The following is a 121896-nucleotide window of genomic DNA, read 5'->3' as shown; positions in this document are numbered from 1 at the left end:
GCCCAGTACTGAGCACTGACAATTAGAGATTTGATTCTCTCCTTTTCTTATAGTTTTCATTTTTTGAGAGGCTATAACAATAAAGGGGAAAGTGGAAGACATGCATAAACTTACAACCTCAATGCAATTACCTCCATTTCTTCCTTCCAGACTTTGTCCAGATACAGGTTTTTACATAATTTCACCAGAGTATACACTTTTTATCCTTTTTTAGCAACATTTCTTCATGTTGTTTCATATCTTCTTAATTATTATGGCTTCATGTTCCTATTAGTTGGTATGTATGGGATAATTTACTTGGTCATTATCTATTAGACAGGTAGGTTATGTCCACTTTTTTCTCCTACAAGTATTGTGGTAACTTCTCTGTTTTTATACCTTTTTGGCATTATTTCCATGTGATAAATTCCTAAGGAGATTCTGGGGTGTGGCAGATTATGTATTTTAAAGACGGCCGCACCAGTACCTCCCAATCCCATGCTCCTCTGCAACGCGACCTTGACACTACCCCTTGAACCTGATGGGCTCTGTCACTGTTTTGATGAATAGAATATGGCAGTAGTGACGCTGTACCTGTTTCAGACATTGCCCTTTACTGGCCTGGTAACATCTATTTCCTGCATCTAGAAAGTGCAGCCATCCGGAGAGCACCAGGACGTGAGAAGCCTCAGCCCCATGAGGAAACCCTGGGGTCTGAGACCCTGGGGGGATGCAAGGGAAGCCCAGGAGCACCGAGACGTCAGACATGTGAGCAAAGATCACAACATTAGAAGCGGACCATCGAGCCCCCAAAACCCCACATGAAGCCAGGCAACCTGCCCAACCTTCCCTCCTTCCTTACCCACAAAACTGCAGGCGCAATAAATTGCTGCAGTAAGCTGCCAACTTTTGCAATAATTACCTAATAATCAGTATTTGAAACATGGGTCAAAATATTTAAAAAAATTTTCCCAAATGCTCACAAAAGCATTTCTATCAGGACTGAACCGGTTTATACAATTTGCAGTGCCTTTAAGAGTCTATACTTTTCAAGGTACAAGCCTTAGAAGGATGCTGTTCTGTTTCTGGGTGGATTTCTTCATTCAGGGTAGAGCAATTGTGTCTCTCTGGAGGGGCTTTTACTTTTGCCCCTCCCCCGAGAAGGCAGCCTCTCATTTCGGAAGTCCTGCCCCGACTGTCTTATCCTCACCATCTCTCGTTTGCGCCCTTCTCCCTTCTTGTCCCTCCACCCCCACTTAAAGCTCTGCCCATCTTCAGACAAAAATAACTACCATTCACCTACTTTGAATTTAAACGCATGAAGAGCTTTGAGCTCACTTGAAGAAAGTAACCCAGGAGGGCTGCGGTGCATGGATACCTGCTTGGCACAGTAAAGATAAACACACGCTCGGTTCGTGAATTCATTCCAAGACCTTTCTGACCACCTACTATGTGTTAACACTGCTGATGCTCTCAGGTAGGACTCTGAGTATCATCTAGGGATAGAAGGTAACTCAAATTGGGTTAAGGCGGATGGGAGGCCTGACTCAGGGCTCAGACAATGTGAAGGGTCGGGTTTCTCTCATTTCTTGGCTGATTCTGCTTTCATCCGAGCTGGGTCTTCTCTCAGGCTCTGAGAAGTTGGTTGAAGAGCAGCTGTAGCCTCACAGCCTCTTGGGCTCAAGTTCAGTGGAAGTGAGAGATTCTTCCAGGGAGCTGCAGTGCTCCTGGGAGAACAGGCAGGGCACCCCATGAAACCATCTTGGGTCTTCAGGGCACTTGAGAGCTGTCACAGTGGCCTGGGGTTGAGGCCACTGATTGGCTGAGGCTGGGCCACATGTTCCCTCCCTGGCGTGGAGTCAGCGTCACCTGAGTCAGTGTCACTGAGAACCCAGGGCCGGAGAGTAGGGAAGGGGAAGCAGGAATATTCTGTCCAAGGTGTGGCTGCAGAACAACACATCCCGGCTTCTTCTCCTACTCCTAGGCAGGAATTCTCGGCAGACATATGGTGTCAATGAGAATAGTAGTCACAATACTCTTTGACTAAATGATCTGCCCACTTCCACCCCCTGTGTAAGGGGTGCCTCCCCCCAGGAGTGATCTCCCTACATCAGGTTCACACAGCCTCACTTTCTTTTCATGCACTAGATGCAAAGATGTTTCTAAATGTGTTGTCACTCTTCCTCTGAGCTGCCACAAAATGCCTTCTCTGTTAGGAGAAGCAGCCTCCAGGGGAAGGAGGAAGGCCAACAGATGAAAAGTCACTTCCTCCATTCCTCAGAAAATGAATAATTGGAACCTCCCAAGATGTAAAGAGAAAGGGCTGGAGCTAGATTTCCCAGTGGGACTGACAAGTATTTTACAGCAGGACAGAGCTGGGTGAGACAGCTCACTGAAGTTCCTTCTAGCTACAGGATTCTGTGACTCACACCCTTTCTTTAGAACAGGCAGGTTTGGGTTTGTTTTTAAGAAAGGGAAGAGGGCATTGGCTCCCCAAGCGGCAGGCAGGAGGGGAGAGGAGTTTCTGCAGGAGGGAGGGAGGGTGAGTGCGGACAGAAAGACACCCTCACCTGTCTCCCATGGCAGCTGTCACACTGCTGCTGTTCCAGGCTCCCCTGTTAGATTGTGACATACCCAGAAATCCTCAGAATTAGTTCACATCATCAGCTTGTACTTGACAGCTTTATTCCCTTGGCTCTTGCGAGGGGAAGTAAATCAAAGCTTGACTGCTCAGGACCTGGCAGGAACACTTAATAAGGATGTTTGTTGAAGGGTGAGCCAGGTTGGAGGACCTGCAGCCAGTTCTCCAGCTACTCCAGATCCAGGCTGGCTTCCAGGAAATGCAGCAAGTTGTAAGAATTACAAGATTGCCCAGCGCGATTTCAGAAGGCAGAGTAGCAGCTCTCAAGCCCTGTCACCTCAGAACAAAAGGCTGTGAAAAGGAGAGTACAGAACGAAAGGAAGATGTTAGAGATGCAAACTGACCTAGAGAACCCTGACAAACAAGGGAAATGTTTGAATTCTTACAGGGGAAGTGAAATAAGCAACACAGGAGAGCATTCCACCACCCAGGGGACACAGAGGGACTCTCCCGGTGAAGTCATCCAGCATGCAGCATTTCAGGGCTGAGCTAAAGGTGGTCTTCAAATCACTGCCCAGACACAGAGCTGGGCCCTCAGCGTGGGCTGAACCACAGTATGGTTTCAGCAGTTGTGCTGATATTGCCTCATTTTAAGCCTTATTTCTCACCGATCCACTTGTAGGTCCAAAGAAATGCAAGAGACACGAGCTGTGCCAGGGATATTTCAGATAAACAAGCCTCTCTCCAGTCCCTGCCTCTACAGGCCTGCCCCGCTGTGTAAAGATCCAGAATATCTCTGGTCATGTTAAAGCCCAAATTTCATCCTGAAATACAACAACTTGAGCAACAGAAAACATGGAACTTACAACCTGTCAATGTTGAATTTTACCCGAGCTGAGATTTACCTGCGATCTGGAAGAGAGTGATGGGGATCAAGAAATTCCCCAACTCTCTTGTTCTGGAAAAGGGCTCACTGCCAAAAACCCCCCCTTCCCAGTATGATTTAGATAGGCTCCCGGAGGTCCCCTCGTTTATCTGCGACTAAGCCAGACACAGGCCCTCAAAATTCCCTTTCCTTGCCTCGTGATTAGCAGAATGATTGACTGAACTCCTCGCCACCGATCAATGGCAATGAAGTGCTGTTGACCAGCTTCAGTTAAGCTTCTCTGCCTCCAGGCCCTTGAACTGTGGCTTACCTTGGCCTGAGCCAGTTTACAGCCCCTTCTGAGAACAGACTGGCCTCAGGGTCAAACATTCTCTGATTTACATCCCGCCTGTTCCTTCATCCCACTTCCTCCGCCTCTTCTCCCAAGCCTTGTTTACTGCTCTAACAGGAAAACTCTTCGTCCTTCTCCGGAGATGCTTGCAGACCTACGGTCAAGGCATTCTCCTGCTGCAATACGGCTGACCCTTGAACAGCACAGCTTTGAACTCTGCAGGTCCACTTATGTGCAGATTTATTTCAGTAAATATATTTGAAATTTTGGGGGGGAAGTTTCAACAATTTTAAAAACCATTTTCTTTTCCGCAGCTTACTTGTAAGAATTCAGTATATAATACATATCCAAAACATGTGTTAATTGTTTATTTTATCTGTATCAACAGCAGGCTATTAGTAGCTTAGCTTTTTAAGGGGTTAAAAGTTACATGAGAATTCTCAACCATGGGGAAGGGTGAGTGCCCCTAACCCCCATCTTTCAAGGGTCAGCTGTAGTTCTCCCCCATCGCACGCCCCTCCCCCCTTCCCCCCTTGCAATAATAATCCCTTAGTCTCTTACTAAGTCAGTACTTTTTTTTTTTAATTCAACAAACCAGAAATGGAAGACAACCCATCGGCTCCCTTTCTGAGCTTCTCCTATCCGTAGGATTCTTAAGGAAACTGAATAGTGTTTTTGATTCTTCAGCCCGCTGGGAAGGCTTTCCAGAGCACATTGTGACTTGCCAGCAGAAGGTGTCCTCTGACCAATGAGGAAAAGGATAAATACTCTAAGTTACACGTTTATCACGCGCCGGGCACTGTTTCAGGTGCTGTGTGCGTTCTCTCATTTTATTTCCTCAATTTCCCTAAGAGGTAGGTAGTATTTTCTGCTCTGTTTCAGAAATGCAGAAACCGAGAAACAGTGAAGTTAAATAACTTCCTCAAGGTCACAGAACCAGCGAGCGGCAGAATGGGATGTAAAATCCGGCGGAGCAAGGCCGCGGCTTGGGAACTGAGCCACCCTGCGGTGGGCTCTCCTAAGGGATGGCCTCTTGGCAATGCTTCTGCCAGGCCCTCCTTCCCGTCTGGGCAGCAAGCATGTGGAAAAGAAAAAAGGCGTCCTCACACCTGTCAGCTGGGAGCTGGCCTGGCACCAACGTCTGAGAACTGGTTTAACCGCCACCAAACATAAACCATTTCTAGAACAGCACGTCTAGAGGTCCCTCGGTAACGGCCTCCCAGGGAGACAAAGAGACCCCTGCGCATCAAGCCTTCAGCACCGACAGAAACGAGCAACTGCGAGGACCACCGAGACGACTCAACATCCCCCTCTCCTGGCTGACATACGCAACTGCTACCTCTTTATCAATCCCTGTCACCTTCCTTGATAAAAGTCACTAAGTTGGGCAGTCACTTTAAATAACTGCTGAACAACTGCATTGTATATTGGAAACCAATATAAGATTGTATATCAACGATACTTCAATACAAAAAGAACCAAGGTTACTAAAAAAAAAAGTGCAATTCCTAAAGTCTCCCGCCTTTCTGACAGCACCCAGTCCAGATCAATTCTTACTCTCCTGAACCCTTCCCCAGACCACCTAACAGAGACCCAAACCTGATTACAAGCCCCCCCTGAGTCCCTCTTCTCTAGATGCTGCACAGTTCCTGGGGCATATAGTCACCTATGTCGCAGTAATGACCCCCACTCTATGTGACTACGGGTGTGAACCAGGCGGGCTGGTGGCCTTTCACCCACTCCTGTAGTCCGCTGAGGGCGTGAACCCGATTCTTCCCCATGCTTTACCTGGGTGTCATGCCATCTAATAGCAGCGCTTCCGCCCAGGAGGGTTCTGGAAAGGCCAGTCCTGGAGCTGCCGGCTCCTTCTGCTTAGCTGCCCTCCTCTTGACCGCTCCCCAGCGCCCCTCCTGTCCCCCAGCAACCTCTGGAACAGGCTCTGTTCCTCTGGGAGAGTGTCGATGGTTCACGATTCAAAAGCGGTCTCCTAACTTAGTTACCCTTAACGCAACTCTGCCAGCTGGGGAAGATCATCCCAGCTTCTAGCAGCCCTGTGCTCTCTCAACACACCTGAAAATGTAGGAGACGCATCAGCAGAGACCTCTGTTGGGACATTTAGATCCTATCTGTGGCAACAGGACCTCCGGAAGCCTCTACCACAGCTCCTGTTCCCGAAGCTTGCTTCGTATGGTGATGTTTGGGCCCTTGAGATAAAGGATAAAACCGTTCAGTTAAATTATTGTTACTAATATTCCCAAACACCAACCACAGGAGTCACAGAAAATTCTTGATTAGTGGGCAAAACAGTGGCTCTAAACTGAAAACTTCATTTTCGCTGAAACTTTCTTTTATTACCTGTGGACACATATCCTACACAACAACTCATGCGGTGGCCCAGATGAAATAACAGCAGCACAAATCTGGAACAGTTTTTGTCCCATGAATGTACTGCCAACTGTCTACCTGCTCTTTATTCCTGAGTATGGATAGCTGAAACAAATGTAGTAATACAAAATAATTACAAGATATTAAGCTTACTTAGTATTTACAAGGAACCGTAGCCTGCCATGAATATCAAATACTGAAGAAACATGAGTGAACATTAGTAGGTAGTATTTGAATAATGCAACATTCAGCTCTCCCAGGAAGGTTAAGAGCACTACCTGAAACACGGGAAGAAACAAATTCCTGTCTTCATGACAAGTCCCTGTCCTCATGAGACTTCAATGGATGAAATAAATGGACGTTGATGGCTGATGTTAAGCTTAATTGTCCCTAGATGGCGCTGTAGCGTTAGCCGGGGCACAATTCCCCGTTGCAGGGAGAGCCTAATCCCCCGTAACAGCAAACATGGTCCTTGAAGGGCCGCCTGTCAGGATTTTCAGGTGGGATTTAGTGACCTGTGTTTAGAACTTGGCCTGATGATTGACTGAAGGACCTGCAACTGCAAAGGGCAGATAAGGAACTGAAAAGAGGAAACCTACAAATTCCCTTAGACAAGGCGTTACAGACAGTTTGCAAGGGCGGCTGGGTGGAGAGACAGGCTAGAAGGAAGCTGAAGCTCTAGGAACCCCCAAACTTTTCGCCGCATTCCAACACCTGGGGAGAAGCCCATTCTGGGATTGCAGAGGCGAATCACATTTGCCTGGGTACAATTTACCCATTGTTTGCATCTCAAAGGCTGATTTTAAAACAAAACAGAAGTGTCAATATTTTATTAGAAATATGTTTACAAAATATATTTAGAATTTCCATTTACAAACACTTACAAATATATACTGTATTTACAAACCATATTCTCCCCAAATGGCAAGATACGTTATTTTTTTCTTGCCATTTCAGATGATTCCATTAGCTCTTTGAATTGTTCTCCCAGCACAGAGGAAAAAATAGATACAAGGCCCTTATTTTTAATGTACCTGAAACCATATAAGATTAGAAAATCAGTGCAACAATCTGGATTTAAAAATGAGATAATTTGAGTAGAAGACGAATGAGTGGCAAATAAATACATGAAAAGATGCTCAGTCATTGCTAGTCATTGGGGAATTGCAATTAAAACCTCGCTGAGGTGCCACTTCACACCTCCTAGATGGCTATTCTTCACGTTGACTGAAAGACAAAAAATGTACATACTGTATGATTATTAAAAAATCTAGAAAATACAAACAAATCTACAGTGACAGAAAGCAGATCAGTGGTTGCCTGGGGTTGGAGGGGTATATGGGGGAAGGAATATGGGGGTAGGGGAAGGATTCCGGGCTGAATATGTTTATTTTGATTTCAGTGATGGTTTCGTGAGTGTATATATATATATATATATCAAAACATTAAATTGTACACTGTATGTGAGCTAATTGTCAGTTATTCCTCATTAAAGCTGTAAAAATAAAATCAGAAAATGAGACACTGATAGGTAGTATTTGTTTGTTAGGGGGGGGTTGTTATTTTCCGTGGTTCTTGTCTCCGCCACAACAAAGAATTGAAGAGCAGAGACTGGGTAGTGACGCAGAGTAAGAGTTTTATTTAAAGTCACCCATTTAAAGAGAGAAAACGTGTGTGTGTGTCCTCAGGGAGGAGAGGCCTGAAAGGTTGGGGGTTCCCTCTTTTAGGGATTTTCCAGGAATGTGACAAAGGGCTAGGCGTGTGGACTTGTCAGGTGGCCTTGTATGCTTATCTCTGGTGAGAGACACCAGGTCTCCTCTCCTCTGTCTTCCACATAACTCTGCAAAATTAACTTAACACAAGAAGTGTACTGATCTGGTTCCTCAGGGTAGCAGCTTTCCTCTGGGAATATATCAATCAAGACCGCCTGCCCTGCCCCCAAGGTGGGCCGAGTTATTGTCTGTTTGCTAAAGAATATGTTAGGAATCTCACTTCTTAACTCTGGCTTTTTAAATGGAATCTTAGCCTTAAGAGGGTATCTTTCTTGTTCTTACTTAAACTGTTTACATCTGGGCCTTTTTGGAAAATTAATTATGATGCTTGTCTCCTGGCTTGGTTACAAAATTACTTGATTAGGGGCTGGAAGAAAAAGAAAAAAAAACATAGGTTAAGTTAAAGAATAAGCTGCGCCTTTCAGCAGGCTAAAGCACATCTTACAATGACATGACCTAATTGACACAACGAAGATGTGGGCTGCGCTCGGAGACTTCTTTGTGCGGGGAATATCCAGACATTCTAAGTTACTCCTAGCCTTTAGAGCTTCCACTGCTTAACTCATTAATTCTGAAACTTTTCTGGTTCTCCAGTTTTATCTGGTTAACTCTTTGAGTCCCTTGTGGTGGGCTTTACTGGCCTTATTCTCTCTCCAACCTGCCCGTATCTATTTTCCTACCTAACAAATGGACTCATTTATTTGCTTTTTCTTTCATTTAACAGAAGTCGTCGAGTGTCTTAACTGTGCTAGAAGATAAAAGAGGAATGAGATGGTCGGCCTCTTAGGAGAGGAGTCCGGCGATGGCAATCCTGATTATGTTCCTGTTGGATAAACCCACAGGATGCTAGGAACAGAGAACAGTCGAGATGAGCGCGTGTTGGGGAAGGATTTTCAGGGGGCCGTGAACCAAGCTGCATTCTGAAGGACGGGGAGGTGGTTAGGGGCAGTGTGGCGGTGTGTGTGTGTGTGTGTGTGTGTGTGTGTGCGCGTGGCGTGGGCTCTGTCTCAGCAAAACCGAAGGTGAGAGGACAAGGTCCTATGGGGGGAAAGCGAACTGCAGGCGAGAGGAGGAAGGTTTTGAAATAAGGCGGGGTAGATAAGTAGGGGCTGGTCACCAAGAGCCCGGGAAGTCGTGACTAGAAGTTGGCTCTGATATTTAAGTCCTGGGGAACCAGGGAGATTCTAAGCAAGAGGAAATGTGATCAGATAGCAAGGTGCTTAAGAGCACAGGAGGGTCAAGTCGAGAAGGAAAAACCAAGTGCCCTTGGGCTGTCTGCCACTGTGGTCAGACCAGCACACATAATCAGTCTCCCAAGTCCCGCGAACAGCTTTCCCTGAATCACCTTCAGATGGGTCCGGTTCTTTCCATCACTCTGCACTTGTCTCAGCTCTGCTCTGCTTGTATCACAATATCCTCCAACTGGTGGTCTCCTTGTCTTCAGTCCTGCCCCTCTACCTGCTACCTGAAGCTGAAAACGTTTTACTAAAACTCAGCTCTTAGCTGAAAACCTGATCTTCTGCCTCCACTCTTGTACCTTACCAACACTACCTCCCTATTTTCAAATAATGATAATTGCAGTTTTGGTGCACTTATCAAGCGTTCCCTGTATGCCAGTGTCTTGCTAACGGATTTCAGCCCGGGCAAGTTCGCTATGGATTCAGTGTGACCAAAGAAATTGACCGGAAAACGCTCTTTGGGGTGAAAAAAAAAGGTCTTACAAAACTGCCGCCGGCCCGAGAACTCCCTCTGCTGCTCAAGCAGCAACCACACCGGCCCTCCCCCTCGCCTCTCAGGTACAGGTAAGCCCTCCGTTGCCCAGGTAATTACCCACTGATGTGGAGATGAAGATGCAAACGCGCTAAAGCCTACTTCTTTACACCTCTGAACGCCTGTTGATATGCAGATATACCAAAGCCAGGCGAGATATTCTGGAAATACTACAATTTTACCCACAGCCAGGAACTGTGCTGAACATTTTACTTTAATCTCATCAAATCTGTTAATCACTATTGTTGGGAAGGAAGAAACTTCCTCTAGCCCTTGAAGTTCTCCTGGCTGGCCTAAGAATCCAATGACAGCAGACAGATTAACAGGAGAAAAAATAAACAGATTTTAATTACGTAAGTACGAGTTTCAGAGACAGTCTTGGGAGAATGAGGTATGTGGGTCGTCCTGAACCTGGCACCTTAAGGGGATAGAGGTCTGAGACTTCAAAGGAAAAGGAAAGTCACTCACGGGAATATGAAAAGAGTAAATGTTTGATAAACAAATACTTGATGGGCCACACAGAAACAATGGGGGGGGGGGGACACCGAGAGTAATTTTAACAGACTTAGCTACATCCCTCCCTGTCCACTGCCCCCAGTTTACGCTATGATATAGCTCTCTGTGGGGACAGCTCTCTTCCCGGAGGTCCTCTTTCTAAATTCTTTTACCCAGCTGGGGGTGGGAGGTTAAAGTTTCTTTCTGAGTCTTTTGGGCCTTGATCTCAACTCTCAAATAATCTGCTTGTCACGATGGCACATCCTGGGGCAGCCTGCCCTTGGTCCCTACACCACCTTAGAAAACAAACAAACTGATTCTTAGTATAAGGGAGGAAAGACTTTCCTCTACCTTCTCATATTAGTGTCGAGAACTGCAAATTGAACTGACAAAAGAAAGATTAATCAGGAGGCAAAAAAATAGTTTACAGGTGCAATTCATACAAGTAGGAGAAGCAAGGAGCAGCTCAAAGGGGTGTTAGAATTTGGTGCTTACATACCTAACTTAGGTGATGGGGCAGGAGACAAAGGGCACTTAGAGGAATGACTTTTTGGAAAGACAAATGGTCCTTTAGGAAAAGAGATAGCAGATAATGATAGTTTTGAACAACCGTCTAGTTTGGGTGTGGTATCCACTTCTCAAGTATTCTCAGGTAGGGGTTGTATGACAATTGAGTTCTTTTGGGCTCTGCATTAAGCAGATAAGGGATGTGAGGAACTCAAATGCCTTCAGTTCAAAATCACTTCTATGCTAGAGTGGCACATAATGGGTGCCATAGTGATCCCCTTCATTAGGAAGATTTTATAATGGACCGAAAGTCATACAGCTAATAAATAAAATCGAATAATTTCCCCCCCCCCCAAAAGAACCCTTACACACAAATTTGAGTATGGAATAAAATTTTCCACTTGCAAGAGTTTCCCATTATTAGAGAACTGGCTCTATGAACAAAAATGTAGGAGGATACATAAATGCAAAAATCACAAGGTCAGATGATAGCTCAATTGTTATCAGACAGGTGATGAATCGGTTGCCTCTGGGTCAGTTCTGATAAAAGCCAGACAGTTCTTTCTTTCAATTAGAATATAACAACAGATCGACAATCAAACAGTAGAAAAGAAAGTCTTTTCTGTTTTTCATGGTTTATCCAGCTTCTCTTATCTTACAGGAATGTAAGGCATTTTTCTTGGACCATAGAATGTAAGTTTCAGCAAAAACAAACAAACAAAACAGTTTTAAACTGCACCGTAGAGAATGAGATAGAGGAAGCCAGGACTGGGGAGAGACCAGTTACAGGAATTTGGGCAAATGATCATAAAGCTGAACTAAGGCCACAGCAGGAGGGATGGAAAGAAATGGATCAATTTAAAAACTATTAAAGCGAGGAAAGGACATGGAGCAGTCCCTTCAGCCTAGTTCCAAGTCTTCGATAAGGTATCTTCATATTAGTAAAGTCATCTTCAGCGACAAACCCAGATTTTTACCGGAAGCCCTCTTTTGTAGAATGTCGAACTCGCTTCCTCCCCCCCGTTTCTAGTGCCAGGATTGGAATGCCTTGCTATTCACTGGACAGAACACAGACGCTGGTTACAAACAATTCCTAGGCAAATTGATCTTGAACACGCATTAAAGTTTATTGTTAGCAAGAGAATGAGAGAGTGTATGAAAACAAGAAATTATAGTAGAGAAAACAAAGGTTTACATCAGCAGCTAATATTTAAAAAAGCAACTAGGGAGTTAATGGATATGGTTTTACTCGCAGTCATAAAAACACCTGTATTAGTTCTTACAGTATTACCGAGTCTAAACTAAGCTCATGCCACTCATCGCAGGACACACCAGTAAGTTGGGAGACAAGGTATTGGGGCAAGAAAAGCGGCTTTATTCAGGAAGCCAGCAGACTGAGAAGGTGGCAGATTCCTGTCCTCAAGCCCCATTTTAAACGGTTGTTTGCAAGCTTCTTTTATGTTAGGGAAAGAGGGGGAGCAGGAGGACGAGCAGGTTGGGGAGAGACTTGAAGGCTGCAGACATCAGGGCGCCAGTGAGGGTCCAAAGAGAGCTGAGAACTCCGTGTCCTTGCTTTGCTCACTGATGTCCCTAAAACTCTTCGACAAGGCAGTCATTATTTTCATACATGTTTCCCTATCTCCTGGAGGAGGCAAGCTTCGGGTCAGGTGCTCTTTGCAGAAATCTCAAACTGTAAGCAAAATTCCTTTTGATGATCAACAAGGCTACGAGCAGGGCTGCAGGGCTGCAGGGCTGAGCAGAAGCCCTTCTCCCCACCCTTTTTTTCCCTCCCCTCCTGTTGGCCCAAACGTTAAGGCAGCAAAGGAGACAGCTGCAGTATGGAGGCAGAGATGCCAAGCTTTTCCTGTTATAATAGAGGAATTCTAGAGCAGAATACTCTGCAGTGCCAGGTGTGTAGCCTATCAGTCTGAAATAAATACAGCCATCTATCTCAGAGGCAAATGGTAAGGATGCACTTTTAGCTGTTCCGTTGCTGTTAATTGGAATAAACGTTTTAGTCCCCTGCAGCAGCTCCTAGAGATTCCAGCAAAAATGGGCAACCAAACAGAATCAGAGAACCCAAGAGATAAACTCTAATTTTAAATAGCCAGTTCATTTCTCAACCTGCAAATTAGGGTGCAGAAACATGGTTTGCCGATTTCATAGTCTGGGTCCATTTTTTTCCCCCGTTGACATCCCATTAGCAGGTTTTAAGTGTTGTTCGGTGAGATGGCGAGTTAATGTTGGAATGTGTTGAGGGGTTGGAAGATGGATCTATGGGTCCAGAACTGGAGTATACAGGTTGCAAGTGGATTAAGATGGCACATTTATGAAAATTATTATAAAAGGGAGACATACCTACATTATGATTTAATCTCAGTTGACCGTAAACTGTGTCTGTTTTGCTCACCACTCTATACCCAGTGCCTAGAGGTGTGACTGGCACAAAGCAGATGCTTCACAATTTCAGAACGGGTTTTCAGAAATCTGAATTGGACGTTCCCTGATTTCCTGAGCGGGCTGCGCGCGCCGTCGGGTTTCGCACGGCCTGCTCCTTTAAGGCGGCGCAGGACCCGGGAGCGAAAGCGCTGCTGGGAACGGGGCGGGGCAGGAGCGCGGAGGGAGGGGCGTGGCCATCCCTCTGCGCAGCCGCGTCCCCGCGCGAATAGGCGCGGCGGCAGGTGCACAGCTTCCTGGGAGTGTTAGCCAAGCCAGGTAAGGCGCGGCGAGGACTGTGTCTGCCTCAGGAGCGGCCCCTGTCCTCCTTGCAGGGAAGTCACAGGGTCACACACACTTGCGGAATTTACCCTCTTTAACCTTTACCTCCTTACCAGTTAATACGTGCCCCAGGCGTCTCCCTCAAAAGTCACCTATTCATACCGATGCTTCATGGGCGCTGGGGCGGGAGGGGAGCGCCGGGTTTTGGGACCCGGCGTCCCAGAGCAAAGTCACCTCGTATTTGCTCCGCTTTTGTTTTTAAACCTTCGGCTTGCGCGGCTCAAGGGCTGACCCATCACTTGCTAACAGGATTAGTGCAGTGAGTCAGGCAGGACTCTGGTTCTAAGGGCATAAATGTGGGATCACTGACATTGAGTAATCTACCCCGAGTTCACACACTGGTGGCCTGACAGCATTTTGGCCTGCCTTGTGTTTTAATATTGTAGTTAAAATGGCCAGCTTTTAAAGGTGGGAGTTTAATGTGTAAGTATCTGGATTTTCCTGAGAAATTGGAAGATCTGGCCACGTGTTCCTCCTGCCTGACCGCAGTTTGCTGACCCCGTAGGATTGTTTAAAAGCCTCCAGTTTGCCACAGCCTCTCTGTTATTCCATAACTTGATCACTCATTTACCATTTATCATTCATTCATCACCATTCTGGCCCCTGGTAGGCCGCTGAATTTGGATCCTCTACTCCAAATACTTAGGTGGTGGATATAAGACAATTTACAACATTTATGCAGAACAGATCAGAGATCCCAAACCACTGGGTGTATAATTTGTGGTTAAACTGCTGTTGCTCATTCCTACTTATTCTTATCAAGGTGTTTTTTAAATTGGAACAAGGCTTTTCAACTCACGCTTGGTAAAGAATCATCAGATTTACAAAAAGATTTGGGAGTTGATACTCTTATTGCAATTACATTCATGAAGTTTTTTTAAAATCTGAATCTTAAGTACACTGAGCTATGCTACGACAATCTATTGAAATAGAGTGTACTCAGTATAATTTGATACATCTGCCTGTGAACAATTACAGTTTGTCAACTTCCACAACTCTTAGCTACACTTCATAAAGGCAAGAACTATTTGCCCTGTTAATTGCTCTATCCCAGTACTAGAATCTAAGCTTCCTGAACATGGACACTTTTTTGTTCATAGTTGACAAGCACAGTGCCTGCTTGAAGATAAGTGAGTTGTTAAATGTATGAAAGAACATTAAAAGTATACCTTATTTTATGTAATAGGCATCTTCCTGAGGATTTATCTCAAAATCAAAAGCTTGTATATTTGTTGTTCTAAGTTATTGAAAGGATTCCATTGTGAAGAGGCTTCCTTTTAAAAGACTGGCTCTTCCTAAATTGATGCATGAACGCTCATCTAAAATGAACTTGCTCTTGAAAGCATCTGCCTCTAATATTTTCTTACTATGTGATAGGATTTGGAAGTGTCAGTGAGTCTTGGGATTTTTAGTATTACTTCTGGTTTTAGAGATCCAGAGATTCCAGTTGAGATCACGTTGGCAGCAGACCCTTATTTTTTCCACACGAGGAGCAGTTCTCATCCACAGCAGCGTTGACAGACCTGTGGCCTGGAAGAGGACTGATGGCTTGGAGCCCAGGCTGGAGAGCATTTGCACTGTTGGCCACGAACCGCTGGGGTGTCTTTCCGAAAGCTGCAGGACGCTGCAGTCCTCCCTTGTTTTCCTGGGGCCACTGCCCCTGGAGAGGAACTGAAAGCTTTCTGGACCCCGAGATGAAAGCTTTTCTGGAAGCAAACACCGAAGTCACCAGAAGTGGCAGCCTCACCCCTGAAATCCAGTTGCGGCTTTTGACCCCTAGATGCAAGTTCTGGTGGGAAAGAGCTGACCGGTGGCCCCACGGTGATCCTTACTGGGCAATCTACTGGCCTGGAGGCCAAGCCCTGTCCAGGTACAGCCGTAATTGAAGTGGGAACCTTTAAGACTGCTACAGATCTTTCTTTTTTCAGTCCCTTCCAACTCCACATTTTCCCTGCTCCTCATGACAAACCAGAGCAAGACTCAAAATGCCTTTTTTCTTAATTTAGACCAGGTTCTGGTTGTTTTGCTGCATCGTTTTACCTTCTACTCCAAGCTTACCAGGGTATTTCCCCCAGTAAAGTTCTCTCCAAGAGAAATCTGAGGGTTACCCGCCAAGGCCTGGTAATGAGAATTCTAGATCATTTATCCAGAAATGATAAATGACCCGAAGTCTCACACTTTTCTGGATTCGTGGTTCATAACGTATGGCCAGCGCCAAGTTCCTAGGTGGACCTAATGCCCTAGCCCTTCAGCTCTCCTGGTTTAGTCCTGGAGATGCTGCTCCTCGCGCCGCACACTCCTTCCGTCCTCACCTCCGTCTCCTGGAGAACAAGGGCTGGGGGTGCGAGCACCTCCCGAGGATTCCCTCCTCCCTAGTGGCTTCCTGACCACTCAGGCGAGCTCTGGGCTGGCATCTGCCTCTCTGTGGTCCCCCTTCCAGCTCCCACACTGCAGTGGCCTTCGTGACGATATTTCTCACCCGTTCATGCTGTGCCTTGTGTTAAAGCACAGCTGCTGAGATAAGGCCAAGAGCTTCCAGCACATCCACCCGGTCCTTGCTCTTGGCTTAGTAAGCCGTTTGTCTGTGCCTTGAGGTTATGGAGCTGTGCAACAAAAAGGAGAAGGACTAATCATTGTTTCACAGGAACGGTATGGCCTAACCGATTTAATGCATGTAGTTTTAAGTGCAAAATAAATAAATGTGAACATAGAGCATTTTGGAGATTCCCAACAATTCCAATTTTCTGGTGGTTGTGCTGCCAAACATTCAAGCTTTATTAACTGGTGTCATAACTTAAAAAATACTGAATTTTAAATTATGTCTATTAACGCGATTGTTTATCAACTTCAAATATAAATACAGTCAGATTTCTTAAGAGATTTGAATCAGAGGTCATTAACCAGTGACCCATAAATGTGTTTAGTTTGGTCTATACTTGTAGATTTTTAAAATCACCTGCCAACATTTAAAACTTAAGATGTTTCAAGTAAAAACCTGTGTTGATTTGAAAAACAGGAATATCTGATGATGCAGGACTTCTGTGTGGCAACAATTAGCTGCACAAAATTGCAATTAGCTGGGTAACAGCTCTCCCTTTAGATAGGCCACGTACACCCCTACTTTGCCATAGGCCCCTGTTCTTCTTTATTGTTCCAGTACTGAGGTCAAGTGTCGGTTGATCTTTATTACTTTTTTAATAATTACATTTTTTAAATTATGGTAAAATGTCCATACCATAAAATATACCGTGTTAAGCATTAAAAAAAATTTTTTTATTAAGGTATGATTGATATACACTCTTATGAAGGTTTCACATGAAAAAACAATGTGGTTACTACATTTACCCATATTATCAAGTCCCCATCCACACCCCAGTACAGTCATTGTACATCAGGGCAGTAAGATGCCACAGATTCACTATGTGCCTTCTCTGTGCTACACTGTTCTCCCCGTGATCCCCTACACCATGTGCACTAAACATAGTACCACTCAATCCCCTTCTCCCTCCCTCCTCACCCACCTCCCCCACCCCCTCCCCTTTGGTAACCACTAGTTTATTCTTGGAGTCTCTGAGTCTGCTGCCATTTTGTTCCTTCAGTTTTGCTTCAGTTATACTCCACAAATGAGGGAAATCATTTGGCATTTGTCTTTCTCCACCTGGCTTATTTCACTGAGCATAATGTCCTCCAGCTCCATCCATGTTGTTGCAAATGGTAGGATTTGTTTCTTTCTTATGGCTGAATAATATTCCATTGTGTATCTGTACCACATCTTCTTTATCCATTCATCTACTGATGGACACTTAGGTTGCTTCACTATCTTGGCTATTGTAAAAAGCGCTGCAATAAACATAGGGATGCATATGTCTTTTTGAATCTGAGAAGTTGTATTCTTTGGGTAAATTCCTAGGACTGGGATTCCTGGGTCAATGGTATTTCTATTTTTAGGTTTTTGAGGAACCTCCATGTTGCTTCCCACAGTTGTTGAACTGGCTTACATTCCCAGACATTTATTATTTCAGTATTTCCCCATCCATCATCATTTACTTGATAACTGCTTAGCCTGGGTCCACATTCTTTGGTTGAAGTTTACTTTGTACCTTACCAGAGGTCATTATCAGACAATTCAAGCAGTAAGTAAAACCACGTTGTGATGAACAATCAAAAGGAAACAGCGAATTTGGGTCTGGCTCACCACTCCTGATTATTAACAGCACGTTGTCAGTCTGGTAGTTCGGTAGTTCCTGGGTCTTAGCAAGGGCTCAATACTTTTAAAAAGTTCACTTGGAGAGTGCGATGAGTCACTTACGTGAAACTGCTTTTCACACCTGCTGAAGAGAAAGATGAAATGACTAGATCCTCTCTCTGCCACTTCCATCCAATTCTCGAGAGACATATTGTTCATTCTCATCAGGCCAGCCTTGCCAAGGTTGGACTAAGTTCTGCTAATTCCACTCTTTCTTTGTCTAGTCAACTCCAAGATATCTTTTTTTTTGGGATAACCTCTTACTGACCTTCTCCCATCTCAGTGTTTTTCCCTTTCTTTCTATGTTAGGTACTTTTTGGATAATCCTGATATTGTCAGAGGAAAATCTGTGTTAGATCTTGGGAGCGGATGCGGAGCGACAGCTATCGCGGCTAAGATGAGTGGGGCATCAGAGATCTTGGCCAATGATATCGACCCCAGTAAGTATTTCATATTTTAAAATACCTAAAGGTTATCATTTTTTTTCTTCCAGAATAAATATCTATGGCTGCTTCAGTGTGATAGCTTATTTCCATGTGTATCTTGTAATGGGATATTATGAACTTAAGTTCAGTGTGACGGGTGGGAATCTGTAAGGCTTGAATTGATGGTGTACTTTTCCCAAGACGATTTGTATTTGTGTCTGTCAGATACCCTGACGGGATACCATCCTGGGAGCACTTACTGTTAATTTCTGGGCCAGGGATTTCCTGAAGTATATAGGTCGTGTTTATTTGATCTAGAACCCAAGGGAGGATAGGTCTGTGCTTTTAAGAAATATTTTATGCTAATTAGAACCCAAGACAGGTAAGCATTTATTTTATCTGATTTCTTATGTTCTTCCCTTTCACTGAGCATCTAGCCCTTGAAGATCCTTATTGTACACAGGGGTCTCAGTTCTGACTTGACACCTTGCCCAAGCTGTTTCCCTGTCTCCTGTACGACTGTACCAAACCAAATCTTTCGGTTATTAAGATCAAATATTCCTTAAAACTGCAACATTTCTTGGTATTTTGTCCTAGTTGTTTTGTTTTCAGGATATCCATCTATATATTTGAAAACTGCAGTAGAGAGCTTACATTGACCTTCGGTTTCTTTACAAAAAAAAAAACAACTTTCAACAGAAAGGAAAAAATATATATAGTTAGGAGATTTTCTAAATTACTTAAATTAATCAAAAGTGATTAAAACACCCTAGTATAATCTTACTACACTGATGGATAGTGACTGCAATGGAGTATGGGGGGACTTGATAATATGGGTGAATGTAGTAACCACAATGTTTTTCATGTGAAACCTTCATAAGAATATATATCAATGATACCTTAATAAAAAAAAAACACTAGCATAGGAAAACATCAATAAAACAAAAAGATGACCTGCTGAATGGGAGAAAATATTTGCAAGTGATATATCTGCTGAAGAACTAATATCCAAAAATATATGAAAAACTTGTACAACTCAACACCAAAAAAAAGAGAAATCCTATTTAAAAATGGGCAGAGAACATGAATAGGCAGACATTCCTCCAAAGAAGGCATACAGATGGCCAACACATGAAAAAATGCTCAACCTCACTAATCATCAGGGAAATGCAAATCAGAATCACAATGAGATTCACCTTACACCTGTCAGAATACCTAATAACAGCAAGATAGTAAGTGTTGGTGAGGAGGTAGAATAAAGGGAACCCTTGTACACAGTTGGTAGGAATGTAAATTGGTGTAGCCACTATGGAAAGCAGTATGGAGGTTTCTCAAAAACTAAAAATAGAAATGCCATATGACCCAGTAATACCAATTATGGGAATTTACCCAAAGAATACAAAACCACTAATTTGAAAAGAAATATACACTCCTGTATTTATTGCAGCATTATTTACAACATCCAAGATATGGCAGCAACCTGTGTCCATTAACAGATGAATGGATAAAGAAGAGGTGCTACATATGTTATTACTCAGCTATAAAAAAAGAATGAAATGTTGTCATTTGGGACAACATGGATGGACTTAAAGCGTATTATGCTAAGTGAAATAAGTCAAATAGAAAGACAAATGCCATATGATTTCTCTTAAATGTGGAATCTAAAATACAAAACAAATGAATAAACAAAACGCAAGCAGAGAACAAACCTGGGCTATCATAAGGGAGGGGAATGGAAGGGATGGGTGAAGTACAAACTTCCATTTACAAAATAAATTAGTCACAGGGATGAAATTACAGCATAGGGAATATAGTCAATAATATATCCTTGTATGGTGACAAATGGTAACTACACTTATTGTGGTAAGCATTTAATGTATACATGAAACCAATAAAATATTATATATTAACTATATCTCAAAGTGAATAAAAATATGACAGCCTAGCATATACCAGTTCATTATGTGCTTTTTAAAGTTGCAGGAATGGCTATCACACTAAATTGTGAATTGAACCAACTGAATCCTTTTCCCATTTTAACCAAAAACATTCTGGATTTGGAACAAGATAGGTGGGACCTTGTTGTGCTTGGAGATATGTTTTATGATGAACGCCTTGCAGATAGTCTTCATCAATGGCTGAAGAATTGCTTTCGGGCTCACAGAACTCGAGTACTGATTGGTGACCCTGGGCGACCCCAGTTCAGTGGACACAGCATTCGGCATCAACTGCACAAAGTAGTGGAATATTCACTTCCAGAAACGACGAGGCAGGAAAACAATGGACTGACAACAAGCACCGTGTGGGATTTTCAGCCTTGAATTGTGCTTCCGAGTATGGATACAGCTTTGTTTGGATATAAAGTGAAAAGACTCTCCACTTTTATAAAGAATGCAATTTCTGTTAAATGTGTATCTCATTTCCAAAATACGAAGGTTTAAAGTCTTTTCAGCCTTTGTCATGTAACTAGTTGTATTGAGCCAAACATACATACCTCTACTGGCAATTTTTTCCCCTAGTTTTACTGCTATGAGAATATAATTTTAGAAGACAATACTGAATGGCAGCACCATGTAATTTAAGTTGTGGAAGGGAATTAGATTTTGTAGCAGAATCTGTTTCTGTAGTTATGAATGATTATCTGATGTACCTTTGGATTATACAAAATATAGAAGAATAGTGTATTAAAAAATATATTTTTTTGTAAAGATCAAAGATGCAGTTAGTATTGTACAGAGAATGTGGGTTTTGGAGTCCGGCAACTCTGTCACTTTCTAGTTGGGATTTTGGGCTAGTAAAGTTCTCTGAGCTTTAATTTCCTCATCCATAAAATAGTAACAAAACTTAATAAACCTCACCTCAAAGGGCTATTGTATTATAAGTACCTAATGTAGTATTTAGTACATCACAGGGGCTCAACTGACAACCACGGATAAAAATAAAGATTTAGAGTTCCCGACATACTCTTGACTGTGGCAGCTTACAGAGCTCCTTCATGGCCTCCTAGGGTTGGCTAGGAACTGATTGGATCCACTACATGCTCCAGGTTGCCAGGATCTTCTGTATGATGTAAATGGAAAACAATGTGAAGAAGAATGTGTATGCTATACCACTATTTATGTAAAAAAATGGATGTGTATACCTGCATATGTACTGTGAAAAGTCAACAAGATAGTCATTTTAAAATATAGTCAGAGTGGCCACTGGAGAGAAACTGTCTTACCTGCCTTTGAACTGGGCCAAAACCTTTGGACTGAGCAAAACCGGAATTGTTTTAAGCAACTGTTTGAGAAGTCAGCAGAAGGGACATACTGATCACAAAACTGATAATTAAGGGCTCTCTGAAGAGAAGATCAGCGTTTAAAGTATAACTCAGAGTAGAAAGCTTGTTAATACCCACAGAAAAACTGTTTTTTCTTCTCTGCAGCTCACATATTGCCCCCTTCCTTTTCCTTATAAAAACCCCTGCTTTCATCCTACAACTGGGACCGCTGTTGGGGTTGCTAACTGAATCTGTGCTCCCAAATTGCAGTTCTTTAATCCAAGTAAATGTTTGTTTTACCTCTCGTTGTGGCTCTTTATTTTCAGATTGGCAGTATGTATGTGTATAAAATACATATTTGCTTTCAGTACAGGTGTAATATCCCTGGAAAGATAAGAAACTGGTAACAGTGGTTGCCTTCTGAGAGGGTACCAGATAGTGGTGGAGTGGGGCAGGAGGGAGATCTAGTTTTATTTTTGGGTCTTGTAATTTTGTATTAATTATATGCATTCTATTTCCTATTCTCTAACTTAAAACAAAATACCACCGCTGTATGTTACAAGTATAGAATACAGCCTCTCTAATGTATTCTTACGTTTTTATTCACCACTCAGGAATTACTTACGACATAAGCGTTAAAAGCTTTCTAATAATACACACATGCCAAGGGGATCAGGCTACCAGCGACGCATGATCCGAGTTACAGTCATACAGCAGACACGTGGACACAGCTGTTCAGGGCAAGTTGTTGCTTAGATAGGAATAGGATAATTCGATGGGAGTTTTGGAGCTGGGGTTGCGGAGAATCTTGTGATTTCTTGAACTTTGGAAGTCAGTTTATTGCAGCCCAGTGAATCAGCTGTTGTTGCATCCAATTTCCATTGGTCTGCCAGGGCTGGAGAATTATGCACTCAAAATTTTAACTCAGCTTTGGTTAAAATTAATAGAAATTATAGGCTATCATGGCATTGGAGGATAATTTGAGAAGAGTTTTGTTGACATATTCTTGGAAAATTGAGGGTATTCTGCTGGTTATTGCCCTTCTCAGCAAGATAAGGAAAAGGAAATTGGAGAAAATTATACTCGGGGCACCACCAGAAATCAACCTGATGAAGCAAAGAATAGATTTACATTTAAATACCTACAAACCCTGTTTCTGTTATCCTCTCTTAATGATTTGTAAGGAGGGCACAAGTGGTCTTTGAGGTGTCCAAATGTTACTTAAAATATCTTTTTATCTCCTGTGTGTATAATGGTGAGCCTTGAAATGACTTCATAGCTTCACAACCAGGTTTTGTATTAAAACCATTCACATTTAGTGGTTATCTACATAGTCAGATTAATTTCCACTGTTTTTATAACTGTTCCCTATTTGTTGCCTTTTTGCTCTTAGTTTCTTTTTTTGTATGTGTCCTACCTTTTTTCTGCCTTCTCTGGTTTTAATTGAGCATTTTATATGACCCCATTTTCTCTCCTCCTTTAATGTACAAATTAATTACACATATTCAAAATTTTTTTGAGTGGCTGCCCTAGGTTTGCAGCACGCACTCACAACCAATCCAAATCCACTTGAGTAATACTGCGCCGCGTTAGAATTTTCGGTTTGTTCAGCTTTTATCTTGTGAGGACGGGAGAGCTGCCTTCCAATCACTTTACATGTCAGACCAGAAACTGGCAGTATGAGTATTATTTTTATTTATTTATTTTCCCTTCATTTCTTTCCTTGTCCGTTCATTCAGTGAACATTGGTTGCTTGTTATGCTCCAGACACTGTTCTAGGCACTGGAGAAACAGCATGAAAAAAATTTTTTTTTGTCTTCATGAGGCTTATATTTTCGAGTGGGGAGACAGATAATAAACAAGCAAAAAACCCCACAGATGTCAGATGGTGATGGATGGTAAGGAGAAGAGGTAAGGGTGACAGAGATAGGTAGGGGTGGGTACTAAAATTATTCAACACAAATAGCCAATACAACCAGCAATAAAAAAAAGCAAGACCAAATTGCAAATTGCTTTAGGAAGTTCTTTATAGACCCCGAAAAACTGACACCTTAAGGTCTTGAAACTAGTTTCCCCAGAAGGGAAAAAAGCTATCGACTTTGTTAGATGTTCAACATTAAATTTTATTTTGTTTTCACAAAAATTCTATAGAACAAGCCTTACCCATTTTACTTACATATATACATATGTACCATCTTTTTGTTTTGTTTTTCCAAGCAAAGAGCCATTTAATAGAGCAAAAGCACACACTCTAGGAGGGAGTGTGATGTGCTCCGGAGGGGAGCAGCCACATGGGCACCGCCTTCGCAGCGGCGTATATACATGCATGCTCTGAACATACCACGTTCATAAAGCAGTAAGGACAAGGAAGAGCTGAAAATGTAAACTCCCTCTAAACATTACTAGAAATTTGTCACATCATACTTTCCTTGTTTTTCACTGCTTAAGAATTAAAGTAAGAAATCCTTAAGAATCTCAAGAAGTAGGCTCATGGCACAGGGAATATGATGAATTTGGGGGCAGTTTAGGCATAGTAGACTTTAAAGCTTCAGGAAACAACCTTTGTAGTGATATTTTGTATTTACTCATTCTTACTGTTCCTGATTGTAGTTTTTAAGGGAGAAAATTCATAAATGAATAGCACATATTTGGGAAAAGTGGCCATGAAAATCAGTGAAATCAGTGACTGGCCAAGGGCCTCAGTCACATTCACATATGAAATGGCTAAGGTGTATGAAATCATGGATCATGACATTTAACTTTGTTTCCCTGAAATACTAAAATTTGTGAAGAATTTACAGGCCTGATGTTCAGCCTTGTTTTTGGCCAGTGGGCATTTAAATACTTCAGGAATGCAGGAGCCAGAAAATACCTAGGAAGGCAATTATGCTTTTAGAAATACCTTTATTTAGAGTTCTAATGGTTATCCATACTGTAATTTTCTCTTCTAACAGCTCAAATATCTAGGTAGGAGAAGGAGATATCCAGGAAGAACAAATTATTTTAAAACTTTGTTACTTAAATCAATACCACTTCCCTCTTCCCCGCCATACATCAGAGGGCATGCTAGGATTCCCATTTCAAAAACAATGACTCACGAACAAACATAGAATAATAGCACTATTAAAATGTTTAAGAGTCTGGTTAACTTCAAAGCACAAACCACATTACTGGAAAGCCAGCCTTCAAGACAACTGTCTTCTGGGAAAGTAGTATGAAGATCATAGCTTTGATAAGCTTCAACAGGTATCAATAAACAGTCCAAGTGACCTGCTTTAGTTTGTTCGGGCCTACTAATTGCTCCAAGACTTCTCGTGAATGATCTACAGAAGGAACAAAGATAATATATTAATTCATGGTCATCAAACATATTTAATGTGACCTCGTGTATAAACTGGGCATGATGATAACATATCTCATAGGGTTATTTAGAGGATTAAATGAGGTAATATATAAAAAATAGTATACAACAGGGAAGGCATGTAGTTAAGGATAACTTATTAGTTGTAGTGCACATATAGTAAAATTTTTTAAAAACAGGTATATATTATTTTTTCAGTAATTTCATCTTAATTCCACCAGCCAGAGAGTAACAAGGTAATTTCACCAGTAAGCTGTGTATAAACGTTCTCAGTGTCCTAGCAGGAAACAGATGGAGCACAGAAGTGGAGGGTTTGAACAGCATTGAATGAAGTTACAAAGGAGAGAACATTAAAGACAGCCAAAGGGTGTGGTGAGGCACCTGGGGAAGTTGCAACAGGCCCCAGAAAGCTGGGGAGGGAGCCGTTACCAGAACAGGACAAGCCGACAGCTGAACATTTTTCCTTGTCATACAGTATTATTATTATGAAGCATGATTTTTAATAGATAATATATCAATTCATTATAACTTAACTAATTTGCTGTATTGACATTTAGATGGTTCTCAATTACAATGTATAGTACTGATTTTAATATGGTTTATATCTCTTGCAGTTTTATGTCTTAAAAATATTAAACAGCAAAAATACTGATAAAATTTTATTACTCTAAAAAATTATAAGTTTAACAGACTTTTTCCATAGACACAACATATGTTGTATATACAACATGCCTCTAACTTAGTCTTATAAATTTTCTTAAATTAGTGGTTCTTAGAGATTAAAAAAAAAAGGAGGTTCAACATATAGCTACTAAATTTTATTTTAACCAAAACAAAAATAAACCAAAATACCCAGATTTAGTGCATGGAAGAGAACTAAAGCTTTTATGGAAATGAGATGTTATAGTTTGGAAAACAAAGGTTTACATCAGCAGCTAATTTTAAAAAGGCAGCTTTATTCTTTGTCATTAAAGTTTCATTACTTATTACAGAGGAAATCTGTTATACAGGAAATCTAGATTAAAGACAGGTTTCAATTAGTTTGAAAGGGAAAGGATGGACAAAGAGATACACAACCCTGTCAGTCACTGAACAGAACTGGAGCGGCCACACTAATAGAAGAGGCAGGGGGAGGGGGAGCCAGTATCAGCCTGACAGCAAAGCCAGATAAAGACATCACATACACAAAAAGCAGACCAATGATCTTTTATGAGTGTGTACTCAGAAGTCCTCAACACAACACTAGCAAGCCAAATCGAGCAACATACTCAAAGGGTTATACACCATGATCAACTGCAGTTGATCACAGGAATGCAAGTTGATTTAACATCTGAAAATCAATTAACGTGATATACTGTATTATTTTCCTATTGCTGCTGTAATAAATTACCAAACCTAATGGCTTAAAGTGACACAAGTTCATTACTGTCCAGTTTGCATGCCAGAATTCCGGAGTGGGGCTCCCTGGGCTAAAATCAGCGCGAGCAGGGCAGCCGTCCTCTCCGGAGGCCCTGGGCGAGACGCCACCCCTCGCCTTCCCCGGCCTCCAGAGCCACCGCACTCATGTGCCTCCACACTCGGAATGAACAGCACTGGACGGAGCCCTTCTCATGTGCCACCTCTGGTTCTCCTCCTCCTGCCTCCCTTTCCAATTTTAAGAACCTTTATGATTATATCAGGTCCACCTGGCTAATCTAGGACAACCTGCTTATTTTAAAGTCAACTAATTAGCAACTAATTCCATCTGCAACTTTACATAACACACTCAAAGGTTCTCGGCATTAGAACATGGACATCTTTGGGTGGGGGCATTTTTCTTCCTATGACATATGCCATATGAACAGGATAAAGGACAAAAACCACATGATCATCTCAATATATTGACACAGAAAAACATTTGACAAAATCCTACACTTCTGATAAAGACATTGAACAAACTAGGAAAAGAAGATAACTTCCTCAACCTGATATAGGGCATCTATGAAAAGCCCATAGTTAACATATTTAATGATGAAAGACTAAATGTTTTCCCTCCGAGATGAAGAACAAGACAAGATTTCTGCTCTTCCCACTTCTATTCAGCATTATGGAAGTTCCAGCCAAAGAAATTAGGGAAGAAAAAGAAATAAAAGGCATTCATGTTGGAAGGGAAGATAGTTGGAAAAACTGTCGATTATATAATATTGTGTGAACAGTATCCTAAGGCATCCACTAAAAAATTAGAACTAGTAAACAAGTTCAGCAAAGTTGCAGGGAACAAGATCAATATATAAAAATCAAATGTTTATCTATACACAATCCCAAAATGAAATTAATGTTTATATTACCATTCCATCTACATGCCATAAATGGAATTTACGTTCCCATCAAAAAGAATAAGATACTTAGGAATAAATTTAACCAAAGAAGTGAAAACTTGTAGTCTGAAAACTACAAAGCATTGTTGGAAGAAATTATAGATCTCAATAAGTGGAAAGACATCAATGTTCATTGATCAAAAGACTTAGTATTAACATGGCAGTACTTCCTAAATTGACTACAATGCAATCTACCAAAATCCCAGTTGACTTTTTTTTTTTTAGAAATCGACAGATGATCTTAATACTTACATGGAAACTGAAGGGATCCAGCATTGTCAATACAAAGAAGAATAAAATTGTAAACATAGTCCCTGATTTCATTTCAGCTGGTGTTTCTTAGGATTATTTTGGCATTTTTACTTGTTATGAATATTGTCAACATTACATATAAATACTTGTGTTCTGACTATATTTGTGTCATTCTTCTGCAGGAATTTATTATTTCACATAAAGAAGACACTTTACCCTCTGATAGTAAGCATACAATTTATTTTTATGTAATTAAAATTTTTTGATGCCAGATGGCAGTGTTACATCACTCAGTCTCCTCAGGCAGAAAATATAGAGTGTTTAGGACTGTGAGTTTAAAAAGTAGGAATATTTAATGCTTGTGTGTTTATTGTGATATAGGGAGAAACTGTGGGCTCTCTAACTATTTCATCGTCCCTTACCAGAACACTGTAGAAGCTGTAGGGAAGGAAAAATAACTTTCCCTTTACCCTTCTGAGTTCTTGGCTGAGACCCCCTGTATGAAAAAATCAGTATGAGAAAAACAAGTTTATCAACATGTATATTTCACATGTACATGGGAGATACCCAGGGAAATTGAGTAAACTTCCTGAGATGGTGTGGTCCCAGCCAACACCTCATGTACCATCTTCAGCTACAGACGAAGATGCTGGGTGGGTGAGGAGGCCAGGGATGGGAGGTGACCAGGAGGAAGCACTGTAAACAAGGGTAAGGTCTGCCATACAGATTTAGGTCAGTGTCTTCTCCATCAGGAAGATTCTCTTGTGATTTAGAGTCGCCCTCTTCCTAGTACAGAGGGAGAAACTGACGGAAGGGAGACACAAATGGAGATTTCATCTATAAATAACATTTCTCTTACAAAAGGGTAATTTCTGCTATTTTCAGTGTATTCTAGTGTCTGCAGGTTTCACAGAAATAATTAGCTCAAAATGATCCTTATGCCAAGGAGGCATATTATGGGGTGGCATATTCTGCTATTCTTCAAAACACAGACTGTCAGGGCTGAAAAAAGACCCCAAAGGTCATATATATCAATCCCACTACTAATGTTTGAAGTCACTCCCTTATTTCTTTACCTTTTCTAGTAATAGTTAAGCTACTTGACACCAAAGCCTCAGGAAATTGCTCTGCTGGGGAAAGAATTAGAGACTGTGGATCAGGTGACTCAGGTTTTTAATTCCAGTTCTGGCAACTGTTTCTAAGATGTGAGGCAAGCCACTTAAATTCACTGTGTCTCTGTTTTCTGATCTTCAAGACACAGGCATTATATAGATGACTTCTAAGGAACATTTCACCGTTTCCCTAAAAATCTATGACTAATATATGTCCACTATGGAAAGATCACTTTCATCATAAAGGAGGCCAGCAACAAAGACAGAACTTCAAAGGGGAACCTGCTATCGCACATACAGTATGCAATGCTTTAAAAGAAGGTATGTGTGGCGATCTTCAATGAGCCAGAACAAATAGTTCTAAAATTCACATGGAACCACAAAAGACCCCAAATAGCCAAAGCAATCCTGAGAAGGAAGAACAAAGCTGGGGGATTATGCTTCCTGACTTCAAGCTCTACTACAAAGCCACAGTAATCTAAACAATTTGGTACTGGCACAAGAACAGACCCATAGATCAATGGAACAGAATAGAGAGCTCAGATACAAACCCATGCACGTATAGCCAATTAATATATGAAAAAGGAGCCATGAATGTACAATGGGGAAAAAACAGCCTCTTCAACAACTGGTGTTAACAAAACTGAATGACCACATATAAGAGAATGAAACTGGATTACTGTCTAACTCCACACACAAAAGTAAACTCAAAATGGATTAACAATCTAAATGTAAGACATGAAATCATAAAACTTAGAAAACATAGGCAAAGAGCTCCTGAACATAAGCATGAGCCGTTTTTTCCTGTACACATCTCCTCAGGCAAGGGAAACAAAAAACAAACAACTGGGACTACATCAAACTAAAAGGCTGCTGTACAGCAAAGGACACCGGCAGCAGAACAAAAAGTCATCCTACAGTATGGGAGGATATATTTGTAAATGACTTGATAAGGGGCTAACATCCAAAATATACAAAGAGCTCACATGCCTCAACATCCAAAAAAACAAAGAACCTGATTAAAAAATGGGCACAGGATCTGAACAGACACTTACCAAGGAAGAAATTCAGATGGCCAACATGCACATGAAAAGATGCTCCACATTGCTAATTATCAAGGAAATGCAAATTAAGACCACAATGAGATTATCACCTCACACTAGTTAGGAAGGCCAACATCAAACAGACAAGTAACAACAAATGCTGGTGAGGATGAGGAGAAAGGGGAACCCTCCTACACTGTTGGATGAGAATGTAAATTATTTCAACCGTTGTGGAAATCTGTGAAAGTTCCTCAAAAAGCATCACTATGGAGTTCCTCAAAAAGCTAAAAATAGAAGTAACATTTAACCCAGGAATTCCAGAAAACAAGATCACAGATTCAAAAAGACATATTCACCCCTATGTTTACCACAGCACTATTTACAGTAGCCAAGACATGGAAGGAACCTAAGTGTCCATAAATAGATGAATGGATAAGGAGGATGTGGTACGTATACACAATGGAATATTATTCAGCCATAAAAAGAAAACAAATCCTACCATTTGCAACAACATGGATGGAACTAGAGGGTACTATGCTCAGTGAAATCAGCTGGGCGGAGAAAAGACAAGTACCAAATGATTTCCCTCGTTTGTGGAGCATAACAACAAGCAAAGCTGAAGGAACAAAACAGCAGCAGACTCACCGACTCCAAGAAGGGACTAGCGGTTACCAAGGGGAAGGGGCTGGGGAGGGTGGGGAGGGAGGGAGTGTGCAGGGTATTAAGGGGCACTGTAATTAGCACTCACAATATAGGTAGGTCACGGGGAAGGCGGGGAAGGCAGTACAGCACGGAGAAGACAAGTAATGACTAATTGCATCTTACTACACTTAATACAGTGATTGCCATGGGGGTTGAGGACTTTATAATATGGGTGAATGTTGAAACCACAATTTTGCTCATGTGAAACGTTTATAAGATTGTGTATCAATGATACCTTAATTTTAAAAAATGATTGTATATCAATGATATTTTTAATTAAAAAAAGAAAAGGTATGTGTGAGGGGGGTTGATACACATCTTGGCATGAAAGGAAATTAAGGAGCCTCCGGCCTTGAAGCTGTTCCGTCCTCAGGATGGCATACATATCTCACTTCACCTGTCTTTGGATTGCTCATGTATGTGGGGATCCTTGTATGTATGAAATTAAATTTGAGTCTCCCCTGTTAATCTGTCTCATGTCAATTTGATTCTTAGACCATTGAGAACATTGAAGTGTAGAAGAAAAAATTTCTTCCCTAACAAATACTATAGTGAAAAAAAATAATGCTGGCAGATGTTTTTAGTGATCAGGGTTCTAAAGCCTCATTACAGTGACTGACAGAAAGAAGTTCTGTCATGCTGGATTAGTAAAGAATGAATAATGATGAGGAAACAAAATAATATAGGGCTCAGAAAAAAGTAAAATATGAAGTAAAAAGAGCTGTCCTTTAAGCAAGGAATCAACTTTAAAGGAAAACTCTGATGCAAACCACTTGGGTCTCAAAATATTTTTGTGGTAAATTTTGACTTATTTATGATAGAGGAATCTAAGTAAAGTTCTTGCTTGTAAAGTAATCAGGCTGAATAAAATTCTCACATATGATTAAAATTTGGGTCAATTCAATCAAAACTCCGATTTCCTGTTAGGTTTTCCTGCCTTTCAGTGTAAAACATCAATTACCCTTGTGTTGTCTCATTGCCTTATTGCTCTTGTAAAATCTAAACTTCCTTGCCCACGAGTACTATGAAACATGTTTGGATAGAGTCCACGAAAAGAGAACTAATGTCACCTTGAAATAAAGACAGTCTAATTTGAGCGAAACTGAGGTCTTAGCGTGGGAGACACAACTTCTGTGGGTAGAAGTGTGTTCCTAGGGGCTACAGTCAAGAATGTTTTATATCCTGGGGAGGCAGGCAAGAACCTCAAAAGATTACATTTTATTACAGATATACAGTGCTAAAAATAGGGTTGGGGTAGATATACATACTGGTGCCAAAGGGAATTAAGGGGAAGGGCAGACATTCTTGCCTATCCTGCTGACCAGAAAATCCTTGACTGAGGACATTTATGGGGGAGATGGAAACTGCAGTTAGGTTCGGTATTAAGTCCCAGTTTGGTGACAGAGTGACCCCATGTTGGGCCTGTGGTTTTCCTTTTTAATAATAATTAGGAGAAACTGAAATGCGTGTCTGTTGTAGATTAACAAAGGTTGTGTGAGTTGAACTCACTGATAATCAGTGCAGACTGAAATTAAGAATTTAGTTTTAAAATTATTTTCCTGTGTCTTTAACATCTATGAAACCACATTATGACTTACAATATTTTATTTATTTTTAGGAGAGCCAGGGAGAGGCTTTTATTTAGAGATTAAGTGAGAGGACAGAGCTCCCCGCTCACGCCAGGAGGGGACAAGAGAGCCCATGGTGGTGCGTTGCGTAGGGATTTTACAGGCGGCTGAGAGACAAAGGGCTAGGGATGCAGACCTGCTAAGCGGTCCCCAAATGTTTATCTTTGAAGAGACACTAAGTTTCTTATCTTGACTTAGAATATTTTAAATGGCAGCCTAGTTTTGTTGTCCCCAGGAAAAAAAACAGGGAGCTTCTCATAGTCTCTAGACATAATTTATAATATGAGGTTCTGTCTATAGTTTGACTGTAAGGTTGAGAAATTTATAAATATTTAGAAATATAGAAGATAAACCAATCAACAGGAAATCTGACGGGAAACTACGGTGGATGCTGCCAATTTAAGGGTCAGGTTGCTTTGAGAATAACAATATTATAATTGCACACATATATTCTTTTTAAAGAATATAAATTATATGGTCTTATATAGTCATATATGAGCAATCACATGAATACATAAGCAAGAAGGGCCATGTTGTATAATGTGTTATGAGAGAAGAAAGAAATTTCATTTACCTGGCAAAACAAAAACATTTATTTTCTTTGGAGAAAAAAGAAACTAAAAATTAAATATAAAGTGAATATATTAGCCCACTTTATTTTCTTTCAATGATAGTAGCAAAAATACACACTGATAGTAATGCTGATAGGAAAGAGGGAAAATAGAGATGATCTAGTTGTTGAAAAACTTCAGTTTCTTCAAGAACCTTTTTTAATAAAAGCTATTGTGTATGAACTCTTTTGGATTATTATGAGATCTCCTAATTTCATGACTAATAATTAATTACACACAAGGGAAAGATGAGGTCCAAAGTGTTCTGTGTTAAACAATTTTGGGAAATGCTTTGTTAAAGAGAAAGTTAAACAAGTTTCTTAGCTATGGATTTCTCAAATACCTTTGATGAATCATTATTAATTATAGTGGTATTTCAAGTTTCTCAAACTTTTTGGATATACAAACATTTTTTGATTAATGCTATTGTGGAGGGGAAAGATGTTTCCTCTATCCTTCAAGGTTCTTCTGGGTGGTCTAAGAATTAAATTGACATGAGATAGATTGATAGGAGAGAATCCAGTTAATTTGTACATATGGAAGACTCATAGATATGGTACCCAAGAAGTGACCCAGGCAGGCAGTTTTATACGTTTTAGACACAGAAACAGTAAATTTGGGAGCAACTGACAGGACAATGAAAACTTATGTTCAATTAGTAGGTAATTCTAAACAGAAATTGGGCTGGGATAGTAAATTAGTAAAAGTAAAAAGTTTTGTTTATATAGGCTTCTTCAGTGCTGAATTCTGTTTCTGGAGATAAGGTTGTCTCAGCTGGTGCAGGGAGATTGCCTTGCACAGGAGAGATTTATTTCCTGCTTTCTGGAGGCAAGGGAGGGCCAGACTGTTCTTGCCTTGGCTGTTTCTTAATTAACTTTAAATAATAACAAATGACTAATATGTCACCGTAGTACATCTTGGGGTGGCCTGCCAGGCGCTCTGACACTACACCTACAGTATTACAGGATCTTCTAGAACATGATCATACATGCAATGATGGTGAGTTCAAGGGATTTGGGGGCAGAACCAGGAAAAAGATATGGCCACAAGGTGGCAGTAGGGCACAAGCTTTACCTGGGCAGTGCTTGGACCCATTTGGGTGTAGCAGTCAGTCCTGCTCAACAGGAGACCTTCCAAAGCAACAGTGTGTGTGGAGGGGCCCTACTCTCAAGAGGGGAGGCGGAGGGAACTCCCAGAGGACTGGATGGGGGTTAGGTATCATGATGCTGGTTGGCATCAAGATAGGGAGTCTCTGGGTCAGAGAGCCCCAAAGGGCAAGTGGGACTTGGGGTCTTTCATAGCCTGGGTTTTATCTTCTCTGTGGTAGTGGATGTTGAGACTCTAGATGGTTACTTAGGCTGTATTTAAAACCATGGGGTGAATAAAAATTTGAGTTTGGTGCTGGTGGGCTTTCAAACTAAAGTCCCAGTCCACTGAGAAGTGAACTGCACAGGGCCAATGTGTAGAGGCCATCTGTGCCTCATTTATGTGACAGAAACACAGCCAGTAAATGCTGGATCAAGTGATTGTCCAGGTCAAAAATACTGTTATGTATCCCAAATATTCTGAACTTCTGTCATTTCAATGTCTACTTCTACCACCGTATTTTACAAACATGAAAACAGAAGTGATTTTGAAAGATATTGTGTTTTTGCTCCAAATGTTGAAGTTGGCTAATAATTCTCCTTTACTGTAAAGCAATGATTCTCAAAGTGTGGTTTGTAGATCTGACAGTCTGAGACCTTTTCAGGGTTGTGAGCTGAACTAGGCACTTTATTCATGAAACACCCCTTTTACTTAAAGTCATGACTATCAAACTAAGGTTAATCAACTTGGCTACCTGGCAGACTATTTATTGAAAAAGAACAAAAGGAGCCTGTCACTTCAAAGAAAACAAATGACAGATTTTGCTGCCAATGAGAAAATTTTAGCTTTCAAGTGAATTCTGGAAAATGTGTAGTTGCCACTGTGATCTTGAAAACTATCCAGTACCTTTCTGATGAGATCAGTGGTGATATTAATAAATGTGATTTGTGTGTGTGTGTGTGTGTGTGTGTGTGTGTGTGTGTGTGTGTGTGACATTTGGAAGATCTACACACATCGCAGAGACCCAGCATGTTCCAGACTGCCAGTGCATGATATTACAAAATCATGTATGGGTAAAAGATCCATTCAAAATGCAAGTAGACCAATAGATGTTAAGTGCATGTTTAGTTGCTAAATATTAACCAGAGCTAATTAAGTTAAAGTGGGCAAAGGGGGCTTTTATAACATGTTGTGTAGCCAAGTTATCCTGAGACAAATATAGCAGAACATAAAACAGAATGATTTCAGCTAAGGTTCCAGGGCTGGAGATAACACCTATCTTATTCCAAAATCAGATTCCAGATCGCCTATACCTGACATCAAATGTTTGGCTGAAAAGTGATTTTGGAATCTCTGGTGCTTCATCCACTCAAAGATACCTGTGATAAAGTGGGGAGGGACAGAGAGTTGGGATTTGAAGAAATGATTTATTTGAGGACAGCTGTGATTTGAGTTCTAGAAAGAGGGCTGGGCTGTTAGCTCTTCCCTCGAGCCCAGTGAGAGGGGACTCTACAGAGGTCAGTCGAAGAGTGTGATATGTCCCTTGGAGCTTGGGGGACACAGCACACATCTTCACTATCGGAGAATAATAAAAAAAAGTCAATGGCGTCTGAGATTTCATCTGGCAGTATGGAAAAATTAGTCCCCTGAGAGCAGATTTGTAGTTAAAACAGAGTGAGTCTCATTTGCTTGTTCAAAATATTGGCTAGATGCACACATAGCTCAGTGGGTGGGTTTACACACTTGTAGTTGGTATTCTGAAAAGATCCATTATCAAAGGTGTTGTTACTACATTTTGTATATCTCTTCTACCTTAAAATAATAGCCTACTTGTTCGAATATAATTTTCTGCCTTGTTTGATGACCAGAGAGCTTCTGCCTGCCTTCTTAAAACCACCAGAATAAGGTATATGTGCACCAATCTCCTGCACTCAGCTCCATGCGTTTTACTGGTTCTAAATGATTTTCTTGGAATTATTATTAAGTTTTAGCAGTTAAAAACCATCCACATGACACAAAATTCAAAAGGCACAAAGTGTGTGTGGTGAAAGCTTTTTCCTACTCCTGTCTCTCCACGATTCTCCCCATTAACAGTGTCTAATGTCCTTTTTGGCTCCAGGGTTTTGAGAAATGTCTTTGCCGAAAATAAGTTAGTCTTTGTTACAGATGCCGCTGCTACCCAAATGCAATCTGTGGTAGGTTTGGTTTAGCTCGGCCTTCTGAACCTCAGAAAAAACAGCAGTTGTCAAAAGGACTTCCAAGGTAGTAACTCAACCTAAAGAATAGCTGTTTGGACTGTGATCAGAGAAATGAGCTGGAAGGACTAAGCATAAGTGCTGACTTCAAGTGAGATCCGGGTTGTACTGTGGTATGTGACCCGTGACAGGGGTCATGGGAGGGGGTGAGGCTCTGGTTTCGGGCCATGCTGATAGTATTACTGCTCTCACACAGGCCAGGTGGGGTCTGACTGTTTTGTTCTCCCTCAGTGAAGTTTCACATTAGCCTACGAGTCCAAATTGTTCTAAATCTCAATGGTGACAGCTTGATGTGCTTACAGTTAACTGGTGCCTTAGCCTGTTTGATTCCATGACCTTGAATCTCTGTATATAAATCATCATGATTAGTTTCAGGACACTACCACCATCATCATCCTCGTCAGAGTTCACATGTACTGAGCACCTACCATCAACGCAACCACCAGGATCATCATGACTGAATTCGCTGAGCCCTTAGTGTGTGCGGGGCACCGTATAAAGTGTTGTTCAATAATTATCATGACCAAGCTTGTGAGGCAGGTGTATTATTATTATCATACCCATTTCACAGATGACGAAACTTCATAAGGGAATGGGCTAAGTAATTTACTCAAGGCCACACAGTTATTAAAAGAGGAAGTCCGGATTTGAACCCCAGCCGTCTATATGCTAACCTGTTATCAGGGGGCATCCATGGAAAAGTAATATATGTATCTGGGGACAGCAAGTCAGGACAGCTTCTACAGCCTCGTCCGTCAGATTCACACAATGTCCCATATGAATCTCCTATTTAAAAATAAAAGATAATCAAGAGAAAAAAACAGATCTATAAGAACAGTATGAAAAAGCTTGGGAAATACTCTGATACATAAAAGAACCAGATATCTACTTGCAAGAAAGCATTCTATAGAAAGGACCAATGTAAGTTCGCAATAACTTGTAAAATACAGAAGCTTTAAAAGTTTAATGCCTGACCATTTTATCAAGTATTTGGCAATATCCGTCACAACTGAAGAGGAGTATGTGCCAGAGCCCAGCAGTTCCAGCTGCGGACGCCCACTGCACATAAGCTCTTGTATATGTGCCCAAGGAGACAAGTTATAAACACACCCGCTCCAATATTATTTGTAACAGTAAAGACATAGAAAATGGGTAAAATAAATAGTGGTTTATTCATATAACGGAATAAAATAAACCAGTTAAAATGAAAAAGATTTAATTGTATTAATAGACAAATCTCAAACATAATGTTCGTTCAGATACCTTGGAAAAGAGTCTGGCAGTATCTTATAAAGCTGAACGTGCACTTACTGTGTGACCCAGCAGCTCCATTCCTAGTTGTTTACCCAAGAAAAATAAAAACATATATCTACAGAAAGACTTATATGCAAATTTCCATAGCAGTACTCATAATAGTCCAAAATTGGAATAACCCAAAAGTCCATCAAATGGTGAATGTATGAACAAACTGTCTTATCCACACTATGGAATACTACTCAGCAAAAAAAAAAACCCCAAAATAAAAAAGAATGAAACATTGACACATGTAACAACATGGACGATTCTCAAAAACATTATGCTAAGTGAAAGAATTTAAAAAAAGTAATAAAGTCTATATATTGCATGATGCCATTTATAGATAATTATAGATAAGACAGAACTATAATGACAGATCAGTGGTTGCCTGGAGGGGGTGTGTAGAGGCACAGCAGGGGATTGATTGCAAAAAGATGGGAGAAAACTTTTTAGGATGATGGAATGTTCTACACTCAATTATGGTGGTGGTTATAAGGCTGTGTAATAATTACCAAAATTTATCAAACTATACACTTAAAATGGGTGAATTTTATTGTATGTATACCTTAATAAAGCTTGAAAAATTAAAAATAAATCTTGAATAAAAAGCAAGTTATAAAAGAACAAATACATTATGGAACTATCATTTAAAATCTAAAACACAAAGCAATGCATCTTGTGTATGGATTTATATCAATATCCATCTATAGATAAAGTATATAAATATGCAAGAAAAGATATACAGGCATCTTTAGAATAGTGGTTAGTTCTGAAGGAAGAAAGGGGATAGCTTTAGATGTAACACATTTTTTTTAAAAAGAACTGAAGTAAATATAGAAAATGTTAAAATTCAAGTGGTTGATCCACAGGTCTCTGTTGTATTACTTTCTATACTTTTCCATGTTTGAAAAATTATACATCGTTTGTTTAATGTTTTAATTGGGAACCCTTCTGCATTGCTGGTGGGAATGTAAAATGGTACAGGTGCTGTGAAAAAAGGATGGGAGTTCCTCGAAAAATTAAACATAGAATTACCATATGATCTAGCTATTTCCTTTCTAGATATATACCCAAAAGAATTGAAAGCAGAGACTCAAACAGATATTTGTGCACCTATATTCATAGTTGCAATATTCATAATAGCCAAAAGGTGTAAACAAGTATCAATGGATGAATGGATAAACAAAATTGTGTATATATATATATATATGTACATATGTGTGTGTGTATACACACACATACATAATGGAGTATTGTTCAGTCTTCAAGGGAATGAAATTCTGATACATGCTATAATAGAGATGAACCTTAAAAACATTAAGTGAAATAAGTCAGACACAACAGGACAAATATGTGTGATATTATCTAGATATTATCAATTATATCTAGAATAGGGAAGTTCACAAAGACAAAGTAGAATAGAGGTTGTAGAGGATGGAGGGGAAGGGGTCATGGGGAGTTACTGTTTAATGGGTAAGGAGTTTCAATTTGGGATGATGAAAAAGTTCTAGAGATGGATAGTGGTGATGGCCATACAACAGTGTGAATGTATTTAATTCCACTGAATTGTACACTTAAAATGGTTGAAATGGTTAATTTTATGTGTATTTGGCCACAATAACATTTTTTAAAGAATTCTGGAAGTAAGATTTATCTAACAGCAGATATGTATGTATATTTATGGTAGTAGTACTTCTTTTCTCCTGAGAAGTTGATATTAAGTTGTTGTACATATTATAACCAATCACATCTTATAAAAAAAGGAAACCTGAGTATACTGTTAACTCACAAAAAATTGATGCAAAAAGCATCCTATGTTATAAACTGGCCAAAGCAGCCTATGATGCACATTAGTAAAGGCTAAAAACAAATACAGTTTGAGAACAGATAGAAGGGAACAGTGTTCAACTCAGGCACTATTTAAGATATATTAAATAAAGGCACTAAGAAAAAGGTTCAATGCTGGCAAACTAGTGTCCCAGCAAAACTGAATTCACCTTTATGGGAAACAATTTTACAATATGAATTTAGGACCATTAAGGTAGTATTTATACCTGTTGGTTACTTGTTCCATTTTTGGGAGTTCATTTTAATGATGGAAGAAAAAAGTCATCTGCCCCAGCCACGATTATTTCTAATAGCTAAAAACTGGGAATAATCTGAATTACCAACAATAGAAAAATGATTAAAGGGAAGAATGATACACCATTATGGGCTCATTTTGTCGTCTGATATACCAGTGTCTAGAATATAGCAGGTACTTAAATAAATGTTGAATAAGTAAAATTTTACAGAAAATTAAATGTTTAATCATGAAGATTACAGGAACTTATAAAATGACTGTAATACAAAGTTAAGAACATGTTAACATTTATTAAAGCACTACCATATATCTGGAACTGCGGTAAAACCTGGGTTTTTCTGACTTCTCCAGTGATAGTGACCTCCCAGTACTAGGAAGCCTTCCGTGAAGAGGGTTCGATGGTGGTTGAAGTCCTTCTGATGTTCTAGCTTTTAGGCAGAAGGTGGGGACGGAGGAGCATGTTTCAGACAAAGCCTTTTTTTTTTTGCATTTATTGGTCCTCAAACATGTTTAAGCTCAAAATAATTTTTATGCCACAGTGATATATTCTGGATCCCTTTATGAATATCAAGAAAAATACAATGGCTAGAGAATAAGTGGTCCTGTAGAAATTAAGTCAGACATGGAAATTCTAAAGAATATCATTTTATAATGATAAACTTTCATAATCTCCACCCATAATAAGGCTATCCTTAAATGTGTTAGAAGCTAAAATTTCTGGAAAACAAATACTTTCATTGGGAGGAACATAGGTTTTTATTTTAAAGTATGCCTTATTGCTTAATTTTACCAGTTTTTCTTTACTCTCGGAATAAAGAGGTAGAAGCCAAGAAAGGAAAAACAAAAAAATATTCCACGGAAATACCTAACTGATAGTGAGGCATTGGTTGTCTGCTACATTTAAAAAATAATTTCTGAGGAGAATATAAAAATATAGTTAGTATCATTTTATAGATATTTTTTAATTACCTCTAGTTTCTTGGCACAGGGTCCACTCACAAGTGCAGCCACACCGTTATCGGACACCTAGGCAGAGGGGAGAAGCGGGAGAGCGCATAGACGGAGATGATGAAAGTAGAATTTTCTAAAAATTAACATTTAGACATATTGTTAATTATTGCCTCCCATTCAGCAGATACATATTTTAGCCACACACATATCTTCCACCCTTACTTAAAAATAATTGAGGGGAATGTGCCAGATTACATCACAATTATTGAATCACCAAGGCATGAAGTGGTCAACGATTTCAACAACAGAAATAATCACGTTCTCCTGATAAGTCAGGGCCATACGTTGGGAAAACACAAGAAGGTCTCTATATTTGAGGTCTATGTTTCATTTACCTGAGTAGCTGAAAAATCAACACACTGCAAAAATGGGCAGTTTTCCCCTAATGCATGTAAGGACACATCGGTAATGCCTAAGCAGCCCCCTAAATCAATGATCTTTAGCAGCTGGCAGTTGAGTGCAAGAGCCAGGACGCCTTCATCCGTGAGACGGCAGCACCGTTTCAGAGAGGCTTCGCGCAGGTGTGAGCAAGACGAAGCCACAGCTTTTACTCCTGAGGGAAGACACAGGTATGCAGCAATGAGCTACGCGTGTATCTATATGAGAAGGGTGACTTTCATTTTAGCATCACCAGTACTGATACATTCAATTGGTTGTTAGCCTTTTCAAAGCCCATCTGTGAGCATATACTTATATTCCAGTGATGCTGTCATTACTTAAAACCTTTTTTTAATGTTTCAGGAACTCTCTACACAGCATGTAGCATATTACTCAGAATATCTGCGAGTACTGGTGAGCTTTCATTGTTTACAAGTAGATTTGTTTTAGGAAATAGCCAAAAGTCATTCAGAACCAAATTAGGTAATTTACAGTAGATGATTCCCCTTTTTGTTAAAAAAAGTTTTTTTTGAGGTGTCAAGTTAATTTCCTTGTGGACTCTGAAGGGAAATCAAAGTTAAATTGCCCCAGTGTCTCATGTAATGTTCTCATGCTTATCCTTAGGAATCACACCTGTGTCTATGCATTCTTTTCCCTCTCACCCCCCTTTTGACTGCCCTTTTCTGCTACCATGCTTCTTCTCTGTTAGCTTGGACCAATCTTACATTTTACTGAGGGTCAATAGAAAGTCCTTAAATCCAATTAAACTGATGTAAGTGCATACTGGAGACTGATACAGGATAAGTGCCACATTAATAAAGGAGTACTTCAGGAATCTTGGGCCCTGCAGTCATGGACAAACATCACAGTACTGCTAAAAGATATCCCTGGGGACTACATCAAGCTAAAAAGCTTCTATACAGCAAAGGACACCATCAACAGAACAAAAAGGCATCCTATAGTATGGCAGAATATATTTGTAACTGACATATCTGACAAGGAGTTAACATCCAAAATATATAAAGAGCTCATATGCCTCAACACCCAAAAAGCAAATAACCTGATTAAAAAATGGGTGGAGGATATGACCAGACAATTCTCCAAAGAAGAAATTCAGATGGCCAACAGGCACATGAAAAGATGCTCCATATTGCTAATGATCAGGGGAATGCAAATAAAAACCACAATGAGATATCACCTCACACCAGTAAGGATGGCCAGCATTAAAAAGACAAACAACAACAAATGCTGGTGAGGTTGTGGAGAAAGGGGAACCCTCCTACACTGCTGGTGGGAATGTAAATTAGTTCAACCATTGTGGAAAGCAGTACGGAGGTTCCTCAAAAAACTCAAAACAGAAAACCATTTGACCCAGGAATCCCACTCCTAGGAATTTACCCAAAGAATACAAGTTATCAGATTCAAAAAGACATATAGACCCCTATATTTATCGCAGCCTTTTTACAATAGCTAAGATATGGAAGCAATCTAAGTGTCCATCAGTAGATGAATGGATAAAGAAGATGTGGTACATATACACAATGGAATATTATTCAGTCATAAGAAAACAAATCCTACCATTTGCAACAACATGGATGGAGCTGGAGGACATTATGCTCAGTGAAATAAGCCAGATGGAGAAGGACAAGTACCAAATGATTTCCCCTCATTTGTGGAGTATAACAACAAAGCAAAACTGAAGGAATAAAACAGTAGCAGACTCACAGACTCCAAGAAGGGACTAGCAGTTACCAAAGGGGAGGGGTGGGGAAGGGTGGGTGGGGAGGGAGGGAGAAGGGGATTGAGGGGTATTATGATTGGCACACATGGGGGGATCATGGGGAAGACAGTGTAGCACAGAGAAGACAAGTAGTGACTCTGTGGCATCTTACTACACTGATAGACAGTGACTGCAGTCGGTATGGGGGGACTCAATAATATGGGTAAACGTAGTAACCACATTGTTTTTCATGTGAAACCTTCATAGGAGTATATATCATTGATACCTTAATAAAAAAATTAATTAAAAAAAAAAAAGCTTATATAAATGTTAAAAAAAAAAAAGATACCCCCTGGGCAAACTCTACAAAAGGGAAGGTGGTAGGTTCATGTGCAGGTCATTTTTATTGTTTTTCATATCTTAAGGAAGAGCTTTCATTTATCAATATCCAGCATGAGTTCTTTTTAGTAAGTCATTATTTGTGTAAATATTTAAAAACATATGCTTCTTTGCATTATGAATAGCCTAACTTGCTAACCAAGATGGTTACAAAATATAGCCATTACCCACAAAATTTTCTGGAAACCTAGTCAGCCAAATAAGTCCCTCTTTCTTACATTGAGAAAAAGATAAAAACCCTATATTGAAAAAAAATGGTAAAAGTTCACTAATTCATATAATAGTGATACTGAAAAATGCAGTCTTCTGGCTGAAAGTCTTCTGCATAAAAAATGTATTTTACAGACTGATAGGAAAGTGCCTGGTAGGTTTAATCTGATAGTTATTTAACTTTCTCTTGTAATATTACACCAGGAAAGCCTTAACAAAGTATGAACTGGTCATTTCTTGTTCCATACCAGGTAAAATATCAAAATATAGAGGTATCCACCCATGTTTATTTCAAATATGTTTAAAACACAGTGTAGTGACTTTGTGTATTTCTTCACTTTCAGCACTGGTTATAAACATGAATTCTAATCTGGATTCTTTATCTTACTTTACATATTTTTGTTGGTAAATATTATTTTAATTTGAATTCTTTATCTTACTTTAAATATTTCTGTTGATAGAGTTTCTATTTATTTCACATCTTCATGTTCTCTTTGACATATCTTCCCCTTCTTTGCTCCAAAATGACCAGATGGTGAATAGTAATCTACCAATTTGCTCAATGTTAATACATACCTTTTGAAGTTATGGACATTCTATTTTCTTTTGAGGAACTTAAATTTAATTTCTTCAGTCTTCTGCAGTTACACAGGTGCAGGAGAGCAGTGTCTGAAATATCACAGCTGCGTAGATCTAGAGTTTGGACTTCAGGGTGTAAAATCTGTAATAAATGCATGATTTTGAAAAAGTAATTTTTCCTATAAATATAAATGTTTATTCCACATTCCGTGTTTTGGTAGTCATAACAGACAAATGGTAAAGAATACAGAAACATATCTGTGTGGAGAGAGATACATAAGTGAGCCTACTTCCAGTTGGAGGTGCAGCTTCTAGGGCTCCAGAAGACCTACTGGGACGCACAGCATTGCTGAATGGCTGGTAGGAAGTGAGGACCCATTAGACCTGAGAAGCAGAACCAGTGTGGCAGGTGATGCTTGCCCTCTGCCAGTAGGCTCCTGACTATTATAGCACAGACAAAACCAGTATTATTTAATAGTTACCTGAGGACAACAAGTATCAGATTAGTTTCAAAGCATTGTGAGATCTCTGCCTTGGGTATTTTTCTTTTCTTTTACTTAATTTTTTTCCAAAATAGAAATGGCTTTATTTTTCTGAATATAAAAATAAAGTATTATTATTGTAACATATTCAGGCAATATAAAAATTATAAAAGTGGTAATAACTATGTTTATTGGGCACTTACCAGGAACAGTACGGAATGTGTTATATACATTATGTCATTTAAATATTCACACACACACACACACACCACCACCACCACCACCACCACCCCCACCTGAAAGACTGGTTGCCATTTTACAAGTGAGGGAATTGAGGCACCCAGAGCTTAAGTAACAACACAAAGAACACAGCCAAAAAAGGAACAGTTAGAATTGGAAACCAGGTCTTACTCTGAGGGCCATGCTTTTAAACACTGTAACTAAAATTAGCCAATACCAATACCCAGAAAAAACATAACACTAATTTTGATGTTTTTTGAGTTTTTAAAAAAGATTTTGAAGAAAAAAGGGATCAGAATATATATTTGTAAGATGAGTAAAATAATTTATTGTGGTTGCATGCTATTCCATTTTATGCATATACCATATTTTATGAAATGAATCCTATACTGGCAAATACTTAAATTGCACATTTAGGCTGATTTAGGAGGCGGTATAGTATAGTGATAGGAACAGGTACTCTAGAGGCAGACTGCTGTTTGAGTTTGAACTCTATGAGAGTGCTCAAGGGGTGTGTGTGTGTGTGTGTGTGTGTGTGTGTGTGTCACTATCTTCATTAAAACCATTTTGTGAGAAATAAAGATGCCTATATATAGCTGTCAGCTGTTTTTATTATTATAAGTGGTATTATGATGAGCATACTTGTGTGCTTTCCTGATTATTACCTCCTCAAGATTAAGACCAGAGTAAGTGGTAATTATGTGAGGTGATGGAGATGTTAACTAGCCCTATTGTGGTAACCATTTTCCAATCTGTAAGTGCATCAAATCATCATGTGTTGTACACTTTAAACTTACACGATGTCATATTGTCAATTATATGTCAATAACACTGGGGAAAAAAATACCAGAAATTAAAATTGTTGAGTCAGTGGTAAGCAAATCTGTAGGACTTTGGATAGTCAATGCCAAACTGTCCTCCTAAAAAGTTTTTTTTTTTTTATCAACTTACACTCTCACCAACATGATAAAAGCGACAGTTTCCCACATTATTACCAACACTGGGTATCATTATTTTTTAAGTCTCTGCTAAGCTGAAAGACAAACTGTGATTTTTATTACTAATGAGGTTAAATATCCTTTTGTATGTTACTGGTGATTTATATGTTTTTCCTTTGAGTATTCTTGATTACTCTGTTCTAGTATTTGTTTTGATTTTTTTATTGGTTTGTAGGGATTCTTTAAATTTGCAAGATAACAAACCCAGATAATCTCATACATATTGCAAAGACTTTTTTCTAGTTTGTTACTTGACTTTGTTTCTTTTTTTAATTCTTGCCATAACAATGTTCATATTGTTATGTAATCAAATCCATCAATCTTTTTCTTTTTGGTCTCTGACTGTGGTGTCATGTTTAAAAGGCCTTCTCCATTCAGAGATTGTAACAAGATTTAGGAATTACTTCAAAAACAGCTAAACAGAGATATGTGCAACTTCACAACAGATGTTAGATCTGGCTTTTGGAATAATTTTATAAGCAGGACTGTTGTAAGGATGAGGACTGGAGGGAGAGTTTAAGGAAAATCATACTTTTGTCTCTTCTGTATCATTCATCTGCTTGGACCTTTTCTATTCAGGTAGAATCAGGTTTAAAAAAATATTAAGGACTTCCACACAAAAAAATTTAAGTCACTGTAATATAGGCTAAAAGGATAGAACAGAGTGAGGTGGTGAGGAAGCAGAGGAAAATCGCCAGTTTTCCATAGTGTCGTGTTGCATCTGTGGTGTAGGGACGGCCTCCGTCATCCCCCACGTCTGAACGCAGAGTAAGGAAGCGCCAGCTTGAGAACAACCGGTGCCGTCCTTGGAAGTTATCTGCCCACAAAAACATATCTTGTCCTCGAAAACAAGCCAAGAGGCCTCACACTGAAAACAGGGAGACCTTGGGGACATGTGAAAACACCGCCCCTGCTTACTGGGCAGATCCTAAGAAATCAGCAAGATGTTCTGGCCTGTTCCCCCTGAGTAGAGAAAGATACGAATAGCATTTGGCTGAGGTCCGAGAAAGGCAGTATAAAAATAAAGGAGCTGTGCCCCGTCGGGGCCGCTGCAGCCATTGTCTGTCTGTCTTTGTGGTGTTGTCTGTGTCTTCTGGTCACTCCCATCTCACCCGGGCTAGCGACACGCATGTGGACCACACACACATCACACACATCCACAGAACCAAAGATAAGGATCTGGAGCTATTATTCTGCGTCCACATAGCCAAGCAGACTGTATGACTAACATGCCTAGGTTCAAATGCAAGCTACCACGAAGAAAATAAAGCATTAAAGGTACAGCAGGTTAGTGGAGAAGATGCTCTACGGAGACAGTGGAGCACAATGACAGTGTGAAGCCCCTGGGATAGTCACAGCGGCAGCGCTGGCAACGGAGTCCACTCCCTTTAGATCACAGGCTTCGGGCAGAATGGGCGGTACCGCCAGCAAGCAGGAGTTAGAACTGGAGTCTCTGTAAAAGATCGGAGTCTCTGCAGACAGTGACAGTGGCTGCAAACCCATTCTACAGTCATGAGAAATGAAGCGCGTGTCAGTGGCAAAGCTAGGGTTGTAATTCAGGTTGGAGGCCCTGATTCCGCCTTACGGAATAGGCACGCAGCTTTGTTGCAGGGAAGGGGTGTGAAATTACGTTAGCAGGGGCGACATGGCCAGAAGAACGAGGGCAGTTCAGAGAGTGATTTTTTAACTGCTGATTTATATCCACGGATGGCTAAAATCTTAGTGGGCCGTGACCAACATTTTAAAAATGAAGTAAGGCATAAAAAAATAGAGAACATCCAAGTGTATTGTACATAGTATTATTACACATAAGTGTGGTTTGTGTATAGAGTCACAGTGTAACATATTTCTTACTGTGGGCCTTTTTTTGCCATTTGTTTATTCACTCTACATTTTTATTTTTTCTAGCTTTACTGGTTTATAATTGATCACAAAGTTGAAAATTTTTTGAAAACATGGAGCTCAAGGGTGTGGTATGTGAAGACAGGGGAAGTGACTAAAAGGCTAGTGGCAGAAATCTTTTTAGGGAACTATTAACACATGAACATGTTGGCTTCCTGGAGGAAAAAGAACCCCAATGCTTCATTTTATTTTAAAATTATTACAAAGCCTAATACATATCATTGCTCCAAAATCTGAAACCATATCTAAACAGTAAAATATAATATGCTTGTTTTACAGTTGTACATACTCTTACCTCACTTATATTTGCATCTGTTATCTGGCCTTGCACGCTCATTATTTTAATTAGTCTGTCTTTTATGTTGGGAGGTAAAGGTTTAATGTCAGCGATGTATCTGGAAATATTCTTCATGAAGCACCAAAGGCATCTGAAATACAAACACAAACACAATATAAATGACACTGTGCCAATACCGATTCCTAAGGTTTCATGCTGTTCGTTAGTAGTCCTTTCAGCAACAGGGTACATTTTATATTAATATTTACGACTTAAGCTTGGGAGGATTCAAAAGCCTGGTCTTTGCTCAGTTATGGACGAGATATTCTTCCTCTGCATTTTCTTCTAGGTCAGTCTTTCTAATCCCTAAGACACAGTTAGCACTGAGATTTCAATTCTTTCATTTCTACTAGTTTTTGCTACTTTATAGGCATTGCTGTTTTATGATGAATATTTTTAAAAATACAGAAAAATAGGATGATCTAAAACCCAGGTGCACAAAAACTAGAATTTTGGAACTTACTGTTTTATCATATCGTGTCAGGTACCTTTCTTAAGACATAAAATATTTCAGATAAAATTAAAGCCTCCTTCGTACACCTACTCAGGTTTATTGTCTTTATATCCCTTTGCAGAGGCAAATACTACCATGAAGTTTTAAAATAGTTTCTGTCCATGATTTTATATTTTAATGCTAAAAAGTATATATCCATAAATAACATATATAGTATTGCTTTTGTATTTATAAAATGTAATGTTCTGTTTCCTACCATGACTGAATTTGTCAGTTGTCCTTGTAATTTTGACAGTCTTTCTATGGTGTTGCAAATTCATGACCATTACATCCTCTTGTGGAATATTTTTTTATCATTAAGTAATGCCTTTCTCTATCCATATTAATGTTTTTCACTTCAGAATTTAGTCTGGTTTTAATATTGCTTTGGCTTCTTTTGTTAATGTTTTTGAGATTCATCTGCATTGTTTCAGATAGCTATAGTTGAACTCATTTTCATTTTCAGTTCATTTATACCCATTTTCACTGCTGCACAATATTCTATTGTTCAAGTAATTTAGTTAACAACTGCTGATGTATAGTTGGGTGGCTTATAATTTTTTGCTATTACAAATAATATTAATATGAATACTCCCAGACATGTCTTTTGGTGCCCCTGTGCTTGTGTTTCAGTTGTGTGTACATCTAGGAGGGGAACTGATGGCTCATGGGGAATGCTAATGTTTAGCTTAATGCCAAATAGTTTTCCAGAGCAGTTGTAGTGACTGACAATCCTACCATCAGTCACTGAGCATTAATGGAATCCATATCCTTGCTAATACTTGACACTGTCAGTCTTTTTAATTTTAGCCAATTTATTGAGTATATAATAGAAATCAATGTGACTTTATTACAACCCCTGATTATTGATTAACTGAGCATATTGTCATTTCTTTATTGTCCATGTGGATAGTCTCTTGCGGAGTACCTACTCAAGTATCTTGCCCAGTTTTCTTTTGGGTTGACTGTTTTACTTAGTGATTTGTAGGGGTTCCTCTTATATTCTAGACGTGAGCCTTCTAGTGGTTATATATGTTGCAAATATATCCTCCCATTCTGTGGACTGCCTTTTCATTCTCTTAATCACGTTTTGTGCTGAAGAGAGGTAAATTCCAATGCAGTCCAATATATCTGTGTTTTTTTTATGGCAGGAATTTTTTTGGGTATCCCCTTTCTGAACTCTTTTACTGTCCTAAGCTCATGAAGATATTCTCCTATACTTTCACTTTTTGACTTAAAAACCACCTGGAAATGATTTTTTCCAATTGCCAAAACCCGTGCCACGTCTGAGAGTTTAGCCTACATACAAGCTTAGAAGTTAGCCTTTTGCCATTTCATGGGAGCGGGCAGAAGACGTGAGATTCATGGGTCAAAGCAAAAGGACTCTGTCACTCACGACTAGAGGAGCAGGCGGAGCTTCGTCCCCCATGCCCTCTAAGTCCTGTGGTGTAATCAGATGGGTGATTGTCTACACAGCGGGTTGTATAACAGGACAGGAACACTGAGCTTCAGGGATTCACAACTTTTATAGCAAACTGAAGGAAACCTCTTTTCTTGGAAGAAGACAGTACTTGCTGCAAATGCAACCTTGAGAAATGGTCTAGGTAAAGAGTAATTTAGGCCTTATATTCATGGTTCATGGCAGATCGCCTCTCCCAACATCCACTCCAATATGTTCCTGGCTAAACTCTAATATAAGCCGGCTGCTCTGTCAGTTACTTTAATTAATTTGAACAACAGAAGCTGAAACCGAATCTATCCATCTCTTAAAGCATTTAATTAAGGTTACTATGAATAGTAACCCAATTGGCAGGATAATGCCAACCTGCATAGTGACCTCAACAGTGCCCCCAGGGTCCAGACTCAGCTAACTGTAAGTATCAGGGATGGGGACCAACAGGTCTTATTTTAGACAGGAGGTAGTCCAGTGTGTTATCCATTATGAAACAAGCAAGGGGATTTAATTATTATTTAAATGACTACACTTTTATTTCCTAGGGCTTCTAATTTTTAAAAAATCCATTATTTTATTTGTATTTGTCCCTTAAGGATAACTTGTTAGTCTTTTAACATTTCCAATACATTTGTTTTAAAAGACCTTCAAATTGTTCTATTATCTGTAGTTCCTAAAAGTGGAAATTCTCCTATTCTCTGTTGAGTCTCTTTCATGCTGTTTTTGTCCTTAACCTGCTTTGTAAGTTTTGACCCTGTTAGCTCCTCTCTTGTACAAGTAGTACAACAGGCCTCTGTTCCTGAAGGTATCCTTGTAGTGAAGGTTGAGTTTTCCTCTGCTTAAGGACTCTGTGTTTATCCGGATGGTCTACAGTTACAAAATACCACAGATTGGGTACTTATAAGCATCAGAAATTTCTCACAGCTCTGGATGATGGGAGTCTGGTATCAGGGTGCCAGCAGCTGGGTAAGGGCCCTCTTCCAGGTTCGCGGCTGGTCCTTCTCTGTTTGTCCTCACATGGTGGAAGGGGCTAGGCATTTCTCTGGACCCTCTTTTATAAAGGCATTAATCCTATTCATGAGGGCTTCACTCTCATGATCTGAACACCCCCAAAGGCCCTACCTACTAATACCATCACTTTTAGGGTTTAGGATTTCAAAATATGAATTTGGGGGGTACAAGAACATTCAGACCACAGCACATACCATAATGACAAATTCCAAAACATAATGTCATTTATTCATCTCTTAGACTCTGCAACATATTCACAGTTAAATTCAAACCATACAACTGCATAATAAAGGCATGACATACCAGTTTTTCAACAGGAATTCTGCTTTTGGCTGGGACTTCATAATTCTTGCCACTGGATATAGGCTGCTCAGGGAAGGGTGTGACCTCAAGCTAGGTGACTTGCAGCAGAGACAGATTCTGAAAAAGCTGAGTAATGGAAGCTATCTGCCAACCCCTCTCCCCACAGGTGGGCAGCCAGTACTTCCCTGAAGGGTGATCTGGGTGGTACATCTCCATGGCTAACACTCCCATTTTCTACAACTGTGTATCATTTAGGTGTTCATACATTTTAAGTAACTCATACTGACATTGACTATAAGGGATGAGAGGGGTAACAAGTATGGATTCTCCTTGTTCTCATTCTCTTCTACTCTGTTATGGTATTGAAATCAGATACTCCATCAACAGAAATTCCTATCACTTATTCTAAAAGTGAAAAGCTTCACTAAACCCAATTATTTTTGGTAACTGCTTTATTAAGACATAATCGATATAACATTAGTGGTTTTTAGTGTATCCAGAGTTGTGCATCCAACACTAATTTCAGAACATTCTCATTATTCTAAAAAGAAATCTTAACACCCATTTGCAGTCCCCTGCCAATCCTTCCTATCTCCCACAGCTTAGGGAACCACCTATCTACTCTCCCTAGATTAGCCTATGCTGTACATTCATATAAATGGAATCACATAATATGTGGTCTTTTGTTACTGGCTTCTTTCACTTAGCATAATGTATTCAAGTTCATCCATATGGTAACATGTATGGGTACTTAATTACTTTTATTCCATTGTACGGATGTACCATATTTTGTTTACTCATACATCAGTTTATGGACATTTGAGTTGTTTCCACCTTTTAGCTATTAAGGGTAATGCTGCTATAAACATTTGTGTATAATTCTTGGGACATATGTTTTCATTTCTGTTGGGGACCCAATTGCTGGGTCACATAACTGTTGGGTCATATGGCAAATCTACGTATAACCCTAGAGGAACTGCCACATTGTATTCCAAAGTGGTTGCATTTTATATACCCACTAGCAGTATATGAAGGTTCCAATTTCTCAACACCTTGTCAGCAAGTGACATAATCTGTCTTGGATTATACTTGTCCTTGAGACTGTCAAGTAGTATCTCATTATGGTTTTGATTTCACTAATGGCTAGTAATGTTGAGCACCTTGCATGTGCTTGGTGGCCATTTGTGTATCTTTATACAACTATCTTTTCAGAACCTTTTCCTATTTTTAACTTGGGTTTTGCTAGGATTCTTGAGTTTTTCTTTCAGTGCTTTGACATGTCCTCCTACTGTCTCTGTTTCTGGTGAGAAGTCCATTGTTAATTTTATTGGGGTTCCTTTATACAAGAGTAATTTTTCTCTTGCTGCTTTAAAGATTTTCTTTTAGTCTTTTACTTAAGTATTTTTACTGTTTCTGTATGTTTGGTTATGTTTATAATTCTCTAAATTCATTGAGTTAATTTTAATTCATTGAGTTTTAATCCACTGATGTATAGATTAATGTTCCTCATTAAATCTGGCTTTTAGCTGATTTTTTCTTTAAAATAACTTGCTCTGCTCCATTTTCCTTTCATTCTGGTACTCCCATTACCAGAATGTATGCATAGTTGAGGTCAGCAGTGCAGGTTGGCCTCGTCCTGCTGCTTAGAGCACTAGTAATAACCTTGTTTAAATGCTGTATGACAGAAATTAAATACATTTTTTCTTAGCCTCTTGGAATAAATTAATCATTGAGGCTGAAGGAGTGTCATACTCATGTGGTAATTTGTCAGAAGCCAAAGTGGTAGAACCAAGGGTGGAATGTTGGTGAAGGCAGTCCTCTAGAGTTTTTCATGGTCCTGCTGGTCTTGCTGGGAATGACAAGAATACACAACCCTGATAATTCTTTATTGAGCCATTCTCAGGGTTGTGTTTACAATGAAGAACACTGGGATAAAGTAATGTCTCCAAGACAAAGGCATTACTTACTGCTTGCTATAAAATGGCAGAGTCCCCAAATTCAGTGTTTCTCCCTTATAACAACTCACTGCTTATGTGGGCATCCATCTGGGCCCTTTGGTGTTCCTGCTGTGTGTCCTGCAGGTTAGGGGGAAGTGAATGTAAAGGAACTAATGTTCATGCTGCTTGTTATATAATAAATAATAAAGTCCTTTGTGTCTCTGACCTAAGAGCCTGTGGTCTTCTACCAGTGTCTGAAACGAGACTAGGCTAAAAAATGTAGTAGCTTGTAAGAAGGTAAAATCAAATTCCTCACTGACAGCCACTCATTTTTCTTTATGCAGATTTCAGCTATATTTTAAATGTTTTTTCATAATACCACTTTTCTTCTCCCCACACCATCTTCCTCCCAGTCTTTCTCATCTTGGCCCTTAAGTATCCTCTTCTCTGAGCTCAGCTGTAGAGGTTCTGCTGTGTATTCCCTACACTGAATGGTTTCCTCTTTCTGCTCTAGTTCCCTCCAGCAGCAACATCAGGCAGCTGGGACAGAAACAAATTAAATTTTTGTAAAATGCTGCAACGAGAACTATTAAAAATGGCTCACAAAAACTATTGTCCAAAAGCCCGTTGATCAAACAAAGCAAATTTATTAAATTTACCACAGCAAGGGATTAACAGTTTTGGTAGTGGTTCAATAGGGGAAAACTAGGGCAGAGTAGACTCGGGATTTGGGGATGTAATCCAAGTAATTTATGAGGGTTCTCTTCCTCCAAGATGGGGAACGGGTTAGGGTTAGGCAAAATCTGTGACATAACCGTTTAAGACTGATGGACACGGGGTCTCACAACAAGCTGTGATGAACAGTTGATCCTGATAAAAATAATGTCTGCTCTCACAACCAGAAATGTTTGTTCTAGTAATCAAATGTTCATTTTAATAAATTGCAAAAATTCCCAGGAGCAAAAAGTTACAGTGACATAAGTGATTTTAGTTCTCAATCCCAAGAGTTGACACAGGTGGTCTGTTTTCACAAAAAATGAAAAATGTTCATCTAAAGTTTAATAAAATCTTCAAAAGCTATAAAAAAAATGAAGGTATGTTTGGGGGCAATTCATATTCATCCAGTATGAATGGCTCTAAACTTTATAGTTGAAAGAAACAACTTACTAATTTGTAGTCAATCAGTTATATAGTGAATCAGTCTAATTAAGAATTAAGAAATGACTTTTGGCAAAATGGCCTGCTCCTAATTTAACGTTGGATAAAATTTGGTCCTTGGCCTTGTTTTCTTCTCTATCCTTTCTCTTAAACTTAACCATGGCTTCATTTATCATCTATAAGTAGTTTACTCCTAATCTTAGTCCCAATTCTTGATCTCTCTTTCATGTTAAAATGTGCATTTCTAACTGCCTTGTTTGCTACTTCTACTGGACATTCTGATTGATTTTCCTCATAAGACACTCCTCCGTAATTATCAAATGAAATCACCATTCTCCCAGCCAATGAAGTTGAAAACTTTAGAGTAATTTTTTATTTTTCTCTTTCCTCGGTCCCTCTATTCAAAACTCTTCACCATATCCTCCATCCAAAGGATTCTCAAGGCAACGCTGGTCCAAGTGCTGGTTAGTGAGGAGATAAGGCACTTGCATAAGGATGTAGACCTAGCAGTTTCCTTCATGGAGAAGTCCCCTCCTCTGGACTAAACAGTATATTAAGTAAAACAGTCGACTGCTATTCTGCATCAAACTCCTTACATTGTTACAACCCAGTAGTTTGTTGGCCAACTGCCAGTCTGACCATACCTTGTCCCAGAAGTGTTAGAAAATATGATTCTCAAGGGAAATATGGACCCTTACATGAGGAACAACACCCTAGTATGACAATGAGGATCATATGGTCACCTTTTTGCTTTACTTCCAAATTCTGGATAACTTTTCTTAATGTATTATTCTGTTTCCTCTTTTTTTAACCAAGCAATATTGGTTTTTTTGTATTTTGTTTGTTTGTTTTTTAAGGAGCCAATGCAATAGCTAGTTTTTATTGGAAAGAAGAAACTTTATAGTACATTTTGAGTAAGCTGGTGCAAAGGCTCAGTGGGCCAGGCGGTGGGGCACCAGCTTGTAATGGGTTCCACAGCTGGGGCACTGCTGGGTCTCACCTTTGTGCAGCCAGAACTGGTGCCTGAAGCTGCCTTTGGGGCTAGCGTATTGTATGGGTCCAGTCCCTTCTGTGCAGCCATCATGGCTTCCCTCTCCAGCCCAGTCACCTGCTCTTTGTCAGTTTGGAACTGCCTGGACACCATGGAGCGCACTGCAGTGACTCCACTGGGAGTGCAGGTCTTCAGGGCCTGTGCGGCCAGCGCTTCAACTCCAGCAAGTAACCTTGAAGTCATCACACCCACACAAAACAAAAAACCCTAAGCAGTTTTTAAATTCCATCCATGTGAATATATATACATCCACTCTTTACTTTTCTAATAGCTGCATAATACTCCATGGCACCTCTCCCAGATGATGGGCATTCCAATTATTTGTCACCAGAATGAATTCTGCAATGAACATCTTCACAGATGTCTATTTGGGGCTCTCCTTACTTCTTCTCAAGATTTCGCAAGTTTCCTTTTTCCCAACTTCTTCCTAATTCAGATCTCCCTCTGTTCCCAGCCCAGTTCCAAAATCTTTTATACCTTCCCACTGTTACAGAATTAAATATATTTATTTCATTGTGGTCACCAAGGGTCAGCCTATTTGTCTGGCTTTATGTCTTACTATCCCACTATTCATATGGTATTCACCAGCCAAACTGAAACACTGCTTTTCTGGTCTTCTCACATATCTGTAACTTCCGGCCAAGCCTTTGCTCTTATTATTCTACTTCTTGGATGCACTGTCTCCACTTGCAACTATAAAATGTTACTCTTCTTCAAATACAACCTACTTTACAAAGCCTTCCCTTAGTCTTTTATGTTTCTTTTCCTCATCAGAAAATTTCAAAACACCTTGTTAATCCCTCTTTTGTGCTGCTATTATACCATGTCATAGCTACTTACATACCTGTCTTGTGCTAGTCCCATAGGACTATTATGCTAGTTACTAGTCCTCCTTTATGCTAGTTATTACCCACAGTCACTAACATAGTGCTTCAGGTGCCATGTGTGCTCTTTAAATACATGGACAACACCTACAAATAAGGAACTGTGGATACAAAGAGACAAAAGACTTGATTCTGGCCATAGAAGTTCAGAGGATCATTTGTGTGGAACACTTAGGGAGCCACCAGGATGGAGATAGGAAAAAAAAAAAGATAAGAATTAAGCTAGGCCTTAGCAAAAACGCCAGGCCTTAGGTAACACATCCTTTGTTACACTGCTTCCATGGGAGGTATGATAGAATATTAATAACTAACATAAATGAACACCGAACACCTACTATTTGCCAAGCACTATTCTATGGGCTTTACATGTATTGATGTTTAATCTTTACAACAATTCAGTAAGACAGGTAATATTACTATCATCCTGCATTTACAGATGAGAAAACCAAAACCCAGACAGGTTGCATCATTTGCTCAAGATTGTGTAATTAGTAAATGTTAGGGGTGTTAATTGAACTGAGGTGGTCTGTCTTCTCAACTTGCACACTTGACCATCACTCTAACTCTCTTTACTGACCAAAGAAAATCTCATTTGTGTCAGGGGCAAAATTTATGCAAAGAACTAAATTAAAATACTTTTCTCAGGACTCTACACAAGTCTGAGTGTACAGAAAGGAGAATCAACAGATTTCCCTTTTACAAAAATGTGACTGTGGACTAAGGACCATAAGTTTATGAGGTTTAATGTAAATGTCATATCCCAATGTTTTAAGAAAGCATGTAATAGATTAAGGTGATTTTTCTCCTCAGCCTTAATTTTTTACATGGCAATATTTTTAATGCATTATTAATAGGAAGCTCCTAGAGAGAAGGGATTGCTATCGTTAACTGCAATATCCAGCAGTTTCTGGTGTGAAATTAATTATGGCATATTAATTAATGATATTAATAATAACAACTCTTAGTGGTATTTATTATTTTCTAGTGTTAAAATAAAGTAAAATAGATATCAGGCTTGAAAATCCCTCAAGCAGACAAAAACCAATTAGGCCATGTAAGTGAAACTTAATCTAGCTTATTTCATGAATATAAGAAAAACTAAGGTTACTTCTTATAAATGCCTCTGATAATTATAAACAATACTTAAATTGTCTTCCTAAATGGTATGATCGAATCACTTTTAAGTAATCCTCTGCTATCCCAAAACTCCACTGTAAAAACCAGTAATTCTAAAGGTTAAAAAATTTCTCATTCCCACTTTATAAACCATCCTGCAATGACATGCCTCTGAGTGTCTAACCACTTTTGATTTGAAGTCCCTTTGTTCACTAACAGTTTATTTTTTTGCTAAATGATATATTCATATCAAATAAACCTCTCTGGATTTTCTTTTGACAGCTTCCGGTGTTAGAAAAAGGATCCAAAGGTGACGCCTGATGAGCCCCGTGGCAGGTAAGGAAACAGGTGCCCGTACCCAGGCAGCCCACTGCTCTCACTGCTTTCTTATGGACCACGGATTCCATGGTAAGTATCTCAGATCCAAGCTCCAGTCCCTTTACGCTGAGCTCTCCGATTTCAATGAGGGACCTTTGTTGAATCATTTCAGTAAGTCACCCTATTCTGTTCAAAAGGGGGGAAATGCGATTCTTTGTGTTTGGGGACACCTGCTGAAAACCAGCACTCTAATAGTTAAGCTGTCTTAGGGAGTCTAAGACAAAGATGGGTGTCACTTGGTCGAAAATTCAGAGCAGGACCTTATGACTTTTTTGGAAAAATGGCTAAACTTTACAAAAAGGATAACTGAATTGCAGTGACCACTTGGGGGAATCTTTAACTTAGATAAGAAATCCCATCTCAAGGGCACCGTTAAAAAGAGAGGATCCCAAACTTCTTGGAGACAATACCTGCATTCTTTGACTGGTACACAAACTCTTCTAAAAGACAAAAATGACTCCACAAATGGCTTCTCTAAAAGAACTCTTACAATTCTTACTCTTATAGCACAAATAAATTTTTGATGAAAAGCTTAAGCCCTCTGAGCAGATAACCTTAACTTATTCCATCTGCCAAAAACATAATTTGGATACAGCTATTATTTTGAGTTTCCTATTACTGTACCTGGCACATGACTTGGTATTTTCAAATGAAAGCCTTAAGATCTCTGTTGTGACTGTTTGTATATATATGCATATATGTACATAAGCTACGAATATGTGATATTTCAAAAAGAGGCCTATTTAACTGGCTTAAAAAATAAGTAATTATATAAATTAAATATTCTTAACACTCAAAATACAGAAACTAACACAAATGCTTTTCAAGTTCATATGATCTGGAATAATCAATAAATAAAAGCTACAGAAGTCATTTAAATGTGTTGGCTTAATAAAAGCAGGCATGTCTTCATAGTTGTCGAAATTAAATATAATGCAAACACATTTTCTACCTGGGTTTATTGGTCCAATCAACTCATACTATCTTTACGTTACAAACCTGGTCAGCAAGAAAAATAACTTAAGATGGTTAGCTATTTAATGTTTAATCCAAACATAATTATTAAAAATAAGTAAATTAAGTATATATAAGATGAAAGTTTATACTAAGTTAAATTATATGATGGATATTCATTAAATATGGAGATCATTTCCAAATAAGATAATACACTGAAATATTCATTGCTAAACCTTAGTTTATCTACTTTTGGCTTAATTTTTACAAAAAGACAAAATATAATTGGATGTATCAGCAAACATGTTTTTTGCCATATTAAAAAAAGTACTATGAAAAAGCACATCTCTAAGAAATGTAAGTTTTTATAATTATGTATACATGCCAGGAAGTTCACAATTGCCTGCTTCATAATTTTCACTGGAAAATAAAGATTACTAATGGTTAAAATCTTTAATAAAAATGTTAAATCTCCTGGAAACAAGAGTGAAAGAAAACAACCGTATATAAAGTATGAGAAGATAATGGGATTTTTTTTAATGTGAAAAGTATGCAAGAAATATAGGATGTGTTTTTGATAAGAAAAAAGAATAATTTTGTCCTGAAGTAAAGTGACTGGTTATTATTTCAGAATAACAAAAACGAGTATGACAAAAATTAAAAATCTATAGAAAGTTACAGGCTTGTGAAGAAATTCCATGTTGTAGGGTCAAAGTTTAGCTAAAATTAAATGGATTTAGAAGCATTTTAAAAAATGAGCTTAATGATACATTAATATAAAATTATAGTTTAATTTTCTCTGTTGAGGGGTTTCTTGGATTATTGATCTGCTCTTAATAAAAGGTTATAAAGGTTTTTCTTTACCTTTTGTGTAATCTGTCTAGAAAACAAAGGATTCTGTGTCTAATCAAGATAATACCCTGTTTCACATTGTCTTTATTAGATTTTTTATTACTTAGGAAAACTGAGTCTTTTCAATATTAAAAGAGCTAAGTTATTTTTTACAACTGTTTAACTTTCTATATTTGCTTTTGAAATCCTCTGTCACTTTAGTTGAATAAATAACTTAAGTATAATGTCACAATGACCTGTGATCCTATTTGGGCAAGTGTTTTAACCCTTTTGACAAACTTCCCCAAATTCTAAATGAAGTTTTTTTGACCTTGAACTAACTTTGGTATTTTCCAGAGGGTCCTGAAGATCCCAAAAGACTTTCTTTCCTCTCCTTATAAAAAGGGAGATAATAAAGTGAATAGATTTTTTAAAATGTGTTAAATTGCATGGGAGATATCATCTAGTAAAGATGATGCTTAACCTTCTTAAGATATATGAATTTATATATATTTATTTATATGGTTAGGTTATTAATATGTATTCCAGAAATTGCATGAAATTCCTAGAACTCTGATATGTTCTGAGACAGTATCAGTCCTAAATTTTGTATACCACAGAAGTAACCAAGTTTACCTATCAATTACATCTTTTTTATAGTGAACTCTTATCAGATCCTTAACTATGGATATTTTTATAAGTCTTTTGTCATTCACAGCCAGTATTTTACTCTAAATTCCTCTCTGACTTACAATCAACTATAGGCCAAAATGCTCTGTCTTCATGGAGGTTCATTAAAAAGACACTGACAAGCACTCTAGAATACAGGTTTTTGATAACTTTAAGATCTGATCTTTTAACTGGGTAAGAATTTCTAGAACACTAATGGAGAAACTGATTAACTCATAAAACTGTTAACCCAAGAGCAAGGAAACAAGAATTGATTACATAGGACTACACTGATTCATAAATGAACAAATGGAAACAATTTTCATTTTTATGATTTTGTTTGAAATATTCTTGGTTCTTTAATGTTTGCTTTCCAAATTTAAACTTTATAAGCAAAAATTAAACATTTTTTTCCTCCCTGTCTGATCCCTTCAGAATTAAAAAATTCTTATTGAGTATTCTTATTTTCATGGCAGCATAGGTATTTGCATAAATTCACTAAAAATCTGTTCTTGTTATAATAGGACATGCCCTTAGAAAAGCCCTTGGCTGGGCTTCTTAGCCTCAAGAGGCTTTTAAGGATTGAATCACGTTTCTTATTACTAGACAGTTTTGAAGAACTAAGGTTGGCTTTTGGAGCAAATAAAGTCCCTTGGATTACCAAGACTTTCACTGGAATATCACATTTGAAAATATGCATACAATCACTATTCTTGTTACACCTATATAAATAATAAGCTGAGTTTAATGAGACTAGGCATATTTTACAAACAAGTTAGTCTTATTGTGGTCATCTTTGGTAAAAATGGGGTGATTATAGAGAGAAAAATTGTTTCAATAGAAAACTATAGTGTACCAGTTATCAGATTCCAGTCCGGTTCATTGGCTTTGAGGTTTTGTTACCTGTGGGGAATGGAAATGTTGATGATGGGGCTATTTACAATGCGTGGCTTGCTAAGACACAGATAGAGATTTCCAGAGGGCATCATGGGACTACTGGAGGCGGGTGGATCCCTGGAATGCCAGGTCTGCGTAAAGATTTTATCATTGGAATGCCTGAGAGTCGCCTGCTCCAGTGCTTCCCATGAGCCTGAGGGTGTTTTTCACAAATGTTGCTTTTGTATAGTATAGTTCTAGTTTAACCAAGCACTGTAGCATACGCAGAGCTCTGCTTTGTGTCCTTGATAATAATCAACACATGAAGTCTTTGAATGTATGAAAGATTTAAGACTGATTGTATCCTGTGGCTTTCTGCACTCTTGTGATCTGCACCTGTGGTATTTTAATCAAGATGTAAAGGTTAGTATGCACAAAATAAATCTGAGAGCAAGCTGAGGAAAAGGGTCTTCGCTCTGAGGGTTGACCCCCTCGCCTTCTCCTCTCTTGCAGTAAAGTGTGGAGTAATCTTTCATCCAACGTCTCAGGGATTGCTGGACGTTCCTGGCAGTTATCTCTCTGTAAATCGGACTGAATACTGTGAATTCTTCTAATTTCCTCCAATATCTGGTTCTGACCCTCCAAACTAACATTTCCAGTTTTCTCCCACCCTTGTGATTAGAGAGTAAGAAATAAAACTGCCCTTTTTCCCAAGCTCTACAAGCCGAAGCTGAACAATTTGATATGAACTTCAGAGAAATTAACGCTACAGATCATCACAACTTTCATGCTTTCTTCTGTACCGGCTACCCAGAGTTCACCAAACGAATGATGACATCATCAGTGACATTCAAACTGCAAATCTGGAAGATACATCACGTTAAAACTGCAATTCTCACTCCATTACCTAAAGATGCTTTGAGCTCAAATCTTGAAATTTCCTTAACTCTCTCCAGACTCAGAAACTGAGTTTATACTTTGCTCCAACTACAAATCTTTGTTTTTCTTTTGTTTTCATAAAAATACCTGTTGTGAAAGGCCTGATTGCTCATACCACTTAGAGGCCTAACTTAGACTGGAAGCTCACCTGTAGCACTGCCTCTTGAAATGAGACAGCCTCATGTTTATCTTAAATAATCATGACATGATTCAGTACCATAAGGCACTAATGCAATACTGAAAGGCGTATTTTCTGTCAGATCCAAAAAGCTTTCGGTGACTCACTTCCAAAAGAAGACAATGTGCTCCATATATTAGAAAAGATGCCAACAATAGACTGCATTGAAACTGCCTTAGGAGAAACCTGCAGAATTTCAACCATTACAGTAAAAATCTATAAACTAGCCAGTGTTACATTAGCCTAAGACACCCTAACTGCCTGACAAGAAAATGCACATGCTGAAACTGGCAAAAAAAAAAAAAAAAAAAGTTGTTTCAACGTTAATAAATCAGGAATTGTTACCCGAAATTTAAAAGATCTTAAAAAACAGATGCCAATCTTTCATCAAATAGGCAATGCTCCTTCTATTGACTGAGTGAGTTGGTTAAATCTTAGCCTCTGGGAATCTCTGCTCTCAAGAATTTTTCAACCCTTATTATTTTCCTCATAGTCGTCATATCTTTTCAAGAGTTTTAAATGCCTTTGGGCAGCCACTCACTCATAAAATGATGTCCATGAGGACTAGACAGCTCAACGAACTCAACGGTCCTACTGCCCAACGTCTACAATGACTACGCAACTGTTGTCATGGAAGAGCAACTACATGACCATCTAGCCCAAGGCCTACTTGTGAAAATTAGCAAAGGGAAACCCCCCTGAAGTGGAGTTGGAAAGCCACAAGCGGCAGCTCTACGGGACTGTCAAGGACTGTCAATTATAGATCCCAACAGAGGAATCCTAAACAGGAAGGAATCCTCAATTACAGATCCCAACAGGGAAGAATGTACTTTGCACCTCCTACAGGAAATGGACCACCCCTGCAGTTCAGCCAGTGGGAAACCACATCAGCCTGAACTCTCAACACCTTTCTCCAAAACTCGTTTCATTCAAAGCAACCCCTTCCAACTAACCTTTCTTCTTCATAAAATAACATTGCTGTCCTGTTTGTTGGACTTGCCCTAAGGTTTTGCTGTAGCTTGCAAGTCCTGAATTGCAATTCTCTGCAATTCCAGAATAAAGCCATTTTTGCTGGGAAAATAACTTTTATTTTTAAAGTTAATAATATCAACAATGATTAGTGAGAATAACAGTATATTGTTTCACACTTTGAGCCTCCTGAGAGAATGAACAAAAGGGGGATATTTTAAAAATAAAATAAAATGGAGACCAGGCTTGAAAATCCCCCAAGCAGACCAAGCCAGTTAGGCCACATAAGCAAAACTTAAGTCTGGTTTATTTCACGTACATAGTGAAACCTAACAGGTTATATCATGCAAATGCTTCTCATAATAAGATATAAAATCTTTCTAAAATAATGTAAGACAGTCACTTCCAACCAATCCCCTGGCTTCAATAACGTTGAATTATTTACATCAAGTAAAGCTCCCTGAAATTTCTTTCGAAGCCAGGCATCCTAAGGACTTTACATGTTAATTTTATTCCTCACTGCACCTCCACGAGACAGATGCGGTCACACTGACTTTATAGATCAAGAACGCGGCAGAGAGGTGCAGTAACTCTCCCGTGGTCGCTCAGCTGGCGGATGGCAGAGCTGGGGCTGAACCCAGGAACCGCCATCAGGGATCCGGCTGCCTCGGAGAATCGGATCGACCCCGGTGACGGAGCCCGGGTGGGACTCGGCCGCGGGCTTCGCACGGCCCCACCTTGGGTTTTGTTTTCTGCTACCAAGGTCTCAGCGCCGCCAGAAACAGGCCAACGCCAGAACCGGCGCGGCGCCGAGCCGCCAGGCTGAGGGCTGGGACCCCCGGAGGACGGAGGGGCGAGGCTGCCCAGCCGCCCGTCGGGCACAACCGTCCCCGACGCGGAGGCGGAAATCGGGAGGCCGGGAACAGAATCGACAGCGGGCCTCCGCCGGGGCCCGGAGGCGGCGAGGGGCGGGCGCTGGCGGGGGCGGGGCGAGGGGAGGCGGGGACCGGGTGCACTCACAGATCCAGGAGCTGGCTGACCCGCGGCGAGCCGGGCATCGCGGCCGCCTTCGGGAGCCTCTGCCGCGGCCCTGGGGCCGCCGGGTACCCGCCAGAGGCCGACCGTCAACTCCCACCCCGCGCGCGACGCCTACGGCCTCGTGACGTCACGGGGGCCTCGCGGTGACCGGGGCGTGGCTACGCTCAGGATAATAGACGGAAGGACGCACGCCCTCTTGAGGTGGAGCCTCACGGCTGCGCGGAAGGGGCGGGGACGGCAAATGGCAGCGGAGCCCTGAGCTCGGCCGCCGCGGCTGGGAGTTGTAGTTCTTCCCGCTCCCCGGCTCCGGCCCAGAGCGTCTCCCGGAGGCCCTGCCCCGCGCGCGGCCCAGCCTGCTGCCCTCAGGGCACTCTTGATGCCGGGCCAGGCGTTTACCATGCACACCGGAGACGCCCTCGGATGCGGACTGAACGTCTCACGGAGCGTTTGAGAGTCCCGGGAGGGACCGCCGTCTCCCGGGCCCTTTCTGCGGAGCGTGCACTGACCTGTGTGCTCGCAGTAATCAACCGTATTCATTTAAGCCTGTGAAGTCAGAATTACTTGGCCTTATTTTACAGATGAGGACACTGCGTGCCGACAAAAAAGCGCAGTGAGAATTTCATCGTGGGAGGAGGGGGCTGTGTTGAAGTCGGAAAGGCGTCTAAGGGGCACTTTTCCCCGGGTGGAACCCTCGCACCTGCGCTGCGGGATACCGCCCCTGGCGGACACCAGAGCGGGGTGCTCTGGACTTTTCCTCACGTGTCAAAGGAATTTAACACCCAGACTTACGGAGTGTGCAAGCAAGCAGGGCACGTCATTAGAGAAGCGAGGAAACACCACCTTGGTAGACCACGGTGGGCTGCTCAGGAGAGGGTCGCCCCGAGGAGAATCGGGGTAGCTCCCATTACGGGGAGTGAAAATGTTTATTCATTAGTTGTTAGGTCACCTAGCATGAGTAGGGAGGGTTTCAATTAGCACGTGTGCAGTTGAATTACATACATACATGTATGTTGCACCCTCAACTCATGTATCATTAACAAAATCTCGACCCAGGGGTGGGAAATTTAGTATTGTAATGAGGAAAAAGCAACTTTCGGATGCCAAGTTTTTCTTATGCGCGTGTCACAACTTGTTTGTGTCTTGGTCCGTTGATTATCTGACCCAGAGGTCTCTAAACCTAGGAGGTGGGGGCTATAAAACTTGTTAAAACAATGGGTTGTCGTGAAAAACAAGACATTGGAGCCTTACAGAGCCGGTGGGTTGGGTCACAAGGCATTTTGTCAGGACTTAACGAATGTGGGGTTGGACTGGTCTCCATTTTTTTTCTACATATCTCAATACTTGCTACTTTTTATGCCTTTTCACTCTTCATAGATCCATTTGTTGTGTGTATGTCTATCTTGCTTTTGTAAGCTCTTGAAAGTTGGAACCCGGTCTTGTTCATGTCAGAGTTCTCCTTCAATCAATACACATTTATCAAACCCTGAAGAAGGGCTTGGATCATGTTGGTTGCTGAGGATTCACTGGTGAACACGTCCACCCGACAAGTAAAGGGACAATGAGAATAGCTCTTCTATGCTAAAATGGAGTTAGTTCTATGGGAGCACCCCTGGGGGGCAGCGAGCAGGCAGAGAAGTGGAGTCTGTTAGAGAAGCAAATAGTTTAGGGTGGCTACAGATGAGTGTAGAGCAAACCTTTTCTATAAAGGGCCAGATAGTAAGTATTTTAGGTTTGGAGGCTATACCATCCTGGTCACAGATACTCAACTTGTATCTCAAAAGCAGCTATAGACAGACAATATAAATAGGTGGGGCTGTGTTTCAATAAAAAAATGTTATGGTCACTAAAGTTTGAATTGCATACAGTTTTCAGTCATGAACTTGATTTTTTTTTTTTTTTAAGCATTTAAGAGACTACACAAATCTTACACTGCGGACTACAGAAACAGGCAGTGGACTGCATTTGACTGGTTGGTGGTTTGCCCTGTCCTGACCTAGAAAGCTAAAATGGGGCTTGATGACCTGTGCTATGTTAAACAATTTAGGCTTTGGAGAACTTTGGGCAGTGTCAGAGGTGTGTTTTAAGGAAGGACAGGACATGCAGGGGAAAGGCTTAAATTTTTGACGTGGATTTTGAAGTGTCTATGGAAAATATAGGTTTAGGACTACAGATTTGGAAATTATGCTGGTTTGCTTTTAAAGACTAGATTGAATAGCAGTGATAATATGTGCATTTACATACGAATACAGTAATTTTTTGGAAGAACCCTCTGCTCTGGTAGCCAATTAGACCTTGGAAGATCATGAAAAACTTGACAGAGCAGATATGGGTAGGAGTTACTGGTCCCCTTTATTTGTTGAGTTTTGTCCATCTAGGGCTTTCCATTGCTTACCTGATTTTTCAAGACTAGGAAAATTCAGGTCACTGCTCCAGTATTATGAGGTGCTCAGCTTTAACTGTCTTCATTCTTCTAGATAGTCAAAAGAAGTTGTCACAGCTGTTTTTCTTTAAAGAAAAGAACGGATTACATAACAAAGTAAAAATAACAAAGTCCTAGTTATTTCTACCCAATTGTTTGAAAGGTCAAAGGTGTGTAAGCCCTCATGTCATAGTTCTTAGAACTCTTTTTACAATGACTTCCTGCAGATTTTAGGGCCTGCAGAATCTACAAACAAGCCTCTCAGATAACTTGGTCTAACTGTATCAAGAATGAAAAGCAAGAACTCTAGCTGTTAAGGGGTAAATGTAAAGGGCACAGGTGGAGGCTTGAGTGCCTTTTTTGAATGTGTTTCCACTGAATTGTCGGGAGCCATAGGCCATAGAAACAATGGTCTCGCCCTTTTCGCCTAGGTCTCTAGTTTCTCAAGCCTGCCCCGTTTAGGAAAGATCAATTGACCCAGTTTGCGATTAGACTGCTGGGATAGAGATTAAGCAGCTGCCGTGATAACATCTCCTCCTTAGTAAAACATTCTGTCTTTTCTCAGTAATCCCCCACCCATGATCTTTTCCAGAGAACATTCTTCAGTTAGGTATCCTAGCAACCTAGATAACCCTTGCCACTTCAGCTGGAGCTGTTTCCCCCTCCTAGCTCCTATATAATCTACCTTGTAAGAATAAACCTTGAGACCTTGATCAGACTTTCGACTTGGTCTCCTTCTTTGTGTCTGGTTTGTCTCTCATCCAGGTTAACTTCCCCTGGAGCCCTTGTGGAACTCCCCGCCGGCCGGGGCACTGAATAAGATAGATCTGACGCATGTTGTGATTGCCTTGACATACTTATTTCATTCCTCCTTTATTTTGTGTTAGCCATGTAGTATAGGGAGTTACCTTATCTTAGGAGGTGGTTCTAGATCAAGACTACTCAGTGGTTACTAATCATAGATTGAGTGATTAGCCTGCCTAAGCCAATCAATTCGTAATATCCCCTCAGCCACAGGATGGGGTTCAAGAATGGGCATGTGGGGGTGTGACCAGTTTGGGATAAATAGAAAGCAAGAAAAGGTTTGCTGGAGATTTCTGGGAAAGAAGCTTCCTCAATCCATGGCACTCTCTCTTCTCAGCATCATCGTGTGGAATGAAGTCAAACAGAGGAGGGCAGAGTAAGAGACTCACAGGAGAATAGCCAGGGGACTGTTTGAACCATGCCTGAACATCACCCCTCCTCTCTACCATCAAAAGACAAAAATAAAACAATTTTGCAATGAGTCTGATACCCTGTCCTCAAGGGAAAACAGCCCATGGGCCGGGGGAGCGCACAGCAGCGGGGCAGAGCAGTCTTCCGGAGGGATGACCGGGCAGAGAGAGAGCACGTTTTACAGAGCTGCGGATTTCCTCATAAGGCGGGCAGCTCAATCAGGAGTAAGGAAACACCGTTTGGCTTAAGTTGATTGGCTGAGGTTCTGTTATCAGAGAACAAGGAGATCATTACAGATTCGTGGCAGTTGGGGATTGGCTGGCCAGACATACTATGCTTCTGGTCAAGCCAGCATTTATAAGAACCTGAAAGTTATCTAAGTTTTGGTTTGCTGACGTGGCACCAAGGCAGGAGTGGCTTCATCTTGGGCCTCGAAATGTGTTTCAACACTACTTTCTGTTACATAATTCACTTAATTCCCTTTCTTGTTGATAAAACCAGTGGAGTTGAATTCTCTTTTTTGTTGCCCAAAACACCCCAACGGTTATCTATTCATAGCAGGAGTTGCCAGCATGTAGACGAAAAGTAAAGGCAGGGGACTAGATGAACTCACCCACCGGGTTGTGCAGAGGGACAGCAGCAGCAAGTCCTTGGAGAGAGAGCCTAGAACAGCAGTGGGCAGCGATGGACGCTGGACGGAGTCACCGACGACAGAGAAACGCGGTGCTACCGAAGATGAACATGATCAAATCTGTCAAATGCTGCAGAGAGGTCAAGGAAGAACACCTGAAGGGGATTTAGCGACCAGGCGGCCTCTTAGGGTCACAAGGGTGGTGGTGGAGGAGGCAGCTTGATTGTAATGGGAGGACTGAATGGGAACTGCGCACAGGAACACATAAGAAGCCCAACTCTCAATAAATACTTGCTCAAATGGATTGCTGCTTCTATTTAGACTCATGCCAAGAAGAGAAGTAGCTTGTGTAAGGATACAGCCCTACTTCAAAGAAGGAAAAATGGGACAATTCAGAGCTGTTAACTTAAGAACCTCTAGGCATCAAACATGGATATAACACAATCTCATGGAATCATCAAACCAGTCTGAGGTATGCTATTTTATAGATGAAGGTGACCGTTTTCTCAAAAAAGTCTGTCAGACTCTAAAGAATATGCTCTTTCTACTCTATTTGGGTATCAGGAGAGAGGTTTATGGTGCATCCAGGACCAGCAATATTATTTGCAGAGCCCCTTTTTAAAAAGTTAGGAATTTCAAGATGGTGATAGGGGAACATTCAACCAGGGGCAGCAGCCACACAGATGATCCGCCTGTGAAGCTGGCCTGTGAGGCCTCCAACCTCAGGACCTCCCAAGAAAATCAGTTCCAACTATTGACTATTCAGAAACTCTATCTAGGTGAAATTCAGAGACAAATGTGAGCACAGGGCAACATTCTTACTAGCAGTTCAAGGGAACCAGACTGAGAAGTAGTGGTTCATCAAATAGAACGGGAGGGATTTATAGTTTGGAGGCTGCTGCAGATATTTATAGCTCAGATATGGCAGTTGACAATTCAGATTGGATAAGAACAAGATGTTCCTGCCTTTTGGTAAGGTAAACAGGATGTTCTTGTTTCTGTGGCTAATCTTGGGAGGCAAAGCTCTTAGGATTTCCTGTTTTAGGAGGTTCCTGTTATTCATGGTTTATCTTGGAATGTGGGGTATTAGGAATGGAAGTCTTCATGGTAAGTGATTTGTGGACAGGACTAGTTAAGGGCAAGATGTCTTTCCCTTTCTCATCTCTGCTTTTTGTGCCCACTTCACTGTTTCCTCTAGCTCAGAACCTCCTCCATTTTCTACCCTAGATGCTATATAAGGAAAACTTTATTATAGTTTGTTCTCTGGGTAGGCTATATAAGAATAATAAGTAATATTACTTTCCTTATATCATGTTACTATTCTGTGTGTATGTGTATTTAAAATATAAAATAAATGTATGTATGAAAAATGGTTAAGTATATCGTGTGTTTGCAGATATAGAGTGAATCATGGATCAGTAATAAGGACATGTGCACACAAGAAGATGGTAATAAATTGTTCAAATCATCTTTATATGTCATATCTCAAAATACAAGATCAGGCTATGAGTTAGGTTCTTTACTCTTATGCCATAATGGTTATATTTGGATTCAAAAAAGCAATTGCCTTTCTAATATTAATTTTCAGTTCAGTGTAACACCTACATCATCTGTTCATCGTCATCATCTATTACTAACAGCAAGTCATTTCAGTTGGGTACGTTAGTGTTTGCACCAGGCCCACGATGGAACTGAAATTTATCTGTGAACTGAAATTTAACTAAGCTCCTGTGCTCAGCTCTCTCAGCAGCAGAAGGCCTAGGCCAGCTACTGAGTGCTTGCCCGACTCAACACAAAATTTCTGCCCTGGCTCCGAGACTGGTCCGTAGAAGAGAAGTCACCCTGCTTGGACCCCTTAGCAAATGCCCAGGATAAATTCCCTGTCCCTTCTCACTTTGGTACATAAACTTCTCTTATACTCTTCAGACCACCTTTCTTTGGAGCTCCTACACCTTTAAAACAAAAACTCTTGATAGTTGTTCATAATTATAAAATACAGTTATCAGAGATTTAGAGCTAATGTGTATTTTAGCAATAATGTATTTCAGCATTGTGATTTACATAGTTTGGGAAACTATGCTTCAGAAAAGTTAATTTCTCAGCAGACAAATGGCAAAGATAGGACTGGAACTTAGGTTTCCAGTGCCTTGTCCAATACATTTTTTAAACCTGATCTTTAGGTGTAACTGAAGGGAGCTAAAGACAAACAGGAAAAAGATAAGCCAAATGAGCATCTACTTTATTGTCTTACCATGTGCAGGTTATTTCCAAGGAAGAGTGTCTTTAATGTGTGCCAATGTGAAAATAACGGGTGCTGTTTTTAATTTCTTTTCATATATCATATTATGTCTTATTCCAAATTGGAAACAGTAGTGCCATGCTCATGAATTCTTGTGCATTGTGAAAATTTCCCATTAGCTGGACCCTTGATTTAATTTGTTTCTAGGCTATAGACCCGTGTCTTTCAAATTCTCAGGAGTTTGAGGCATACAATATATGACTCAGGATCCAAGCAGGAAATAGCTGGGCAAGTTCAAAAAAGATAAGCAAGGGGAAATTGATAAAGAGGCTGTTTATAAAGGTGAGGGCAGAGTTACAGGAAAGTAGGGGTAAGGGTGGTTCAATACCCGAAGACAAGCAATGGCAGGAAGCCCTTATCTCTCCTAGTCCTGAAAGGGCAGCAAGAGCGCAGCCATCCATAGCAAGGAGCTATGGTCTTTGGGTCGGTAAAGGGACATAGCCAGCCTGGGGCAACCCAGCTGGGAGGGATCTGGAAGAGTAAATGCTCTAACCTCATATTCCATCACCCTTTTCATTTCTTGCTGGTGCCTCTGATGATTTCAGCCCAACCAGAAGATAGAGGTAAGGGATCCCAGTTTCCGCAGTTTGTAATGGTCAGCCTGTTAGAGTCCAGAGCCAATTCATAGACCATTGATATGTATTTTTTTATCAAATGTACATCACAGTAGTTCAGCAGTCCCCCTCTTCCACACTCCTGTCCACTCCCCTCCCCCTTGGTAACTACTAGTCACTTTTCAGTGTCTATAAATCTAATATTGTTTTGTTCCTTCTGTTTTGCTTGGTTTTTATATTCCACAAATAAGTGGTATTTGTCTTTCCCCACCTGGCTTATTTCTCTGAGCATCATACCCTTTAGATCCATCCATGTTGTTGCAAATGGCAGGATTTATTTTCTTTTTATGGATGAATAATAGCCCATTGTGTATATGTACCACATCTTCTTTATCCATTCACCTACTGATGGACACTTAGGTTGCTTCCATATCTTGGTTATTGCAAATAGTGAGATGATAAACATAGGAGTGCATATATCTTTTCAAATCGGATTTTGTTTTCTTTGGGTAAATTCCTAGGAGTGGAATTACTGGATCAAATGGTATTTCTATTTTTAGTTTTTTGAGGGACCTCCATACTGCTTTCCACAGCGGTTGCACCAATTTGCAGTCCCACCCACAGTGTAGGAGGGTTTCTATTTGTACGCACCCTCGCCAGCATTTGTTATTTTTTTTTGGATAGTGGCCATCCTTAGTGGTGTGAGCTCGTATCTCATTGTGCTTTTGATTTAAATTTCCCTGATGATTAGCCATGTGGAACATCTTTTCATGTGCCTGTTGGCCATTTGTATTTCTTCTTTGGAGAAGTGTCTGTTCAGGTCCTCAGCCCATTTTTTAATTGGGTTATTTGTTTTGTGGGTGTATGAATTCTTTATATATTTTGGATGTTAACCCCTTATCAAATGAGTCATTTATGAATATACTCTCTCATACTGTTGGAGGCAACCATTGATTTTTAGATAAAGCAATTAAATATCACAGACATTTTGAAGATAAGTCATAATAACAGCTTATTCTGAGCCATAATAGTAATTATTACAGTTGTATAACAATGAGAGAGAGGACAGCTGTGGTCTTTCATCAGGAAGCTGAGACCCAATGCAATGACAGCTGAAGCCTTGTCTTCATTTGCTTTTTTATTTTTACAAAGATATGATTGCTAATGTTCACTGGTCATTTGCAAGGGAATCAAATGCCTATTTCTGTCAGATAGTCAGACTTTAAAAATCCATTACTTAACATTTGTTAAAATATTGAATACCTACTATGGGCCAGGCAGGAGGAGCAAACAAACATGTCCTGTTGGAGTTCACATTTTCGTGGGAGAGCTGGGAAACCAGCACACAGAACAATATGTGGAGATAAGGACTGTAAAGAACAGATAGGGGCAAGAGGGGGAAACGAGGGTTACTTTTGTGGGTGGTCAGGAAAGGTGTCTCTGAGGCTGTACCATTGTTGCTGAGACCTGTTAAAAGATAAACTGAGGCATATTAAAATTTTAAGAGTTTCTTTGAGCAGAAATCTATTGGAATCAAGCAGTGCCAAACCAAAAGTAGTTAGGAGTTGTCTGCTGGTAGGATTCAGGAGAAGGACTTACATAAAGTGTGGAAGCAAAGCAAAGAAATTATTTAATTGGCTACAGCTTGTCCAGCTGGCTCTTTGTGATTGGTTATCCTTAGCGTTTGCTACCCTAACCTTAAGGCATCTCCAGACTTAGATTTTGGTTTGCTTACATGGGCTACCATGGTATTAGAGCCACCTCAGTCTAATGGCCTTCTTCTTTAATTAATTTAACAGACCGGAAAGATAAAAAAGATGCTAACCGTGCAGAGAACTGGGACAGTGGGAGAGAAAGACTGTAGCAGAAAATGTGGTTGGCAAAGTTTGAAGGCCTGAGGGAGGTGAGTGTGGGATGAAGGGGAGAAGAGTAGGAGACGTGACTGGAAAAGCCAGCGGCCAAAGCAGGGAAACTTTGATGACCAAAGGACCGAATTTGAATATTTTTCACAATGAAATGAGAAGTTGGGTGAATGGCAAGGCCAGATAAGAATTACAGGATGGAGGCATGTTTCAAATAACTACAGAGCCAATATTCAATTCACAGATCACTCTGTTTATTGCACAACTTATCACACAAGTCAGTTACACAAGAAGGTTACAAAGGGAATTAGTGAAGTACTACGAGAAGGATCCAGGAAGCGTCTCTCTGTGACAGTGGAACACCTGGCCAGTCATTGGTACCACACGTGTTGGCCTGGATTTTGGGGATGCCTTCTGTGCCCGCAGAGCTGCAGTAGCATCCGTCTACTTCTTCTCCCAAAACTTACCCTATGCATCTCTTCTTTCTGGCTGTTCCTGGGTTACATTGTTTTATAATAAACCGGAAGCCTAGTTAGCCAGATATTTTCGTGAGTTCTGTAAACTGCTCGAGCAAATTAATTGAATTGGAGGAGGGGTTCGTGGGAAGTTCCAGTTTATAGCCAGTAGGTCAGGAGCACAGTGACAACCCGGGCTTGTGACTGGTGTCTGCAGTGGGTGGGAGGTGGGGATACTTGCGCAATTGAGCCCTTAACCTGCAGGATCTGAGGCTGTCTCCAGGCAGATAGTGTCGGAACTGAGTTACATTGTAGGACACACAGCCGGTGTTGCAGAACTGCTCGATGTGAGGAAAAAAACCACACAGATGGTGCCTGACTGATGATAATCCGAGTTAGGATTTTTTGACTTGACAGTGGTATGAAAGCGATATGCACTTGGTAGAAACAGATACTTTGAATTTGAATTTTAGATCTTTTCCCAGACTAGTGAGATGTGGTACGACACTCCCGCATGACGCTGGGCAGCAGGGAACCGCAGCTCCCAGTCAGCCGCGTGATCACGAGGTGAGAACCCAGCACACTCACAGCCACTCTGTTTTTCACTCTCAGTGCGGCATTCAGTAGAATACACAAAATGACCAGCACTTGATCATCAAATCAGCTTTGCGTTGGGTGGTTTTGTCCAACTGCAAGCCAATGGAAGTGTTCTGAGCACATGTGAAGTAGGCTAGGTGAAGCTGAGATGTTTGGTGGGTTGACTGTATTAAGTGCATTTTCAGCTAACAGTGGGTTTATTGGGACGTAACCCCATTTTAAGTTGAAGATCTGTAGTAGTGGGGTACTGAGAGTAGAGGAGAAGCAGGGAAGTGAGTTATCCTTAACTATCTTAGCTATCACTCAGTTCCTTGGTAATTCAATTTCATCACTTACAAAATGAGGATGGTGATGGTGGTACCTTATCCCAAACCCATGAAGATAGTTTTAGGTCAGAATGTAAAAATTTCAAGATTTAGGAAGGTATCATAGCAGATATTGCAAGACACCGCATGGGGCTCTAGGGCATAATCCAATATTAATATTTCTGCATTGAAAGGTATATGGTAGACAGAGTCTTAAGGTGGCCCCATAACCCCCCACCCCCACTTCCTGGTGTTCACTCACTTATGTGAACCTACTTCTTCCAGTGCAGGCAGGACCCATGATTTGCTTCTGCCTCAAAGGATGCAGAAGGCAGCAGGATGTATGTGGTCACAGGTACATGATTGTGCGAGGATGTTCTAGAAGATTGGAGTGTCCACCTTGTTGGAGTCTTGCTCGCAGTCTTTCTCCCCCACACCTTGCTGGCTCTGAGATAGGGGACCCCCACCCAGCCTGCCCCCACAGTAAGGAATGTGTGCAGCCTGTAACAGCAGTGAGCAGCCTTTGGTTCATAGGCAGCAGGAAAAAAAAATCAACCCCAGAAAATAAACCAGTGCCCGCAGACCTACCACCTTAAGGAACTGAATTCTGCCAATAACGAGTGAGCCTGGAAGGGGATCCTTCTCCATATGCACCCAGAAGACACTGCAACCTTAGCTGACCTGCACTGAAGCCTTGTGAGACCCTAAGCAGCGGACCCACCTTGCATTCCTGATCAACAGAAGCTTAGACATAATAAATGTTTGTTGCTTTCAGTCACCAAGTTGGTAGTAATATCGTTACACAGCAGTATAAAACTAATAAAGGTATGGGTATTCATGCCTTCCCTCCCCCACAATTTTTAAAATTTATTTAAAAAATTATAAAAGGTTATAAATAACTAGATAGCCTTACATCTGTTCAGGACAGATTCTGCCACGAAAAGAGTTTGGGCAGCAAATAAAGGAAAAGTCGGTTGGTTCTCAGGATTTCTTGGGCTTCCAAATTTCAAGTAAGGGATTATGGGCTTGCAGCATATGACCTTATGGACTTGCTGGGGGCTGGAAAAGATACCGTGTGTAAAGGACTTGGAACAGGATCTAGCACATAGGAAGTACACCATAAATACTGGCTATTATTAGAAATCAGAGCTCCTGGGGCAGGTCAGCCTGTCTGCTCTGCTAGGACTTGCAGCTTATTTCTGTTTCCGTATCTGTAACAGGAGGCCTCTCAGAGGAGAGCAGAAAGGACGCAAGGTGAACAACTGCTTACTGAGCCCGTGTCGTGGGGAGGCCTGGGCTGGGTGCTCAACAGGCGGTGAGGTGAACCGCTCCCGAGGGCAAAGCAGAGGGTCTGCATTACTGCTGAGGAGGGTGGGGCCCTGGGAAACGGCCTCCCCTCACCGAGTCCCAGAGCCTTGATTTTTCAGATGGGGCTGGCTGGTCCCTCCCATCTACGTACGACAGGAGAGATATGACAAAAACGGAATCAGCGGAAGTAGGAAAGGGAGTGAGGAGTGAACCAGGTGGACAGGAGGGTGAGACCGTCCTTCCAGCCTGGATGCTCACTGATGATAACCCTGAGATGGTCAAAATGGGATGTATTTTGGAGGTTGAACCAATAGACTTGCTGAAGGTTTGAAAGTGAAGGAAAAAGAGAAGTCAAGGCCCTGTTCGCTTATTTTCTACTACTAATAATTGGCTGTTGACTAGATACTGATATTATCTCAGATGCTTCAGGTACAGTGGCAAACAAAAGAAGGTCCCTGTTCTCTTGTGACCTAATAGACGGAAACAAGTAGTAAACAAACAAGGTATTACAGAGAATGGGAAGTACTAAGAGGAAAATAAAAGAGGGCAAAGTAATAGATTATTAGGATTGATTCAGCTGAAAACCCAATTCAAAATGGCTTTAATATTAAAATATTATATTAAACACACACACACACACATATATATATATATACTATAGGTTTATATCTCACATGAAGAATCAGTGGGATCATTCCAGGGTTGTTTACTTAGTGGCTCAATGACATTGTGACTCCAACTTAGCATCTCTGTGATTCTCTGTTAGGTGACTATACAGGTCTAAGCAATACATTTCCCCTGTGGCAGGGGAAATGTACCCGTTTCTTTCTCACATCTCCCTCTTTTACTATTTTTTACTTGTAAAAGTCTAGATGGACACTTAGGTTGCTTCCATATCTTGGCTTTTTACTTTTTTTGAATGCCAAATGGTTTTTTTAAATTGAAGTATAGGTGGTATACAATCTTATATTAGTTTCAAGTATATAGCCCAGTGGTTCAACAGTCACCCACATTATTAACTCCTCACCCCAGCTAGGGCAGTTACTGTCAACATAGGAAGATGTTACTGAACCATTGGATATATTCTCCATGCTGTACCACCATCCCCTGACCAACTTACATTATGATTGTGAATTTTTGTGCCCCTTTATACTTACATTATGATTGTGAATTTTTGTGCCTCCCCATGCACCCATCCCAACCCCTCCCTCATGGTAAACCCAAGTCACTTCTCAGTGTCTGTAAGGCTACTGCTATTTTATTCATTTTGTTTTTCTTTGATTTATATTACACAAATAAGTGAAATCATATGGTATTTGTCTTTCTCTGCCTGGCTTATTTCACTTAGTATCATGCCCTCTAGGTCCATCTGTGTTGTCGCAAATGGCGGATTTCTTTCTTTTTTATGGCTGAATAATATTCCATCATGTATATGTACCACCTCTTCTTTATCCATTCATCTATAGATGGACACTTAGGTTGCTTCCATATCTTGGCTATTGTAAATAAGGTGGTGATAAACATAGAGGTGCATATGTCTTTTCAAATCAGGGATTTTGTTCTCTTCAGGTAAATTTCTAGAAGTGTAATTGCTGAGTCGTATGGTATTTCTATTTTTAGTTTTTTGCTTTCTACAGTGGCTGCATCAATTTACATTCCCACCAACAGTGTAAGAGGATTCCCATTTCTCCATATCCTTGCCAATACTTGTTATTTCTTGTCTTTTGGATAGTGGTCATTCTAACTGGTGTGGAGTGATATCTCACTGTGGTTTTGATTTGGGGTTCCCTGGTGATTAGCAGTGTGGAGGATCTTTTCATGTGCTTATTGGCCATCTGAATTTCTTCTTTGGAGAAATGTCTGTTCAGGTCCTCTGCCCATTTTTCAACTGGAATATCTGTGGGGTTTTTTTTGGTGTTGAGGCATGTGAGTTCTGTATATATTTTGGATGTTAAACCTTATCTGATAAGTCATTTATGAATATATTCTCCCATATTGTAGGCTGCTTTTTTTGTTCTGTTAGTGGTGTACTTTGCTGTGCAGAATCTTTTTAGTTTGATGTAGTCCTACTTGTTCATTTTTTATTTTGTTTCCCTTGACTGAGGAGATGTTTCCAGAAAAATTTCTCATGCTTATGTTCAAGAGATTTTTGCCTATGTTTTCATCTAAGAGTTTTATAGTTTCACAACTATAGATCTTTGTTCCATTTTGAGTTTACTTTTGTGTTTGGAGTTAGACAATAATCCAGTTTCATTCTCTTACACATACCTGTCCAGTTTTGCCAACATTATCTGTCTCTCAACAGCATCATCTCAACATAAACAACCTCTGAAGAGGCTGTCATTTGCCCACTGTATATCCATGGCTCCTTTATTGTATATTAATCGGCCATATATATGTGGGTTTATATCTGGGCTCTCTATTCTGTTCTATTGATCTATGGATCTGTTCTTGTGCCAGTACTAAATTGTCTTGATTACTATGGCTTTGTAGTAGAGCTTGAAGTTACAGAGCATAATCCCCCCAACTTTGTTCTTCCTTCTCAGGATTGCTTTGACTATTTGGAGTCTTTTGTGGTTCCATATGAACTTTAGAACTATTTGTTCTAGTTCATTGAAGAATGCTGTTGTTGTTTTGATAGGGATTGCTTTGAATCTGTAGATTGTTTTAGGCAGGAGGGCCATTTTGACAATATTAATTCTTCCTATCCATGAGCACAAGACGTATTTCCATTTATTGGTGTCTTCTTTAATTTCTCTTATGAGTGTCATAGTTTTCAGAGTATAGGTCTTTCACCTCCTTGGTTAGGTTTATTCCTAGGTATTTTATTCTTTTTGATGCAATTGTAAATGGACTTGTTTTCCTGATTTTGCCCTCTGCTAGTTCATCACTAGTATATAGGAATGTAACAGATTTCTCTGTATTAATTTTGTATCCTGCAACTTTGCTGAATTCAGTTATTAATTCGAATAGTTTTTTGGTGGATTCTTTAGGGTTTTTTATATACAATATCATGTCATCTGCAGACAGTGACAGTTTTAACTTCTTCCTTACCAATCTGGATGCCCTTTATTTCTTTGTGTTTGATTGCTGTGGCTAGGACCTCCAGTACCATGTTGAAAAAAGTGGTGAAAGTGGGCATCCTTGTCTTGTTCCTGATCTTAGAGGAAAAGCTTTTAGCTTTTCACTGTTAAGTATGATGTTGACTGTGGGTTTGTTGTATATGGCCTTTATATTATATTGAGGTACGTATTCTCTAGGCCCATTTTCCAACCCCTTTTCTTTTGGCAACAGCATTCCATTTCTCCTTTGGTGAATTACTTCAACAATGTGTTCCAGTCTTGGAGGCAGTTCTGCTAACTGATCATATGACCACTGCTAGGGCAAAACAGTTTCTCTCTCTCTCTGGAATTTGACTCTGGAGTGGAGAGATCTGAAGGCACTTAATTATTTACATAGGCAGCTATGCCCTAAAGAATCAATCTATCTGTTTACTAGTGAAACTTATGATAATGCTTTTGTTTTGTCCTTTAAATATTGTTTCATTAGCCTTCCCTTTGTTCTGTCAGCTTGCATATATCCTTTCAATGACATTCCTTTTATCTTATATTAGGCAGAGTATTTTCTGTTGTTTGCAACCACAAAACCCTAACTAAGTAGCAGTGGAAGCTTATATCAGTGACTTAAATTCTGTCCAGAAAATTATATTCACATTATGAATGTCACAAGCATTAAATATGAAAACAAATGTCATGAGTCTGGTATGCAATAGCCACAATAAATCCATGATGTCTAAATTCAGGCGAACCTCCAACAAAGCTTGGCAATCTTATTTGTTCTGGGGCCATCTGCTTGTCCAAAATGCCCTCAGCAGCTCTACACTTACAGTCTTCTTTAGGCTGCCCATTCAACTTCCTCCTTAATCTCAACAGTCTGTCTCAAACATCACAGGAGAGTGTAAAGGAGATAGTCAATGTTTGCATATTTTCATTGGATGGAGTATGAGTTCCTTCTTATGATCCTTGGTTAGGTTTAAATCTTAGAACAGCAGTGGTGTGGCTGACTGGTTTCTGACAGTCGCTTTGACTAGACGGGCTTGAAGTATGGGGACAGTTTCATCCATCTTAGACTGATGCTCTGGAGCATTAGTGTGGAGAAGTTTTGAGGGCTTATTCCCAATGCCAGCAATTTCACCTGCAACAATAAGGTTTATGGCTTGAATAAGAGGAAATACCTGTCCACCTGACATCTGGTTTTGCTCCTGAGGAACATGGAAATGTTAGAAGCTTCTGATCTTGTGTGTATATGAACAGCAGGCGGCTGCCTGGTACCCTAGGACTGGGCATCACGATGTTATTGAATGTGATTGACTCTTGCTCACAGCACATTTTATGTTAGAAATGTGGGGACAGCAGGAGTAGCTACAGTAGTAAGAGTGGCGGAATGTGGACCTAGCATCTATGCTAGCACACTCTGGGACACAGCTCTTAGAATCTGGTCTCATACCAGTGGTTTAGGAGAGGTTCAGGTCTGAAACCCTGAACATTCCAGGGAGAAGCTAGTCTTATTTGAACAATTTTGTCCAGGAGGACGGAAGGTAGCAAGTTTCTGAGGGTCTTGGGACAGCCACCATGAAGTATATGAAAGAGGCCCTGGCAGGTAGAGATTGATTATGAGACTGGGTGCAGCTCTTCTACCATTCTCTGCATAAATTGATAATTAGGGTGAGCCTTCTCTTCTCTATCTTGAACAAAAACTATACACAATGACTTGGTGGACATAATGGTGGCTTCTTCTAGGAAGGGAAGGGAGACCCCTTTGCTGGGTTCACATTCCATCATGCCTTTGAACTACGCTTTGCACCAAATGCTGTTTTGGGGGATAAGCTTTCCTTTAGAATACTTTTTTTTTGAAGTTTCTCATCCCAATCAGAAGTTCTCAGAAGTAATCGATCCCCTCAAAGTGAGCCAACACATTTATCAACTGAGAAACCTGTAGGGCTTTCACACTCTTAAGCAAGGAGTTAGTTATAATGGTGTAGAACTCAAGAAAGAGAGCTAATCTGGGGACTGAGATTTGGCAGCAGCAGACAGATGGTAGCTAAAGCCACTGGCATAGAGGAAGTTATAATGAAGTGTTTAGAATAATAAGACAAAAAGAGGTGATTTGTGGAATTGTGGAGATTACCAATATTTATAGAGTAAAGGAAGAAGATCAGCAGTGGAGGCTGAGAAGCAAGTCATGAAAGCGCTCAGACGAAGGCCATGGTCAGCAGCTGAGGCTTCTTGCCAACAGCAATGCAGTGACCTTGGAGGTGGGAGGTGGGATCCTCCAGTTCGGTTAAACCTTCAGATGACTGCAGCCCTGGCTGACATTTTGGCTGTTATCACAGGAGATACTCTGAGCCAGAAACACTCAGATAAGCTGCTCCCAGATTCCCCACCATCTCAAATGGTGTGAGATAATAAATGCTTACTGTTCCAAGCTGCTAAATCTCAAGTGGTTTGTTACGTAGCACATGGGAAAAGTTTTCCTCAACCTTGGCTGGGTCTGAAGCTTAAATAGAGAGAGATTAGCAGATGAAATGGAGACATACTTATTTAATACAGGTTTTATGTGGCACTGGAGCCTTCATAAGGACATGAGGACCCCGAGAATACTCAGTTAGACCTGAGTATTTTTAAGCTAGGATGGAGGAAGAGTGGACAGTAGTTGAGTAATATGGGAGTGTAGGGAGTATGAGGTAGTTTAATAAAACTGGGGACGCTGAGCAAGGCCTGTGCGTTTGGATTCTCCTGGTGTCCTTTGGTCTTGGATTCAAGGAGGCTCCTTCCCTCTGGGCCAAGCTCTGGGCTCCTTCTGTGGTCCAGTCTCCTCCAACCTAGTGAAATCTAAAATACAACAAAAGGGAATAGAAAGTGGTTTAAACACTCTATCATTCAGAAAGAAAACAACTTTTAAAAATTTCTTTAAGGCATATTTGACATTTTAAACTTCACACAATGGTTTGCACACAAGTCCTTCCTAAAGCAAATACAAGAGTAAATGCCTGGGACAAATAATAGGAATGACTGAAAAACTTACATGATTATTCCTGCGATAAGTCACTTCCACCAGTGGGAACATTTTTTTATGCATGAATTTTATCATAAATGGTTAAAAGGGGAGAAGACCACACCTCTCTTGGACAATCTGCAGCAGAACTTTGAGATCAGCTTCAGCTCCTCCTGTTTATATCCTCAAAACTAGTTTTCTTTTCATACTTCTTTTATATGATCCCATTTGGCAGTTATACCCTCTCGCTGGAAGAATTTCTCACTGTTCTGTGATCAAGGGTATTCACTGGTCTTAACTGATACTCCAGTGTTCGTCATGCAAACACGATTTTTGCTTCGAACACAGCTGTGATTTGCTACATTCTCAGGTCATTCTTCATGCATGAATGGGTCTTTTGCACATATCTTTTATTCTGCCTGGATTATTAACTTCTCACATGTACTATTTGGGTGTTTGTTCACACTTTTATGTTGACACCCATACTGCTTTGTTCAGTACAACTTTATTGCTGGATGAAATTTGGATAGACTAGTAAATCACTTCTCTATCCCTACTAATCACTTTAAAAGCAACACTGTTATCTCTAAAACTTACCGTAAGATAAATTCTAGCCGAAATAAGCAGGCGATGAGAGGCAACAAGGGACCAGGAAGTTTATTTGTGCGCAATTCCCGGGTGATGTTCTGCGGTCTGGGTACTACAGGCCAGGGAAGTCACACCCAGTCAGGGAGGTGGGGGCTTATAAGGGGTTAGGAGGGGGAGGCATGGGCAAGCTATCCTAGGGGGTGTGGAGAAGTATGATTGGCTAACGGTGACATAATAGACAACTAGAAACTTTTTTTCCTTCCAAGAGGAAGGAGGCTGACATCTGGGTCTTAGTTGGCACATCAGAAGGATGGAATTCAGGGAGAGCTGTCCCCTTTCCATATAAGGCATGGACCTTGGGGTCTGGTCTGTTCTCCCCCTAGGCATCTCTCTGTTCTGTTTGCATGTCCTTGTTTTTCCTTCTTCCAGCCTAACTCTTACACTACTGTCACACAATAAATATTTATCAAATAAATGGTTATGTGGATATCACTTAAGACAGAGAGAGGTATTATAGCCAACTTTGAGTGGGATGCTACAAAAAGTTAGAAGAGTCTAATGTTTTGGATATTTTTTGATGAGCAGTAAGGTTTAAATATAGCTGTAAGTTAGAATTTGAAATACTGAAGATATTAAGCCTGAGCAATAAAGGGTAAGCTTAAACAACAAGAGCTTATAAAAATGACCAGACTTGGTAGGTTCCCAGAGGAAGCAGAGTTCATCCTCTTGCCAAAAGCCAACCCCTCCTGTATTATTTATCCATTTCTGCTGATGGGCTTCAGGACACACTACCCCAAAATATGGCGCCTTGGCGTATTGAGAATTTCAAGGTGAAGGAGTCTGAGAAAACTGCAGAGGCCAGAAGATCACTCTGACTTCTTCCCTCCCTTACACTTCTCCCCGAAACGGGTCACAAAACCCTCAGGTGAGGGCACCCTCCCTACGCCCAGAGGGAAGGAGCCCCCTTATCTCCAAAGACAAAGGGACACCGAGGGGAATCCAAGCACACAGGCCTTGCTAAGTGTCCCCCAGTTTACCGTTTACCTCAGAGTCCTGTGGAAGAAGAATTTTCCTCTACCCTTAGCTGGTCCAAGTATCAAATTGACATGAGACAGATTAACAGGAGGAAAAAAACACCGTTTAATTACATAGATACAGGGAACCCATAGACATAGATTCCAAAGACAGTCAGGAACCATGAGGTATATGTCATCCCGAGCCAAGGAAAAGGGGGTAGGGGTCTGGGATTTCAATTCTCAGGAATAGAAGGAATAAATGTTTGGTAAACACATGCTTGATGGGCCAGGCAGAAACAATGGGACCTGGAGAGGAATTTTAACAGCTGTAGCCATATTCCTCCCTGTCTGCAACCCCTAGTTCACATCGTAGTACACTTGTCCGTGGCCGTAGCTCTCTTCCTGGAGCTGTTCCTCCATCTAAACCCTTTTTATGCTGTTGGGGGGGGTTTGTCGAAGTGTTTTTCTGAGTCTTTTGGGCCTTGATTGTTTTCAGCTCTCGTCTCTCAGTGGCACATCTGTGATTTAATTCATGGTCTGTGATTTGATTCCTGGATTCTGTAAAATCAAGTGCCTTGGGATATTTAAAAATTTATTTTTTGATTATAAATACAACACATTCATTATAGGAATTTTTAAACCCTAGATAATTATGAAGAAAATTATAATTTGTAATCACATCACTCATAGTCACTGGTAACATTTTTGCATAGTTTTCCCTGTGTGCTCCCTCTTGTCTGCTTTTTTCCCACATATTTTTCATTATGAGCAGCACCATAGCATTACATAATCTTTTGAAACATCATTTTTACTATCATATTCTAAATTTTTTTTTTGCCTATAAAATCTAAATTTTCTTCATCTAAAAATCTAAAAACCTTTAAAAAAAATCTGCATTTGCTTCAAAGGTAAATGTTTTTCCTCCAAGTAGTTTCCTGAGGATCCAAGTTCAAAACCTTGTATCACTCTGGACTCTTTTTTTTCCTGTAGGAAATTGTCTGAATTGACACTTGATCCTGAATCAAACCTGAATTCTATCACTGAACCCTATTAATTCTTTCCTTTCTATCCCTCTTACCGTGACCCTAGGCCAGACCCCTGTTCCCTCAGGTCTCTGTCTTTCTAGTCTCTTTTCTCTGTAATATATTTTGCAAACCTCTTTAGTACTCTACTCGAAAATATCGAATGATTCTACGGCAATAGCAGAGGTCCCAAATGGGAGTTCCAAGACTGGCTAAAGTCTGCAAATTTGATATATTGCAACACCATAGTGCTCCACACATTGTTTTTTGATTATTTGGAGTCCTTTACATGGGCCATATGCGTCACTGAATGGTGTTACCTGCCTGGCCTCTAGGTTTCCCAGAAGGGCTGGGCAGATTTTGCCTTGTATAACTCCAGGGGCCTTATAGCACCTCCTAGAGTTGTACAGTGCAGAGTCTATACAATCAGTACAGCTCCACCCAGTGGCCCTGCGGAAGCCTGCAGAACTTTGAAGTTCTGCACTCTAGTCTATACAATATGAGAAAGGAAACAGGTAACTTGTCTAACCTTGTCTGCTATAACGGCTAATCAAGCCCATCCTGTACCCTAGCCTGGAAAAGTATGACATTTCTTAAAGCCTTGTACTCTAAGATAGCCTTAGAAAATAGGAATACTCTAAAAGCCTTGAATTCCAAGACAAGCCATAATATTTTTTATTCAAAAGGCAGAAACACCTTTTCTTTTTATCAGAATGGACCCAAAAGTTATCCAGTCAGAATTGTCAACTACCATAGAAGAATCTGAGTTATCTCCTGACCTTGGGATATTTTTCTTTTACTCGAATGCTTCTTAATTTCTTCATTAGCTGAGTCAGTTCTGTATTTTTTGCAAATGCAAGTTAAAACCCAAGTCAGTTATTGAATTTGTCTCAGAGTTTTTCAGAATAAAGTATAACATTCCTTCAGTCCGAATGCCAAGCTCTTTACAGTGTGAGCCCTATTATCCCCAGTTTTTTCCTTTGCAGATACTTTACACTTGAGACAAACTGACTTGTTTCCCTCTCAACATAAACTTCACTATTCTTAGGCTGCATTTCTCCTTCCCTGAGCCTTCTGCTCTCCTTTTCCTGCTCTCCCAACCTACAGGGCTGCCGTACTTCGAGGCCTATTTCAATCCCTCCTTTCGAAGCATTCTTTAGCCTCTGTAGGTTTCATCCTTTTTCCCTCTGAACTCTTTCTGCCATGTTTCTTTGACACTCTGTAAATCCTATGGGTATATGTATTTTTCTTACTACAAAAGTAAACATTTAAAATACAAAAAAAATATGGAAGAGCAAAATGAATGTTGAAACTGTTTAATGAAGCAGCAAATAAAAACGGAAAAAAAAACTGGTTGAATACCTGTATAATCTTGGGATTGGGAAAGACTGTCTAGAATATGAACGTCAAATTTAGAAACAATAATTTGACTTTGTAAAGGTGTCACGTTTCTCTATAATATTTGTTCCATGGAGTAAAATGTGAAGAATGTTTTTTGTCACATGAGATTTTAACTTTTAGAAATGTGCCATGAAGGTCTCTTGAGTTCAGAAGAGGATGATTTCCTTGAATACAGGAAAAGTGGCAAGTCTTTCCAGACCTTGATTAATCATAGCATATATCCCTATAAAACAATTTTTGCTGTTGTAAAGAGAAAGTAAAAATGTATAGAACATTGACACTTACAATAACAACTGTTAGTATTACCAGTGCCTTTGGTCCTAGACAGAATGTGATGAGTTAATGGAGGAAAATGATGGAAAATTTGTGAGTGCTGAGGATGTAACTACTGAATAGCAGTAGCAGTTCATCATTATTCTTTTAGTCTTATGTTTTACTGGTCATTAGTACTTTTGACATCTGAAGAAAAATCTACCCTATTTTCAAAAATCCAAAAAAGGGAAAAATTTTTCCCCAGGTGAAATACAGTAAAATCTCTGAATAATGCATAACAAATAAAGTGGGTTCAAACTATCATGAATCGCCACTCTAGGCTCCAATCTGTTGAATGAGCATGGTCCAAGGGCGACTTGGGGGGTTCCCTGCCTCCATAATCTCTCTGTACCCCTTATCTCTCACTGCAGATGCCTTCTGGGGCTTTCATCCTTTATTATAAACATTGATATTTCCTCAAACTTATGTTAAGTGTCAATCAAAGCTTCTTTAGTAAGTTGTGTTACAGTTATTGATTTATAATATAAGATTTAGGTAGAAAATGGTGAACTTAGTATGCAAATACAGGAAAGCCTGGAGAAAGTCCCTTTGCTCCCTCATGGATCTAGAAGGTCGGTGTTTAAGGATGTCAGCCTGGTTGGGGTAAGAAGCAGGGCAAATGGTTCAGCATGATAGGGATTTGTGTTGGGCTAGTTCTTTGAGAAAAGTCATTTGTCTGCACCAAGGGATGTATGTGAAGAATTTGTTAGAATTATGGAAGCACTAACGGCAATCTAAGCCCCCTCTTGTCACTGTCCCCCTTCCAAATGAATTGTCAGCCCTAAGCTCAATTACATAAAAATTCTGAAGATGGCATTGCCCTAAATCTGCTAGTGTAGAATCTAAGCATTAGGTGAGAATAGAAATAGGTTGGCATAAGAGTAGCCATCTTAAGGGCCTAGAAGCCATTTTCTGGCGTCCTTTGAAAAGAAAAACTGGAACTGGGTAAGGCCTATAAAAACAAGTTAATCAATCATGAACACCGGCGGCAGTGACCTTTAGTCAGCTGACCTCAGTCAGTTAATCGTACATACCAAGCTTATCTTGCTGAACCACCCTAACATTCGAAGAGTGATCTTATCTTGCTAAACCCCCAGGATGTGGTGCCAGCCAAAAGTTATGTGCTTGTGGAAAATCACTGTGAGTAAGTGCTCTCTGAAAATGCTATATAAACCCCTGGCTTTGAGTGCTCGGGGTCCTTGTTGAAACCCGCTGCGTCGGGCTGACACTTGGACCCCGGCTAGCTGGTTCCTGAATAAAGTCCTCTTGCTTGTTGCATCAAGAGACGCCTTCCGTGAGTGAATTGGGGTGGCGTCCTCCTTTGGGGGAATCCAACACTAGCAAATATATCTTCACCCTCATTTCCATTCTACTCTCCTTCAGACGGCAGACCTAAGTGAAGAAAGAAAATAATAATAATAATAATAATAATAATAACATTTATGAAGCATTTAATGTATGTCGAATGCTGTTTTATCTGCTTTATATTTAGTAACACATTTACTCTTCTCAGTGACTTAGGAGGTATGTACTATAATTGGTCTTATTTTGCAGATGAGGAAACTGAGGCACAGAGAGGCTAAGTAAATTGCTCAAGGTCACAAAGCTACTACACTACAGACATGAGATGGGGTTAAGAGGCTTTGGGGAGAGACTCAAAGAAATAATAAAAGCTATATTGAACAATTACATACAATTAAGTACAATCAATCCACACTACCACTTTATAAACTGTTATCATCCTCATTTTATACATGAGGAGATCGAGGCTTGGAACTGTTAATTCATGTAAGACACCCTGAAGTCCTGAGAATTTTCCATGTGGTACCTGCATGTCCACTTTGCCTCCAGTTGTCCTCCTAATCCTTCTTGCACAGGATCTTAGGCCCTAACTGTTACTCCCATCCATTTAGATAAATTAAAATTTCCAAAATAACAACTGCTAATCTGCAACACTTCCCTCCTCTTCCAAGAAGCTTTTCTGACCAACCCTTCCCACACTGTGTTGAATTTTGGCTGACAATCTCCTCCCCGACTCCAGCTAAAATTCTATAAAATTCTTGCCTTTTCTTTTCCCAAGTCACCATTCCTTAGCACCTTCAGGAGCCTCCTTGGCCTTGAGATTTTTAAACAAAGTCTTGTGCTAATGGTGCTCTGGCTTATTTTTTCCATTTTAATTTCCCTGCAGCCGCACAGCTGGGAAGTAGTAGGCCCTGATCATTTAACTGCTATACTATTCCGGTCCTTTTCAGTTTTAAAAGTTACTGGTTGAGTTGCTTCATTACAGATTGAAATGTCCTTTCTCATGGAAGTGATTTCATGGTCTAAAGCCATCCCTTTAAGTTGTTATAAGTGTAAAGGAGTGCAGAGGGCATCAAGAGTCAGGAAAAAGAACTAATAACACTTAACCTGAACCTAGAGCAAGAGCCACCCAGTTTTTGTATAAAATACCCAAGGCTAAGTTTAGAAATGCGCCTGCCCTAAGTTAGATAACTAGAAGTGGGCAACAGCCTGGGGACACCTGGGGACGTAACCCGTGATAAGTCACGTAGACATGCTTGGGTAAGCAAGAGATAACAATTGAAGCGGTCAGGCAACTGACGCGTTCCCTAAAAGGTTACAATGCTTCCCATTGGTTACAATATAGAATGTGTTTTAAAATTATTGGTTGTAGAAATGTGCAGGCTTCGGTGCAACGGCTGTGAAAACCCTATATAATCCATACCTAAAGTTGCCTGGGGGTCGGCTGCTCTGACCCGGCCTGTGTGTCAGGGGAGGTGCTGTCGGCCCCAGCTAGCTGGCTGAATAAAGACTTTGCTTGTACTTACATCTCTGTGCCTGAGTGCTTTGTTCTCCCGGGAAATCCCCGGATTTCCGGACCCTAACATTTTGGGGGCTCGTCGGGGATCCGAGCAGCTTCCCTGAGAACAAAGGACGGCTGGAGGCAAGGTCTAATTGTCCAGACGGGGCAGTGTAATTCGAGGGTCGCTCCCTCATGTCTGCATAAATCGGGAGTCGCCATCCCGAGTCTGGTCTCGAGTTAGTGATCCCGAGTGAGGACGTCCGGGTTGGTATTCCCGGCCCCCAGGTTAGCGACCCTGGGTGAAGCCCAGGTAACCAATCCTGGCCCTAGGGTCCGAGTGACTCGGCCTTAGGAAGGCAAATCCGATCGGCAGAAAACTGGTGCCCGAGGAGGAAAAGATCAAGCTCATCACCCTGCGGCAGTCCGAGTGGACGCCTTTCGAGAAAATTATGAAAGTTTTTGAGGATCCTGAAAGTAGTGAGTGTGGTGCGCACCAGAGTGAGAGAAGGACCAGTCCGAGCGAGTGCGATCAGATGTGGTGTGTGTGTTTAGTGTCGTTTTTGATTGTTTTATTGTGTTTTGGTTTATATTTCTTTCTGCGCTTTTCATTTTAAGTTTCTCCTATTTTGAGGTTCTCCTGTTCTTTCCGTCCCTCCTTTCTGCCACTAAATCATTCCCCCGCAGGCACGGGTCGAGCAACTAAGAGCCATTAGGGTGCCCGCCGCTAGAAGACTCCCGTGACAGGATAAGGGGGTCACAGCCGCAAATCCCAGATAAATTTGCATCCCCCGCAGAAGAAAAACTGTGCAACGACAGGCACCCGTTCACAAGCACATACAACAGTCATCTTGTTTGAAGTGGCATCTTTATCCTTCGCCTTTGTCTTCCTCGTATTCTTTTTTTTCTTCTTCTTTCTCACTATGGGCCAGACTCAGGCTACTCCTAAAGCTCTCATCCTTTCCCATTTCCTGAAGGTCAAGGAACGGGCCTTAAATATGGGCCTCGGCATCAAGAAAGGTAAGCTTGACACCTTTTGCTCGGCCGAGGGGCCTTCCTTTGGAGTAGGCTGGCCGACCCAGGGGTCTCTTTCCCTGGACCTTATCGGCAAAGTCAAAGCCATTATCTCCCGACCAGACCCTGGGGGCCACCCTGACCAACTCCCCTATATCCTGGTCTGGGAAAATCTAGCCGAGAACCCTCCATCCTGGCTGAGGCCCTTTTCGGTAGGGAAACCTCACCCCAACCCACTAAAGACCTCCGTCCTAGTTGCTCAGGAAAATTCAAAGCCCTCTGATCGCCAGGCCAGAATCCCAAGTGCGCCTCCTGTCCTCCCTGACAGTTCTCCTCTCTACCCCCTTCTGTCAGTTGAGCGGCCACCCCCATATGCGGCTCCGTGGGAGGGAGGGGGTGAAGCTGCTGAGGGGGTAGAAAACGATGTTGGAGAGCCCAGCGGGGACCAGGCGGCCGCAGCTTCTCCAGACTCTTCAGCAAGAGAAGGCAGGAGGCCAGGGAGAGTGGGAGGAATGCAGTTAAGGCCTTGGGGGGCCAGGGAACAAGAAGGGGAGGCCCCCTCCTCCACCTCAGAAGGAGCAGTGCCGGTTCTGCCTGTGCGTGCCATCGGTGCAGGCGTAGCTCAACAATATCAGTACTGGCCCTTTTCATCTAGTGACCTCTATAATTGGAGGACTCAGAACCCTCCCTTCTTGGAGGACCCCAAGTGTCTTATAGGTCTGGTGGAGTCCATTATGTTTACCCATCGTCCCACATGGGACGACTGCCAGCAATTGCTCCGCACCCTCTTCACGACGGAAGAGTGAGAGCGTATCCTCAATGAGGCCAGGAGAAACGTCCTCAGAGAGAATGGAAGACCCACTACCCTCCAGCCCATCATCGACGAGGCGTTCCCACTTACGTGCCCGGATTGGGACTTCGGGACTGCAGAAAGTAGGGAGTGTCTCCGGGTCTACCGCCAGACTCTGATGACCGGTCTCTGGGCGGCCGCCAGATGGCCCACTAACCTGGCTAAGGTAAAAACTATTGTTCAGGGGGAAATGGAAAGCCCAGCCGTGTATCTAGAAAAGCTGTTTGATGCTTACCGGCAGTATACCCCCATAAACCCGGAAGCAGAGGAACATAGATGAGCTGTAGTCCTCTCATTCATCAGCCAGGCAGCCCCCGATATCCGGAGGAAACTCCACAAGTGGGAGGACCGGGGGGAGATCTCTATTAGGGAACTGCTGCAGCAGGCGGAGAAGGTCTTCAATGCTAGGGAAACTCCAGAAGACAGAGAGGAAAGGCTGAAGAAAGAGAAATGGGTAATGCAGGAGAAAAATAGGAAGGAAGACAGATAATTTCAGAGGAGGGAGAACAAGAAGCAGAGGGAGGAGATGGCCAGGATATTCCTGGCCGGGGTGAAGGAGGGCCCTAGGCCACCTCGAGGAACAGGACCCCGCCAGTCCCGACTAGGACGAGACCAATGCGCCCTGTGTAAGAGATATAGACATTGGAAGAGGGAGTGCCCCAAAAGGGGGGAACAAGGAAGAGGGAACCCCGTTAAGACCCTGCACCTAAGAAAGGAGAATTGATGGGGACGGGGCTCGGCACCCCTCCCCGAGTCCTGGGTAACCCTGTATGTGGAGGGGACTCCCATTAGGTTCATAGTAGATACTGGGGCTGAATATTCAGTTCTCAACCAGGCCCACGGTCCCCTGAACCCAGGATGCACAAGTATAGTCCAGGGAGCGACAGGGTCCAAGAGATGTGCCTAGACCACTAACAGAAAAGTGGACCTAGGAAGGCATCAGGTCTCTCACTCATTTCTAGTTGTACCTGAGAGCCCCACACCATTGTTAGGCAGAGACTTACTAACCAAGGTCGGGGCGCGCATCCATTTTGAACCCGAAGGGATAAAGATCATGGACAAAAAAGGGCAGCCCCTACGACCAGTGCATGTGTTGACTCTGTCCCTGGCCGATGAACATCGTCTGTTTCAGGCGGATCTAGAAGAGAGTGGCCAGGGAGAAATGGACTCTTGGTTGCAGGAGTTCCCTTCCGCATGAGCCGAAACCAGAAGAATTGGTCTCACCAAACATCTACCCCCGGTCGTTGTTCAACTCAAAGCCGCAGCCCTACCCATCCAGGTCCGGCAGTATCCAATACCAGAAGAGGCTAGGAAAGGGATAGCACCCCATATCCACAGACTGTTGGAGACAGGAATCCTTAAAACCTGCCGATCTGCATAGAATACGCCCCTGCTTCCGGTAAAGAAGCCTGGCAGCGGAGATTACAGACTGGTGCAGGACTTGCGAAAGGTCAATGAGAAGGTAGAAGACATCCACTCTACAGTGCCCAACCCTTACACCCTACTCAGCCACCTGCCACCCTCACATGTGTGGTATACTACTCTGGACCTGAAAGATGCCTTCTTCAGTATCCCACTCTCTGAAGTTAATTAGCCTTTGTTTGCCTTTGAGTGGCAGGAGTCAGGGGGAGGAAGAAAAGGGCAGCTTACCTGGACTAGACTGCCACAGGGCTTCAAGAACTCTCCCACCTTATTCAATGAAGCCCTAAGCCAGGACCTGGAGCCCTTTTGCAGGAGCCACCCCTGCGTGACACTGCTGCAGTTTGTGGATGACCTGTTGCTGGCCACAGAAACCCGTGAGGAGTGCGAAGAAGCCACGGGGAACTTGCTGGCTGAACTAGGCGAACTGGGATATCGAGCCAGTGCCAAGAAAGCCCACATCTGTCAGAGGTCAGTGGTCTACCTGGGGTACAAAATATCTAATGGAGCCAGATGGGTAACACAGGCCATGAAACAAACTATCCTGACTATCCCCATCCCTTCCTCACCCTGGGGAGTGAGGGAATTTCTTGGCTCAGCTGGGTTCTGCAGGCTCTAGATTCCAGGGTACGCAGAGATAGCCCGACCGCTATATGAGGCGACCAGAGAAGGGCCGAGCTGGCAATGGAATCAGGAACAACAAGAGGCCTTTGACAGACTGAAAGAAGCCCTCCTCCGAGCCCCCGCCCTATCTCTGCCAGACCCGGAAAAACCCTTCATCCTATTTGTAGATGAAAAGAAAGGAGTGGCTAAAGGAGTCCTGGCTCAGCAGCTGGGCCCGTGGAAAAGACCTGTGGCCCATTTGTCCAAGGAGCTAGACCCAGTGGCCTCTGGGTGGCCACCTTGTTTGCATATCCTAGCAGCCAGCGCCCTACTAGTAAAAGAGGCAGATAAGCTGACTTTTGGCCAGAACCCATGGGTAACAGCCCCACATACTGTAGAGGGGATCCTCAGGCATCCTCCAGGAAAATGGATGACGAATGCAAGACTCACCCACTATCAAGGGCTCCTACTAGATTCTCCACGAATTGCCTTCTCTGACCCTGTGACCCTAAATCCTGCCACCCTTCTGCCAGACCCAGATCTGTCGACCCCCATCCACAACTGTAGAGACATCCTTTCCAAAATTATCCAGGTTCGAGCAGACCTGAAAGACACACCGTTACCGAATTGTGAGCTAAACTGGTATACAGATGGGAGCAGCTTTGTGCAGGAGGGGGTCAAGAGAGCAGGGGCAGCAGTAGTAACCCATGAAGGGGAAGTTGTCTGGAGCGCAGCTTTGCCCCCTGGCACCTCAGCACAGAAGGCGGAACTTATTGCTCTCGCAGAGGCCCTGGAAAGAGCAGAAGGCAAGCGGGCCAACATCTACACAGATAGCAGGTATGCCTTTGGCACTGTCCACGTCCACGGTGCCATCTACCAAGAAAGAGAATTCCGTTCCGCGGAAGGGAAAGGACTGAGGAATCTGCAAGAAGTCCAAAGACTATTAGCCGCTATAGAAAAACCAAAGGCGGTAGCGGTTATACATGTACTGGGCCACCAACCAAAGAGGACACCTGAAGCTATCGGCAACAGCCATGCTGATGCGGAAGCTAGGAGGGCGGCCCTCTCGGATTCCCTTGTACTTACAGCCCTCAAGATACCTATACCTGAACTGCCCGCCCTGCCACCCAAACCTGAGTATTCCCCTCGGGATCTTGAGTGGATTAGGAAACAAGTATCGGGGAAAGTGTTTGGGGAGGGAAATTGGAATAGAGACCAAGAAGGTAGATTGATCCTGCCAGAAGTATTAGGACAGTACATGCTTGCTAATCTGCATAAGTCCACCCATCTAGGCTGGAAAAAGCTGCTCAGCCTTTTCCAGTCTGCGCAGTTGGTGTTTCCCCACCAGAATGAGGCAGCTCGTCAGATCATGAAAGAATGCAGTAGCTGTGCAATGCTAAGACCAGCCCCAAGAGGGCTGCACCCAGCAGGTACCCGGGAAAGGGGGAGGGCTCCAGGGAGGAATTGGGAAATAGACTTCACCAAAGTAAAACCAGGGAAGTATGGTATAAGTGTTTGCTGGTTATGGTAGATACCATAATGTCTCTAGGTGGGTGGAGGCTTTTCCAACCAAGCATGAGACTAGCCAGGTAGTAGCAAAAAGATTAATTGAGGAAATCGTCCCCAGATATGGGGTCCCTGAAGCCATAGGTTCTGATAACGGCCCGGCTTTCGTTAGCAAAATCCTGCAAGGACTAGCCCTAGCTAGTTTCAGAGCCAGCCATCCAACTTCCTTCTTTCTTGTGGACTAGGGCAATTTTCCTATAGTATTGAAAATCCTCCAAATACCCATATCTACATGATCTTGTTCTCTGTTTTCCAAGGCTTTTAACCAAATACAATGATAATCTATGATTCTGTGTAAATTCTATGTGTGTTCCCTACATACTGTGTACACATTCAACAAGTGTTTATTGAACATGTAGTATGTGACAGGCATTGGTCTAGTCTAGGGATAAAACAGTGAACATAACTGTTTTTGCTCTCAGGGAGTTTACATTTAATTGGGGAACACAAAAAAACTACAAATAAAAAATGACAAATAGATAATATATCAAATGGGAGTAAGTACTATGGAAAAAAACTAAGAGAGCAACGGGTTAGGCAGTCCTGGGGGTAGAGGGCAGAAATTAAAAAAAGAATACATGGGGTGGTCAGGGAAATCTTCGCCATGAAGGTGACATCTGAATAGAAACCTGGAGGAAGGGAGGGAGGAAGCCACATGGTAATGCGATGAAGAGGGCTCCAGACAGAAGGACAATCAAGAGCAAAGGTCCTGAGGTAGACGCATACTGCATTTAGGGGACAGAAAGGAGGCCAGTGTGGTTGGAGCTGAGGGAACCTGGAGAAGAATATAAGGAGACGAGGTCAGGGAGATAAGGGCTGGGTGGGGCCGTAAATCACAGTGAGATGGGATGCCCTTGGAGGCTTTGAGCCGAGGGCAACATGATCTGGCTTGCAGTTTAACAGTATGAAGACTAGATACAGAGATTTGTAGAGATTAATTAGGAAATTATTGCAGTAATCTGGGCAGGAAATAGTGATGGTGTAGGGGCCGGGGGCAGACTGCTCCAGGATGTGCCACGGTGACCTGAGCACTGAAAACAGTCAAGGCCCAAGGCTCAGAAAGACACTTTGACCTGCCCCCCAGGCTCCAACTGCTTAAAAAGAATTTGCATGGAGGAATTGCTCCAGGAGGAGAGCCCTCCCCTTAGAGAAGTACAGCACAATATGAACTAGGCGTGGTAGACTGGGGGGCATGTGGCTCAGGGCGTTAAAATCCCTCTCCTCCCCATGGCCTCTGGGTGGCCCGTTCAGGCATTTGTCCACACAATGCTTATTCTTTCACCTTCCTGTGAATTGTTTCTCTTTTCCTTTGAAGTCCCAGACCCCTACCCTCCTCTTCTTAGTTCAGGACCACATATATACTTCATTTTCCTGACTGTCTTTGGAATCTATGTCTAGGGATTCCCTAAGTACACGCAATTAAATGTTTTTTTCTCCTGTTAATCTATGTCATGTCAGTTTGATTCTCAGACCAACTAGAAGAACCTCAAGGGGGTAGAGGAAATGTCTTCTTCTCCAACAATGGTTTGGAACAGTGGTAGCTGTGAAGTGCCACAAGGTGGTCAGATTATGGCTGAATTTAAGTCCAATGAAATTAATTAAAGGATTCATGCAGTTTGAGAGAAAGACAGATGTCAAAGGTGCCTCCAAGGTGTTTGCCCTAAACATGGAAGGAAAAAGCTTTTGTTCCTTGAAATAGGTAATGCTATGGAAGGAGTAGGTTTGAAAGGAAATCAAGAGTTTGTTTTCAGATATTTTCCATGCCTGTCTGACATCCAGTTGGAGATGGTGAATAGGCAGGAGTTCAGAAGAGAGGGAGGCCCAGGATGGACGTGCACCTTAGGGGGTTACTGGCTTGTCGATGATCTTTAAAGCTGTATCACTAGTTCAGTCCACCTAAGGAGCATGAGGGACAGGGTAGGGAAGAGGTCCTGTTAGGGTCCAGGCTTCCGAGGCTTCTCTAGAGAACAAACTACACAGGCATAGAGATGTAAATTCAAGCAAAGTCTTTATTTAGCCAACTAGTTGGGGTCCAAGTCAGCCCGACGCAGCGGGTTTCAACAAGGACCCCGAGCACTCAGAGCCAAGGGTTTATATAGCAATTTCAAAGCACTTAACTCATAGCAATTTTCTATAACTATACATTATTCTTGCAAGACATATATCCTGGGGTTAAGCAAGGGCAGGGTAAGACTACTCCTCAATGGTTAGGGAGGTTCTGCACGATAAGCTTGGTATGTAAGATTTAGTGACCAAGGTTAGCTGACCAAGGGTCACAGCTGCCCACCACCCGGTGCTCATGATTAACTTGTTTTTCAAGGCCTTACCCAGTTCCAGTTTTTCTTTCTAAGTCACGTACTCAGAAAATGGCTTCTAGGCCTTTAAGATGGCTATGCTTATGCTAACCTATTTCTATTCTTACAGTCCATGTCCATAACGTGAGCTCCAGAACATAGAGTTTGGGGAAATGGAGAGAATTTAACAGCGAACACAGAAGTAGCAGCGAGGGAGATCGGAGGGGAATCGAGAGAATGGAGACACATAAGCCACGTGAAGAAAATGGTCATAATCATATTCTGAAACACTATGCTTCTTTATTGCACGTATCGACTTGCTAGTTCATCTCCTTCACTAGACTGGCAGGTTTTTGAGGCCTGGAATATCCGCATTCATGATGCTCTCCCTAGGGCTGTGGTTAGCCCAGGGCCTGCCCCATATTAGATTTTTCTCTTGATGGGGTTACTTTTCCTTTTTTTTTTAATTTTGAAAAATATTTTAGAGAAAAGTTGCAAGAACAGTGCCATAAACTCTGGAACCCCTTCACCTAGATCACCAATGTTCAGTAAACACCACATTTCCTTTTTTTCTCTCTCTCCCTTTGAAACTAAAACAGATATCATAACCTGTCACACCCGAATAATTTAGTTTTATCATCTAACAACAAGATATTCTCTTGTAAAACCAGTCTAATTACCAAATACAGGAAATTGAACATCAACACATTGTTATTATCAATATAGTCCTTATGCAAATTTACAAACTGTTCCAGTAAATACCCTCTGTAAACCCTTCCCCCTTCAGACATTTCAGAAGGTTAAAGGTCTTCTTTAACCTTGAACAATTCCTCAGACTTTGTCTCCCGTGACATTATTTTTGAAGCACATAGACCAATAGGTTTCTGGAATGTTCGTCCATTTGGATTTTCTCAATGTTCCCTCATGTTTAGATTTCCTCCATTTTAAACAGGAAAGTAGATAAGTGATATTTTATATATACTATAAACTCAATGTTGGTTGAACCACTATTTGGAAAAATAATTCTGTAAGAACAGAAATAGGTTAGCATAAGAGTAGCCATCTTAAGGGCCTAGAAGCCATTTTCTGAGTGTGTGACTTAAAAAGAAAAACAGGAACTGGGTAAGGCCTTGAAAAACAAGTTAATCAATCATGAGCACCGGAATCAGGCAGCGGTGACCCCTGGTCAGCTGGCCTTGGTCATTTAATCCTACATACCAAGCTTATCGTGCAGAACCACCCTGACAATTGAGGGGTGGTCTTATCTTGCCCTTGCCTAACCCCGGGATGTATGTCTTGCAAGAATAATTTATAGCTGTGGAAAATTACTATGAGTTAAGTGCTTTGAAAATGCTATATAAACCCTTGGCTTTGAGTGCTCGGGGTCCTTGTTGAAACCTGTATGAGGCAGACACTTGGACCCCAGCTACCTGGAATAATAACAAACCTCTTGCTTGTTGCATCGATCTGCCGTGGCCTTCGTCTCCTCACTAGGGGGAAGCGCAGACCGGAATAAGGCCAGTGGGTCTTACAAATTCACTAATTTCTTAAAGTAAGATTATGCCAAGTCAGAAACTGGGATGGGTCAGAGATGTTACCCTACTTGCATATCCATAGACAGGAAGGTAGGGGGAGAGAGAGAGATACACAGCAGCAAAAACATCAGACATACCTGAGCTTTACTCCCCAGGCGGAGTAACTGTTGCTGCGTTTGTCCCTCACGCCTACACCCCACCCAGTGAGGTGCAGAGAGAGCTCGAGGCGAAGCCAGCATGTATGGTGAGACCATGCTATAGGAAGGGGGCTCCGGAATATGGATCTGGGAGTTTATGTAGGGAGAGAGGACCTTTCCTCTTTCCCCTTCTCCAAGGAGGGAGAAAAATCTTTGCCCCTAATGTCAATTTAATTTTCCTTGGGAGCAGAAGACGACTCTCCGATTCAATCCTTTGGAAGCTAATTTATCTTTGGAGTCTAAATTATCTAAATTGTCTCTAGGGAAAGGTAAACCACCCTCTTTGAGATTATAACTAGGGTTTTCTCCTCTTTTGATGTGTAAACACTTAGGGAGATAGTTTAAATCGTGTTAAGGTATCTCTAGAGTGGAGGGAAAGTTCCCTGTCCTGGAACAAAAGGCTTTGACTCCAGGTAAGATAAGAGGGGTTTTATTACCCTTTAAATGGCAGAAATGTCTCCACAAGCAGGGTTGTAAAGAGCAAATGTTTCTGGGGACACACAAGCAAACATCTCACCTTCCCAGTAGTTCAACGCCCATGGCCCAAGAGACTGTAAATTTGCAGGAACACAGCAAACAGAGACAAGTCTATTTTCCCACAGACTATAGTGCAGAAATCTCAGGATGGGTCAAACTTGTCTTTTGGTAATGCAGGGACATTCGTTTTGCAGTCTGTTCCTCCCATGGAATCCATCTTTTCCTCAATCTCAGGTTCTCTTGTGGGACTGTACCTTCTCACTGCAGTTTTGGGGTGTGGCTCCTTTCCCAAATACCCTAGGCTAATGAGATTACTATTGCCCCATGTCCCCAAGTTAAAAAACATCATACTTTTAGGGAGTGGATCTTAGCTAGTTGTTAGGAGAGCAAACTTACTCAAAATTCACTGTCAATGAATTACGTGTTCTTAATATTGAAGATTTTTTGCAAGAGTACTGATACGTCTCTCTCAGACAGAGGTGGAGACATTGAGAGAATAAAGTGAGTTAAGTTTTGTGAAGGCACACTTATAATTTGTTGCCTTCAAGGCACACAAATGAATGTTAATTTCTATAATAATAATTATTAATACTGGGCATACAGCTACTTCAAATAAAACCAGGGTTCTATTAGGAACAAGGATTGGGCAGGGGTGGGGTGGATGGATATTGTTTGAAGACGCAAGTAGCAATGTTAGCTGCCTACAGCAATTTTCCTCCTAGGAATTGATCTTACAGTTGCACTCACTGTTGCAGAACCTGTTGGTGACCCTGCCTAGATCCTTGGGGATCCCTGCTACCTTTTTGGTATGCCCACCCCCCCCAGCAAGTGTGGATGCTGATAAGAATGGCTTCCACCTACAACCCCAGAGGATTGCCTGTGGATGATTACAGCCCTTGGGCCTGCAGTGCCTGGATTTATGCGCTGATCCCCATTACTACCCCCAGCCCCTGACCCTGGGGTAGCCCATAACCAGTGACCATCTCTATAGGGGTGCAAACGTTCTGATCCGTAGCCTAAGGGCAGATTCTGTTTGCAGTTTATACTTCAGAGCTCCCTGTAGGAGCAGACTGAATCCAGACTTACTTGAAGCCACCTTCGTGCTTTATTCTTCCCCTTCCCTGTCCTGCTTCTCTTACTCTCAGGTTTCTCCTGAGAGTGTTCTCCTAATAAATCACTCACTCAAGAATCTCCACCAGAATCTCTGCTTCCAGGGAGACAAACCTGAGACACACACATACGTGAAATGACACATCCAATGGCTTCACTATTTGTAATAGGGTAAGACTGGTAACAAGCCACATGTATCTCGATAGCACACTGGTTAAAGAAAGTGCAGAAATATCTGTAATTGAATACTTACGGTGCAGCTAAGAAGAATCAGGTAGCTAAAGTCACAACGTTGGTGCCTGTGGGAAAGAAAATGGGGGTTGAGGGACAGGCTGGGAAGCGAACATTTCGCTTTTTGTTCCTTTTGAATTTGGAGCCATTTGGATGCATTGCATATTTTAAAAAATAAAATTAATAGTAGAAACATAAGTAAATATACATAAGTGAAAACTCCTGAGTACTTATAAACTTTATTAAATAACTATAAAATAGTAGTAACAAAAACCACTGTTTTTTTTGAGCGATTATTCTGTGGCCTGTCTCCTCCTTTTGTGTCTGTATTTCTTAGACATCTACACCTCCTGTCACCTCATATGTATTCCTCTGCCACTGCGTCTGGCCTGAAATGACTCTTACCGAGGTTTTCAACGACCTCCTTGTCTTGAAATCCAGTGGCTGCTTTTCAATCTTCATTTTCCTTGTCTTTCAGCAGCTCTTTGATACTATGCGCTCCTGGTTTTCTGCCTACACTATAGTCGTTTCTTCTTAGTCTCCTTGTTCAGTTTATCCCCTTCCTCCAGTCTTTAAATGTCCAGATTCTCAAAACTCAAAGACTTGGGCTGGCTTTTCTTCTTCATGCTCTCTTCCATAGGCATCATTATCCACAACCATGGCTTCAGGGACCATCTACGAACAAATACATCCCCAGTTTTCTAAAATCCCCTTTGAGCTTCTATTTTCAACTGCATATTTACCATTTCCTCTTCGATTTCCCAGTGAATTATACCACCATTCACCCAATTTCTCCTTTCAGGAGCCTGGAGGTATCTTTCTCTAATGCTCTTATCTCCTCAGTCACCAAATCCAATCAATACTGACCTTGAAATATCTCCCTAAACTCTTCATTTCCTTCCATCTATACTGTTGCCATTAGCTTTTAGCTGCTTCAGGGTCTCACCTGGATTAGTGAAAAAAGCCTTTTACCTGACCTGTCTGCTGTCAGTCTTGTTTTCCTCTATTGCACTCATCTCACTGCACCCACAATAAACTTTTCAACATATAAATAAGATGTCACTCTCTTCAGTAAAACCTTGCAATGGATTTTCAATGCATTTCAAATAAAATCGACATTTTCCCACCAAGGACTCCGGGGCTACTTGATATGGCTTTTGCCTGCCTCTCTAGTCTCGTTTTCTCCCTTTGGCTCCCTCTAGGTTCTGTCCTCTCTACTGGTTCTTTATTGTTTCAGGGTATCTTAGAAAAGCAGAACTAATAAGATAGATAAAGACATACAGATAAGAATAATTGGCTCCTGTGGTTACAGAAGTCAAGTCCCACGGTCTGTTGCCTGCAAGCTGGAGTGGTGGAACATATTCAAGACTGAAGGCCTAAGAATATGGGAGCCAATAGTATAAGTCCTGGTCTGAATCTAAACTCACAAGAACCTATAGACCAGGATATCTGTCATTAAAATTTTATAGTGAAAATGATGTATTTTTTTCATGTCCTCTATTTAGGTCACTGGGAAGCATTTATACAATCAGAGGTTTACTTAGGGGAGAATGGAATTAAAGCAACAGGAAGTGTACAGCTAATCCAAACTAAGAAATCCTTGATCCAACCGGTCACGAGGTCAAGTGAACCACCCCTATCCTACAATAGATGTTAACTATGGCGCGACCAGAGCGTTTGTGTTCACCGTAGGGAATTTCCCTGGTGTCTGAGTAGGGCCAGGTCATCATTGCCAAAATCTTGCTCTCTTGTATCTTTTACTTATTTCCTCTGGCCTTTGCTTTTACTGCAACATTTTGTTGGATGGTACTGTTGGATTCCCCTGAGGAAGGCGCCGCCCCAAATCACTCACCAAAGACGTTTCTTGATGCAACAAGCAAGAGGAATTTATTCGGAAGCCAACTAGTTGGGGTCCAAGTCAGCCCGTCGCAGCAGGTCTCAACGAGGACCCTGAGTACTTACAACTAAGTGGTTATATAGGATTTTCTGAGGCATTCAGCCCTAGAGAATTACCATGGTTACAGATTATGTTGTAGTAACAAGATAACAATACTACATAGCAAGATAACAATACTACAAAGGCAGTAATTTTTCAAACCTACGATTTCTGGGTTAGTGCCACGTCCTGGGGGTGTAGCAAGGTAGGGTCAGCTTTTATGCTTAACTAACCGAAAGGTTAGCGCTGCCAGCAGTCATGATTGATTAACTTGTTTTTTCCAGAGGAGTTACCTGGTTTCAGTTGTTCCCTCTGAGTCATATATCAGAATGGCTTTTTGGGCTTCAAGATGGCTACTCTTAGGCTAACTTATTTCTCAGGGAGGTTGGGGTCCTACATTCCCCACTTCTTTTTCTGAACATTCTAATCATGGAATGTTGGTGTCTTCTTGATGTGTGAGGGTATGATACTGTTGTCTCAGCATTAGCACCTGCACAGCACTTACTCTTTCTCTAATAAAGGTTATTACTCGATTTAAAATGCAGGGACCTAAGGTGAGGAGCAATATAAAAATAAGCAGGGGTCCTGCCAAAGTGGATATTAGAGTTGTAAGCCATGGGGATCTAGAAAACCAGGATTCAAACAGGCTCTGGTTAGCTTCTCGTTCTCGCTTTCGCTGATCTAATCTTTCTCTTAATTTAGACATTGAGTCTCTTACTACTCCAGTATGGTCTGCATAGAAGCAACATTCTTCTTTTTGAGCTGCACACAATCCACTTTCTTTTAGAAATAGTAAATCTAACCCTCGTCTATTTTGCAGCACTACTTCAGAGAGAGAGGTTAGGGACTTTTCAAGTTTAGAAATAGACTGTTCTATAGTTCTCAAATCTTCATCGATAGCTATTCTTAGTCCTTCATAATGTTGGTTTTCTTGTATAATTGCAGCTGCCCCTGGTCCTACTCCGGCTGCGACTCCTACTCTTAGTAATACAGCTAGAGTGAGTGAGACTGGCTCTCTTTTATACCTTAGTTTAGGTTCTAATTCTGCCACGAATGATAAGTCATCATGATACATTAGTCTGGGTACTAACTGGACTATGATACAGAAATCACGGGAGGAGTTGAAGGCAGAAGTAGAGACACATGGGGTCACTCCAGTGTTACAAGCCCACCATCCCTTGGGAGGAGGGATTAAATACCTGTTTTTACCAGGGAAGGCTATGGGTATGGTCTCATTCTTTCTTCTACAGATACTCTAGCTGCTGCTAGGGAAAAGGGGCGATGACCGCTCTGGCTGCTTCGTGCTGAGAAGGGGGCGCAGTAAAGGGTGCAGCTAGGTCTCCATCACTGGTCAGTTGAGAGAGCTTCAGAAGGCTGGCGCTTCTATTCTGGGTTTCATTTTTATTACTATTTGCAGTTTTGTGGCTTCTAGGCAAGATAAAACAAATTGTGTTATTAGGTTATGTAGCAACATCTGGAGTTGGATTTTTTATTCTGGAAGGAGGCTACATTATTGAAACGATACTTCTCTCTAAAATCACTCTCATTTTTACTAGAAGTAACTAGGTTAAGAAAATAATTAACAGCTGGCTTGATTATTTGCACAGGTGCAGCAAGAAGAGCAATTGATTACACAGGCTCTTTTAAATATGCTTTGCTGGAACTTTTTGTAAGGAATTTCAGATTGAACTTTTAAAGGCCTCTTGAGGCCAGACAGCCAAGCCAGACTTGCCATCAGGCTTTACCTGCAGTACCTGTAGATTTGGATGAATTCTTCTCTTCTCGAGGTCTCTGCACCTGCCAGGAAGTGACCTTCTTTACTCACCTGGTAAGGCTGCTGGGAACTCTGTAAGCAAGGTACTAGGCCAGTTCTTCCAAGGGGCTTTGTTGGCTTTATAAAGTCAATCTTAGTTCTTTAAAGTTGTTCACATCTGAGTCTATGCACATGTCTCTTAGGTACGACATTCCAGTCAAAGCCCTGGTAGTATAACCAGTGTTCTTAAGTAGTCTTCTCACAAGGAAAGCAGATTCTTATTGAACTCGTGCAAATAAACATACTGCCATGGAATACAAAAACAGTCACTGAAAGTTTTTAAACTCTGGAGGGATCAAGTAGAGAGAAGGATGTTTCAATTCTGCTCATAAAGATAGTCATTTACTAAACTGTTGTCAGTTTAAGAGAACAAGGTTAAAACATTTTACCAGCAACATTTGAAACAAAAAGACACAAAATCATTTTCTTTAGTTTATGTAATCTTATGTAACTAATACCTGTTCTGCTGAAATCTAGTTCTTTACCAGTTTAGGGATAATACTATAAATGACAAAAGACTTACAAATGACAATGGTTAAAGATCTGATGAGAGCTTACTGTAAAACAGTTGACATAAGGAAATTCTGATATTTCTGTAATACAAAACATTTAGTAACAAAGTTTAGCATCATTCTCTTTGACAGTGCTTTCCTGGTAAATAAATATATATATATATCAGATAAATAAGCCAAATTAGTCAAATACTTTCTCTAGTGAGAAAAATTCTTCTGACATGTTCCAGGGGCCCTCTGGAAAATATCAGAGTTAACTAGAGGTAAAAGCACCTTTTTGCATTTAATTTTTTTAGAACTATCATTACACATTTATTGTCTATATACTCAGCACAGTAAACAAGATATCTTAAAAAGTGGGGCAGCAGGGGAGACTGCTGCTGTCAATTTTTAAAGACAACATACAGAAAGTCAAACTAATTCTAGGTTACTAAGCATTCTTGAGAGAATGGTAGCAGATGGTAGATTCTTCTGCTTTCATCTTCAGGAGGGGAAAAAAGCTACAATAAGAATTCATATTTAGCTGAAAGAACTGTCTAAACTCAAGGCAGAGTATAATATCACCAGGCATACAAAAGACCTGTTAGAGATACATACAAAGAATGAATATGGCTATAGTCAAATTCAACTTAAAAGTTTAAGCAGAATCTCAAATTTAAATGTCTCTTTCTTTCACACAGATATTCAGATATGACCAGAAATATGATTTGAGATGAAAGAGGTCAGGCATTTTACTTCTTCATTTAGGGACTGAGAAATGATGACCTTTGGCTTACAATCAATAGCTTACAAACAGTGAAAATAATAAGAACATAACTCAGCATAAGTGTCTAAGACCAGATACAAAAAAGCAGAGAAAGTGCTTAAGTTTACAGGTCTTCCCTGAAAGCTTCAAGAATGTTTTACTCTTTAATAGTAGATATAAGCTGCTATGCAAATTCTATTAAAAGCTCTAAGATTATTTGCATTAAAAAATATGGAGAGTCCCCCATGTTTTTTTTTTTTTTTTAAACATACAGCATATAAATTAAACAAGAAGACCTGGTGGTTCTCAAAAAATCTATTACAACTTTTCTCAAAAGTGGTCACACGTTCGTCTATCTAAACCTTTACAGTGAAACCTGTTTTTCTGGGAGAAACATAATCTTATCCAGATTCTACAGTTTAATAAATTTTGGTTTGTTAACTAAGTGCATTTAATCAGCTGAAAAAAGCTTTGTTACTATTCTACTTAGGAATTCAATTTTTCAGGCCATGCAATCATTTTTAATAACAAAATATTTCAAAGGCAAATAAAGGTTATACAGTTGTTAACAAACTTTAGCTTTTAGTCCCTTTAACATTACGATTTCATGGCAACTCACTGAGACTTTAAGCATGAGAAACTGCTGTGATCTTTCAACATAGAGAAATGCCCTCTCTATCACTTTAAGCAGTTCTAACCAGAACTCAAAACTATTAGAAACTTCAAGCTCCAGTGAACACTGAGAAGCAGGACACTGCAAACTGTCAAACCAACATTTCCTAGACTGACAAACTTACGAACACATTCTACAATTTCTGCAACCATGAGCTTCACAGCACAATCTCCCAGCAAACACAGAGCACATCTTCTCAACTTAACAAAACTCTAAGGCTTTAAGTTACTACAAAGATTCTCAGGCTGCAGGTAGGCATACACACTGCAACACACAATTAAAAAGGTGTTCACTTGCCACACTTATCCAGTTCACTTACCTGCAACAACTATGCTAGCCTACTCACAAGACCCCCACTGAACACTAGACAAAGCCAAGCTTCTAAGCATTCTATTCTTAAAAGATTTAGCAGATAACATGACTCAAATGACTCTAGGTAAACTCAGGCAGCCGACAACTACCAGGACATGCCCGCCTCAGGCAAACTCAAATTAGCATTAATGCTTAACACTTTTTTATCAGGTTTTCTGGAAGTTTTAGAACACTCAATTTTCACAAGCGCTTGTCTTTAAATCAATTTCATTAATACCATCCGGAGGTAGAAAGATATATTCATTTACACACTTAGGGGGTTGTCTGAGTCTGTCCCATTGTCAGTATAACAATTATTAGGCACATGAAAGACACAAAAAACAGAGACACACACAGATTAGACACACAGCGGCCGCTTTTTGTTTTTTCTCAGATTTTCAAACAGAAACCGAAAGGAATCAGAGGGTTGATATTCCTGGCTCCTGAAAATCAACCCTATCTCATCAGATTCACCTTGCCAGAAAAACAGACGGGAGGCTACCAGGCGTCCCTGGCCTCCCAACCTCCCCGAGGCGTCCCCCAGGGTTGCAGCCTGCGGTGCTCCTAGTACGTCTACCGACCGCAGTCTCGACCCCTTTACGGGATCGGGACAGCTGCCAGACAGTGGGTACCCCTTTTCAGAATTCTGACCGGTCTCACTGAAAAACAGAAGACAGAACACAGACAACTCAAGGCGCCACTAATCTTACCTCTTCCTCCAAGAGCGACTTCGGGAGTGAAGCGGGGTGAGCGCATGATCCCGGACGAGCCCCCAAATGTTGGATTCCCCTGAGGAAGGCGCCGCCCCAAATCACTCACCAAAGACGTTTCTTGATGCAACAAGCAAGAGGAATTTATTCGGAAGCCAACTAGTTGGGGTCCAAGTCAGCCCGTCGCAGCAGGTCTCAACGAGGACCCTGAGTACTTACAACTAAGTGGTTATATAGGATTTTCTGAGGCATTCAGCCCTAGAGAATTACCATGGTTACAGATTATGTTGTAGTAACAAGATAACAATACTACATAGCAAGATAACAATACTACAAAGGCAGTAATTTTTCAAACCTACGATTTCTGGGTTAGTGCCACGTCCTGGGGGTGTAGCAAGGTAGGGTCAGCTTTTATGCTTAACTAACCGAAAGGTTAGCGCTGCCAGCAGTCATGATTGATTAACTTGTTTTTTCCAGAGGAGTTACCTGGTTTCAGTTGTTCCCTCTGAGTCATATATCAGAATGGCTTTTTGGGCTTCAAGATGGCTACTCTTAGGCTAACTTATTTCTCAGGGAGGTTGGGGTCCTACAGTACAAAATTGGTATTTTAGCAGTATCAGGCACAATTACATTCAGGTCTTTTCTCATTGATATTAACCCCGATCACCTGAGTGCATCTTGGGTATTTTCAGGTATTCTTATCTCATAGGGTTTCTCATATTTTTTTGACTTGTTACTGAGTCCTTGACTTATGCCATGTGTAATTTTTTTTAATAGTCACATTTTTCATTTTAAAGAATCTCTACTGGGTTTTGTTCTCATACTTAGAAGGATCTCAGAGATACACCTCTAGCTATTGGAAATAGACTTTCAAAGAAAAACTTTTATCCCAGGACCATCACTGCAGGATTAGGCTAGTTGACCTGGTAACAAAACACATACCTCAGTATAGATACTATGTCAATATATAGATATGTATTTTATATATATATATATATATATATATATATATATATATATATATATATATACATTTTTTTTTCAGTAAAGCTAGAAACCAAATTAATAAGTGAATACATACATACATAGGAAGAACTGGGCACAATAAGAGGCAAGAACTTGCAGAAAAACAGTATTTCTCATTCCTGATCTATGGAACAATTTCCTGGCTCATAATAGAGGACAATCTTGCTGGTTTTTGTTTTGTTTTCACAAACTCAGGGAGTTATTACTCTGTTCTGTATGATAAGGTTCCACATGCATACCTCATATACTTACAGAGAGACTGTTGTCTTCCGAAAAGTTCATTTTTATATATAAAACAAAAGAAGACAACACAGGAATCGTATTTTACTTGTCTGCCACTTATTTTATTATTGCTTATTTGTGTTTGTACAGGAAGGAAGGCCTTTTGGTGAAAAGTACATGATTTCTATTCAGAAATAACTTAGGTAATTCTGTTCGCTCATGAACAACATCAAGTTGTGGAAAAGTAATGCCACATGCTCCTATTTCACCATTATTGTAAGATCTTATTCATTCTTCACTGCATTTTTGCCAGTAATATTGATATCCACAGGCCTTTTCTTTTGCTTATAATGCTAAATAATGAAAATCAGTTAGATAAAGTTTGGCTTTATCAGTGCAAACCTTTTTGATGAACAAAAGGAAGTCTCAGAAAGAGATAGGTTCCTCTCTTTTATAGCACAGAGGAAGAAATATCTTTCTGTGATATAAACTTGTTCAAAATATCTGATTTTGTCAAATGTTAAATGGTGGATATTCAGAAAAATATCGATATTTTTTTTCTGCGCAATATGGAGATGGCATGAATATTCACAACTATTTCTCCCATATTCTATTTCTTGTTATTATTAATCAGTTCTTGGAAGTGTAATTTTAAAAGAGAGTCTTGTGAAATGACTAAAACTGAGAATTTTAGTTACTATATTCTTAAGAATAACTTTATACTTTGAGGGTCCCAAGAATATGCTAGTTTGGAGATTTGTTAGAACTCATTTGACTAACAGATTATAATCATGGCTGATGTTTGTTAGAACAAAGGATACAATATATATAGGATCAGCAAAAAAAATCAGTTATGCATGCCCAGGGGAAGTCCAGAAAGATTAGGTGTAGACTTCCAGGTCCTCTCTACAAGCAAGTCACACTGAGGTGCTTCCAGTCTAGCTGTGAATTACAGGAACATGTACAAGATGTCTCTGCCCAGGTAAGCCCACTTTAGGTCTCAGGGCCCAGGGTTCTCAGAGGAACCTGGTCATGTAGATATACTCCTACGTGACCACCCATGGTGCTGACCTCAAACCAGGAGGCAGATGCACATGATAAATCCTGAAAGTATGTTAAGCAAGATAGACCATCTGATATATCTGTCTCAGTGCTTCAGGAGCACAAGACCACCTCATCAACCAGTGACTATGTTATGGTTTCCATAGTCTGGCCAAGGGTTGTTATCTTGACTCCAGATACTCCCAGAAATAAGCAGATGTGCTGCCTGAACTCCTTTGAGGCTTACAATTCCTGTGGTTGCTTTGCTTGATAATTTGTTGCTTTACTTGATAATTTGTTGCCCTGTTAGTAATGTTATAACTGACATCTCTGTATGTGTCAATAGTAGAAATTCTTATTTATGCTGCAAATTCAGAAAGAAGATCATCGCTCCTCTTCTTTCATTCACGATGGGGAAAAAAAATCCCAATAACTCTGCTAGATTTTTTATTTTAATAAATAGTCCTGGAGTCTTATCTAGTTAAAGTTAGCAACTAGCAAAGGATTCCTGTAGCATATAATTTAAAAATATTTTATGAGTAATACATGCTTGTAAACTATTCATAATACATAGTGCCATATACAATGATATGTTTTTGTAGTGTAGAAATAATGAATTGAAGGTTCCAAAGTTGATTTTTTAAAAATAACACCTATTGAGATGTAATTCACATGCCATAGAACTCACCCATTTAAAACGTAAAATTCGATGCCTTTTAAGATAGTCACAAAATTGTGCAACGATCACCACAGTGACTTTTAGAACGTTTCCATCACCCTGAAGAGATACCTATAGCAGTCAATCCCATTCACCCATCGGCTCTCTGTCTCTATGGGCTTCCCTACTCTGGACATTTTATAACATGGAATCATATGCTGTGTAGTCCTTTGTGACGGCGTCTTTCACTTAACATGTCTTCAGGATTCATCCATGTGATAACATGTATCATTACTTCATTTCTTTCTATTGCTTAATAATATTCCACTGTATAGCAATATCACGTTGCATTTATCCATTCCTCAGCTGATGGATATTTTGAGTTGTTTCTACCTTTTTGCTATGATGAATAGTGCTGCTGTAAACATTTGTGTGCAGGTTTTTGTTTGCAGATATGTTTTGATTTTCTTGGGTATATCCTGAGGAGTAGAATTGCTGGGTCACATGATAGCTCCATGTTCAACATTTTGAGGAACCGCTGCAAGGAAAAGTTCCTTCTCCAAAGTGACTGTGCTGTTTTACATAATTACCAGCCTTGTGTGAGGGTTCCTGTTTTCCCGCATCCTCCCCAGGCTTATTATTTGTCTTTGCATGATTGTCATGTGAGGTGGATTTTTTTTCCTACTTCTAGATATAATCTCTGATGAAAAATTATAATTACCAACTTGAGGTTCTTCTAAATTCTGAAAAAGGATGGTGCTCTGAGAGAATAGTTTCTTGCCAATCACTCAGTATTTCTGTTCAGTTTTAGTGAAAATATTGTATTGTGTGGTTTTAAAGCCAAATGATTTTGAATTCATGTGCCACAAAGAAGTAGTGAATTTACCATTACCAGACATATTTAAATACCAACCGACTCCACCTGCCTGATGGCCCAGCCCAGGAGGCCGGTGGGTGGAGGCCACACAGCGGGCCTCCAGAGGGGAGGCTACTGATGTCTCCTCTATTTCTTAATCTGACCATTCCCCAAATCCCAGCAGCCCTCATGAATCAGAAAAAGCCCCCAGAGAAAGGTCAGTTAGGAGCCGTAGAGCAATCATAAAACTCAGCTGTGACCCTGCGCATTCCCCCCAGGCCGGTAGGTTATTGTCCCTGGGGTTGGAAATAGAAGGTTCAGGTGACTTTAGGGAAGAGCTCCCTGGCCAGCTTGGCCCCCCAGGAGAAACAAGAGGTGACCAACATGGGGTGTGGGTCAGGGAAACAGGTGGGAAAATCTTGGAAGAGTCCCCTTATGAATCACTACTATAGAAATTACAGCATGCATTGTCATAGTCAACAGAATGAATGCTTCTCATTCTACTGTAAATAGTTCCAGGGAACTATGGAAAAAACACGCCCCCACGGCAGGCCTAGGTGGGAGTCCGGTTAAGCAGGTTTTAAGACTCATTCAGAAAACAGTGTGGCGCCTTGTAGAAATTAACCCAAGATTAGAATCTAAAGGTATGAGAGCAACAGAAAAATCTTGAGGAAGAAAAAATAATGACCTTTCATGTTTGAGAAAGTAAGGAAATATTCCGAGAAGCAGATTATGCCATAAATCACCTAATGACACATGCTTAATGATGATTTTATGGTGATTTTATCTAACCAATCCCCTAACCAAAGCTTGAAGTTTCTGTTAATAAACAGGCCAGTTTAGCATCGGTGCTAGTGTCTGTGTCCTCACTCACCGATGCCGTTCATCCTTTGGGGACCCCTGGACCCGCTGGAGCAGGACTCCGGCAAAGGATGACTAGTTAGCAGAGGTATTACAAAGGCAATATGTATGTGGCTTGGATATATGGTGTTTAAGGGGTCCCAAGATCAACCCAACTTTGGTGATGTGCCAGAAGACTCACAAGACTCAAGAGCATCTTAAACGCACAGCTAAGGCCATAGGAAAAAGACATGCCTCAGATAGTGTGTAGAGAGGTCCAGCGCATGTTCCTTCCTCATCTGAAGCCACACCGGATGTGGATTCTCTGTCGAGACCAGCTGGCCACATAGGGGGAATGTCTTTCTCAGGAAAAGTCCATTCAGGATTCAGAGTATGAGGCTTTTATTGGGGAACTGGTCACACAGGCATAACTTGCTATGCTACCAGTGATAACAGCGGAATCTCAGGACCTCAACAAGGAAACCAGGTGTACAGCATCAATCTGGATTTCGCACAAAGTAAATTGACAGGTTGCTATGGCACTGTGCATTGCTCTGGGTATAAGCAATAAAACCATCAATTAATTGGTGACACGAAGAACATTCTGAGGACCACATTCTTGTGGCTTTGCTAAGGATCAGTCATGGTTCCAAGCTGCGTTAGAGATGTGGGGATAAATGACTAGACCTACTATGTTGACATACCTCATAGATGACCTCTTAGAGTTCTCATCATTCCAAAATTTTATTTATCAGCAAGATATACACACTAAAATTCAATATAGCCAAAGAATTGAGAGCAAATTTATTGAGGAGAAAACTCTGATTGCAAAGAAAATAACAAGTGAATGGAATCAATCATGAAAATGACCACATAAATATTAAAAGTTACAAGTCAGTGTTAACCTGTTTGCTTGGGAAAAACAAACATAGATATGAATAAACTTAGATATGAACATTGTGGGGTTTATTTTTAATTTGGGATGACACATTAAGGCTATTCTATCTCCTAGAGCAGGAAGTCTAACTTGTATCTTGGGATGACCTTAGAGATGACCTGATAGGAGCCCAGCACCTAGGCATGCAGGAATAAGAGAAATGAGCATATAATCCATGTTAGAAGGGGGAAGCAGAAATTGTAGCTACCAGAAGGTTAAATTTGGACCCGATAGCAAGGTCACACTGGCTTTTTAAGGAGAGGGAACTTGAAACCATTGAGAGCGGAAGCCCAGTGTAGATGAGGAAGTAAAAATGTTTAAAAGACAAGAGTGGGAGCAGAAAGGGAAACGGGGCTCTCACGAGGACCGCTGTGCCTTCCTCTTCTCTCCTAACCGATACTTTCAGAATTCCTCCGTAATAAGCACTAAAGGCACTTACTGGGTGTCATGAATGAGTGACCTCCAAGTAACTGAGTCACATATGTCTAGATGTTTTCCTAATGTATATAAAACCCCTTATTTTATCAGATTTGCACCAAGGATTCTTAATGGAAAGGCCATTTATGGGAATGTGTGGATGGGCAATAGGTTGATTTATAGCTTTGGACAGGCCCGGATGTTTGACTTTTGACTCTTGGCTAATATACGGACAGTAGAATTTATGATGTGCTATTTAAACCCCAAGGTCAGTTTCTTCACTGGTTTTCAACTAGCCTAACCAGTTAGATCACCTGACTTGATTATGTGACCAGAGGGACAAAATTCCAGCTGGAAACTTACTCTTTAGCCTCTCATGAAGCCAAGATTCCTTGCATATATCTTAAGGGTTCAAATATGTGATAAAGCTCCCATCATACCATTAGTGAATAGGCTCCCTAGGAGCCTGTGTTTATTGTTTTTCAGCTACTAAATTTTGGGGTAATTTTTTGTGTAGTAGTAGATAAATAGCTAATTACTCAAGGTGTGTGTCGGTCATTTGGGTATCTGGATGAAATAAGGCTGAATAGTTCCTTTATTTTGTGCTTCAGAGAATGTATATTCCCCACCCTGCACTTCACACATCATACAAATTTTGGGGTGGCTGGGAGGGATGCCTTATTTTGTATGTTGGGAGAAGGTGATTTGAATACTAGCAGACCATAAACGTTCCCAGGCAGCTCGAGTTTATGAGAACACAAATGGAAGCTGAGACACAGAAATTGGTTCCTGTAGAAGCTATTCATACCTATACACATCCTGAAAATTCTTAAAACTTTCCCCCAAAGGTATATATCCTGGTTTGAAAACCACTGGAGAGGAGGTGCTATGATAAGCTGAGAAACCCTTTGAAGGAGGAAACGGTGAATGTGATGAAATAAACACTTTTCAGGAGAATTCCAGTGGGTCACTGGTGCTGACTCTCAAGCCATATTGAACCTGGAAAGGGTCTGAGCTCATTGGGTCTTCCGGGATGATAAAGACATGCATGCATTGGACCCTCTCTGCTTTTTGTGCTCCTGATGGTAGACAGGTGCCAATCCGCTTAGTTTGTTTCAGACAACTTTTTCTTTTCTTCTGGAATTCCTTTGTTTTTTTATGTTTGTTAATGAGAACCTTCTAACTGTTTCTTCATTCCTCACACAACATTTACCCAATGTAGGACCTCTTGCACTTCTTAATATGTGGTTTACATGGCAACTTGGAATAAATTTAGCTAACATAGGGTATTTCACGATATGACTTTACAATGGCTATTTGATGTTTTATTATCACTGCCAGTCATAATGACATTTAAAGTCTTTCTTCCCTCAGTTTTATTGAGATGTAATTAACATACAGCACTGTATGACCTTAAGGTATACAGCCTAGTGACTTGATTTACACGTGATGTGAAATGATTGCCACAATAAGTTAATATCCATCATCTCATATAAATAATAAAAAACTTTTTCCCTTGTGATGAAAACTCTTAGGATCTACTCTCTTAACAATGGTATTTCAAATACACCATACCATCTAAAACATCTTATCAATCCGATTAATAGCTGCCTCTTAATAAAGGACCCAAGTAGAACTCCTCAGTTATCTTTATCTTTTGGTGAACTCTCAGGTGACAGTTATCATCTATGCATCTGTGACATGGATCTGAAAGTGGCTTTTCCTGTTCAATCAGAATCGGGGACTAGTGTGAAAAGCTGGTGCAAAGAAGAACAAAGATGGACATTTTAAAAAGAGTCACCCATCTTTGGGGCTAGATTCCACCCCTGGGCTCACTAACAGAAAGCAGAACGGGGCTTACTCATCCCAGCTTTCACCCTACCCCCAGCTCCAGTCCACAGGGAAGAGGCTGGGCTGGGCTGGGGTGGGCAGAGGGTATCGGAGCTGCCCTTGCCCATGTGATGTTTGCTTCCTTGATAAAACTAAGTGAGAGAGAAGGCTCCAGGAGGAACACAGGGAGACTGGGATGCCTGCAGTGAGGTGGCCGGCATTTCTCCTCCAGCTGAACCTTTGCTGAGAGATATCAGTACAAGAGTAAGGGGAAGACTGGCACAGTCACAGCCCTCAGTTTGGCATGGCCTTAGCTGGTCCCCGAACACCCTGAGTTTGTACACCTTTCTGTTAGATTTATTCCTAAGCACTTGAAATTTCTTGTAAAATGTGTCCTTTTAAAGATGTGTTTTCCCTAACTTTTTATTATGAAAATCTTCCAAATAGACAGGAAAATTGAAATAATATGATGAAATATGCTCTTTTCCTAGATTCCATCACTGTTAATTCTGTCCAATTTCTTTTAATGTCTTTGTAATTTTGTTGTTGATGTTGTGCCATTTTCACAAACTTTGCACATGGTGGCTCATCATTTAAGACTATGAAACTAATTGTACGGTCCCACCAAGACAATCTAAGCTTAATCTTGTATTTTCCAATTAAGTACTCAAATTGCTCATTTCTTACCCTCTGCTTTCTCTTGATCAAACTTTAGTCAGGTTTCTCTTTCTCTTATAGGCCCCCGATTCTGCTTGCCCCAAGTCTGAACAAGCATACACACAAAGTGAAACATGCCTCCCCTTACCAGCTTCTCCTAGAAATTGGCTGACCTCAGTGAGACCCTTTTCATGTCAGGTCAGACCCTCCTCCCCAGTCTTTCCTCTTGTACAGCTTTCCCTTAAAATATTCTGCTTATCTCTGCTTCCTTTCCTTTACCCCATGAAAGAAAAAGCTTTTCTGTTGATTTTTAGAAGATTTCAGATTACCGAGATAAGAGTGTTTTCCCTACTGCAATAGTCTTTCATTTGAATGAAAGTCTCTCCCTATTTAAGTCTGAATTTGTTTTTATTTACATTTCCCTGCCTCAGACATGGAGTCACACATTTTTTTATTCCTTTAAGTGTATACATTTTTGGAGGTCTGTATGTGTGTTTATGCTTTTTCATTTAACCATTCAAAAGTAAGTTGTAGATAACATGATACCTCACTTGTAAATATCTCAATAAGCATCTCTTAGGAATAAGGGGAGTTTCCTTCATAACCATAATCTGTGACTCCACCCAAGAAAATTAAGTATAATTTTATAATACCCTCTAATATGTAGTCTGTATTCAAAGTGTCCCAAGTGTCCTCAGAACTTTTTATTGCTGTTTTATTTTTTAGTTTTGTTTTTCTCTCCCATCCAGAATCCAAACAAGGTTTACGCATTATATTTGGTTGTCTGGTCTTTTAGTTACTTTTAATCTAGAACATTTGCCTACTCCTTGTTTGTTTGTTCTTTATGACATGGACTTCAGGATACTATATGTATTTTATGTATTTTATAAGATAAAACAAATAAGAAAGTACATTGAGTATAAAAGAAGTAAGATACAAAAATAAGAGAAAACAGTAATATTAAATGTAAATTGGCAATATCAATATTAACTCATGATTTAAAAACTCTATCACTTGTTAGTTTTGTTCACTGATGTGGCCTGGAAGCAATGACACTCCAATAACACTGAGCACACTTAGTGCCCAGACTGTGGTTTCTAAATACTATTCACTGTTAAAAGGAATCATTGCCTTTTTAATTGGAAAAATGGGTGATTCCAAGTCTGAGGCAGTGAATTGCAATGTATGCATAGAACTTCTTGTGTCCCCAAAATTATATTTGCTAGTTTTAAATCATAGCTCCACCACTTGCAAATTTTGTGAAAAATGGGCAAAAACCATTAACTTCTCGATTTTTCAATGTCTTAATCTGCAAAGGGGAGGTAATAATAATACTTAGTTCATAAAATCTTTCTGGAGAATTAAAATAACAGTACTTGTGAAGTTCTCAGAATGGTAAGTAGAACATAATTAGGTGCTTAAAAAATATTAGGTATTAACATCATTATTTTCATTAACACTATTCAGACTTCTTATTGATTTTAGCATAGAAAACAAAATCTTTAACAAAGCTTGCAAGCCTCTATCTGATCTTCCCCTTTCTACCTTATTGTGTTCACTGCATACCATTGTTCATATAGATATATTTAGATATAGATACAGATATGTATAGACACATATCTATGTATATATATTTTATTGGTGTATAGTTGATATATAATCTTATATTAATTTCAAGTATAGAACACAGTGGTTCAGCAGTTACCCAATATTATTAAATCCTCTCCCCTACTAGTGCAGCTACTATCTGTTAACATAGGAAGATAGTACAGAATCATTGGCTGTGTTCTTCATGCTGTACTGCTATCCCTGTGACCAACTTATATTATGACTGAGAATATTATGAAAGAATCCCAACAAATACAGATTCATACTCCATGTGGGAAGCTCTTTGAAGTGGGTTTGATTATATATTAACAACACAGAATTTAAATAAGACATTTGCATTCAGAAAATTTTATAATATTGCGCAAAACAAAAGGATTTATAGTTGTCCATAAATGAGGACAAGGTAATTAATCTTGCAGAAGTATTTTACTAAACGAGTGTTTTCAAACAAACACCCTCTTGTCTTGTATTCCAGATGTTTGACAAGAAAAATTTAAACGATCTCTGGCACGCAGAAAGATTGGACAGCTTCAGAAGTTAGTCTTATCTCTTTATAAATGTTAGTGAAAACGCCTACACTATTTTTAAAAATTTCACAGTGGTTTGTATGACAATTTACAGAGCACATAGGACACTGTATAGCGACATCATTGTTAAACTAAGTTTCTTAAAATGTTAAATTCATTTAACAATATTGAACATTTATTTTGGGTCTTACTTAATACCTATCTTTTCATGACCTGGATCACTGGTTAAAGATTATCCTTTATGACCCAAATGATATAAAGCATTTAACTTTCTTTTAGCAAGTAAATGTCTAACTAGTAGGACCTGACTCCCTCTTTTTAAAAATTGAACTATAGTTGATTTAATATTAAAATAGTTTCAGGTATATAACATAAAGATTCGACATTTATATACATTACAAAATGTCCAACATGGTAAGTGTAGTTACTATCTGTCACCACTGATAGTATATTAATGACTATATTTCCCATGCTGTACATTTCATTCTGTGACATTTGTTTTATGACTGGAGGTTCACACCTCTTAATTCCCTCATCTAATTGCTTATCTCTCCATCCTCCTCCTCTCTGGTAACCATTAGTTTGTTCTCTGTATTTAGGAGTCTTTTTCTGGGTTGTTTGTTTGTTCATTTATTCTGTTTTTTAGATTCCGTGCATTAGTGAAATCACATAGTATTTGTCTTTTTCTGACTTATTTTACTTAGCACAATAACTTCTAAGTCCATCCATATCGCAAATGGCAAGATTTCCTTCTTTTTTTATGGCCAAGTAATATTCTGTTGTGTGTCTGTGTACACACCACTTCTTTATCTAATTCATCTATTTATAGACACTTAGTTTGTTTCTATATCTTGGCTATTGTAAATAATGCTGTAATGAATATAGGGGTTTTTTAATTACTGCTTTTGTTTTCTTTAGGTAAATAATCAGAAGTGGAGTTACTGGATCATGCTGCATTTCTATTTTTAATATTTTGAGGAACCTCCATACTGTTTTACGTAGTGGCTATACCAGTTCACACTTCCACTAACACTGCATGAGGTTCCATTTCCTCCACATCCTCACCAACACTTGTTATTTCTTGTCTTTTTGATACTAGCCATTCTGACTGGTGTGAGGTGATATGTCATTGTGGCTTTGATTTGCATTTCCCTGAGGATTAGTGATATTGAGCATCTTTTCATGTTTGCCCTCTGTATGTCTTCTTTGGAAACATGTTAATTTTTAACCCATTTTTAATCATGTTATTTGTGAGGTTTTTGGCATTGAATATTTTTTTGTTGAGTTCTTTGTACATTTTGGATATCAATTCCTTGTTGAATAGATCATTTGGAAGTATCTTCTCCCAAATTCATTATGTTGGCTTTTTATTTTTCTGATAGTTTCCTTCACTGTGCAGAAGCCTTTTAGTTTGATGTAGTCCCACTTGTTTATTTTTACTCCCTTTACTTGCCTGGGGATGTGGATCCAGAAAAAAATTGCTAAGGCCAATGTCTTAAGAGTTTCCTGTCAATGTTTTCTTTTAGGAGTTTTAAGGTTTCAGGTTTTACATTCATGTCTTTGATCCATTTCGAGTTTCTTTTTGTGTGTGGTGTAAAAAAAAAAGTGATCCAGTTTTATTCTTTTGCATGCAGCTGTTCAGTTTTCCCAACACCATTTACTCAAGAAACTGTCCTTTCCCCATTGTATGTTCTTTTCTCCTTTGTCATAGATTGGCCATATAAGCACAGGTTTATTTCTAGGCTCTCTATTGTGTTTCATTGATCCGAATGTCTATTTTTGTGCCAGTACTATACTATGATTACTATAGCTTTGTACTGTTGTTTAAAATTGGAGCATGATAATTCCAACTTTGTTCTTTCTCACGGTTGATTGGACTATTCAGGGTCTTTTGTGGTTCCACACAAATTTTAGGATTATTTGATTTAGTTCTATAAAAAATGCCTTTGGCATTTTGATAGAGATTGCATTGGATCTGTAGATTGCTTTAGGTAGTGCAGACATTTTAATACCAATTCTTCCAGTCTATGAGCACAATACATCTTTCCATTTATTTGTGTTATCTTCGATTTCTTTTATCATTGTCTTACAGTTTTCAGAGTATAGGTCTTTTACATCCTTGGTTACATTTATTCCTAAGGGTTTTATACTTTTGGGGCAGTTGTAAATGGGATGGTTTTCTTTAGTACGTTGCTAGTATATGGAAATGTAACAGCTTTCTATATATTGATTTTATATCCTGCAACTTACTGAATTCATTTATTAGTTCTAGTAGTTTTTTGTTGGAATTTTTAGAGTTTTCTCTATACAGAATCATGTCATTTGTAAATAGTGACCGTTTTACTTCTTCCTCACCTATCTGGATGCCTTTTATTTATTTTTCTTGTATGATTGCTGTGGCTAGGACTGCCTATACTATGTTGAATAAAAGTTGTGAGAGCAGGCATTATTGTCTTGTTCCAGATCTTAAGAAAAGCTTTCAGCTTTTCAGCATTGAGTTATGATGTTAACTGTGGGTTTGTCATATATGACCTTTCTTATGTTGAGTTATATTCCCTCTATAATCACTTTGTTGAGTCTTTTTATCATGATGTCTGTTGAATTTTGTCAAATGCTTTTTCTGCATCTACTGAGATGATATGTTTTTAATCCTTCCTTTTATTGATGTGATGTATAACATTGATGAATTTATTGATGTTGAATCATCCTAGCATCCCTGGAATAAATCCCACCTGTTTGCGGTGAATGACCATTTAAATGTATATTTGAATCCAGTTTGCTAATAGTTTGTTGAGGGCTTTTACATCTATGTTCATCAAGGATATTGGTCTATAATTTTCTTTTTTTGTAGTGTCTTTCCCTGGCTTTGTTATCATGCTAGCCTCATTAGGATGAGTTTGGAAATGTTCCTTCCTCTTCAATTTTTTGGAATACTTTATGAAGGATATGTTTTAGTTCTTCTTTAAATGTTTGGTAGAATTCATCTGTAAAGCCATCTGGTACTAGAATTTTGTTTGTTGGGAGTTTTTTGATTACCAGTCCAATTTCATTACTAGTAATTGGTCCATTAAGATTTTCTGTTTCTTCTTGATTTAGTCTTCAAAGATTGTATGTTTTAAGAATATTTTAGGAATATTTCTTCTAGGTTGTCCAATTTTTTGGCATATAATTTTTTTCTTGAATTATCTAATAATCCTCTGAATTTCTAGGTTGTAATTGTAGGTTGTAATTTCTCCTCTTTCGTGTCTGACATTATTGGGTCCTCTTTTTTCTTGATGAGTCTGGCTAAAAGTTTATCAATTCTGTTTATATTTTTAAAAAACCAGCTCTTGGTTTGATTGGTTTTTTTCTGTTGTTTTCCTAGCCTCAGATTCATTTTCATTTACTCTCATCTTTATTATGTCTTTCCTTCTACTAACTTTGGTCTTTCTTCTTCTTTTTCTTTGGTCTTTCTGTTCTTTTTTTGAGGTATGCCTGTACCACTGTAAACTTCCCTCTTAGGAGTGAAACTGCTTTTGCTGTGTCCCACAGCTGATGGACCTTTGCGTTTCTGTTTTTACTTGTCTTCGTGTGTTTTTTTACTTACTTTCTGATTTGTTCATTAACCGTTGCTAGTTTAGGAGCATTTGTTCAGCCTCCATGTGTTTACATTTTTCCATTTTTTTGTGTGTGATTGATTTCTACTTTCATTGTAGTCTGAAAAGATGCTTGATACAATTTCAATCTTCTTAAATTTACTGAGACTTTTTTGTGGCCTAACATGTGATTTGTCCTGGAGAACATCCCTTGTGAGTTTGAACAGAATGTGAATTCTGCTGATTTGGGATGGAATGTTCCATATACGTCTATTTGGTGCATTTGGTTTAATGTGTTATTCAACACCATTGCTCCCTTATTAATTTTCTATCTGGACAATCTATCCACTGATGTGAATGGGGTGTTAAAGTCCCCTCTTATTATTATATTACTATAATCTCCTCCCTTTATATTTGTTAACATTTGCTTCATATATTTAAGTGCTCCAAAGTTAGATGCATACATATTTACAATTATTATATCTTCTTGTTGGACTGATTCCTTTATTGTCATAGAATGCCCTTCTCTGTCTCTTGTTACATTCTTCGTTTTGAAGTCTGTTTTCTCTGACATGAGTATTGTTACTCTGGTTTTGTTTTTTGTTTTTGCATTCATTTGCATGGAGTATCTTTTTCCAACCCTTCACTTTCAGTGTATATGTGTCATTAGGTCTGAAGTGAGTCTTTTTAAGGCAATATATAGATTTTTTAAAAAATCCATTCAGCTACCCTGTGTCTTTTGATTGGAACATTTAGTCTGTTACATATAAAGTAATTATTGATAAATATGTACTTATTGCCATTTTACTAATTGTTTTTATAGTTCTTCCCTGTTCCTTTCTTCTCTCACCCTCTTCCCTTGTAATTTTATGACTTTCATTAATGTTACACCTGGATTCCTTTCCCTTTATTTTTTGTGTATCTATTATAGATATTTGATCTACGGTTACTATGGCTTCCTATATAGATAACAGTCTATATTAGGTTGATGGTCACTTAAATTTGAACACATTCTAAAAGCATTACTTTTTTTATTATTCACCCCTCTGCATTCTAGGTGTATGATATCATAATTTACATCTTTTCATATTGTGTATTTCTTGGACTAATTTTTGTGTATATAATTGAGCT

The 121896-nt window shown here is 40.5% G+C and overlaps 2 protein-coding genes, 1 long non-coding RNA gene and 1 pseudogene across 8 annotated transcripts; 1 reads left to right on the top strand and 3 right to left on the bottom strand.

Moving 5' to 3' along the window:
- Positions 1 to 13322: 13322 nt before the first annotated feature.
- Positions 13323 to 21722, top strand: ETFBKMT (electron transfer flavoprotein subunit beta lysine methyltransferase). Of its 4 annotated transcripts, none has more exons than XM_017649679.3 (4): positions 13323 to 13421; positions 14915 to 15354; positions 18040 to 18170; positions 20277 to 21722. In XM_017649679.3, exons 2-4 carry the CDS (start codon positions 15029 to 15031, stop codon positions 20474 to 20476), a joined length of 657 nt encoding a protein of 218 aa, XP_017505168.2. In that variant the 5' UTR covers positions 13323 to 13421; positions 14915 to 15028; the 3' UTR covers positions 20477 to 21722. The 4 variants fall into 4 exon arrangements, with proteins under 4 accessions (XP_017505168.2, XP_017505167.2, XP_017505166.2 ...); XM_017649678.3 differs by having other exon boundaries at positions 20223 to 21722; XM_017649677.3 differs by having other exon boundaries at positions 20133 to 21722.
- A 2579-nt stretch (positions 21723 to 24301) lies between these two features.
- AMN1 (antagonist of mitotic exit network 1 homolog) lies at positions 24302 to 63819 on the bottom strand. Of its 3 annotated transcripts, none has more exons than XM_037020300.2 (7): positions 63680 to 63819; positions 47418 to 47550; positions 43498 to 43642; positions 40550 to 40767; positions 40173 to 40229; positions 36499 to 36610; positions 24302 to 24740 (listed from the first exon to the last, which is right to left on the bottom strand). In XM_037020300.2, the coding sequence occupies exons 1-7, from the start codon at positions 63715 to 63717 to the stop codon at positions 24667 to 24669; spliced, it is 777 nt and encodes a 258-aa protein (XP_036876195.2). In that variant the 5' UTR covers positions 63718 to 63819; the 3' UTR covers positions 24302 to 24666. The 3 variants fall into 3 exon arrangements, with proteins under 3 accessions (XP_036876195.2, XP_036876196.2, XP_036876197.1); XM_037020301.2 differs by lacking the exon at positions 63680 to 63819 and adding an exon at positions 63214 to 63577; XM_037020302.2 differs by lacking the exons at positions 24302 to 24740; positions 36499 to 36610 and adding an exon at positions 39407 to 39631.
- On the bottom strand, positions 47557 to 63207 carry LOC140846602 (cytochrome c oxidase subunit 5B, mitochondrial pseudogene; annotated as a pseudogene).
- A 38291-nt stretch (positions 63820 to 102110) lies between the features above and the next one.
- Positions 102111 to 107150, bottom strand: LOC140846410 (uncharacterized). The gene is made up of 2 exons (XR_012125462.1): positions 103593 to 107150; positions 102111 to 103195 (listed from the first exon to the last, which is right to left on the bottom strand). It is a non-coding gene; the product is annotated as an uncharacterized lncRNA (long non-coding RNA).
- Between the last annotated feature and the right edge of the window lie 14746 nt (positions 107151 to 121896).

Source organism: Manis javanica, chromosome 15, assembly GCF_040802235.1.
Source record: "Manis javanica isolate MJ-LG chromosome 15, MJ_LKY, whole genome shotgun sequence".
Taxonomy (NCBI): domain Eukaryota; kingdom Metazoa; phylum Chordata; class Mammalia; order Pholidota; family Manidae; genus Manis; species Manis javanica.
This window is presented reverse-complemented; position numbering and strand designations above follow the sequence as displayed.

Excerpts from the sequence above, each read along its gene's own strand:
- ETFBKMT (XM_017649677.3), top strand. The coding sequence starts at position 15,029 with ATGGCTTGGAGCCCAGGCTGGAGAGCATTTGCACTGTTGGCCACGAAC. Across the intron at positions 15,355-18,039 it reads GGAGGCCAAGCCCTGTCCAG|GTACTTTTTGGATAATCCTG; the intron begins GTACAGCCGTAA and ends TTTCTATGTTAG. Across the intron at positions 18,171-20,132 it reads GGCCAATGATATCGACCCCA|TTGCAGGAATGGCTATCACA; the intron begins GTAAGTATTTCA and ends TGCTTTTTAAAG.
- AMN1 (XM_037020300.2), bottom strand. The coding sequence starts at position 63,717 with ATGCCCGGCTCGCCGCGGGTCAGCCAGCTCCTGGATCT. Across the intron at positions 36,611-40,172 it reads CCTGTGCCAAGAAACTAGAG|GAGATTCATATGGGACATTG; the intron begins GTAATTAAAAAA and ends ATTTTTAAATAG. Across the intron at positions 24,741-36,498 it reads TGGATGCCCCCTGATAACAG|ATCATTCACGAGAAGTCTTG; the intron begins GTTAGCATATAG and ends TTCCTTCTGTAG.